The 143777-nt window shown below is 44.0% G+C and overlaps 2 protein-coding genes, 3 long non-coding RNA genes and 1 other non-coding gene across 17 annotated transcripts; 1 reads left to right on the forward strand and 5 right to left on the reverse strand.

The window, feature by feature from the left end:
* Window positions 1-3656: 3656 nt before the first annotated feature.
* LOC102156514 lies at window positions 3657-63324 on the reverse strand. 2 transcript variants are annotated; one of them, XR_005372703.1, is made up of 7 exons: window positions 63093-63324; window positions 56693-56760; window positions 34051-34128; window positions 22318-22504; window positions 21456-21713; window positions 20378-20419; window positions 3657-5439 (listed from the first exon to the last, which is right to left on the reverse strand). It is a non-coding gene; the product is annotated as an uncharacterized LOC102156514 (long non-coding RNA). The 2 variants fall into 2 exon arrangements; XR_005372702.1 differs by lacking the exon at window positions 34051-34128.
* On the forward strand, window positions 18149-101243 carry BCL9 (BCL9 transcription coactivator). Of its 11 annotated transcripts, XM_038561986.1 has the most exons (11): window positions 18149-18414; window positions 80544-80678; window positions 82759-82849; window positions 87082-87394; window positions 88725-89041; window positions 90273-90462; window positions 91343-91442; window positions 94119-96360; window positions 97616-97876; window positions 98857-99080; window positions 99343-99675. In XM_038561986.1, exons 4-11 carry the CDS (start codon window positions 87342-87344, stop codon window positions 99520-99522), a joined length of 3567 nt encoding a protein of 1188 aa, XP_038417914.1. In that variant the 5' UTR covers window positions 18149-18414; window positions 80544-80678; window positions 82759-82849; window positions 87082-87341; the 3' UTR covers window positions 99523-99675. The 11 variants fall into 11 exon arrangements, with proteins under 11 accessions (XP_038417914.1, XP_038417913.1, XP_038417904.1 ...); XM_038561985.1 differs by lacking the exon at window positions 98857-99080 and having other exon boundaries at window positions 18151-18414; window positions 99343-101243; XM_038561976.1 differs by having other exon boundaries at window positions 18154-18414; window positions 98857-100589.
* On the reverse strand, window positions 68656-81097 carry LOC102156457. Its single transcript, XR_005372701.1, has 3 exons — window positions 80858-81097; window positions 80150-80257; window positions 68656-68698 (listed from the first exon to the last, which is right to left on the reverse strand). It is a non-coding gene; the product is annotated as an uncharacterized LOC102156457 (long non-coding RNA).
* Window positions 101244-104638: 3395 nt separating the features above from the next.
* Window positions 104639-115876, reverse strand: LOC111090703. The gene is made up of 2 exons (XR_005372704.1): window positions 113001-115876; window positions 104639-105856 (listed from the first exon to the last, which is right to left on the reverse strand). It is a non-coding gene; the product is annotated as an uncharacterized LOC111090703 (long non-coding RNA).
* On the reverse strand, window positions 111469-111592 carry LOC119864017. The gene has a single exon (XR_005372822.1). It is a non-coding gene; the product is annotated as a small nucleolar RNA SNORD22 (small nucleolar RNA).
* Window positions 115877-123583: 7707 nt separating the features above from the next.
* Window positions 123584-141433, reverse strand: ACP6 (acid phosphatase 6, lysophosphatidic). The gene is made up of 10 exons (XM_038561987.1): window positions 140776-141433; window positions 134097-134225; window positions 133847-133977; window positions 133439-133518; window positions 130600-130687; window positions 129655-129787; window positions 128550-128650; window positions 126148-126243; window positions 124440-124605; window positions 123584-123775 (listed from the first exon to the last, which is right to left on the reverse strand). Exons 1-10 carry the CDS (start codon window positions 140992-140994, stop codon window positions 123635-123637), a joined length of 1284 nt encoding a protein of 427 aa, XP_038417915.1. The 5' UTR covers window positions 140995-141433; the 3' UTR covers window positions 123584-123634.
* Window positions 141434-143777: the final 2344 nt, after the last annotated feature.

A 143777-nucleotide genomic window follows, 5' to 3' on the forward strand; every position in this document is an offset into this window, starting at 1 on the left:
ATCTGCTACACATGCAAACCTGGAAGTGTGTGGAAGTTAATACCCCACAAACAGCACTTGATCAACAGGGAACAGAAGGAGTGGACTCAATGGGGAACAGCACTGATCAACAGGAAACAGAAGGAAAGGACAGATACTTCCCTTCCACCCTGCAGGCTGCCAAGTCTGAGATGCATTAGACAAGGTTCCTCAGAGGTTCCTAACTAAGATTGAGTTCTGGCTGCCCACAGTGATGATCAGATACATCAAGTCTGCATGGACTGGCTTCTCTTTCTTTGCTGTTTCAATCTTTACAGACCCCCTAAGCACCCAATCCTATTTCTTAGAATCACTTCCCCAAATTAACCACCTGCACACAAACTCTTGTTTTAGAAATAATCTGGACTAAGGTTAAGATTGAGCTTGTTGCTTTTTCTCCACATCCCTGAAAAGTAGCTGTTCCAGAGACAGGAGAAAGTCATGCAACATGACATAGGGATGGAAGTGCCAAATCCCTCTACCAAACCTCCCAGATCCCTGATCTACCCTGTCTTTTGGCTTAGTCCTGCATGATTTCACTTCATTGAGCTCCCTGAGGCTTGAATGATGGAGAACCCCACATCTGTGTGGTACAGGACATTTTACTGAGGTGAAGCGGCCAAACCCTGTGCCCTCCCCACCCCCACCATTGTCCTTGAAAGCTGAACAGGGTTCTTGTATTCCTAGGCCCAGGATCTTGGAAAGAGAGAGAGAGAGCTGAACATCAGCTTAACTTTAGCACCCTCTATGGGACTCTTGTACTTACCTCCCTAAGTCCCCAGGTCTCCACACTTCCCAGGACCCCAGCCCATCCAGGGATTGGCACTTGATCAGGCTTCAGACAGCCAGGCTCCCCAGACCACTCAGCCCCACAGTGCCCTCACCAGAAAGCATGCTCAGAAGGGCCATTAAACTGGCTCACTCTGATCTTGGTTGGCAATAGGCCTGATCCTCTCTGAACATAGACAATGTTAAGTTTTGTGCCTCACAAGCGAAATGTGATAATAAGAACTTGGGGAGGATCTCACAGGAATATGAGTTTGAGAAAATGATCTAGACTGAATGCTGAGAGGAACAGGGTGATTCAACTCAGTGAGGAGGAAGGATGTGCACGGTGCCAGTGGTCCCAGTGGCTCAGGCCGACTGACCCAGACCAGAGGAGTGGACCACGAAGGTTTGAATTAGGTGGAGAGGTGGGGGAGGGAAGATTGTCAGGGAGGCAAAAGAGGAGAGGATGACTAAGTAGGGTTTCTGGTAAGATTAACAAGACTAACAAGAGTTAAGATCACTTAAGGATGAATAGAGCAATGTCCAGTGAATAATGGTGGAGGGCTTGTTCTCCTCAACAATATCTCCAGCCCTGAGTGATGCCATCAAGCTAAATTTTATCCATGTGTCTGGAAGGTGCAGGAGAATGATATGGAAAGGAGGGAAGAGAGGACAGCAGGAAAGGCAGAGAAGAAGGAAGAATGGCATCCGGAATTGCTGGTGGTACTCTTCCAGTGTTACCAGTCATCCCTACGAGGGCCTTTGATGTGGAACCTATTCAAGAAAGCAGTATGGGGATCCCTGGGTGGCGCAGCAGTTTGGCTCCTGCCTTTGGCCCAGGGTGCGATCCTGGAGACCCGGGATCGAGTCCCACGTCGGGCTCCCGGTGCATGGAGCCTGCTTCTCCCTCTGCCTGTGACTCTGCCTCTCTCTCTCTCTCTCTCTCTCTCTGTGACTATCATAAATAAATAAAAAAAATTAAAAAAAAAAAAGGAAGCAGTATGGCCTACGGTTAAGATTACTGGCCTCAGAGTCAAACCTGAGAGTCCCAGCACTGCTTTATATAGGCCAAACAACCCTCAGGCCACATGTACTACCCAGCCACAGTGTCCTCATCTAGAATGGAAAGTCAGTGAGGACCAGGACTTTGCCTTATTCACAGTGATATTCCTGCAAACTCATAGGGCACCTGGCAATACCTAGTTGCCGAATGAGTGAAGAAACCTATGAAGTGGGAATAATGTGAGCACTACTCTGTAGGCAATTAAACATCACAATAACAACATGCTCACTAGAACCAGGCTCCTTTCATCTGAATCCAGACTCAGCCACTTCCCCAATGTAACAGGTCAGTGAAGGTTACTGAATCTCTCTACACCTCTCTGTGCCTCAGTTTCCTTATCTGTAAAATGTAGTAAAAGATAATAACTACATCTACCTCAACTGGTTGTGGTGCAGCTTAAAACAAGTTAATACACATGAAATGTATAAAATAGTGCCTGCTTATGTATTTGTTAGTTATTATCATTGTTACAAGGCTTAATGGATAAAATGTTTGGCATTTTGTGTTTTTATTCTATACCCTCCTGGATGATTCACCTCTCTGATGACAAAATATAATCAGATGTTGCTATTAATATGAAATATTTTAATATGAAAACATTTTAAAGCAGATAGCTCATTATCTGCCACATTGCAAGATCTCCCTACATATTAGGTGTTATGGTTGTTGCTCTTTGCTTTTGTTGTAAGAAAATCATTTTGACCCTACTGGATCTGTAGGCCGATAATAAGGCCAGAGGTTCATCCTCAGGATCAGCTTGGAATGGGAGCAGGCAGTGGCACGCATTAACGGAGGAAAGATCCCCAGGAAAACTGCTGTTGCCATTGAATAGGATGGAGTAGTGGAAACTGAGCTGGTTGTAATGTGTCGCCGCAGGCTAGAGAAACAGCCTGAACAAGAGCAGAACAGGAGAAAAACAGTGATGTGAAGAAGTACAGACACTGAGTAGAACTTGTTGTAATTCACCAGACCAATTTCTTCTTCTGTCCAGTTTGTTACTTCCATTACTAGTCAGAGAGGCTGGTTCAATTCCTCAAGAAGTATTTACGAAATTTGTACTATTTTTTTTTTTCCAGCATTGTGATCAGGGTTGTGAGAAATAGAAAAAATAGAAAAGCAGTTATAAGGCAGCCTTGGCTCTTGGGCTTACAATCTCCTGCAGAGACAATACAGTAGACAAAAAAACTAAGATCATTGGGATCCCTGGGTAGCTCAGCAGTTGAGCGTTTGCCTTTGACTCAGGTCCTGATCCCAGGGTTCCAGGATCGAGTCCCGCATCAGACTCCCCATCGGGAGCCTGCTTCTCCCTCTACCTGTCTCTGCCTCTCTCTCTGTCTCTCATGAATAAGTAAATAAAATCTTAAAAACAAAATAAAACAACAACTAAGATCATCTATGAGTACATCCCTAAATGGACAAAACAGGTAACTGCTATAATACCTTAAGACAAGGGAGACGTTGATTTATTTTTGTTCATCCTTGCAAACGCTCATTTGCTGACTCGTTTAATAGACATTTACTAAGCAGCCACTGGGCTGAAGGTCATAAAGGATAGGAAGCTACTACATGCCTGCTTTCAAGGAACCTGTACTTTAAAACTGGTAGTGATCTGTTTGAGAGCAGTTCCAATACCACGCAGAACACCGTCATGTTTTAGAGGCTTGCTCAGTGTTAGCATTATCAGATGTGTCTGAGTAGTCCTGTGTGGCTTTCTGAGGATGGTGGAATTTGATTTGATTTGAAGGCTCTGTATAATGCACACATATGGGGGTAGGGGATGGGATGCCAAGAAGGAAACTCGAAGAAGTGGAGATGAACATGGTTTATATTTTGTTGATTCATCGATTCATTGAACAGACTTTATTTTCGGAAATATCCATTATGTGCCTTAAAGAGGAAAAAGAAATTGTTCCTTCCCTCTCAATGTGTAGTCTAATGGGGGAGGCAGACAGCATTTTTTAAAAAGTATATGACTGTATGAGAAGTGTAACAATAGAGGTATGAATAAAGTAGCAGGCAGAAGGCTGTGATGAGGTGAGGTCTCAGTGGGTGACAAGGGAGCCAGGACACTACAGGCACAAGGGACAGGAAATGGAAAGCCTCCTTAGGAAGCACATTGCAGGGCAACCCGGGTGGCTCAGTGGTTTAGTGCCACCGTCAGCCCAGGGCATGATCCTGGAGACCCAGGATTGAGTCCCCATGTCAGTCTCCCTGCATGGAGCCTGCTTCTCCCTCTGCCTGTGTCTCTCCCTCCCTCTCTCTCTCTACCTCTTTCTCTCTCTGTGTGTGTGTGTCTTATGAATAAATAAATAAAATCTTAAAAAAAAAAAAAAAAAGGAAGCACATTGCAGAAGCCAGTGTATAAGGGTAGATGAAGAGTCATGGGAAATCAGGTAGATTGGTAGAGATCATATCATAAGGGCACTTAGAGGACGTGCTATGGAATTTAGGTTTTATTCAGAGGACAGGGCAATTAGTAAAAGTTTTCAGGGGAAATCACCTACCACATTTACATTTTGGAGAGATAATGATAACAGTGTCTTGTACTATTTGGGTGGGGCCAACTGGGGTTTATAAACCTCAGCCTCACAATAACCTTTATCATCTCCAGAGAGATATACAAAGTTGGTCAAGTTCACCCAAGGAGTAAGGAACAGAGGAGGCTTTTCTGTCTTACCCCAATATGCTGCTACCTCTCTGGCTGCAGTGTGGACAGGATGGGAAGGGAAGAGGCAGAGCTGTGGTCAGAATAAAAGATAGTAAGACCAGAGCGAAAGCAGCAGGGTAGACATGCAGAGAAAGAGACAGAGTTCAAAATTATTTAAGAAGTAGGCTTTCCTGGGCACTGAGTGATTAGACTAGACATGGGAAGAAAAGTGGGGAGAGGCTAGGATGACACCCCAGGCTTCTACTACTACAACTGTGTTTCTTGTGGGGTCATCCATGGGGGAGGAGCTATAGGAAGTAAGGGAGGTGGGTATGGAGGTAATGGGTGAGGCAGTTGTGGGACACCCAGTGACGGCCCCAGTGAGTGAGGGATAGACCCAGCAGGAGTCAGGAGCCAGGCAGGGCTGGAGGAAGAGACAAGCAATCTGTCAGACCAGCCAAACGGGCAGGGCCGATTAGACTGTAGAGAGCCCCGATGACAGAATAACATATGGATTCGAGTTTGAAGGCAATAAGGAGTCACTGAGTCCCTTTGATGAGGGAAGCAACATGGTCAGTAACAGCTTTTTAAATGTCAAGCCTCGAACGAAAATATCCAAGAACTAAAATGGAACTTATTTCTATCCTCCATTCTACTCTGTGGTGAAGGTAACACATCAGGAAGGAACGGTCAGCACCTCCACACTCAGGGTAGTGCATGGGGCTTAGCAAGCACAGGAGAAGGAGCTGGCACTTGGCTGGTGTCCCCCTCCACGTGGTGCCCTTGAGACATTATCCATCATCGTTCCTGAGGTCTGCAGGCCTGCTCTGTGAGGCTCCCAGCCATGTGCACCTCATAAGGACGGTGAGGGCTCTCCTGGTGAAAGGCCAGAGGAGTCCCAGGTCCTCTCTTTGTTTTTCTTATTCCTGGTACCACCTGGTCACTGAAAGGTAAGAGATGAAAGAAAATGTTGGGCAACGAAATGGAGTAGCGAGTATTGATATCTTGAGATACTATCCTGCCACATAATAAAAATAATATTTTGGGAAAACCAGTTCACAACATTGGACAGGGTATAGTGGAGTGAGGAGAGCCTAGAGGAAACAGGGAGACCGCTTGAGAGGCCACCAAGGCCATGTGGTATTGTATGGACCATATGCAGTTACTCTGGAACAAGATAGGTGAACCATGTGGGTCCACTTATATGCACTGAGGACAGTACAGAGAACTATAAATGGATTTTCTCTTCCTTATGGTGTTTTAAATAACATTGTCTTTTCTCTGGCTTGCTTAACATAAGGGAACTGTGTATAATACATATAACATCCAAAATATGTATTAATCAACTGTCTATGATATCAGCAAGGCTTCTGGCCAACAGTTGGCTTTTTGGGGGAATCAAAAGTTATACTTGGATTTTTGACTATGCAGAGGCTTGGCACCCCTAACCCCCACGTTGTTCCAGGCTCAACTGTAATTTATAATGGACTTTCCCCTCCATTTGATCCTCACAGGGACTCTGTCAGTTGGTCTTATGATCTGTATTTTACAGATAAAACAACAAAGAGAAGTTAAACAGATTAGACAAAACCTCTTGTTAGCTTAAAACCTTGGTCTTGTGTTGAAAACCTTTGAGAGAAAGAACATCCCTTGTGCATTCCCCACCCATGCATATCCCACATCAACTCGCCTCTCTGGGACCATGATGTCTAAACATCAGAGCCTAAAGGCGCATGTGGAGGCTCTATCTTGAGAGAAGATCCCACTGGGAAACAAGGCTGCAAGCCTTAAAGCATTCCTCGGGGCTTTGGAAGGGACTTCCCACAGAGAGCTGCTTCCAGCCTCACACACAGCCTTCTGCGGGGCCCCTATGTAAATTCTCTGTAAGATTCAGTGTACTCTGGGCTCTGACAACCATCCTCTGATCCGTACTGGATGAATCTCGGGTACACACGGTCAGAATCGAAGCAGCAGGTGTGGCTGCCCTGGCGCTTTGAATACGAACTTGTTCAAATCACGGAGCCTCAATAGGAATAGTTTTTCAAAGGAGTGGTTTATAATTTCTCATCTGCAGCAGGAGTGAGGGGGTGGATTGGGAGGAGGAAGGAGGAAGTGCTGTTGGGGGAGGCAGGCAAAGAGACACCTTCCGGGATCAGAACATCAAAGATCAAAGGAGGCGGGGGGATCCTCACTTCTGGAGATGAGAGGCCTGGGAGAGAATGCCTGAGTAGGTAAAGGAGAGAAATGAGATGTGGCAGGTGGAGCCCTCTAGAGAGAACCAGAAGAGGTTTCTATTTCCCCACAGGAGTCTGGTATTTGGGGCTCCCTGGCCCTGCCCTCAACCTTTGCAGCCACCTCCACTTCTTCCAAGCTACCTACCGCTCCTAATCCCCACCTTTCTGGGCCTTCCTCCCCCACAGCACCCTCTCTTCCTTTCCTTCTATGGTTTATGCATTCCTACCCCATATGTGCACTCACCTGGGTTACCCTTCCTGGATGACCCCCTACCTTCACTCTCTGTCATTGATCAGAATCAAATTTAAATGCAGAATGCCTTGTAAGTTGGACTTGAATCCAGCCCTGATTCCCCATTACCTACACCATGCTTCTCAGACTCCAGCTCGCATCAGAATCGCCTGGGGTGCAGGGGGAAGCTTTTTAAAACAGAGTGATGGGACCTCCAGTTCCAGATTCAGCAGGTCTAGGATGGGGCCTGAGAATTTACATTGCCAACAAATTCCCAAGTGATGCTGATGCTGTGGTTGAGGACCATTAACCTGTATCATTCATGTGGCCTTAATCATGCACTGCCCTGTATTGATACCTTAATTGAGTGTGTATATCATGCCCCCCAGATGAAACTGAACCATTCAAAGGTAGTGGTAAGTACTTGACTGTGTATCCTACTCCTCACCTTACCCGCCTCGTTGCAGTACCTAGCTGGAGTTTTCTGAGCAGGTACTCAGACCCAATGTAATTTATTAATTGGTATGAAGGGTTAGTCTTGATTTTTAGATAAAATTATGAAATAGTTTGTCCACAGGAGCCTCCCATGTTCCCCTCCTTTCCTTGACCAATTTGTTTCACTCACCCTTCCTCCTCCAGGTTGAACCAGAGCCCCCAAACCATATGACTATCTTACAAACCCCAAAGTTCTATCACCCGTCCCTTGGAGCCTATCAGCAATTTTTTAAAATATTTTATTTATTTATTCATCAGAGAGAGAGAGAGAGAGGTAGAGACACAGGCAGAGGGAGAAGAAGGCTCCCCATAGGGAGCCCGATGTGGGACTCAATCCTGGGATCCCAGGATCACGCCCTGAGCTGAAGGCAGACACTCAACCACTGAGTCACCCAGGCATTCCGGAAATAATAGTTCTTATGCCATGGGGTTCTTGGGAAGTTTTTAAAAAATTTATTTGAGGGCAGCCCGGGTGGCTCAGCGGTTTAGTGCTGCCTTCAGCCCAGGGCCTGATCCTGGAGACCCGGAATTGAGTCCCATGTCAGGCTCCCTGCATGGAGCCTGCTTCTCCCTCTGCCTGTGTCTCTGCCGCTCGCTCTCTCTCTCTGTGTCTCTCATTAATAAATAAATAAAATCTTTTAAAAATACAAAATAAAAAATTTATTTGAGGGACGCCTGAGTGTCTCTCATGAATAAATAAAAGAAATCTTAAAAAAAAATTATTTGAGAGAGAGAGGGCACATGAAAGTGGTGGGAGGGGCAAAGGGAGAGAGAATCCTCAAGCAGACTCCCTGTGGAGCATGGAAACTGATGTAGGGCTTGATCCCATGACCCTGAGATCAGGCCCTGAGCCAAAATCAAGAGTTAGATGCTTAACCAGATAAGCCACCCAAGCACTCCAGGAAATGTTTTTGAGATTTTATCTATCTATTATCTATCTATCTATCTATCTATCTATCTATCTATCTATCTATCTATCTATCATCTAAGAGAGAATGCATGCACAAGTGTGTGCATGTCTGTGAGCAGGGGAAGGGGCAAAGGGGGAGGCAGGTGGAGAGAGAATCTCCAGCAGACTCCATGCTGAGCAGGGAGCCCCACACAGGGCTCAGTCCCACGACCCTGAGATCATGACCTGAACCAACACCAAAAGTCAGATGCTCAACTGACAGAGCCATCCAGGTGCCCCAGGAATTAAGTAAGATGATATATACCTAAAGCACTGAGCACTATGCTTGGCACATAGTAAGCAGTCAATATAAGGTGGTTCTTTTGATGTTACTATTGTTACTGTTCTGTAAATAAAGTTTGCCATAATTCACATCTCAGAAGTGACCAATACTGATAGCTCTTTACATATTTTTTCGGGTTTCGTTTCTATATCTCTATCTCTATGTCTTTGCCTCTCCCTATATATGATATGGTGCCCAAAATATGTATACTATTTCACATATTTGTTCACATAACAAATATTCTAGATGATTCTCAAAACAGTCCTACAAAGTACATATTAATAATACAATTATAAAATGGGTATTTGATATACCCTCTCTGAAAGTGACATCTTCACATCCCAAATGTTCAAAGGAAATCTCTGGAGGCTGGAATATAGGATATAGGTCAGCAACCTTTTTCTGCAAAGGGCCAGATAGAAATAGTCTAGACTTTGCAGATCATAAGGTTTCTGTTGCAACCACCTAATTCCATGGTTATAGTATGAAAGCAACTATAGATCATATGTGAAAGAAAAAGGGTGACTGTGTTCCTATACAACTTTATTTGTGGAGATCAAAATTTGAATTTCATATAATTTTCATATGCCATGAAATATTCTTCTTCTTTTGATTTTTTCCAACCATTATTTTATTTTATTTTATTTTATTTTATTTTATTTTATTTTATTTTATTTTATTTTATTTATTTTATGTTAAAGATTTACTTATTTATTTTAGAGAGAGAGAGAGAACATAAGCCAGGAGTGGGGTCAGGCAGAGGGAGAAGAGAGAATCTCAAGCAGACTCTGTGCTGAGTAGGGAGCCTGATGTGGGACTTGATCTCAAGACCCTGAGATCATGACCTGAGTGAAACCAAAAGTCAGATGCTTAACTGACTGAGCCACCCAGGTGCCTCCAACCATTATTTTAAAATGTAAAAACCATTCTTAGATTGTAGACTGTACCACACAAAAATGAGGCAGGTTGAATATGGCCCGTGGGTCATAGGCAGCACACTAGCTTGCCATTCTGGAGTGTAGTGAAAAATCAGAGAATGTAGCGTGGAAGTAATACCTTCACATGCCCTTCCTACCTTCTCAGTAGGAAGTATCTTTTTTTCTGACCAAAATGCATTATCCTACCAAATCTGTTAAATCCTACTCAAGGTTTAGATCACACACTACATCTTCTGTGAAACCTTCCCAAAATTCCTCTGAAGAAAGAAATGCTTGTTTCCTCCCCAGATTCTCTTAACACTTCTTTTATAGTACTACATATATACTTTTCACCTACCAGAATCCCTACTAGGCCTCAAACTCCTTGTGAGTTCGATTTATTTGATGTGCATCCAGAACAAGTACACTGCTTGGCATCTAAGAAGGGTTGAACTGAGTTCCTGAGCTTCAGTCTCTCTTTTGGGGGCAAGAAAGAGAAACCCATTAGCACTAGTCTAGAGGGGAGACATGCAGGGGGTTACTTAGAATCAGGAACTTTTTAAGGAACAAAATTCAGGAAGCCTCCACCAGAGCTAGAACCGTGGTTTAGAAGGCAGACAGCCAAAGACTCTCTCTCTCTCTCTCTCTCTCAGGCCATGTGGACTCTCCTCTCTATCTCTCCAAGTAGGTTGATTTCATTATTATTATTATTTTTTTTTTTAACTCAGGATTTCTCTCAGTTCAAGAGCTAAGAGAGATCAACTAGCTTCTGTTAAGTCCTAATTAAATTTCTCAGATAGAGAATGTTACTGGCCAGGGGAACTGGTTGCATAGTATAAACACAAGTGCTAGAGCTTCTCTGAGCAGGTAGCCTGGGGATTATTCTCCATGAATGGAGGGAATGTGTTGGGCAGGTACCTCAAAATGCATGTAGTACCTGGGTGCCTGGCTGGCTTAGTCAGTAGAGCATGTGACTCTTTTTTTTTTTTTTTTAAGATTTCATATATTTATTCATGAGAGACACAGAGAGAGGGAGGAGAGAGGCCGAGGGAGAAGCAGGCTCCATGCCGGGAGCCTGACATGGGACTCGATCCCGTGACTCCAGGATCAGGCCCTGGGCTGAAGGCAGCTCTAAACTGCTGAGCCACCAGGGCTGCCTAGAGCATGTGACTCTTGATCTTCAGGGTCATGAGTTCAAGCCCCATGTTGGGCCTACTTAAAAAAAAAAATGCCTATGATCCCTGCTGGCTTTCTTTATCCCAGGATGGCTGGCATTGTGGTTACTGGTAAGCATCTCTCTCTTTTCCTCTATCCAGACAGCACTCTCCTTTAGAACACAGACAGTTGTACTCTGTTTTGGTGGCACCAGTCCAAGCACAGTGTTTTGCACACAACAGGTAATAGCAAATGCTTATTGAATTGAACTGAAAATACCACCTTCTATTTGGTCTTTATTGCATCTTTCAACTTTATGAAAGGTACACATTCCATTGCTAGGCATAGGACGTGGCATAAAAGATAAATTTCCTTTTCCTGGCTTCAGTATTTTTTTTATTGAATTGTCTTTAGCTCAGGTAATTGCATTATTTCCATTCCAGGTTTTCAGAGGTCAAACAACCTCAGGTCCAGATGTACTATGAATGCAACTATAATAGTTTCAGAGCAATTATCTCCTTCCAGCTCTGCAGGGCGGAACAACTCAAACTCAGAAGCCAGGCTAGTAAGAAATCCTTTTATATGTACCCCTCTCAGAGTCAGCCCAAAGTGAACTCACAGCCACTTAGAGCAGAGAATTACGTAGATGTGGCCGGTGGCCCAGGTAGCTGCTGCCCGTGCTGGCTTCTAAGTCGGCCTGGGAGCAGCAGAGTGTTTCAGATCATACCTGAATCCCTCTGCCATGAACCAAGGCCAGGGAAACCCAGTTTCCGAGGTCGATCGGGGAGGCAGCCCTTTCCTAGCTGTCTCCAGAACTGCTGGAGAGTTTCTCTCCAGCGTTATTACAGCTCCTCTGATCTGCTCCCTTGGGGGAGAAGTTGGCTCATTGTTTACCAAAACCCGTTGCTCCCACCGGTAGCTCTGCTGCCTCTTTCAGTTCTCATGAGCTGCAAGCTTCATACAGAAGCAGCTCTCAGGGAAGGCGCATTACAGATTAAGCCCTCGACTTTATGTGCCTTCCTCGCCTGGGCTAACATCAATTCCTCAATCGTTTCTCAGGGCTTTCTAAGCTCCCTTCCACATCCTGCTTAGAGGAGATGGAGATGGGACAAAGTGGCCTTTCTGTCCCACTGATATGCCAGTTGTACTATTATACATATACTTTGTTCCCAAAAGACCCTCTACAACCTGCACAGTTGGGGTGCTTAATAATGCAGATCCAGGCCCATCTTTCCCCCACACGACTGTATTTGGGGGCACATACGTAGGTGCCGTGTCTCCTCGTGACATGCACACGATTTCAAGTTATCATCAGTTAACACACTTACGTGACAATTATAAATATGAATCAAATACATATGAACTTGAGCAAATCTCTATCCTTCACCGCTTAATTAGGATCTACTAAAAGCATTCATAGGTCTTTTGCAACAACCAAAGAGCTTTTTCAGAAAGTTGCCTGGAAAAAAATAAGATGAAAGAACTGCTTAAAAAATGGTGTGTTAAAAAAAAAAAATGGTGTTTTAGGATCATGGGGCATTGAATCTGGTGGCTGCTTCCAGAATGGTTATCCTCTCAACCACCCTACATGGAGCCCATTCTTCTGATTTATTGTAGTTTAGTTAGAAGGAAGAAGCTATATTCATTCATTCCATAGGAGAGAGGATTTCTGTTCCTCACTACATGATGATCTGTTTCCACCTGCCATCTCTCCCTGGAGCTCAGTAATGTGAATCTCTTGTTAATATATATTTTCAAACTTAAGTTGTGCTTTCTGATATATTTTGCCTATAAAATTGGAAGTTCTTCACTTTCTGCACCTCTCTTAAAGTTTGTAGGGAAGCATATTACAGTCTGTGGATTACCTATATGCTTTGTTCTTTCTCCTATACTGTACCTGTTGGACACTTAATGCTCTTCTTTGACCTGAAGCTCAGCTGAGAAGAGAAGATGAAATTTAGACGAATAATTTTTAACTTCTAAAACACAAGTCTAGCGGTATCTGGGTGGTTTAGTCGGTTAAGCATCTGCCTTCGGCTCAGGTCATGATCCCAGGGGCTCCCCACTCAACAGGGAGTCTGTTTCTCCCTCTGCTCCTCCCTTGTTCATGCATGCTCTCTCTCTCTCTTTCTCTCTCTCTCTCTCTCTCAAATAAATAAGTAAAATCTTAAAAAAAAATACAAACACGAGTCTGCCATAATGCTTTTCTGTGATGCTTGTACTCTACTCTGGATTACTTTGAGGGATCTTTTCAAGTAGTATTTTAAAATAATAACATCATTTCTCTAAGATGTTCTGTATAGAAGATATTTTCCTTGAGTGCTTATGTTTACAGACTAACAGTTCACGTGGGAAGCTAATAAAGGTAAAGCAAATGATGATGCAATTAGTATGTCCTTTCAATTACCTGTGGTTCAGAAAAATCAATGGCAAGATAGACAAATAAAGAAGCAGTAAAGAGCAGGAGTTGTGGGCCAAACAGAACCACACTTGGGCACTTTATATTTATGAGCTGTGTGACCACGGGCAAAGCACTTAATCTCACCTAGTCTGTGAAATGAGAACAAACATAACATCTAACATTTGTTGGTTGCTTTTCATGTGCTGGGCACGGTGCTAATTATGTCACATGCATTCATTATCTCATTTCATCCTCGAAATAATCCCATGAGGAAGGTACTATTAATATCCTCATTTTGCAAATGAAGAAACTGAGACTCAGAAAGGTGAAGTAATTTGTCCAAAATCATAGAGTGATTGTAACTCACTGTAACTCACACCATGCCTATCTGGCTCTAGAGATCAAGTACGTAAGTACTGTGTTGCTGTGGTGGGAACTCTTCTTCTAGGGTAAGTTGTGACAATTAAATGAGATACTGCACATAAAGAGCATGCCTGACACAGAGTAGTGCTCTTATTGTTACAGATTTTTTACCTATTACTGGCTAAAATTTGTAGAGTGCTTTACTCTTAATAAAGCCTATTGACACAGTAACTCATTACTTCATGATACCTTGCGAAGTATAAACCATGTGGCTCAGAAAGGTTAAAAGCCTTGGCCAAGGTCATTTAGTTTATAAATACATCACACTGGGACTCATATCTTTTAATTCCAGAATCCAGCAACTTCACTCTGCCTTTTAATCATGGCGGGGTGGGGAGGTGGCAGGGGGCGGGGAGGTAGCTATATTTTTACGTGGTGTAATTTATTTAATTTATTATTGGGAGAAGTGGCTATTTTTAGATCATGTGTTATTTAAAAACCATGTTTTAAATGGAACTTAAGCCCCATAGTGACCCCATAGAAACCTATTGTGAGCATGTGCCAGATGCAGGCAAAGGGAAATGTGGAGGAAGATGAAGCCAGGATCCTTCTTCCTTTATTTTTTTTATTTTTATTATATTTTAAGATTTTATGTTTAAGTAATTGCCACACCCAATGTGGGACTCTGACTTAGAACCTTGAGATCAAGAGTTGCATGCTCTACTGACCAAACCAGCCAGGCGTCCTCATCCTTCATCCTTTAATTCCAGACTTGCCCCCATACAATATTTTTTTAAAGATTTTAAAAATTTATTTATTCATGAGAGACACAGAAAGAGAGGCAGAGACACAGGCAGAGGAAGAAGCAGGTTCCTTGAGGGGAGCCCAATGCAGGACTCGATCCCAGGATCCAGGGATCACACGACCTGAGCTGAAGGCAGATGCTCAACTGCTGAGCCACCCAGGTGTTCCGCCCCAGTACAGTTTTGAAGCTATTTCCCTTTATTATGTCCCTACCTTTTCATAGTTTATGCCATCTCCATAGTTTATGCCATAAGGGGTGCTCCCTTATCTTCTCTTCAGTCCCCATATCAGGCCTGCCTTACATCAAGACTCCTCTCAATTCTAAAACTATCTACTGGCTTCCCCTTTTCACTTCACTCTGTAACCTAAATGATTTTTTTTTTATATGAATTAGGTATTCAGAGGAAAGTAGCTTGATGAAATAATTCACACTAATGTATGAGTGGCTGATTTTCCTTATCCCCTCTAGAGGCGTTTGCTTTTTTAAAAGATTGTTAATATTGCAAGTGTATTTGTCATTGTTGGGAATTCCAGCAGCGAAACAAAATAAAGTGAAAAATAGCTATGACGTGAAAGGTATTTTTGAAGAGATGTGCTATAATTTGAGTAGACCACCCAGGGAGGGTCTTTCTTGCTCTATCCCTTTACGCCATGACCCTCTCCAGCACACATACACACGCACACATCCAAACACACATCTCATCAGCTACCTTGGCTTTTAATCTTTACTCCATCAACTGGACACTTACCAGAATGATAGCATTTTCGTTCTGGTGAGGGTGCTAGGTCTAATGGCATCAGCTCATTTTATAATTAAGGAAACAAAGCTCGGCCAGAAGAGCCTGGTTCACATCCCCATGAGTGGTAGACTGCCACCAGAATCCAGGTCTACCCAAGGATTCAGGGCATCTTCTTCCACTCCACACTTAGCATTCAGAAGTCTCATAAAGTACACCGAGAAACACTCCTGCAGTAACCTCGATCACTTATCTACTTGAATTTTCTTTTCTTCCCTCTTTGGACTTGGCAGGTAGAAGCCCTCAGTGCTGGAGGCGAGAGTCTGACTTGGTGTTCCTCCCAACATGTTCTGACCTGGAGGCTGGGGAAGCGCCTTCCTCTGCCAGGTGGGACTAAGGAGGAATTAGAGACTTGGGGCTATTTGGGGGCCTGGCACAGGCTTCTTCAGTAGCCCCTTGTGGAGATGCCATGTGAAGACACTAGGATTGTTATTGCCCCTCTCTTCTTTCTCTCACTGAACATTTAGATTTTCTCTCTCATGATTGGAAGGGCTCCCTGCTCCCTCCCACCACCACAGAGCTGCAGCAGATGGGTAGGTGGGGGGAGAGCCTGGTCTCTGGAGAGGCAGGCTGCCCGAGGCCCATCTCAGCCAGCGCTTCCTGCCTGAGTGAACTTGGCACTTTAACAGACCTCTGTGTCTCAGCTTCTTCATCCAGAAAATGGGAGCAGTAACAGTTTATACCTTATGGGGTTGTTTACTAGATGGAGGAGCTTAATAAATGTCACCAGCTGTTATCATCATCATTATCATCAACACCTTGTGGGTGTTTTTAGTCCGCTTTTATTTTTTTAATGAAGTGAAGCCTTCCTGGCCTCAGCTGCCTTTCTCCATTGCCCAGCAATCTCTAAATCGTGTGGTTACTAAAGGTTAAGTTGACCCTTCATGCAAGAAGGCCTCATTGTGTATGGTGAATCACCGTCACTTAGAAGTGGTCGGTGAGTCAGCAGTTATTAGGGGGAGGTCAGAAGGTTCCCTGGCTCAAAGTGAGAGGACCCAAACAGCAGCCCTGGGGTATAGAAGGAAAACATCCATTTGTATGGCGAGTGGGGTATTATGGAGAACCGAGCTATGCAGGTCAGAGGACATAAGGCGATGGGTAAATGCTGGGGCTTTGGAATCACACAGATCTGAGTCTGATTTCAGCTCTACCCTCACCTTGCTGTGTGACTTCAGGAAATTTATTTAACCTCTCTGTGCCTCACTTTTTATCATCTGTAAACGGAGATGGTCTTAATAGAAATGACTTCATGGTATAAATGCTTGGGAAAGCGCTAAAAATTAAGTAAATACTCAATCAAAAGTAGTTACTATTCTCACAATCAGCAAGAATTAGAGTCAGGATAGACAGTTTTAGGGATCAGCATAATGGATAAGCAAACCAAGGTGTAAAGGCAGCAGGAACAAAGATGTATCTTTGATGTGGCGACTGTTAGGTCCGACAAGACATTTAGCTAGTATTAAGGGTAAAAAGTCATAATTTATTCCCTGTTGCACCCCTATGAGGGAGTGTTGTGTGTTCACATAATTTGCATTTTGTAGAAGATTCTGAGAAATAGACTCTAAGCTACCTTTCTGCAAGAATACAGGTCTGGTTTAGCTCCAGTGAGGAGTTAAGCTTCCCTTCAGGTCCTGCAGGTGAAGGGGCAACTTCCTGGCCTGGGCAGGGGAGACCTTGTCAGGCTGTGACCCCACAACGTACTAAAAATATGAATGTCACATTATCATCCTGTCCTTCTTGATCTCAGTTGGCCCTCCTGATTTCATGCCATCTGCAAATTTGCACATCCTTTGTGTTCCTTTTTGCTCACATTTTATGCTTTCCTTTGCCATCTCATTCTCCCCCTGCATGTTTCAATCTCTGGGCTTCCATTTTTCTTCTTCTTTTAAAAATGTGGTGTTTTTTTTTTCTCTCTCTCTCTCTCTGTCTCTCTTCCCTCCTTTATACCCCCACCTTCCTCCTCTCTCCACACCAATCAAATTCCTGCTTGCTTCATGCCATATTCATTATCCTACCTCATTCCCCCTCATTCCTAGAAAACAGCTCGGTGGAGACTCATTCACCCTCCCCCTGCAACTCGCAGTGCCCACCCTCCATAAATTCCAGCCGCCTGGCAATCAGTAACTTCAGCATCACACTTCACAGCTCTCAGAGTTTACACTACTTGTTACTACTCTCCTTGCTACTGCTCTCTAGGGTTTCTGAAAAAAAAAAAAAAAATCCGCTTTAAAAATATCCTGGGTACAAGTTGAACCCACAGTTAAAGTTTACTCGCACATTCACACATTTCATGGATTTATTTTAACTAGTAGCTCAGGTCTCTGCTCAATTATGCAGTGAAGAAAGCCTGGAGCCTGGGGAAACCAGTTTTTCTCTACTCTGGAGAAGAAAGGCACCTAAAGATGCAACAGAAACCCCAGAGCTGGATTCACCTTCTCTCTTATCTCCCAGCTCCCCCCACCTCAAGCTGATGGGATCTTGCAGTTGCGTTTGGGGTCATTTATTCAGCTCTCCCTGGAGCTCAGGCTGCCTCCCCGGGTGCGTATGTGTGCACACGTGTGTGGCCACTGCTGTTTCTCCAAAGGGCTCACCTCTCTTCTGCCATTTTACCAGGACACGGGAGGCTCTCCCGCTCTCCCGCTCGCTCCCTCTCCCTTTCTCTCCCTGCCCCCAGCTCAGCCTAGGCTTTTTCCTGCCTCTTAACTCCACCAGTGCAGCAACTAGCTGAGCTGCTTGGGCGCGCGCGCGCGCGTGTGTGTGTGTGTGTGTGTGTGTGAGAGAGGGAGAGAGAGAGAGAGAGAGTGTGTGTGTGTGTGTGTGTGTGTGTGCGTGTGTCTGCGTGCGCAGCTAGGCCAAGCCTGTGAGCCTGCCTGTCACCGGAGAGTTTTAGTTTGCATTCAGAAGAAAGGAGGAGGGGAGACAAGGGGGGGGGGGGAGAGGGGGGGGGGGAGGAGTGGGGGGGGCGCCGCCGAGAAGGGAGGGAGAATGTCTTGTTTGTGGCTTGTCAGCAATTGCTTGAGACAAGCTTCCATGTGTGAAAGCTACTTGGCATGAATGCCTGGGCCGTACCAAGTGTCACCGCAGCAAGAGGGGGAGGCAGAAGAAAAACAGATCAGACCAGAGCAGACAATAGGCCCCTAAAGTCTTCCCCCTAAGTTGCTTTGATGTTGTCCTAGTGTCTTGATACCAGGAGGCCAGGGATTGCAGGAAAAGGGTCTTTTTTGTCTTCATTCACTTTCCCCCCTCAGTTTGTGACATGATTCTCCAGAATTTCTCCTCATAAAAAAGGTAAGAGCCCTAACAATCCCCTCCTCGGTGGCAGGCTCGCTCGCCCGTGCCTGCAAGTGGGGGTCTCCTGCCTGCGCTGCTCAGGGGGAGCGCCGGGGTCCTGCCGCGGGAGCCGTGGCCCGGCCCCTGGAAGTCCTGCGAGGCGCGCGGGGCTGGGGACGGCCCCTCTTTCCAGGGAACCCCGGGAACACGATCCGTGCCTCCGGGTTGGGGGGGAGAAGGGGTGGATGGAGAGGGGTGGGAGGAGGGTGCGAGGGTGGAGGTGCGAGGGGGAGAAAGAGGGAGCGGGAGAGAAGCCTGGAGGAGAGGGGAGCGGGGCCGAGCCCGGGGCCGAGCACCCGCAGCCTGGAGCCCTCGGAGGCCTCGCCCGCCCGGAGCTGCGGTTCGGAGGCTGAGCCAGGGCTGGCCGGGCTCCGCCGGGCGCCTGCACGGATTGCAGCGAGCTTTGTGTGTGTGAAGGGCTGTGCGCGCGCGCGCGCGCGTGTGTACTTCCCCCGCACTGCCCTGGCGCGCCTCGTGAAGGGGAGGTACCCCAATCCTCATCCCCCCGAGCCCAGACTCCCAGGCAGAGCGGAGAGGCAGGCGAGACGCGAGAGCAAGAGAACTCTGCCGCAACGCAATCCAGAAACTTTTCCAGTCTCGGGGATTTCTCTGCTGATAGATACTGTGAAGGAGTTGTGCGGTGGGGGGCGGACGGGGTGGAAGGGGGTGGAAGGGGGCGAGGGGGGGCGGTGCCTCAGTTTCCCCGTCTGTACAATCCAGAGAGCCGAGTGGGGATGCTGCATGTCTGCCTGGGATTTGGCGAAACAGAACAGATCCTTATGTCTAAAAGGCGTGGAGAAATCTTCAAGCTAGAGATACTGTGGAATCACCAAGTACAAGTGTTATCATTATTCTTGGTCATCATCATCATCATCAAACCATCATTAAAGACACCCCGAGACAAAAAAAAAAACGGGGAACACAGATCAAGTGTCTGAGCATTTCTAAGGAAACAAAAAGCCTTTTTCCACCTGTTGGCTTCTGTCCTTTTCTCTTGTGTCTTTTCGTTAGATTTATTGGCCGATTTGTACAGAGAATGGGGTGGGAGGGGTTGGGTTTTCCCCTTTCCTCCTCCCTTGTACATATTTTTTTTTTTTTAAAGAAGGTCAGTGTAAGATGCTTGAAAGAGAAAATGTGCCTCCTGTTATAGTAGTTTATTCAAGTCCTTGTGTTTTCTGCCGCTGGCAGGGCTTGCAAACACATCTGTAAACTCTACCTTGGAGGTTAAAGATTTTTATTGTGGCTTTTAGAGATTAAATGAGATTTATTTACAATTGCTGTTTATCAGAGAGTAAATATCTTACTGTGTGTGTGAGGGTAAGAATGTGAAGGCTCTTTACTCACTGGTGGTTTTGTGGATAAAACCTTTTGCTTTTTAAAGTGACATCTTGAGAGATGGGAATAGAAGGCTAAAATCAGTGCCTAATACTCTAAATTTTTTTTAAAGAAAAAAATGTCTGCTGATTTTCTTAAACTGTGGATTTCCCCTCTTCTCTTCTTACACGGTGATTGCTTCAAGGCTCTTAGTTGTAGCTCTCTGAATTCTCTGGGGGAATTTCGCTTTCTTACCTAATTCCAGGTTTGCTGTGACTCTGCTAGTTGTCCAAAAAAAATCTGCAAAAGTCTGGGAGGCTGTGCCTCCTTCCATTCTAACTGCAAATGTTCATCAGACTGACTCCCTGTTATAGCTAGAGATTGAAGCAATGGGCCAGCCCTGGTTGAGAATATTTATGTTCTTCCGTTGGAAGCCTGGAGAACCTGACTTCTGGGTATGAGAAAGGATGAAGGCAAGATATTAATTGGCCAGGATCTGGCAAGAAGCACCCTCCACACACACACATAATGTTTTGTTGGAATAGAACTGAACTTCATATTTTAAAACTTAATTTTTTTCCCCCACTTTGTAAGCAGAAGATCTTACCATGGTTTGTCTCTGACAAGGTTTCAGGTTCTGGATGTCTTCCTAAAATGTTAGAATTTCAGAAGTGCAAGGAAAAGAAAGGTTATTCATCAAGTTTTAAATGAGGACACCAAAGCCCCAGAAAGACCAGCAGTGATCTGAGGGGCTCAGTGCAGCTGTGGTAACATCCAGACCACACACTGGGGTGTGAGTACTCCGAGGGTTGTCATGCCAGCACCCTTACCTGGCTTCCACACTACATCTTGTACAGCCTAGCACTTGGGCCTGCCAAAAAGACAGGCACCTTTTGAAATCTGCTTGTCGTGCTGGACTATGTAGCTGTACATTCAGCCCTGCTTGTGACACATGGAGCAAACATGGCAGCCACGTGTCACAGCGTGAGTTCGTGTGAACTCATGTATTCACTTGCTTATTCAAGTGATGTTTTAGGGGCTATTAACTATGCACCCACCACCTTGCTGGGCACTGAGGACATAGGAAAGAACAAGGCAGACGTGCCCTTGCTCTCAGGGAGTGTAGCATCTTGGTGTAATCAACATTAACCACATAGTTAAATTAGTAATAATAATAACGATACTTTACACTGAACAGCATGCAGATACTATAATAGGACAGAGGGGCAGCCCCGGTGGCGGTGGCGCAGCGGTCTAGCGCCGCCTGCAGCCCACGGCGAGATCCTGGAGACCCTGGATCTAGTCCCACGTCGGGCTCCCTGCATGCAGCCTGCTTCTCCCTCTGCCTGTGTCTCTGCCTCTCTCTCTCGCTCTGTATCTCTCATGAGTAAATAAAACAAAATCTTTAAAAAATATATATATAATAGGACAGAACATAAAGTTGTATAAGTGATTGTCCTAAATTTGTAACTAGGTGTAAGCTCACTGTCCTTTCCTCTTAGCACATTGCTGTCCCAGCCAACACCCATTCCCCTAGAGGCATTCCTACTCACCTAGAGGCCCAGTGTTTCTAAAGACAGTAAACAGCCTCCCCCCCCCCCCCCACCTTCTTCACACAAGGCAACGGAGACACAAATAGTAACTATTAACCCTTTACACTTGTACTATTAAATAATTCCACATACCTTGTAAGGTGGCTTCTGGAGCAGTCATCTGGGTGATTCACATTAGCTCTAGCCTTGGCACATTGTGAAACTCTAATGGGTATTGGAAGAGAGTGGTTCGTGAGGCTCTTGTCTCATTTCACTTACTCCTTAGTTTCTCCAGTTGTTACTAAACACTTAGCTGCAGGAAACTCCACCATTATCACTGTCATCTTGAAATTCCAAAGACAATAGTGTAGTAAAGGGCTTTTCCCATTTCTCCTAACAAGGACACATTATCTATAAAGGGGGAAAAAAAATTACAGCCTCTTAATCTTACCACAGTCCCATTTTGTTTGGGTTGTTAAAATCTTACTGGTTTGATCTACCAAAGTAGGAGCATCCTCCATCCCCATTTTGGTCTTGGATGGAGAGAAGGTATGGTGGAAATGCTGGGAGTTTCCATGCTGGTTGATTTGTGTTCATGCTTGTATCATCATTTTCTACATTGTGTGTTTCCCTAGTACTCAAAGGAGAATTGTCTTCAGTGGTGTCAAGCTATCTTTTTTTTTTTTTTTTCTAGACTAATTTAGTAGTTTAAAGGGAAGACAGACATGCCCACCTACACAGAAATCATAGGTTTGGTGCCTATACTTTGGGAACCTACACAGGTCGTGTGGTTAAATCGTGTGATGAGCAAAATAAGAGTCATTTCTATGTACCCAACGTTGTTACTCAGTGCAGTAGCGGCCCACATTGTAGCAACAGCCCTACCCAGAGCTTGCCATAGTCATCTGCATTTGGCACCTGTGGCCACTGCCTTCTCCTGTGAGCTGTATGACTTCATTTGCAAGTATTTGATCATTTCCGACACACTCTGCCCAACCCCCAATGTGTTACTCACTGGGGCGCTGCCTCTGGGGGAGGCAATCTGAGTCGGCTTCTTCTTCAGAAGAGCAATCCGAAGAGAGGAGTGATCCAGGAGTGATCCGAGTGGGGGAAGCTAAGATGTGGATAAAACAAGGATCTGGTGGAGGGAGAAATTGAACCAGCTGGGGAGCCAGACAGCAGCAATCAGGTCATCTTTAACTCTGGGGGAATAAAAATGAAGACTGATCACCTTTTAAAAGGTGCATTGTGTGGATTCTGTGTGTAAATAAAAGTGGAAGAGCCCCTAGTCCTGTTGAAGGTAAAACCAACACAACATGTAGAACATCCCCCAAACTTCTTGGTTACAAATACGACTTTTGCATGTAGGTCTAGTGAAAGGAATTGTGTGTGTGTATGTGAATGTGTGTGTTTCCCCCCAAGAGACATAAATATAAGATGTAAAATGGAAATTTTCTCCATTTCTTTTAAGCCTTGACATTTTAATGCACTTTAAAATATCTGCTCAGTCCTCTCTTATAATAGCCCTGTGAATTAAGTAATATCGTTATCCTTCTGTTATATTTGAGTAAGATTATGTGACTCACCCAAGGACTCACGAGAAAATAAGGGGCAGGATGGCTTGATATTCTAGCCAAATTTATTCTTTTCTTTAAACACTTAGGATTTAGAGTGTCAATCAAAAAAAGAAGGGTCCCCAATTCTAGTTTAATCATTACATGTTTTTTTACAAGTGCATTGGACAGCTTCTGGTTTTGGTTTTGCCCTTCTATGACCTAGGTCTCCCTATTCTGCACCTCTGGACCTCTTTCAGAATGAGGGGCTGAGCTACATCATTTCTGTTTCCTTCCTGTAATTCCGCATTTCTCTAACTCTATGAATAGAATGTTCCATGGATCTGGTCTTTTGGTCACCTTATACAAAGCCCAGTTCAAGAAACTGTGGTTCCCAGAGGGGAGATGTTGTAAGTTTATGTATGTAGGGGATTCATTCTTATATATCTGAACTATGTTGGCATTTTGAAGTGAAAAGCACAATAGGCAAAAGTGGGATTTTAATTTATGGATTGGAAAGAATTGGCCAGTCAGCACATAGGCACATGTGCAAGGAGACTAAAGAACCATTTTCAAAAGAATAGGCTGTTTTGAATGCACATCTTCCTGTATAATAAGTATGAATTGGAAATGGATGGGCCCTGGGTACATCTCTTAGCTTCACTGTTCTTACTGCTTTCTCACAGAAACTGAGTTCCTTTTTGTACTGTGCTTACAGATTGTTTTGAGGGTGCAAGGGACCAGTTTAAGCAACTGTAGTGCTGATGATACATGCTATGTGTTAAGCACTATGCTTTGGGGAATGACAGGGCTACTGATCATCTTTATGATATGCAACTCCTGAAGGATGTTGCTGAAGACTTGCTGATATGATGTGTGATATATATATATATATATATATATAATGTATATATACCTTTAGATGTGAATGATAAACTGCTTCTGAAATGTGGCCAAAAGTGAGACAGGCAGGGTAGAGAGTGAATGATGTTTTTATTAATCATGTTTGTATGAGTAGTTCCAGACGCTATTCACTTAAAACTGGTTAAGTCTTTGGAAAGATATAATTTAAAAATTTGGTAGCTTTTTATGTAATTTTCTGAATTCAGAGTAAGATCTTCTACCATGTTTTACGAATATCATCTTGCTTGTAGCAAGGAAGACTGGTTCAAGGCTGCTTTGGGGATTAGTAAACCACTGTCATTCTGAATTGGTCTTATTTCTGTCTGCAAAAAAAAATGTAACATATAGTTAGTTTATAACTGGTGGAGGGAATTTGGAAGACTATAAATAATAATTTTTTGACTTATACTCTTCCTGTATTCCTGGTTGCTTAAAATTCCTAACATTGGATATCTTGCTTAACTTCATAAAATCCTAAGAAGTAACTACATAGGAGAACTATATTACTGACTTTATAGATGGGAATATATGAACAGGCTTGTGAAATGATATACCAGCAAGCATTTTTTGAACATAAGAACATACTCTATAGAAATATGTGAAATGTGGTTATTAATTAACATCAAACTTATAGGAAAAGAAAAGCATATTCTATGTATTATTGTTGCTAATCTAACTTTTAATGATCTCAGTAATTATCAAAAATATTTTTATGTTGTGTGTTAACTACACTGGAATTAAATCAAAAACTTTTTTTTTTAAGTATTTTTATGTTAGTCACTTAAAGGTTCAAAATGCGATTAATCAAAAGCTTTGAGGAGCTCTCAGTAATTTCCATGAAAATCATAATTGTTCTTTTCCTTAAAAAATGAATACGCACACTCAAAATTAATAGTAATGGCAGTTGAAAGAAGCCAAGCCATCATTTGCTCAGAAAAGAAACTTGGGAAGCCTGAGGTCACTTTATTTTGTCTAATACTGGATACATTGTACCTTCTGTTACCTTGGGGCTTGTGTGGTTAGTGTATGATTGAAGAGAAAAATTTTGCTTAAGGTATATGAATAAGGGACTTTTTGAATGTGGGTCAAGGGCATACCTGCCTTTTCTAAAGATGCCTGGATGGGTGGTTTAATGTACATTTGTACATGTACATTAAAAGTCCATGATATACTGGGGTATTTAAGTCAACCATAGTCTAAAGAATGCAGGGTTTTAATAACTGTGCTAGTGCCCGGGCTTCTACCTTTGCCTGGACATCCCTCTGCCTCATTTGTTCCAAGCCAAATCCTACCGCTCCTTCGAGACTTATCCTGGGTATTTCTTCTGGGAAGCTTCCTAGACCCCATCTCTGTTTCACCACCTCTTGGGCTGGGTGAATGCTAATGTGGCCCTTACCACACTGCACTGGAATCAGCCACCTCGTGCTGTGGGCTGTAGCTCCTTCTGAGTTTGGGACTGTCTTTAGTTTTCGTACCCCTACTGCCTAGCAGAGGATGAAATAAGAGCAGGTGGTCACTAATTGCTGTCAAGTGAATACATGGTACACATTGAAATGTAGCTTATTAAGAAATTTAGCTAAATACAAAAAGAAAGACATGTAAAAATCTTAAACTACACAACCTTATGTCCCTTCTTATAAAAGGAAATTTTTTTTTTCTCAAAGATTTTATTTATTTATTCATGAAAGACACACAGAGGGAGGCAGAGGCACAGGCAGAGGGAGAAGCAGGCTCCCTGTGGGGAGGCCCAGGTGGGACTCAATCCCAGGACCCCAGGATCACACCCTGAGCCAAACAAAGGCAGACACTCAACTGCTGAGCCACCCAGGTGCCCCCAAAAAGGAAATTTTTAAAGATATTCACCCTTCTCCCCCTTTGCAAAGACTAAATTCATAATAAAGTACTTTGAATATCCCTGAATCTTTCCTTTTCTTATGCTCAGCTTTTCTCCCCTAAAACTTGTTAGTTTCTCATTCTTGGGCCTTGTGGTTCCCATAAGCTAAGAGTTTACTTTTTAGGTCAAAGGATCATAGGTGATAAATGAGTGGTGAAGTTTGCATTGATATTTAGGTAGGAGCTGGATGGAAGTTTTTTCTATCTCAGAAATGAAAAATAAAGAGATCTTTGAAGAAGTCTGGATAATCAGAGGATAGTAAGGTGAATGCCTGACTTCCAGGAGTCCGCAGCTGTGACCCACCAGAAACAAAGAAGGGGACAGTACAATTAACCTTTATTTTCTAAAGAAGGTTTTAAGTGCTGAACCCTCTGGAAAAGGCCTTCTGGTCACAGAGAACTGACTCACTGTAGTTTCCTCGAGGAAAGGGGGGATTCACTGTGAGTGTGCTTACAAAAGGGACCTGAAGTTAGAACTGGAAGTTTTCAGGTCTGGAGGTAGCTCTAGGGGCAACCTCTTCTATATCAAACCTTTCCTCTCACAATGTGTTGCTTTACTTGGGCTCCTTTTGCTACGTGCTGGTTTGGTCTTCTAGCTGGACTTTGAGTAACCTCTCTCAATCTCATAACTTTTGCTTACACCTGCCATTACTTCCTTGACTTGCCAAGACTGCCACATCCAGAACCCTATCTTCTCCACCCTCTTTCCCTTGTTTCTTCTTCATGTCTTCTTTCCTTACATTCTTTCAATTGTACTTTTTCCTGATAATTGCTTCATTCTCTCAGATTTTTCTAATCCAGATACCTGAGAAAGAATCCAGTAACCCAACTCATTTTTTCATTGCCTTCTTCTAGGTCCCTAACCAGCTTTGCCCAAGGGTCAGACATGCACCTCTAGCCCAGAGGGCTGTGGGTGGGGCAAGGGGTTGTTACTTGGTATAAAACTTTCTTTTAGTAAGAACTATGGAAGGGCCATCTTCCCCTTCGTGTAGGCGGTGACAATATATTTGATATATCTAATATATCTATTATGGAAATATAAGAAATTAAGGATAATCAGATTATTAAAAATTAAACTGTTTCATAGTTGACAGTTAGTAGAACAGAGATAAGAAGACTGTGGGAACAAATAGCAAATTTATAACCAGGAAAGAAATTGGGAGAGGGAAATGTGTTAGAGTTAGTTATTAGATGAGTGACATAATTTCATGCATTTATTAGAAAGCAGGAGTGTGTGAATATTGAAAGTGAGACTATATTGACTCAGGTTCCAGAGGCTGTTTTAAAAAGCAAGCATAATCCCGAAACTGGAGGCCAGGATGGGGATAAACAGGAATACTAAGCTTCTTAGGGAGCCTCTGCCCATTCTTTTTTTTTTTTTTTTTAAAGAGTTATTTATTCATGAGAGACACAGAGAGAAAGGCAGAGACGTAGGCAGAGGGAGAAGCAGGCTCCCTGCGGGGAGCCCGATGTGGGACTCGATCCTGGATCCTAGATCCTGGGATCAGGCCCTGAGCCCGAAGGCAGATGCTCAACCGCTGAGCCACCCAGGTGTCCCTCTGCCCATTCTTCTTGCCTGTGTTTTCTTTCTCTGCTTCCTATTCTGCTCTTGATCCCTCTTATGTTAGCTTCTGGAGCAATCTGTCATGAACTAGTGATATGACCTTGGGCTGGTTATTTATTCTCTCTGAAACTCAATTTACTCATCTGTAAAATAGGGATAATGATTATTATTTCAATAGCTTAGTATAAGAATTAAATTAGATGGCATAATATATTTAAAGTGACTGGTACACATTACCTAGGATGTAATAGGTGCTCAGTCAATTGTAGCAATTATTCTAGCACACAGGAAGGAAGGAAACATTGCCTGAACAATGTGTTAGGTAATATTTTGCTTGTTATATCATTTATTTCATGTGAGAATCCTGAAGGACTTGTACTGTTATTTCTACTTTAGGAACAAGGCTACAATTTTAGTACTTAATTGAATCTTTGCTATGTGCAAAGCACTGAGTTGAACCCTTTCATGTGTTGTCTTATTTAAGCCAAGTTAGAGGCTATTTATGTTTTTCATCTCCTGGTTGAGGAAATTGAGGTCTAGAGAATTTAACTTGCCCAAAGCCGTATAACTAGGAAGAGACAATGAGAACTTGCATATAACTCCACCTGAACTGAGGTCCAGCTCACTCCAGAGTTTTCCAAAGTCACGTAATGGATGAATGTGAATATGACTGAATCAAGATTCAGGTCTTGGGTGGGGCAGTGCTTTTGCAGTTCACTGACTGACAGACAGATGAGTAGTAGGAAGACATACACACTTCTGCTGCATCTGAATCTGAATGCTGTGATTAGACAGACAAGGGCAAATTTTGGAAGGAGGACAAAGGAAAAAAATTTTAATAATTAAAATATGTCAAAATAGGGTCTCTCAGACCTGATGAAATGATTTAACCAGCATGTGTTGAATGTCTACTGTGTGTCAGGCAATAAAAAATGACCTTGGCATGGTGGGATGCAAGGCAAGTAAGGCTGAATTCCTACCTGTAAGGTGGTTTCATTCTGGTGGAAAGAGATAGGAGACTTGCACAACTAATAAAGCATATAGCAATGGATCAGAGAACTGTGGTAGTCAAGAGAGAGAACAGTTACTTTTTAAGGGACTGGTGATTGAAGGAACTGAGGAAGGGGCACCTGTGGCTAAGTGGTTGAGTGTCTGCCTTTGGGTCCCAGATCAAGTCCTGCATTGGGCTCCCTGCTCAGCACAGAGCCTACTTCTCCCTTTGTCTGTGTCTCTGCCTCTCTCATGAATAAATAAATAACATCTTAAAAAAAAAAAGATGGAACCGGGGAAGGCTTCATTCAGGAGACAATATTTGCAATGGTCTTCGAGGTGACAAATACAGAAGTACCAGAAACCTTCTACAGTTTCTACAGTTTCCTTCTTCTTTGTATGAAGTAGCTGATTATTGTGGTAACATATAGACAGTAGTGTTTTCCAAGGTTCTTTGACCAAATGTGGAGAAATATCTATTCTTATTAATGATAAGCATATATTTCCATTTTCTGGTCTGCGGTTACCTGTGTCTCTATTGAAGGAGCCAGAAAATGGAATCCTGTTTTCTATACATTCTAGGTTGAAGATCTATAATCATCCAGCAGTCCAACAAGAAGCTAACAAATCCCTCAAGTGGCCAAATGCCCCAGTATCAGCTTTTGGGTGTATTGTGTGGTGTTAAGTAGTACTAAGGTACTGGCAAGTGGGTCATTCATCCATTTAAAATTTGGATTGGAGACTTTAGTCTGTGGTTGGGAGTTCCCAATTTTTCTTGCATGCAATACCAGGTTTTCTGGAAAAAAAATTTTTTTTTTTTTTTTTGGATACAGTCTCAATTTAAAACATTCTGCCTTGTCTTCATAAGTATATTCCTGATTGGTAACCTATGTGTTCTGTTATTTAAGGTTGATAATTAAATTGAGTTTCCATGGCCTGAGCCTGTTTAAAGACTCCTGTAGACATCTTCTGCTTGCAGGTTTTGTCCACTTGAATGAGAATGTATGTACTCATCTTTGCAGTGTAAGGTAGAAACCTAGCCAAGAGCCTTTGTTTTGGTTTGGTCTTTGCGTGATGTCTCCTTTTTTCTAAACTCTGTTGATGGACATTATATTCATCCTTCCTTCAAGGCCTGGCTCAAATGTCACTTTTCTTACAGTCTTTCTCAATTCCTAGAGCCTAAGGACTGCCTCCATCCCCAAAGAGTCCATATTATCTTGTTCTTTTTTTGATGTGATCATAATAGCTACACATGTTTAATAGCACAAATCCCTTAATAAGTGATAAACAAGAGGGCAGAGATGTAGGCTCCATTCACCTATAGATCCCTCTAAACACCCAACATAGCCCTTGCCCTACAAGTGGTTGGTGCTCAAAGATGTTTACTAAAATGAACTGAATTGAAGTTTGGGTTTTGTTGGACTGGCTTTGGGTATGGTAACATTGAAGTTTGAGCTCCAGTTCCTTTTTGGAAAAGGATGCTTAAAAAAAGGCTTTTAACTGATTTTAGAATGAAAGAAACTGTGTAGTATAAACAGTAATTGTAACTATTATTAATAAACATCATTAAAATAGCATGAACTGATAGAAGTACTTCCATGCTTGCTTTTGCTGGCAGTGTGGGCAGGCCTGACAAACTAACTGGTCTTTTCCATCTGTAATATCTATGATTCTTTGAAATTTTATGTAGACAAGTGCAAGCTAATGTACACTGGAAGGAACAATTGAAACAGCTCATACTCACTGATGGGCTCTGAATTACTCTACTTGTAAGTGCTCAGGAAAAAGATCTCAGATTCATTGTGGATTGCTCAATGGAGACATCTGCTTGCTGTGCAGAGGCAGCCAGAAGAATGAATGAGATATAATAGGCTGTATTAACTTTGAGAATGGGATAAAGAATGATGCAGAAAATAATATAGTGCACATAATTTGGCATTGACTATTTCTGTAATTACAATAAAACATTTTAATGATATACATTGATGTTATGACTTCACCTTAGAATCAGAATTCGGCATTGGGTCCTTTCAAAGAAAACAAAGCAGAAATACAAAGGATCCAGAGAAAAACAACAGACTGTCTCCAAGACATGCAAAGGATTTGCCTATAATGAGAAACTGAAAAGACAAGGAGGTTTTAATTTGGATAAGGGGGGGACGATGACATTGTATAAATTTATTTAAAATTAATGGAAGTTTCAGAAAATTGCTAGAGCTAGCTTCAGATTATCCTCGGTAATGGAGGTCAGAGATGGGCAGGATAATTGAAATCCCTGATAATCTCCAACCCTCATTTTAGCTATTAGTGGCAGCATCCTGTCCTATGAAAAGTTTTAATAAATGAACAAATACAAGACATTGCAACACAGGATTTGTGAACTAAATGACCCAGGAGAAAGGCTGCCAGTTGTGTTGAGAAGCTCACAATTTGGAATTAGGTGACCATGGGTCTAGTCCCTATTCTTTGTCCAATCTTGAGTGATACACTTGACTTCTATGAGACCCAGTTCCCTCATCTGTAAGATAGAGATAACAGTAATATTTATTTTATGGTTTTATTGAGAGAACCAAATGAGCTCATTGGAAGTGGTAGGTGAGTTGTGATATTTGATACTGAGGGCTGGTTGTTAAGAGTACCTACTTTCCCATTTGGTTTGCTGGTCTCAAGGGCAGACATGGCTCCTGGCACCTGGAAGATTACATCACACCTTCCCTTCTCTTGAACTTTCTACGGTTTATGTTCATGGTAGGAGATTTTTAAAAGATCCTTCATCTCCAGGATCTTCCACAGACTGTCCTACTTCCTTGCTCCCAGAAAGCCTTAAGATAATTTTGCCATGTTTTTATTAACACATGATCATTTAAAAGTCATCTCCTGTAATTTTCACAGCAGCCCTTTGAGATGTAGACTGCAGTTGTCTTCATCTTCTAGAAGCGGACACTGAGGCACAGACAACTTGCTTAAGGACATATAGTGATGGCTGATAGAGTTAGACCTGCATTTTCTTGCCTCTGGATGGATTGACGTATTCTAGAAAACTGACTTATGTGACTATACTGATCCCTTCCCTGGGGAGTGACTGGCCTTTCTTAATTCCCAAGGAACTTGTACTCTACCCTTTGCACACAATTCAGGACTCATGTCCTCCATAGAGCCTGTCCTAAGCCCTCTGTTACCCTGGAAGAAGTCATCTTGTCTGCCTCAGCACCCTGTATTGTAACTTTTAACATACTTTATGTTAACAGTAGAAATCCTTGTACCTTATGCAATTAATAGTTGCTAATTAAAAAAAAAAACTAGTTGGAGATTTAGTTGAACAAGGAGTTAAAGCAGGAATCATATAAACTATGGAATCATTCTTTAAGCTTTTATTTCAACTTAAAACATCCCTCAAGTTTTTGATGTAAGGCCAAGGCCTCCCTTGTCTTTTGAGTTTCAAGTCTCCCATTAGAGCCCTGCATCCTATTTCTCATATAAGCCACTCCTCCAAGGCTTTTGCAATCATTTTGTCTTGGTTTCTTTTAAAGTGGAGCAAGATCTTAAAGACATTCTGTGAGGCATTCAGATTTTTCCAGGTTTTTTATGATGTTACAGGTGGCTCTCCCACACACAAATCGACAGCATGTGTTTTTAGTAACTCACCTTAATGTGCCTTTCCCAGACATTCACTTTAGATCTTGTAGAAACAACTTCTCTCTTTTTTATTCACATTCCTTCCTTTAAGTAAGTTTAATTAAATTGTGTAATACCAATGATTATGGTTTTGGGGAACAAACAATGAGTTTAGGGAAAAAAAACATGCTGACTTCTGGTGAACAGACAGCTCTGCTGTGGCAATAGCAGAGTGCAGGCATTCTAGAGGAGCCTACTACTGGCTATGATCATCCCACATTGTGGGCCTTATGTCTTTACATTTGCAGAGGGAATGGAGGCCATAGATTAATTAGTTTAGTGTCCATCACTTAAGAGAGCTTCTGCTCAGGATGGCTGCTGTTCCATGTCTAGCCTAGAAGATGAATTTCTTGAAGGCCTAGCATTCATCTTTCTAGCTAGTCTTAGAATCTAGCACAGGGATGGCTATATAGTGAGCCCTCAATAAATGTCAGCTAATTGGCCAACTAGCCATACCAACAGAACAAAACTCAACTTTGCCACTGAACATCTGCTGCTATGAGTACTAAGCAGCAATCAACTGTCCAGAAGTTGGGAGAAAGAGGGAAGTAGGGAGAAAGGAAGAGCCAGCAAGTGAATTTCTAATATTAATATAAGGTAAGACAATGTGTACCATTAAATAGTTAACGTAAGGCGGCTATAAAGAATTGGATTTTTGTGTCATATGTAATTAACCTGGGTAACTCAATAACACAAAATAACATTGAGACAAGCATGCTTAATAACATTTTATAAAAGACAAGATATGTTCTTACGTGAGGAAAAATCCACACTTAACATCACAGTATCTGACTACAAAAAGCCTCTCTGGTGATTATGTTCAGGGCCAGCCAGGTCATAAAAAAAATTTCCTCTACTGACATACAGTTGGAGTGTGGAGTTTATTATATGCTTCTTGTGACAAAGTAAAGCATCTTGAATTGAGCACCAGAAAAGGAAAGAAGGCAGGTCTGAAGAGTATTGAAGTTGACAGAGACATTCTGTGGTAGGTGATTGGTTTGGAAAATGGTGGAGACTGCTGGTGATGACAGGGATGTCCTCTTTCCTAAGATAAAGTAGGCAAAACATTTAGCCTTGTGCTTAATAAATGTTGGAACCAAAATAGACTTAGGAAGCAAAGTCGGAAAATCATAGCAAGTTTGTATGACCATAGAAAATAGTATGATAAAGAAAAATATATATGTGTGTGTGTGAATACATATATGAAACTATTTGTAAAAGCATATAGAATGTATGTCTGTGTAGAACAGAGATAATGCTTCATTTGAGCATTATTTTCACAATGAGTATGAACCTTCTCATTAATTTTCCATTGTGAGAATCTGTAGACCAGTTCCGATTATTAATTCTTAAGGACCTCCCTGTTTCTCAAGAGGTTGTGAAGCCATTGTCTAGCAAAGGAAGAAGGGAATTAACATGGCATTGAGCGCTCATTGTGTGCCAGGCATTATGCTAAGTGTTTAATGTATGTTATCATATGCCTTTGAATATAAGTTGTCATTGATTTGTGTAAGGTCCACATTACTTTATGTGCAACTATGAAAGAAAAAAAACACTCTCAATTAAACTATGGCACACCACCACCATTAAAATGGATCTTGATTTCCTAGCTATTAAAATGTGAAGAATATCCATCTTAGAATCAACGTGATATGGTATCTCATTTAATCCTCCCAACAACCCTTGAAGTAAGTATTAATACTGCCAGATGAAGAAAGTGAGACTCAGAGAAGTCAAGCAGTTTGCGTCAAGGCAAACTGAGGCAAGTGTCAGAGCTGGAATTTGACCCAAATTAGTGTCTGAGCTGGAATTTGACCCAAATTAGTGTCTCCAAATTCAATCCCTTTCTCTCTTTTTTTTTTTTTTTAAGATTTTATGTATTTATTCTTGAGACACACACACACACACACACACACACACACACACACAGAGGCAGAGACACCAGCAGAGGGAGAAGCAGGCTCCATGCAGGGAGCCCGACGTGGGACTTCATCCCAGGTCTCTAGGATCAGGCCCTGGGCTGAAGGCGGCTCTAAACCGCTGAGCCACCTGGGCTGCCCCCAGTCCCTTTCTCATAGTCTTGTGCTGCTGATTGAAATCAGTGCTTGCCCCCAAACTCAGAGATTTTTTAAAATAAAAAATAGAAACGTTGTATTCTAAAAACATTTACCTTTGGACTTATCTCCCAAAGATGTTTCCCCGGGGGAAGACTGTGAGTGACACTGGGATCCATGATGGCCATGGATTTCTAAGGGTAGAAGGAAAATTTTAGTTCCCCTGGCTAGTCTCCCATCTGATGTTTGAAACCCCGATGATAACACTCCCCCAAGGGGCCACATGGCCTCTGAGAATCAACAGCAGGACAATCACTGGATTACTTGGACAGCTCAGTGCACCTGTTGTGAGCGCTGCTTTCATCTGCTTCCTAGTACTGGTTCTATCCTGGAAATATATAGAGTTGGCCTCACTGTCTTAACCCCTTGTGGCCCTTCCCATATTTGAAACAGCTATAAGGGACCCTGTAAGTCTTCTTTACTCCAAGTTGAACATTCCGAGTTCTTTACAGGACACAGTCTAGAAATTTTTCTCTCTGGCCATCATACTGAATGCTCCCAGTTTCTCTATGTTCCTTTTACAGAGAGGCATTCAGAATTGATCATTTTGCTCCACAGGAATGAGAATGATCATCTCCCTTGCTTTAGGTACCGTACCTCTCTTGGTATGACCTGCAAGTACATCTGACTTTTCCAGCACCTCATCAGAGAAATGTAAGCTCTCTCTTCCCTGCTCTTTCTCCTTCCTTACTTTCCTCTCCTCCTCTTCCTTTTTTTTCCTTCCTTTTTTTTTTAAACACATGCTGTTATGTAGGCAACCTGGAGTTTGTAATTTATATGTTGGACTTAAGTTGTTCTGCTTTCATCACTTTGAAAGTTCATTTTGTTAGAATTGACATTTTGAGGATTTTTTTTTTTACTTTGGCTTTTTGTTTGTTTTCATTTCATGGTCATGACTCCCAATTTTATAACATCCATAAACAAAAACATTTAAAAATGTTTTCTATAGTTTTAACTAAATCACTGCTGTACGAATTGAGCATGACAGGGCCAAAGACAGAGTCCTCTGGGAAGTCATAGGAAATCTTTTTTTTTTTTAAAGATTTTATTTATTTATTCATAGACACAGAGAGAGAGAGGCAGAGACACAGGCAGAGGGAGAAGCAGGCTCCACGCAGGGAGCCCGATGTGGGACTCCATCCCAGGTCTCCAGGATCACACCCCAGGCTGCAGGCGGCGCCAAACCACTGCGCCACCGGGGCTGCCCAGTCATAGGAAATCTTAAGATTTTTTATTTTATTTTATTCATGATAGACATAGAGAGAGAGAGGGAGGCAGAGACACAGGCAGAGGGATAAGCAGGCTCCATGCTGGGAGCCCGACGCGAGACTCGATCCCGGGACTCCAGGATTGCGCCCTGGGCCAAAGGCAGGCGCTAAACCGCTGAGCCACCCAGGGATTCCCTATAGGAAATCTTTTAGTTGTTGAGTTACCAAGCCACAAGCCATGACCTTTTATTATCGTGCCCCCCATATGTCTCTATCTAGTCTGGAAGAATATCAGGTGTTTCACATGCACCATCACACATAACCTGGGTGGTTACATGCTCCTCTTTTATAGCTGGGCAAACTGAGGCTCACTGGTGAGGGAGCTTGCCTGGGATTGCCTGTTTGCTAGGAGTAGACTGGGATTTGCACACAGGATTTCCTATCCCATCTGCTCTGTGTGGCTGTACCCATTGTGAATTACTTTGCTGAGATCCAGAGATGCAAATATTACCTCATTTTCCTTAGTTACAGGAGAGCATTTCTGACCTCAAAGAGCAAAATATTATAGTAGAAATGCATTCTCTTCCTCCTTTTCCTGGAGAACCGCAGGCAAGAGTGTGGATACTTCACTCCTCCCTAGGGATAGGACTTAAGACCATCGCCTTCCCTTTGACCTCTCTTAGAGTAGATGTAAAAATAATGTTTGAAAAGGACTTCTTGGATCTTCTGGGCAATTTGAGTAGTTGGGTTCTGAAGGTGAGGAACTAGGCACAAAGAAAACAGATTTTTAAGATGGTGGTAAAAAGTTGTTTACTTAAACTCTTGGTAATAAAGTCACACACACACACACACACACACACACACACACACACACAAAACCAGAGTTAGAGAGCCTTGCTTTTTAGGACATGCTACAAAGAGTTCATATTTTATAATAAATTACTATGAAGTTTAGGGATGCCTGGGTGGCTGAGTGGTTGAGCATCTGCCTTCTGCTCAGAGGGTGATCCCCGGGTCCTGGGATTGAGTCCCATGTCAGGCTCCCCACAGGGAGCCTGCTTCTCCCTCTGCCGGTGTCTCTGCCTTTCTCTCTGTCTCTCATGAATAAATAAATAAAAATAAAATATTTAAAAAATTACTATGAAGTTTAGAAAGGACAGAAAAACAACATAAATGATACAGGGAACTACTGCTGCTCAAACCACAACTGGTATCTAGCTTGTTGGTAGGCAAGAAAGTGTGTTTGGCATAGTTAGGATCCATGAGGGGCAGAAGCCCAGGGGGAAGTAAGCCATCCTGAGGAAGTATCAGCTGCCACATTTCTCTCTCATTGAGGGACTGATCTTTGGTGTATCCCTGAATCTTCTAGGAGGAGTCCTGTTAAATATTAAGAAGTAATGAAAACAGGTACCATTGCTTCATGAGAGCTTCATGATTCTCAGCTATAATTAATAACAGATGGTTTGCAATGAAACAATGCACTAACAGTATGTATAGCTTAAAAAACAAGGACCAGGCAACTGGGGGGCTCAATCGGTTAAGTGTCTTCCTTCAGCTTAGGTCATGATCCCAGGGGCCTGGGATCAAGTCCCTGCATGGGGCTCCTTGCTCAGTGGGGAGTCTGCTTCTCCATTTCTCTTTCCCTCTGCCTTTCCCCCTGCTCGTGCTCACTCTCTCAAATAAATAAAATCTTAAAAAAAAATCAGGGACGCTTGGCTGGCTCAATAAGTTAGGCACCTGCATTCAGCCAAGATCATGATCCCAGAGTCCCAGGATGGAGCCCTACACAGGCTGCCTGCTAGGCCCTCTGCCCTTCATTCTCATTCTCATGGTCATTCTGTCTCTCACACTCTCCCAAATAAATAAATAAAGTCCAAAAAAGAAAAAAAAGAAAATATTTTTAAAAACAAAACAAAATAAAAAGGACAGCTAGTTATCCCCTTTCATAAAGAGAGTCAAGGTCAGTGCATGAAACAAAAGATAGTAGTGAGGAAATGTTGCCTATTTGCTTCCCCAGCAAATGTACCCATTTCCTACATTAATAGAGGCCTTTTCTCTGTGAGGAAGTTCATTTAGTATCTTTCTTCCAAAACAGAGTCACTTAAGATAAATGAACTTACAACACAATTGATTGAGGTAAACCCCAACACACTAATTCAGTCTTTCTGGAATACTAATATACTCCAGTGAAGAATTAGGGAATTAGATGAAACTTTTATCTCTTTTTCTGCAAAGGAACTGCTCAACTCAAAATTAATTGCTAAGGGAAATGGTTCTACATTATTTCCCATAAACCTACCTTGGGGACTGAAGGACTGTGGGTAGTGGGGAACCCCAGACATGGAATCTATGTCCTAGGGCACTGCTAACACAGTGCATAATTTTCAGCAACTCCCAAGTGACTTTTTCTGACATCCATTCCATGTAAAACAATGGAAACCTATTTCCATGCTTATTTGTGTTTCCCGGGAGCCCTTAGATGCCATGGTGAAGATGAAAGGACTAGACCCTTTTTCTTACTCCCTTTAATGATTATTCATAATTTTCTAAAATCATTTCATGGAGCAATGCTGCCTGAAGATGAATTTTAGGTCTATTTGTCTATTTATTCATTTGGTCATTCATTCATTCCACAAATATTTATTAACTACATCTTAGCAGAGATCTAGGGACTAACGAGCATAAAAAATGAGTAAGCTTCAGTCATCATCCTCAAGGAACTAAACATTTAGTAGAGGAGTAAGACACGTATGCAGATAGCTGTATATAAGAACAATATAATAAATGCTTTAAAAAGGTTCAGATAAAATCCCGTGGGAGGTTCACATCCAGTCAGAAAGAATAGGGAAAGCATCGTGAAGATGATATCATTCGACTCCAGGGATAGAGCGGTTACAGGATCTCAACAGAGGCAACTGGAGGAAGCATCCGTTCAGACCCAGGAAACCACACAAACAAAAGCAAGGCATGTTCTGAGAAGAGCAAGTAGACGAGTTTGGCCAAAGCATAGGAGGGAATTGTGGAGAGAGGCACAGTTCAGGATATATGCTGGGGGATCTCAAACACTGGGTTAGAGAATTACATTTTAGTTTCATGGGCAGTGGGAAGCCATTGAAAGTTCTCAAGCAGAGAAGTGATGTAGGCAGATCTTTAGTTTGGGAAGATTTATTTGCTGTGGTATGTGAGGTGCGTTGCATGCAAGGAGAGTCCAGAAGACTAAGGAGAGCTACTGAAGTATTTCTGGTGCAAAGGGCTGAGGACTGAGATTAGGATGATGGCAGTGGAAATGCAAACGGAGGTTGAGCTTCAGAAACACTAGAGGCAGTTTGGCAACAGATTGAATAGGGGTGGAGACACACACACACACACACACACACACACCAGCTGGCAAAATGGCGACACTCCTAAGAGAAACTGGGAGCATGCACTTGCACACTTTCACTGACGTGTTGGAGCAAGGGGATGGTAGGATTAGGAGTAATCTTTTTAAAAGGCAGCTCAGATCTCCTTGCTCCCCTGCTGATAATATCCAAATGGCCCTCCACTGTATTTAGAATAAAATCCAAACTCCTTGCCACAGCCCAGTGTAAGTTCCATGTGAACTGGCTCCTGAGCTGCTCCAACCTTATCTCTTGGCACTCTCCTCTGCTTCCATTGGCCACCTTGCCATCCCTCAGATGCACCAAGTTCATTTCTGCCTCAGGGCCTTTGCTTTTACTGTGCCCTCTGCCCACAACACTCTGCCCTCAGATCCTCACCTGACTGGCCCTTTCTTGGCAGTCAGGTCTCAGCTTAAATGTCATCTCCTCATAGAGGCCTTTCCTACCCAATCAATTATCATGCCCTTTGCCTACAGCCACCCTTTATCACATCATCCTGCTTTTTATTCTTCACAGCACTTCCCATAATCTGAAGTGATCTTATTTATTTGTTCCCTTTGTGTATGTCTGTTCCGTTCTACCAAAAGCAAGCTCTAAGAGTGTGTCTTGTTCACAACTGTAGTCTGACTATTAGAACCACGTAAAACACATATGAGGTGTTTCATGAGTAGTTGTCAAGCAAATAAATGAATGAGTGAATGCGAATTCTTTTGGGAGGAATGTTAGCTTTTTATGCAGGTGTCACATTCAGGTAGAGATGGGCAACAAGGACTTGGGTATGTGGGGTTAAAGGCTGAGAGAGGGCAATGTATTACATTTGTCTTACAGGAGATGAAAAGTCAGGACAAGTCACTTGCTGGGCATTTTGAGGAAAGGTATCTTTTCACTGCTTCTGCCTCAATCACCGATTTTTTTTTAAGATTTTATTTTTATTTATTCATGAGAGACACAGAGAGGCAGAGACATAGTCAGAGGAAGAAGCAGGCTCCCTGCAGGGATCCTGATGCAGGACTCAATCCCAGGACCCCAGGATCATGCCCTGAGCCGAAGGCAGCTGTTCGACCAGTGAGCCACCCAGGCATCCCTCGATCACTGATCTTAACTTCTAGTCTCCAACTTAACCTACAATGTTCCAATGAGTGTCTTTTGTCCTCCAGGACTGTCTACTTGGCAGACTTAAGCAAAAATGCTACCTTGTCTGAAGTAGTTTTTTAAATTCCTGCTTCAGAATTGCTCACAGAGTCTGCAGCACCTTAATAATATTGTGAAATATTAATAAGTACTATTCACTAAGCACTTGTGCCAGGCACTATACTAAGTATTTTCAGAAATTGTCTCACCAAATCCACCTCAAAACCTTATAAAGTAGGTAAAAAGATTCCCCAGTTTTGTGGTGAGAAACTGAGACCCAGAAACATTAAATCCCGTGAGCAATGTCAGATCTGAGGTTCCAGTGCTGTCTGAGGGACTCTGAAGCCTGCATGCTTAACTGCTGGTCAGTGTCTGTGGTGAGAGAGAGAGCTTGTGGGAGTGAGGGAAGGGGGTGGGAATCTTTCTTTCTTCAACATGAATGTGACTTTGGGAAACATCCAGGAGCTGTAGAACAGAATCCTGGTTATGCCACTTGATAGATGTGTGATCTCAGATGGGAAACTTTCTCAGTAATAAAATGCTGCTGCAAATGCTCCTCATAGAATTGTGTTGCCAGCTATAATCTGTAAAATGCCTGGCACACAGTGGGACTTCATTTTGCACTCCTTTCTTTTTTTTTTTTTTTAAAGATTTTTTTTTTATTTATTCATGATATACAGAGAGAGAGAGAGAGACAGAGAGACAGAGAGAGAGAGAGGCAGACGGAGAAGCAGGCTCCATGCAGGAAGCCTGATGTGGGACTCGATCCCAGGTCTCCAGGATCACACCCTGGGCCAAAGGCAGGCGCTAAACTGCTGAGCCACCCAGGGATCCCCCGCACTCCTTTCTTTTATCAGAGAACTAACTCTTGATTCGTTCAGGGTTTGATCATCTAGTTGGTGGAAGAGCGAGTCCCTTGCTTTTTCCTCAACTTTCTTATTCTTATCCTGTTATATAATTTGTTTCCACTTCTGTGATGAAGTTGGGCAAGAGGAAGAATTGGAGGTTGTACTGTGTGAGAAAGGAACTAGAGGAAATGCAGTCTGAAGTGATTGCTTCAGATTTCTACTTCATTTTTGTTTCAAGCCTGTGATCTGGGGCAAGCACCCAGGTCTCAATTTCCTCATCTGTAAAATGAAATAATATTACTTGTCTTCTACATCGCAGGGTTGTTGTGAGGATCAAATTATAGCCTGAAAGAAATTTGGAGAACATAAAGTTATATACAATTGTAAGGTGTTCTTATCATTGCCATCATTACAAAATGAGAGTCCATCCTTCTTTTTAGAAGTTCTGAAGCAATAATAGTGCTCTGTTTGTAAATTGCCCAAATTAAACTCGTGCCTTTCTTTATTCTTCAATTGAAACAATTCCCAAACTACTCCCTTAATCTTTTATCTTACTTAAAGTTCTGGCTTAAAATGAGGTTGATATCTGCCCTATTCCATCCCTATGGTAGCCAATATCTACATGTGATCATTCATATTTAAATTAATTAAAATTAAGTGAAATTTAAAATTCAGTACTTCAGGGGCACCTGGGTGGCTCAGTCAGTTAAGCATCTGCCTTCAGTTCTGGTCATGATCCCAGAGACCTGGGATTGAGCCTGAGCCCGCCTGGGGCTCCCTGCTCAGTGGGAAGTCTATTTCTCCTCCTGCCCCTGCCTTTCCCCTTGCTTGTGCTCTCTCTTGTTTTCTCACTGTCTCTGTCTCAAGTAAATAAATGAAATCTTAAAAATAAGTTAAAAAATAAAATTCAGTTTTTCAACTGCACTGGCCTCATTTCAAGTACTCAGTAGCTATATGTAGCTAATGGCCACCATATTGGACAGTGCAAATAGAGAACATTTCCATTTTGCAGGAAGTTCTAATGCACAGCACCATGGCTGATTTTTCCCTGACTTCCATTTTTCCATGCTTTCTCTTAATGCTATAGGCATGATGAAACCAAGCTAGCTGTTCTTCAGATGAGGACCTTGAAACCCAATGTACTTGCCAATGCCTATATGATAGAATATCAAGAATTATAAGAATGTTTGCATCATCTATTCCAACTTCCTAATTTTACATATGAGAAAATTTAAGCCCAAAGAGAGTGAGATCACTTGCTTGAACCCATACAACTCTTTAATGGATTTCCACTGCTTTTCTCACAGTGGAACTGTGGACTCAAGAGTAATAGAGTAGGCTGATATTCCTTTTGCAGGGCTGCTAATACCATCCATCTCAGCAGAAAATATGCCTGAGACAGAATTTACAAGTAGCTTGCTATTGTGATTTGGCATCCTTTTCCTGCCTGGCCAAGTGTTGCAGGTGAGCCCCCACTCTGTCATTGTGAAGGTGTGTTGGAATACACGTCCATTGTGAAGGTGTGTTGGAAGCGAACACGTCCTTCCATGCTGCCTCTAAGTTACAAGTGTCCTAGAAAATGGTTGCTTTGAGAACCAGAGTATTCCATGTTTCCATAATTTGAATAAATTTCCCAGATCAGCTCAAATTCCCTGAGATTGGCTTCACTTCATCTTTGCACTTATTTAAATCATGAAATATTGATCTTTAAGCAAACTGCTAGGGAATTTAGAATGGGGATGATTATTTCCCAGAGGTATATGCAATATAGATGTAAAATGCTAAACAGCATGTGGTACATAGTAGGTGACCAATAGATGTTTGATTCCATCCCTCCAGCTTCGCCTATTTCCACTCCCATCCTCACCCCAGCAACCAGCCCTTTCCTAGGTAACTGACACAACACTTGCAATCCCCAAGTTGCTAGAACTTCAAACTACTGTTTTTCAAAAATCTTATCCCCTCTGATTAATCTTCAGTGAGCACCTACAATCAAGGGCCCAGTGTATTCACAGTTTGTAAAGGTATGGGGGGGAGCATATATTTTTTAAATTTACCATCAAGACAAAGGATCTGGTTGGTTTCAAGCATTTCTAGAGACAACAGGGTGCATTTGAAGTAGGAAGTGTGCCAGAAATTTCGCACTGTGTGGTTGCTCTATCCTTCCATATATGTATGTGGATTAAGTAGCATCATCAGTAAGTTTAGGAGGAGAATTCTACTCTAGGCCTGCTTTTCACAATCATAGATAGCTTATTTCCAAAATATTCTAATTGTATTGACATTTCACACATTGATGTATGCCTAAGGGAAATCCAGGAGGGAAAAACAAAATGGAACCCATTCATTTATTTTTGAGTCAAGTAAAAGCAAAGAGAAAATACTTCATTTTTAAACACCAGATATGCTCAACAATTAATGATACAACAATCAATATTTTCTTAAAGCATCGAACTTGGAGTATAACTGACCCTCAGTTGGGAATAAAGCCTAACTCTGTTAGAGGGAAATATGGGTGGAAACAATGAGACCATAAGAAGTGAAAGCCTAAATCCGTTCTCCTCCTAGGACTCCCACCTCCACTCCAATGTCAGGAACCTATCTCTCCTTCCTCCCAATGCTGAGATCTACTTTGAAGGTGGCATTGCTAGTGACCCAGCAGGTCCGACTGCCTTTCCACTCTGCTACTGGCTATCTATCTCAAATTGTGCTACGTTTCAGCTCTAATACTTGTACTTTCAAATTGCATGCAAACTGCTCCGCCATTCGCTTGCACACACAAACACCAGCAAAATCCTTGACAAAGCAAGCTGCATTCTCTTAAGAATGGAAGCCCTAGCATATCAAGCGTTAGATATGCTAATGATCCCACCTACCTCTGTAGCCAAAGCCTTATCTTTTTAGAACCCAAACTTTTGTCTCATCCCAAGAGAGTTGTAGTCATGTTGCTTTTCCCCAACATGGCTCTGTAATAGGATTGAAATGTCTTAGGGCAAAACTGTGGTCAAATGATCTCATAAGAGATGTAATTCCACAGCTCTGAAAGACTTTAAAACCTGACAGAGCAAATTCTTCGTTACAAATGCCCTATTGACCCACACAACACAGAATGCTGGACTTTGTGGCACTGGGAAGTTTCAGAGTTGTGACAAGCCACAAAATACCATTTGGTCCAACTTCTAACAATGCTTAAATGCCTTTTCTCATTAAATTTCTTACCTGGGCAATGCTGAACCAGAAAGATTGTTGAGGGGAAAAAAGCAAAACCAAACAAGATTCTTAGTCATTTCACATGGATCCAAAGAGAACAAATATTAATAGTTTGTGATTTCTTATACTCCTACCTGAGGGAGAGGCTTGTACTTTTTTTTTTTTTTTTCAAATATAGAAAGGGCTCAGATGGAAAAGGAGGGCAAATTCAAGAGACTTGTTAGCAGTCTCTTATCTGCAACCCTCTTTCCCACAGATCTTCCCAGAAGATACGGTAAAGACATTAATTAGACTTGAGGACATCTTTGAAGAAAGACCTCCTTCTGTCTAGGCCCAGAGCAGAGGGCAGTCCAAGAAAAGAGGCATTTCTTTATGTGTATTATTGTATATGTGCTTACGTCTTCCTCATGGCTTTCTTTCTTTTATTTTTAATTTTTGTTTCTTTATTTTTAAGTAATCTCTACACCCATCGTGTGGCTTGAACTCACAACCCTGAGATGAAGAGTTGCACGCTCTACCGACTGAGCCAGCAAGGTGCTGCACCCATCGCATGGCTTTCTTCTTCAACTGTCTCATCTCCCTCACCATTCTCATCATTCATTTATTTATCCAGTCATTCCCTGAGTACCCACCACTGACTGTGTCAGGTGCTAAGGATCCCTCTCTAGAAATCATAAAATAAATGCCTTCCCTTCTGGCAGTGTACTGTGTTGTATAGCAATGAATAAACAGTCCAGTCTAAAGTGGCAAAAATTATTAATAGGAGCCTAGAGGAGGGAACGTGACTACTGGGCAGCTGGAGGAAGCAAGGGAAGGAGAAAAGTCTTATTATTTTTTTTAAGATTTTATTCATTCGTTTGTGAGAGATGCACAGAGAAAGGCAGAGACATAGGCAGAGCAAGAAGCAGACTCCTCTTGGTGAGCCTGATGTGGGACTCAATCCCAGGACCACAGGATCACAACCTGAGCCAAAGGCAGATGCTCAACCACTGAGCCCCCTAGGCACCCCTGGAGAAAACTCTTAGATGGAGCTTTACAGGTCTAGAAGAATCTTTTGGGTGAACAACTGGGGAAGAGAGGTAAGCAGAGGAAAGGCACCTCGTAGGAGGGAACAGAAAGTTCAAGGTCATGGAACCATTTGAGAACCAAGTCTTCATAGTGAATAATGATTTAGCTAAAAAAAAAGTAGTGAGTGAGAGAAGTAGAGAGGTGATATCAGAGATGCCACAGTCAGGGAGAGAACCAGAAGAGGCCTTGGGGAGCTGACAGTGCAAATCCTGCAGACTCAGGCAAGGTATAGGCTGGCAAGTGCTTCTTCCATTTGACAGTTTGAAGCCATTTGTGACCTAGGTGGAAGCAGCTGATCTGAAGTAGGAAAGGTGGGAGATTTGCATCCTCATCTTCTTTGGGGCAGGGGTTGTGTTTTCAAGTTCTTACTATTTAGACGCTCCACCTTTTGCTTCTCTTCGTCATCCTATTCCTTTGCCCATCCCTGCTCCTTCATACACCATTATTGATTGATTGCTATCCTAAATTCCAAACACAGTTTCAACTACCCATAGACATCTCTCTCTCTTTTTTTTTTTTTTTTTCCCATAGACATCTCAACCTTGATCTTCCACCTTGAGCAAAATAAAACACATTCACTTTCATCTAAAAAGCCTGAGTCTCCTCCGGTATTCCTTTTCCCAGTTAACTCATACCACCTTTCATCCAGTACCTGAAGCCAGAAACCTTGGACTCACTGAATTCTTTCCCTCACCTTCTACACCCAAATGGTCATGAGGATCTATTGACTTCACCTCAAAAATGTCTTCAAATTTAGCATTTTCTTTCTCCACCTGGTACCGTGTATGTACTTCTTTTAGGATTTATTTCATTCCATCATAGTTTTGTGTATGTACATACTTCCCCCTTTAAATCCTGAGATCCTTGGGTGCCTGGGTGGCTCAGCATTTGAGTGTCTGCCTTTGATGCAGGTCGTGATCCCAGGGTCTGTGGATCGAGTGCTACATGAGGCTCCCCTCAGGGAGCTTGCTTCTCCCTCTGCCTATGTTTCTGCCTCTCTCTGTGTCTCTCATGAATAAATAAAATCTTAAAAAAAATAAATCCTGAGATCCTTGATAATAAGGTTGTTTTCCTTTATTTAATCTTATGCCTCTGCCCCTAGTACAGTGCCTGGCACCCGGCTGATGCTCAACGCATATAAGCATCACTGAATGAATGAATGAACAAGATCTTTCCAGATGTGACATTTGCCTTCCTGTCTAGAAGCTTATGGAACCATTTTTGTGTCTGTGGTTCTGACCTTTCTGCTCTCTGGTCTGCCTGCCAACCTACCTCCTTCACTTTAGCTCTAGTTGGATGACACATGATTTTGAGGAAGAACAGATGCATGAAACCAACCAGTTATGAATTTGCCCCTCTCCACTTCTCCAATAGAGGTAAACATTTCTCAGATAAGAAAAATGATAGATAATCCAGTCTTTAGGGGTGGAGATGTGGATAATTACCAGAGTAATCATTCCTTCATTGCAGGACTACTAATTTCTGAAAGCTATGTCTCATTCAGAATAGGAACCAGTGTCAGTGGAACAAATGAATAAATGAATGAGCAAAAGTTTGAATGCAGAAGAGAAATGTGAATCAGACATCCAACTTCAAAATTTTTTTAAAGATTGGTTGATTTTGAAAGAGAGAGAGTGAGTGGTGGGGAGGAGCAGAGGAAGAGGGAAAGAGAGAACCTCAAGCAGACTCAACATGGGGGGCTCGATCTCACAACCCTGAGATCATGACCTGAGCTGAAATCAAGAGTTGGATGCTTAACCAACTGAGCCACCCATGTGCACACCCTAGACTTCCAACTTTGAAGAAGAACCGCTTTCATACCTCCAGGAAAGATTAGCTTTAAGGAAGAACCATTTTAAATTTGAGCATTATGGTGAAGTTCTTGCTAGAGACAGTGTAGCCTTTCAGCCCCCCAGTTGTGCCATCATATTCTTTTTTTAACAGATACTTGACATGATAGTGGATAATAGTTTCAGGACAAGCATATTCCATAAAGGGGATTGGGTATTGTGTATACACTGTGTATTGGCATACACAGTCCCGAATTGGCCCCATTTGGGGTTTGTCCTGGCCGATGGGGTACAAGGACAGGACATAGACTCCCTAACAACTGCCTCAGGTGACTTCCTGGTACCTCTGTCCTTTGCAGGAGTCAGTCTTGGATTTCTCAGAGTCTCCTATTCATGGGGCCATTTCTGATGCTTACAAATGGGAGGCCTTGTTTTTTGGCAGCTTCATTGACTTTTCCCCACTAAAGCAACAAATGTAAAATGTTTTTGTTTTTCTTTTGCCTGAGAGGAGGAAAGCTGGTATGTTTTCTCAGGCAACTATCCCAACATGCTGTCTTCAGAGGAGCGTGGTTGTGTAAACTTTCTGGGCCACAATTTTCTCATTTGTCACGTGAAAGTGGTTGGTTGACTTACCCACATTCTTCCTTAGATTGCTATGCTATGATTTGGGGGTTCATAATATTTCCCTCACCACTCTCACCTCTCGGTCTGACATGCCCTAGCAGCACAGGAAACTGAGTTATCTCAGCTGTGTTACGGAAACAAAACTGATATATTGAGACTCTGTATTAACACAAAAGACAAAATGAGAACCAGGAGAATGGCACAATGATCCTTCTTATAAAAGGTTTCTTCATTTTGTGAAAACATTTATTTATTCATTAATATATGTATTCATTTTTCATCCTCTTAAGTTAATTGCTTGTTAGGTTTTTTTTCATTGTTGTTGTTGTTGTTTTATGTAAGCTCCACACCCAACATGAGGCTCAATCCTGACATCAGTCACAATCCTGACATTAGTAGTCGGATCCTGACATCAGTAGTCGGATGCTCCATTGCCTCAACCAGCCAGGTGCCCCATGCACCTGTTAGTTTTTAAGGCCTGTGCTAAGAGGCTGCTTCCTGCTCTGTTTCAGGATTCCTCATAAGTTGCTCCTCTAATATGTCACACTGGGGTTCCCTGGGACCAAGGACCCTTCCCTGAGTCCCTCACTTGTTAGGTCTGCCCATGCTCTGAGTCATGGTAAGGAACTCTGAGCTATGGTAAGGAACCATGGTAAGGAACCATGATGTAACACATGAGGAAGGAACTCTTAGCTCCTATAGGTGTTCATCCATATAAATCCATCTCCAGCAAAGTAAAGGATGGAGGCAGGGAATACCACAGGTGTGTTATTTGCAGCTTAGGTACAAAGCTCTTGGGCCATCCTGCCCGATGAGCCACCAGAAACAGTCCCTGGCAGAGGCAGATTGGTACTCCATCTCAGGGAAGCTGCCAGCGCATCTCCTATCCACCACCCTGTATACATGGGGCCCACCCAGGTGCCCCTGCATCACAAACGTTACTAAGCATATCCCACAACTAGAGACAATTACTGGGTGAGAGGTAATAACTCACTGTTATGTGACATCTGCAGTGTGCGATCAGTTGTGGTGCTCGTTATCTCCTTACCACTCTGAGGTGAAGAGGATTGCTCATATTATCCCCATTTTATGTAGGAAGAAAGTGAGGCTGCTGGTCCGAGACTTCAGTGTTTTGATTCCAAATCCAGTATTCCTTCTTTCTCCTTGTGCTTTCTGACTGGCCATCACTGACACTCCCACCCTGCAGGCGAGGGACCAACTTGACACCTCCCCTACGCAGAGTATTTTAGGCAGGCAAGGGTGGTTCAGGATTTGTCAGTCTCTCAAGAATTAGCTGCAGACAGAGATCCTCTTTCCATCAATGCCAGGCCTCTGGGTTGGGAGGAGCTCAGTGATCTGGACATTGGGGCAGGGTTCATCCCCAGCCCCACCCCGGGTGACACTGAGGTCCCTGGTTCCTCCTTCACAGGTAAAAAAGCACCCTTTTCCCTGTGTCCACTCCCATTTTCCCCCCAGAGAGACCCTGGAGTGATGGGAATCAGAGCCAGGGACTGCCTTGCCCATAGGGTAAGGCTGTAGGAATCCTCTAGACAGGAGTAGAAAAAGAGTCCAAGCTGCAGCAGGTTACCTTCTGAGAACATGTCACAGGTGGAATGCTCCAAAGGCAAGAGACCTTCACATATCTGAAGAGGTGTACAAACTTCCTTAGTTTTGCCCCTAGGTGCCTGCACTGAAACTCAGTACTCTATTCATTGGCTTAGTAGACATTTATTAAACATCTACTTTATCCTAGGCCCTATTCTAAGTACTAGAGATGAAACCACACAAGACAAGGCGGTCTTCCTAGAGTTCACATTCCAGTGGGGCATAGGCCAGAGGCTAGATTGAGACCAGACTTTTGCTGCAAAGGCTCCTAAGAGTCAGGTGACAGATGTGTTTCCATCCTAGCTTTTTCTAGCATCAATAGAAATCATTTCCAGGATAGGCTGTAGCTCAGATGGCTCAGGAAATTCTTGACCTGAGCTGACCATAGATGACCAGCCAGTATTGCTTTGTGATCTCATTAACACTTCTCTAGAAGGAAAGGTGTACAGGTTGAAGATTTCAGTCCTCTGTAATACTTAAGAACAGAGGTTTGGGCTTTGTCTATTGGTTTTTGTTTTCCCCGAAAGAGCATTCCAGCAAAGAATATCTGTGTTGTGTATATGTACCCACATATTTGTGGAGTCTTTTATTAGACTGTATAGATAAGAGAGGACCAGAGAAGCCCTAGAATGTTTTTCTCAGAGAAAAAAAAAAAAAAAAAACCAAGTGCTAGAGCCCAGAGAAGATAATATAAAGATTTTCCACAAATAGGTTGAAGTTAGTTCCATTGTTGTGAAAAGAGTTAAAATATATAATTCTGATAGGGAAATGTTTGTCACAATATAGGAATTCTAAGGCAGGTAGTTTAATGAATATAAGTTTGTCAGGGTGTTGGTGTCAGGGGGCATCTTATTCTCCCTAGGATGAAGCATATATTAGACATGCAATAGAGGGTGCCTGACTGGCTCATTTGATAGAACACGCGACTCTGGATCTCCGGGTCATGAGTTCAAGCCCCACCTTGGGTGTGGGGCCTACTTAAAAAAAAAAAAAGAGAGAGAGAAAAGATTCACTCTTTGTAGGGGCACCTGGCTGGCTCAATTGGTAGAACGTGTGACTCTTTATCTTGGGGTTGTAAGTTCAAGCTCCACATTGGGTGTAGAGATTGCTTGACAAAATCTTAAAAAGAATAAAAGACCTCTTAGTTGAGGGTTGCTAGGTAAGAACAAGGTTGAGGCATTCACCCACAGGACAGAACCAGAGGTTCTTAGCCAGAAAGGACCCTGGAGATGTCAAGTGGAAGGGAGAATAAGGCAATTCAATGTAATATATATTAAGAGGGTAGGCTATGGAATGAGTCCTGGGTTCAGTTCCTGACCTTGCCCTTTTATAACAGTGAGGGTTTTTGTTTTTTTCGGTTTTGGAAAATTATTTATTTCAATCTGTTTCTTCATCTCTAAAATTGGGGAATATTACTTAAAGGTTATGTCCAAAAATTCATGTAACCTGGCTCAGTACTAGAGTGAATGGCATTTTCCAGGCGGGAGAAGTGACTTGCTCAAGTCACACAGCTAGTTAGACAAACTGGAAAATAATGAGGATCCCCAACTTCCTGTCATGCGCTTTCTTCTACTACCACCGCACCAGGCCAGAAAAGAGAATCAGGACAGGTAAAATGTAGGCTTAGTTGAGAAGTGAGTATTATGGTGCCTTGAAGACATAAAAAGAAGTCCCTGTTACTTACTGAGGGCAGCTATGTGTCAACCACTATCCTGCATTCCAGATAATTCTTACTAATCTTCACAGAGACACTACACAGCACTGTTATTATCCCTGTGCTAGGGATGCAGCTCTGAATTGTAGGTGTAATAAATAATCTCCCCAAACCCAGATCTGTCTGACCAACCTCCAAACCTGTGACTTACTCTTAGCCATAAAGGCTGTGGTAGGAATACCGAGATGCAGGAAACAAGTCAAGGTGAGCGGGCTCTGCGAGGCTGCTGAGGGATCCCCCGCTTCCTGCTGTCACTGCTTTTGGTGGCTGCCCTTCTTGAGATTGTGATTGTCATTTGTGGAAAGACACGGTGGATTTGAGTGGACACTGTTTTTACATTATATGTTCAACTGTGTAGGAGAATCTGTGTAGACAAATGAAGATCCTGCTGCCATCTGGGACCAGAATTCCAGGGGAACAAGCCGGCTGTGCACCTTGATGGCAGGGGATGGCATTTTATTTCCAGTGTGAAATGCCAAATAGTCCAGGAATGATAAAATCACCCTCGTTTTTCTTATGAACTCCTAGAAGTCATCTTTGTTGGTATAAATGAGATCATTTAGCCTAATTAGTTCCAAGCTTAATTAGCAGTAATTATCCCAACATGGGAGTAATATCCAAGCAGGAAGTGCCGAGTCCTCGATTAGATAGATCTCTAATTGGTGTTACAATATTGTAATTAAAGCGTGTTTGTACGCCTCTGCCGCAGCACGCGATTTGTTTCATGTCTGATTAAACAGGGAGACCCAGCAGCCTTTGAGGGGGCCAGGATTTCAGATCTGACTTATAGAACATGTTAACCCTGTGACAAAAAATATGGGGGGGCGGTGGGGAGGATTGCCTTCATGGTCATGGTGAGTGTGCAGCCTTGAGCCTTCCTGCTCAAGGCTGTGTGCTTGATCTACTCACCCCTACTGCTGCCACGCAGCGTGTGTGGAGGAACTGGAGCATTTAGCACAAGGGCCGTTTTGTAAGCTTCACACTTTTGAGGCTGCCTCATAGGTTACCCGGAAGAGACTCTCCAAAACAACCAGGCAATAATAGCTATCATTTATTGAGCATTTACTATGTGCCAGATACGGCACTAAATGCTTTCAATATCAAAATTTATTCAGTCTTCAGAGAAAACCTCTGAGATTACTAATCCCTGTTTTACATACAAAAGCCTGAAGGTGAGGGAGTTGCTTCAGCAAGCTAACTGCAAGGCCACCCTCCCAGGTCCCATCTCAACCATCAGTCTCCCTCCAGAAGGTCACCTCTGACCCTGAGACCAGGTACCCTCCCCCCCAGAACTCCTCCTAGTTTCCCCTCTATAGCTGTATTATAGTTTTATGCTCCATCCGCCCCTGCTCTATGCCCAATACTCCAAACCTAGCGAAGAGCCAGCAGAGGACAGGTGTGTAACAAACAGGCGTTAAATACATTGGCAGAATAATAAGCCGGGTGATCAGAACTCAGCTCTGTGTGCTGTTTAAAATCCCAAAGTTAAGTTTCTAGGTAGTACACATACAGTGAACATGTATTTTGGTGAGGGATAGAAGAATATATTTTCTTTCTTTTTTCTTTAAGATTTTATTTATTTATTTGAGAGACAGGGTAAGCAAGCGAGAGACAGAGAGAGAGAGAGAGAGAGCACGCGAGCGCATGAGCAAGGAGAGGGGCAGAGAGAGAGGGAGAAGCAGACTCCATGCTGACTGGGAAGCCAGAGGTGGGGCTTGATCCTAGGACCCCAAGATTATGCCCTGAACTGAAATCAGACACTTAAGTGCCACCCAGGTACCCTGAGAATGGATTCTTTCCTCTCATTTCAAAGTGCTTTCTTACAATTTTGCAATAGATCCCTTAACCATTCACCATATTAATCTATTCAATGCTTCATCTTATATTACAATGTAGAGATTTTTGTCTATATTCAAAAAATTAATAATTAGATCTAATAAGCACAAGAGAATTTGAGTAAATAGAATTTATGTGTATTTGGGACACCTGGGTGGCTCAGTGGTTGAGCATCTGCCTTCGGCTCAGGTCGTGATCTTGGGGTCCTGGGATTGAGTCCCATATCGGGCTCCCCTCAGGGAGCCTACTTCTCCCCCTGCCTATCTCTTCCTCTCTGTGTCTCTCATGAATAAATAAAATATTTTTAAAAAATAATTTATGTGCATTTATACATCATTGGATTCTGCAAATTTTTAAAGATGTGATTAGCATTTTCAGAATCTGAAATTTAGTGGTTCCCAGCTATGGTTTTGGTGCATCTCAAGAATGTCTGGTTATTTCAAATTGTGATCAAAATTCTCAGAAATTATTATTTAATTCTGTATAATTAATATACAGTGTTATATTAGTACAATATAGTGATTCAACAATTCTATGCATTACTCAGTGCTCACCACAACAAATGAACTTCTTAATCCCCATCACCTATTTCATCCATCCCCCTACCCATCTCCCCTCTGGTAAACTATCAGTTTGTTCTCTATGGTTAAGTCTGTTTTTTGTTTTTTGTTTTGTTTTGTTTTGGTCTCTTTTTTCTTCATTTGTTTTGGTTCTTATATTACATATATGACTAAATCATATGGTATTTGTCTTTCTCTGACTTAATTCACTTAGCATTATGCTCTCTAGCTCCATCTATGTCATTGCAAATGGCAAAATTTTATTCTTTTTTATGACTGGATAATATTCCATTGTATATATACACTACATCTTCTTTATCCATTCATCTATTGATGGACACTTGGGTTGCATCCATTCATCTATTGATGGACACTTGGGTTGCATCCATATCTTGGTTAGTGTAAATAATACTGCAATAAACATAGGGGTGCATTTTCTTTTTGAATTAGTGTTTTCATATTCTTTAGGTGAATACCCAGGAGTGGAATTACTGGATCATATGGTAATTCTATTTTTTATTTCTGAGGAATCTCCATACTGTTTTCCACAGCAGCTGCACCAATTTACATTCCCACCAACAGTACATGAGGTTTCCTTTTTCTCCACATCCTCACCAACACTTGTCACTTCTTATGTTTTTGATTTTAGCCATTCTGACAGGTATGAGGTGATATTTCATTATGGTTTTAACTTGCATTTCTCAAAATTCTCAGAATAAAACAAAATTAACTTTGCTGCTGGGGTGCCTGGCTGGTTCAGTTGTAAGAGCATGAAACTATTGATCTGAGGGTCATGTGTTCAAGCCCCATGTTGTGGGCATAGAGCTTACTAAAAATAAATAAACAAACAAACAAATAAAAGATAGATAGATAGATAAATAAATAAAAAATAGACCCTATGGTGCAACTTTTGAACTCTGCTGGATGTTTAAAAGAAAATATGACACATGATGAATAGTGGAGGAATAAGAAGCAGGTTAGATCAGTATGGAGCCAACACCTTTAAAACTTCGGAAATCAACTATTTAATCTTGGTCACTGCTAAAACATTTAGGAGATAAGAAGCTCAAAAAGAATATTTGTTTATTTTTTAAACTTTTTTGTTTCTATTTTTTTTAGAGAGAGATTATAAGCAGGGGGTGCGGGGAGCGGGGAGGGGCAGAGGGAGAGGGAGAGAGAATCTCATACAAGCTATCTGCTGAGCATGGAACCTGACTCGAGGCTGGATCTTAGAACTCTGAGATCATGACCTGAGCTGAAATAAGAGTCAGTTGCTTAACCGACTGAGCCACCCAGGCACTCCAAGAATATTTGTTTATTCATTGAAAATCTTTTAAACATATTTTTTGCAAATGAGTAGATGCTACACGAAGTATAAAATTCACAAAGTGTGTAAATACCATCCCTCAGCCACTTTAGAACAACCAGTTTTGCATATACCTTTCTAGAAATATTCTATGTATATGCAAATATATTATTGTTTTGAAAGACATTATTTCTTCCCTTTTTTTTCTTTTTTAGATTTTATTTGACAGAGACAGAGCACAAGTTAGGGGGAGCAGCAGGCAGAGGGAGAAGCAGGCTCCTTGCTGAGCAGAGAGCCCAATGTGGGGCACTGAAGGCAGACACTTAACTGACTGAGCCACTCAGGTGTCCAAAAGGCATTATTTCTTGACCAAACACTATAGCACACACTGAATCATAACAGTGAATCAGCTCACTTCATAGTCTAGGCAGAAACAGGAAGGGAGAATGAGAAATTCAGTGCGTAGAAACCTGAAGCGCAAAGCTCTGTCAGTCTATTTTTTAACAAAGCTATTACTAAACACTGGGATGATATTTTGAAATTCGAATGGTACTAATGGTACTGGTACTAATGGATGAGAAATGCTGCTTGATTTATGACAATAATGACATCATCAAGGGTGAGTCCTGAATCTTCCTGGCTTTTTCTGTTCTCTTAGGATGAGGTTTCCCCGGGGCTGTTTACTTAGTACCAGCAAAATGAGGCAGAGGGAATGGGTTCCAGTCACTGTTAGCAATTTAACTTACTGCTGGTCTCTGTCACTAAAGGAGTTAGGGGAGAAAGTGAGAATGAATTCATGCAAATTTTGCACCTCGAAAGAGAAAAGTTTCTTTATATAAAGATCATCACCATTACATTATTCATTACATTATTTTGTATGGACAGGACTAGGTGTGTATCTTGGAGGACTATTTTAGTGTCAGAATAATCCACTAAGCTTCCTGCAGTATTGCACTAATAGTTGGGAACTTTTTTCACTTTTGAATTACCAGAAATGATCTGACCATGATACTAAAATAATTGGATTTGCATTTATACAAGTAACAGGCGAATGAGGTTAAAATTGTTGGGGTATGAGTATCTTATGATGCCCAAGGAATATCTGGCCAAGGTCATCATCAGCTTACTATAGTTTATATTTAGAATTTATTGAGACCTACACATGCTAGGCTTTGAGGAAACCTGGTGCCCCGGGAACTAATAAATAGTCTTAAGTTATTTATCATCTCATTTTGTGTATCAAAGACTTGCCTAGAATCCCTGTGGCTTTCACCAAGGGCTCACCTTGGATGGAGATAGACTCTGATGCTTCTTTTCTGGCTGTGGAAGTCTCTCTTGACTCTGAGTAGACTACATTCTCTTCTGAAATGCTGTGGAATGTTCTGGAAACATCATCTAGGACCACAGTCTAACCTTTGGTCTTTATTTTAAATACTCTCCTCCATGACACCTGTAAACACATTTATAGTTTGTGTCCCAATTTTTGGCTTAGAGAATATAGCCACTAGAGCTGGAACAAAGTGGCTCTAATTTGGGACCTGACTTTTTTGACTTCCTTAGTGGAAAAGTAACTTTTTGCCTTGTTTCGCTGGACCTTGATCTTTTCGTTTGTAATAGGATGTTGGGCCAGTCTCTAGGGTACCTTTTGTCTTTGGGATTTGACCATTATGAGCTTTGGGACAGTGTTTCCAAAGTTTTTTGTTTGTGTGTGTACATTTAATGTTTTCATGATATCAAGCTCTGAATGAATATGGCTATAAACAATATGACAAATTAAGACATTAGATCTATAAGGACAAACTCCAAATATTTTTGAGGTAAGAATTAATTGATTGTTCCCTTTTACTCAGCTTAAATCTAGAAAACCTTCCTCCTCTGTGATGCTTCAATAAATTTTGAGTTCTCCTTCTCAAGGTATATCCATTCCTGGTTCCCGGCGGGTTTTTCTCTGCCTTCACAATATTTCCAAGAGTCTGCTTTTCTCCTCCCCCTGGCTCATAACTGTGACTTACTTCAGTTATTCCCCTTCTACCATTAATAAACTTAGTAGTACTGCTCGTCCAGGGCGGAGACCGTGAGATACTATTATTCATCTTATTGGGCTTCCTCTCTCTGTGTCGAGTGCTTTGTACGTATTGGGCTTTTTGAAATGGTTGTTGATGGAACTGAACTTCTGACAATTCCTACCCAATCACACCCTTCAGAACTTCTTCCAAAGAAACCTTTCCGGACTAACTCAATTCAGACTTTGCCTTCCCTTTATTTGTATGCCATGATACATATGTACATGTGGCTTTTATCATATGAACTTGTGCAGTTATTTGCCCTAGTTCTTCCTTTTGGGACACAAGTGAAATATGAGAGAAAGGTCCTCAGTCTTGGAGTTAGAAAAATTGGGTTTTGCTTCTGCGGACTTACTAGATGCGTAGCCATGGACAGTCACTCAGCCTCCCCAAGTCTCAGTGCTGGTGTTGTTTCTGTTTAACCTAAAAGAGGGAGAGAGGGAAAGGATGAGGATGGATCTAATGATTCTCGCCTTAGGACCCTGATTTTTGGCATAGTGGCTCCCTAACAAGATGATAAACTTCTCAAGGGCAAAGATTTTCCTTTTTCTACAATTTGGAATAGCTAACACTGCTTGACAAAGATGGTACTTAGTAAATTCTTCCATAGAAAATGACTGTTATTCTACCCCTTCAGGCAAGAAAGTTAAGTCCACGAGTGCCCGTGACCTGAGGCAGCTCTTGGATCCACTCTAGAAAATGCTGTTCTGGACTCGGCCATGAGCAGCTAAGACCAGCACACCATGTTAGTCGTGAAGTGGAGGGGTATACCTCACAGCTTTGCCTTTTTAAGTAAATGTGTTTATGGTTTGTGCTGCTTTCCTCAGTAAGATCATTTCCTTACAAGTAATGAGAGCTGTGTGTGATATGGTTGAAATCCTGTCCCTCGGCTGAGATGGAGAAGTCACGTGATGCTGAGTGGGGCCCATTATCCCAACGGCACTCACAGGAATGCTAAGTCTGGCAAATATTAACTCGGGAACCACAGCAGCAGTGAGGAGACAGCTGTCTGCCCACCTTCCTGAACCTACCATTTTGGGGGTATTTTCTGATTTTCCTTTCTGTGGCTTGGGCATTGCATTTATTTCCCCTTTCATTCATTTTCTTTCTCTCCAAAAAGACAAAAACAAAAATAAAACACACACACAAAAAAACTAAACCAAAACAAGATTATATTTCCTCCATTTGTTTCCAACTGGAAACCCTGACGTTCTCATTCATTTTGGAGCAGGAAGCTTTTCCTCTTTTGCCTAAGTGATGTACATACACTTATTCATCCTCTCTGCCTCCAAGCTGCAAGCCTGGGCATTGGAAGAACTCTGGAGTCTTCCAGAGGTCTCCTGGAACAGGGTCCCATGCAGGCTGCTATAGAATGGATGGGTTGTGAGAGCAGCTCAAAACCATTCCTATGTGCTGGAGACGCTTTCCTCGGAGGAGGAGAAGCATATGCTCTTTATCCATATGGCAGAGAAGGGAGTGACATATTAGGTGGGAGAAAGCTAACACACATCTGAATGGATGTAAAGAAACAACTTATAGCAAAAAGGGAGGAGTTGTGGTTTAGGCTAAAACCACAAAGGAAGTGAAGGACGTTACCACCTTCCTCTTTGTGGGTAGAAGATTCTCCTTTGGCTCATCTCATGGGCTCTCTGAGACTGAGTCTTCCTACAGGAATATGTTTATTGCTCCTGCTCTTCTAGAAAAGCACCATGAGCAATGGTTTATGGTCCTAGAGAGTTTGGGCTTGATTTTTAAAGCATCAACATGCCTTAAAGCACCCCCATTTTCAAACCTGTTGTCCCAAACATGCTTCCCTTACTTTAACTAGAAGAGCAAAGAATTAAAGATCTCTGGGAAATGAACAGAAGAAAATATATATATATATATATATATATATATATATATATATATATATATATATATTTATGTAGTTGTGTTGTCTTAATAGCAACCATTTATTGAGGACATATTATTGCTAGGTATTTTCCTTATATTATCTCTGAACTTCCAAAAGTTCTGAGAGATGTTTTATTATTCTCATTTTTAGAGGTGAGAACATTGAGGCCAAGAAAAATAAACTTAAGCTATGATCTTGAACCTTGAACTCCAGTGTGTTTGATGGTAACATTTGTGCTCTACCCTGCCTCTTCTTAAAATCTGATTTTAGTATTTCAGCCACTGATACTGGAAGCTTGGAAGTAAGATTTGAGACCTGCCTCTGCCCCTTATTACCTAGATGACCCTGGGCAAATTATTGAATCCCTCCAGGCCTTATCTGGTTATGTCTTAATGGATATGACAACTGCTTAGGTTGGGAAAAGTCCTCCTTATTGGCCTCTTCTTACACTTAACTGAAGCAACCAATATAAAGGTGTAGCAAATCGATCGGCATACAGTAAACTCCTCAGAGGATAGCCATACACTAATTGTATACCCGTCAGGTTCTAGACCAATCTGTGAAATGGTTGAAGTGTGCTTGAGGGAAACATCCCTCTCTTTAAACTACTCTAACTCCTCTCTGTCTCTCTCTAGCAAAAAAATGCTTCCAGGTGTAAATGGCTATGCAATACATGGGAAGAGAGAAGTCATACCTCCTCCACACTAGAACAAAAGAAGCAAGCCTTGGTTGTAGAATTCTAATTTTGTCCTAAAACTTGAGGCAAAAGCTGTTTTGTGGTTTATTGTTTGGGGGAAGGTGGGGGTGTTGGAGGTTAGGAACAAGAAGCCATCTGTGCCCCCCGTCACCCCCAGCCCCACTGCACACAAGGACCCAAGGCAGCCTTTTCATCTCGTACTTCTTTTTCTGGATATGTTCAGTGTAGGGGCAGTTGTAGATTCCAGGTCTCAGCTGCTTTTGATCAGAACTTTTTTTCCCCCTCCTGTGGTGATTTTGCATGAATTTTAGACCCTGGCGACTTTCAGTTGCCTGGGTCTGGTTTTCATTGCAGATTTTGTCAAGATTTTACATTTAGGTTGCATTTGAAAGGCTTTTTTTTTTTTTCCTTCTCTCACTATTCTGTGTGAACTTAAGGTTTGGGACTTTTTCCACCAGTTTATTTTATTTTAAATATAATATTAGTGTACTTTCTTTTTAAAAAGATTTTATTTTTAAGTAGTCTCTACACTCAAGGTGGGGCTCGAACTCACAACCCCAAGATCAAGAGTCACATGCTCCACCAACTGAGCCAGCCAGGCGCCCCAGTGTATTTTCTTAATTACAAAAGTAATAACTATTCACTGTAAAGAATTAGAACAAAAGAATAAAGAAAAATGTAATCACCCGCAAACCCAGCATCCAAGACTCTATTCACATTTAATGCATTTCCTTCATTCTTTCCTCTATGCGTATACATGTTCCTATGTAAATTGTATTACATGTTTTGCAAAACTAGGAAATAGACATTTTGTCTTGTTTTTTTTTACCTAACTTTATATTGTGAGCATTTTTTGTATGTCATATATGTTTTTTCCAAAAGATTTATAGCTGCATAATATTTCACTGTATGAATGTATCAGATGTACTTAAACCATCCCCACTCTGCTCAATGTTGAGAAGTTCTTTGTATAAATTTCCGAGTTTCCCCATTTCCTTTTTCCTTATAAATTATTCCTAGGGAGTGAATTATTAGGGCAATTGGGGAAAAGAATATGTGCTTTTTTTATTTAAAGAAGTATTCGTACCTGCTTATTATAATACCAACCTGTGCATAGCCTTTACAAAGTTTCTTGATAAAAAAACAAAACAAAACAAAACAAAACAACAACAAAAAAACCCCACAAAGTTTCTTGATATATAGTGTCAAGTTGATTTCCAGAAATGTTGCTCTAGGACAGGGAAAACAATACCCATGGGCCAAATCTGTCCCATGACATGTTTTTGAATGATTACTAATGGTGATTTTTACACATTTACATGGTTGGGAAAAATCAGAAGAACAATATTTTATAACACGTTAAAATCATATGGAATTCACATTTAAGTTTGCACAAAGAACGCATTTTGGGGACACAGTCATATTCTCTCAGGTACATGTTGTCCGTGGCTGCTTTCACCCCACAGTGGCAGAGCTGAATACTTGCAACAGAGATTACCCTTTACAGAAATAGTTTGCGGAAACAGTTTGCTGACCCCTGCTTTTCCTACGTCCTCCTACGAACTACCAATGGGATTTTCTTACTCTTTGTTAATCTGAACAAGTCAACAAATACTTAGAAAGTCAGTAACCATATGCCAGGCCATCACAGAAAATACAATTGCTGTTTCTTCGATTACTAGTTAGAATGAATGTTTTCACAAATTCAAGTGATTTTTTTCTATCAATTTTCTGGGTGTGTGTGTTAAATGGTAAATTTCAAAATGTTAAAAATTGCAATGTCAAATTTCAACCCAGGCGTTTTTTTCCTATTGCTTTATCTGAGTTTTTTCTATACTAATAAGAGTAATTTCTTTTCAGTCATATTTGTTAAAATCCTATTTGTTGGAAATACTTTGTTTCCATTAGGTCATTGGTCTTCTAGTTTTATGATTTTTTTTTCACACGCAGAATTTTACATTTTTACGTAGTTAAATCCACCAAATTATTTATTTATTTTTCCTTTGGTTTTATTCTAAGAATATCTTTCCCTGTCCACAAGGTCAGATAAATATTCATCTATATTTTCTTCTAGATTTTTTTAATTGATTCATTTTTATATTCATCTCTTTAATCTCTCTGATTTATTATACGATGTGAAATGAGGATCTTAAATTTTTTCCAAACAGTAAACAATTAATTATGCCAACAGTATTTCTTGAGTAATCCTCCCTTTTCCTTACTTATCTGTGGTGCCACCTTTACTAAATTCTAATGTATCCTGGGATGTGTTCCTGGCCTACATTCCAGTTCTCCATGTGTGTGTATGTATATGTTTTGTTGTTGATTTCTTATGGATGTCCAAATCACTGACAAGGTCCGTACGGTAGACAGATTTTAGTTGGACTTTGGCATTATATTTTTTTCTTTCTCTGGTGTGTTATTCCTTTAACGATGGTAAATTTCAGTAGCATCACCCCTCTCATGGTCAATTTGTCAGGAAAGCAGCATAAGCTTATCTCCTAAAAGTAAACAAATGGTAAGAAACCTTCCTACCAAACGAGAGGTAAAGGCCAGAGCCAGGCCCCACACACATGTGACCCATGAACCGTAGTACTTATTCATAACCACTCCAGGTGACAAAGGCTTTAGCTTTTGTAACCTAGGAGGTTGGAGGTTTTCTACCTGAATAGTATCAACTGGCATAAAAAGAGCAAATCTCTGGAAGGGGTTCCCAGAAGAGCTGTTACATGATGCACAGTCCCTAACCTTCTGTTAACGGCTCACCCCAACCCGACCTTGGTTCGCAGTGGAGTTATTTCATTTACCAGGTGTGAAAATTGGATTTTACCACAGAGGAGGGGAATTATTACCTATCAGGTCTGCTCTTTAGGGGAGCAGAGATTGGTGTGGGATTTATTAAGAGATGTGCTATGCATGGAACATACCATTAGAGATGTGTTACTTTACAATGGATTTGCAATCTTTGTCATTTTAGGAGTGCTATTTTTTTTCTTTTACTTTTTCTGCCTGACAGCCTTCTTTCCCTTGTAGATTGCACGCATCCTACCTAGGACCTGAATATTTTATATGGCACCATTCTGCCAAGAGAGGGACCTCAAGGGTGTGACAAAGAGTGCAGCATAGGGGGATGGTGGGTACTGCCTGCAGTTTGGGTGCTATTAGTCACACATAGATACTTAGAATGGGAGGTGGGATGATAAAATAATTTTCTGCAGTCTGGCTCAGGCTCTCCGTTTGATGGAGGTATTAGGGTCACTCAGACTCTCTAATAAGGGAATTCTTGAAAATCAAGAATTTAGATCTAATTACCTTCCTATTAGAAGCTATAGACAGCCTCGAAGCTGGTACCTGGTTAGCCACATCTGTTTTTGAAAAAAGACACCTTGTTTACTATCATGGTGGAGGAGGCGGCTGGATTTATTATTATTTAGCATTTCTAGCACACTTTGTTCTTGCTGAGTGTCTTAAACTTACTTATGTATGTATATTGGTTGCTCTCCAGCACTCCCATGAGATGAGTGGGTGATAAGTTTTATTATCACCTGCTCTTCCAAAGAGGAAACGGTAGCTCCTGAGAAGAGCAGGGACTGGCCTGGGTTTACAGCTCAGAGCTCCTGTCACCTTGTTGGGGTTCCCTCCACAAACCGGTGAGGAAGGCCGGCCCCGCAGCCTTCTTCTGCCCCGGCCCAGTCTGGGCGGGCCACCTGTGTCTCCTCCTATATTCCACTAACCACAGTGTGCCCTCACTCAAACTAAAAATCAACAGTGTTCTCAGCCTGTGACTGTGCCAGAGCTTTCCATCGAAACACACAGCCTTCCTCACGCAGGCGCCTCTCTCCCCTGCTTTTCTGGTAAAGGTCCTGCTGTTTTCCTCATTGCCCAGCTCCAATCTCTGGAGTCCTGCGTGACTCAGCCCCTCCACCCACTTCAGTTGCCCAGTGAGCCATGTAGGTTCTGTCACCAAACGTCTTTACATTTGCCCCTTCCCTCCTCTTCCCTGCGCCGCTGTCGCCGTGATCATCGCCACTGCGATGATTCAGGCCCTCGTGACTCCCCACCTGGACCCCTGTAATAGCCCTTTCCTGGGTCCCCACACTTTCCATCCTCAACCCTTCATTCCCCGAAAGCTTCTTCAAGCGCCGTCGGCTCGGCAAATACCTTTCTCCCCTCGGGGTCCATTCTCCGCAGCGCCGCAAGGCCTCCAAGGGGAGCGCAGATTCTTAGCCCGCCTTCCCGTTTGGCCTTTTCTCCGGCTCAGCCCCTCAACGATTCTCTGGCGCCTCAAGACCACCTGGGGCGTTTGGAGGACAGGCTCCAGCCCCGGTGCGTGGGCTCGAGGGCGAGGGACCCGCGCGGCGACCACAGCGCCCCGCCCCGCCCCCTCCAGCCAGGTGTGCGCCGCGCGCCGCCTCCCTGCACCTGGCACCGCGGCCGCGCGGTCCCTACCCCGCCCTGCGCGACCCGCCCCGCTGGCGGTGTCCCCGCAGCCCCAAAACGCTCCCCCCCCCCGCCCCATCTCCATCTCCACCTGTTGACGTTTAATGGTTTAATGGCCCAGCTCAAATAGGAAGGCCTTCCTCCATGAAGACTTTGCCTGGTTGCTCCAAAGGAATGGGGTACAGATTCCTCCGCGTTAAATTTAAGATCCTTTCGCAGTACAACTCGGTTTTACAATTGCAGACCCGTCTCCTCCCAGGTGCCTCGGCTACCCCGAGACTCTCACTTCGGATGCGTCCCCAGAGCAGGCCCTCCACCCTCACCTCTGCCAGGAATGCCCCTCCCCTCTCCCTTCCCCCATCCTATCTTTTTAAAACTTTTCCTACTAGGCTCAGCTCCTGTGTCACTTCCTCCGTACCACGTTCATCACAACCCGCAGTCTTTCTAGACCCTCCCCTGCCCCCACTGACGCCCCCTCCTCTGGGCTTCGCGGGCCCCGGGTGCCTAACGGAGCTCTCAGCCGCCTAGCTTGCTTGATGCTTTACCTGCTGAACGCAACCCTAGGCAGTGAACTTGGCCAGCGCTGGATTCTGAGGTTCATACTCAGTCAATCCTGGAAAGTGCTTGGAGTCTCTTTCCTCCAGGCCTTCTCTTCCCCTGGACGCGCTTTGCTCCTCGCACTTCTCTGGGGCCATTTCTCTTCTTCTGTCTTTTCTGCACTTGTTTTATTCCTTCCACTAGATTGCAAACACCCTTGAGAGGAGAAACCTTGGAGGATTTCACTCCCTATCCCTGAGCCTGGTTTCTTACCCGTGGCAGGAGCTCAATAAATGTTTGTTTAATTGAATTGTAGGGTGTTGTGCTCAGCTAGCTGCTAAACAATCCCATTTAAGGGGTTAACTAATAACACTCGGAGAAGTTCTTCTCCTTTGGGGACATTTGCATTTTAATGGGAATCTTAAAAACCCAGAGGAAATGTTGGCTAATGGTGGGATTGCCTGCTTTGTAGGGAAGCTCATTTTTGGTGGTTCTGGATAGAGACTGGGGTGAGTTTTTCCAGTCCTGGAATTTTTCGACTTTTTTGTGACATGGACCTGCCTTGGGCTGTCTGGTGAAGCCGATGGATGGAATTATGACTTTAAAAAATACATAGCCTTACAAAAAAGAGTTATACTGAAATATGATCAAAATATCAAAAGCATCAAATCTGTGGTGTACTAATATATATGCTTCTTTATTAGAACATTAATAAAAGTTCTACTGGCAGATTTAATAACTACCATAATGTTGCATCATCAGTGATGAGTATAAGCAATATTTGGGATATCTGCTACAACGGTAAAGTGATAACAAAAATATCTGTGATTCTTATCAGTGAAAAAGTCCTAGATGGCTCATGCCACCTTGATCTATTGCCTATGTTTGTATTTGAAGGCAATGATAAATTTGAGTTAGAAGTTAGTGAAAGTAAATGTATCTTTTTTCCTCTATCCAAAATCCAGCCTTAGGCTCCAGGTGAACCTGGGATTAAGAGTCTGCTTAGCTGCCCCTCATAGTGTGATGTGAGTGGGGTGGTCCTGAAGTTGGGGGTCAATGTTCCCAATCCTGGGCTTCTTTCTCTATACCCTGCTGTCTCTACCCTGAGCTCCCAGATTCTTTTTTTTTTTTTTCTCCCACTTTATTTCACAACCAAGGACAGTGGTCTAAATTTGTTTCATTTTCACCGGAGATGTGAAAGGAGAAACAAAAAAGGGCTGTCAGGCCTTTGGGGAAGGAGAGGATCTTTATACCCTAGCCTAGAAGGATCCCTCCCCAAAGTTCTCAGCCTGGGAGGGGGCAGAGGAGGATGGGTCACTAGGTTCTGAGTTGAGAAAGCAGTTGCCAAGTTTACCTGAGACTCTGCTGGCTCCTTCTAAATTCAGAAGTCGATATGGAGGCCAAAAAGCCTGATTCTAGGGTTGGTCCAGCATAATATCCACCCTTTTTGGTGGTTAGTGACTAAATGAAATGTCATTGCTCTCAAAACACCACACTCCCTAATGCTGATGTTATTTCTAATTCAGGTGAAAGTATTTGTGCAGTTCTCTTTTTAGCATCAAAATACAGAGAATACATTCAGTCCATTTCCACTTATCCTTGTGTATTTTAGTCACTTAGAGGCAATTTTCCCCCACATAGACTGACCGTGCTGTTTGCCATGCCTTGGGGCACATACCTCTGTGCTCGGTGGTACGAGCTTAGAGAATATAAGTGAATTTTAATATTAGTGGGACGAGTTGTTACCAAGGTGAACATCATTATTAGCCACCGCAGTTTTCCCTGCCCCTGGTGGTAGTGACACCAAAGGTTTTATTCTTGACATCTTCCTTTTATCTTGTGTGCCTTTTTCCTCCGTGAACTAATTCATTTATATTGCTTCAGCTATTTTTTAAAAATTTTATTTATTTATTCATGAGAGACATAGAGAGAGAGGCAGAGACATAGGCAGAGGGAGAAGCAGGCTCCCTGCAGGAAGCCCAATGTGACACTGTCCTGGACTGGGATCACCCCCTGAGGTGCTCAACCACTGAGTCACCCAGGCATCTCTATTGCTTTGGCTTTTACCTCTGCACCTGGCAGGACATCTCCACTTCAGTGTCCAGTTGTCACCTATAATTCTAAAACAACTCTTTTTTCTTTCACAAGCTAGCTTCACTTTAGGTAAAAAATAAAAAGCTTTATTGAGATATGATTTATGCACCATAAGTTCCCCCATGTTAAGTGTATAATTCAATGACTTTTGTTGTGAATTTAGTGTTGCACAACCAACACCAAAATCCAGTTTTCAAATATCTGCTTCACCCCAGAAAGATCCCTCATGCCTGTTTGCTGCTGATCCCCATTCCTGACCCCACTAATCTGCTTTCCATCTCTATAGGTTTGCCTTTTCTGGACATTGCATATAAATGAAATGATGCCATATACAGTCTTGTGCATCTGGCTTCTTTCACTTTGCACAGTGATTTTGAGGTGCATCCATGTTATAGTGTGTATCAGTACTTCATTCCTTCTTATTGCTGAGGAATACCACACCAAGTTTTATTTACCCATTCATCAGTTGATGTACATTTGGATTATTTTCACTTGTTGGCTGTTAGGAATAATGCTGCGATAGAACATTTGCATATAAGTCTGTGTGGGCCTGTTTTTATTTCTTAGGTAGACACCTCAGAGTGGAATTGCTGGGTCATATGGTAAAATGTTTAACTTATTAGGAAACTACTGAATTGTTCTCGAAGGTAGATGTACCATTTTACATTTCCACCAGCAACACTCGATGTCATCTGTCTTTTCTACCATAGTCATCCCCAGTTGGCATATAGTATGTCTCCCTGTGGACCAGTGTCATTTTTAAACCACTCTTGTTTCTGACCACAATGCCCACCACCACTTCCACCCATTTTAGGCTTGAAACCAAACTTCAGCTTTTCTTTCTTCCTCTTATGTTCACATGCTTCAGAAGTGAGCTGCTACAGCCTTCCCCAGACGGCACCTAGATGTGCCACCTCTTCACTGTCCCCTAAGTTACTCTGTCTGGGTCTGCATCACCTCACACCTACATTTCTGCAGCCTTCCAGCTGCTCTTCTTGCCTTCCTGGAGCTGCAGAGAGATTGTTAGAGGGCATGCATGGATGTGGAAACTTGGGAGCTGTGCTCCTGTCCAGGAATCACATTCCTTGAATGAGTTCTGCAACTTATCTGAGGCCAACCTCTTTCATTAAATTTTTTAACCTCTGTGAGCCACAGTATCTTCATGTGCAAGGTAAGAATGATAACAGAGCCTATCTTACAAGATTGCTGTAAGTCAACCATACAATCCACGTGAGGCCAGATGTATGGGGAGCATTTGGTGCTGCCTAATATTATTTTAGTGATTATTGTGACTGTTATTATTCATTATGATCGATGTTGGAGGTATCTTATGAAACTCTCACATGGTTATCCTACAAGGATCAGATGTGGCTGTGAATATGAAAATACTTTGAAGAATGCCATACAAATTGCAGCAGTGTTATTTTTACCCAGTTTTTCCCTTGCCCAAGGAGAGAGGCAGTGTGAAATAGCAGCAAGAACACAGGCTTTGCTGCCAGCCTTGTGTTCAGTTCTGGACTGTGCTGTTTAATAGCTGTGAGGCTTGGCCAAGTCATTCAATGTCTCCATTTTGATTGTCTCATCTGTAAAGTGGGTATAACTCTAAATCAAGTTCTGGATGATCCTGTAAAGAAGACTGCCTGTTCCACAAGCAGTGTTTGGTAAACTATGATTTTTGGTGTTGTTTTTTTTTAACCTCACAGTATATCATTCTTGCATACTTTCTTTAAATTATATTCTTTGTGGGACACCTGGATGGCTCAGGCAGTTAAGTGTCTGACTCTTGGTTTCAGCTCAGGTCATGATCTCAGAGTCAGGAGACCGAGCCCCACATTGGGTTCAGTGCAGAATCTGTTTGGGATTCCTTTTTACCTCTTCCTCTGCCCCTCCTCACGCTCTCTCTTTCTCTCTCTCTAAAATCAATAAATCTTTAAAAAATAAATTATATTCTATGTAATGAATTCCTACCCTATTTATTCAATTGTATTTTGCCACTGCATCCCAATACTTGCACTAAGAGAGGCTGTACTGTAGAAAGCTAAGAGCTTTCAACTCAGAATGACTTGGATTTTCGTCGTAGCACCCACTTAGCCACATGATTTTAGAACAGTGACTTCTCTCTCAAAGTCCCTGGTCCCTTGGGACGCCTGGGTGGCTCAGTGGTTGAGCATCTGCCTTTGGTTCAGGTCGTGATCCTGGATCCTGGGATCAAGTCCCACATCAAGTTTCTGCAAGGAGCCTGCTTCTCCCTCTGCCTATGCCTATGTCTCTGCCTCTCTCTGTGTGTCTCTCGTGAATAAATAAATAAAATCTTAAAAAAAAAAAGTCTCTAGCCCCTCAACTGTAAAATGGGAACAACAGTTCATACTTTGTGGGGTCATTGTGTGTATTAAGTGAGATGATATGACTATAGTCCTTAGAATATTGCTTGGCACATGCAAATACCAAATGCTCAGTAAAGGACAGCTCTCATGATGCTTGTTCTCATCATTACTATTGTTTTCTGTCCACACATGCTGTTCTCCTTTGAGTCTCTTGCTTGGCCCCTGGGACACCATCCCCTCCTAGAACCACTCAAATCCTATTCTTCAAGGCCCAGTTCAACTTCTGATGCTGCAAGTGATCGCTCCAGACTCTACTCATTGCTTTTTTCTTTTTTTTCTGGAAGTCCAGAGTTTGTCTCATGTCTGTCATATCTGTAATAAAATTTAGAAATCAATCGTTATTAAACTTTTTGTGTTTTCTCAACTGGGCTGTGAGATTTCTGACAAGGACTATTTCTTCACCCCCCCCCCTTTTTTTTTAAAGATTTTATTTATTTATTCATGAGAGACACAGAGAGAGGCACAGACACAGGCAGAGGCAGAGGGAGAAGCAGGCTCCATGCAGGGAGCCCAACGTGGGACTCAATTCCAGGTCTCCAGGAAAACACCCTGGGCTGAAGGCGGCACTAAACCACTGAGCCACTCGGCTGCCCTTTCTTCACCTTTTAAAAAATATTTATTTTGGAGGGAGGGAGAGGGAATTTTGGAGGGAGGGAGAGGGAGAGAGAGTGAGAGAGCACGTGCACAAGTTGGGGAGGGGCCGAGGGTGGAGAGAGAGAATCTCAAGCAGACGCCCTGCTGCACACAGAGAGAGCCCAGAGCCCCAGTCGTGGTGCTCATCTTAGGATCCTGAGATCATGACCTGAACCTAAATCAAGAGTTGGACGCTTAGCCGACTGAGCCCCTCAGGCACCCCTATTTGTTCAGCTTCTAATGAAATTGTCACTCTACTTAATTTGGCACTATGACACATATTAAGTGCTTATTCATTTTTTATTAATAAATAATAACTAAGAAAGCAAACATGTAAAAGTCATTACGAAATCTTAAAGCTAGGGATTTCTTGACTACTTGTGTAGTCTCCTTCATTGACATGATTCAACATTGATCCTGAGTGAAATTATTTATTCTGAAACACAGCACAGAGTAGAGAAAGGGGCAGTGGATGGAGAGTCCCCAAATCAAGGTCAGTACTGTTTGTTAAGTTAGTAAAGCATGTCTTTACTGACACAAATGACCTTGTTTTTGTTTTCTTCATTACTTCTTGGCATCTCTCTCCAATCCAACCCTTCTTCCAGTCCCAGAGGACCTACTGCCCTCAGAAAACCTGGCTTCAATTCCTGGGGAAGGTTGTCCATGCTTCAGAATTAGCCTTTTCTTTCTTCCCCACAATATTTCCTCAGTACAGTTAAAAGTTAAGGATGATAGATGTCTGGCCAGATGATTATTAAAATAAAACAGGGCTAACCCTTTGTTGTGTTACCCTTCTCAGTGCTCCTAAAATCTCTGCCTAAAGCCAATCCCATTGTGGATAATCCAGAGATGATGAAATATATTAATAACTAACATTTATTGGTTAGGCACTTACTATGTGCGAGGCATTAGTCCTACGTGTTGACATGTAGTTGCTCATTTATTCCTCATGCTACCCTGTGAGGAAAATATTATCGATGTTCCACTTTATAAAGTAAAAGACTAAACCCTAGAGAGGTCAAATAATTTTTCTAAGATCACACAGCCATCTGACGGCAGAGCTGGGATTCAAAGCCAGGAGATCTGATTGAGGGCCCTAGAAATGACTCTGTTGAATCTTGAGTCTCCCCTTATAAGCATTCTAGGAAATCAGAAGAGCCAACTTCATGAGAAAAACCTAGATGTCATCATCATAGCTGTCATCATCATGACAGCAGGCAAAGGTTGTGCCATTGTGTGCAGGGCGCTGCATAGAATGCTGAGAAGACAAAGGCGTCTGGCCCCACTGCAGGTCTGGATCAACACGACCCCGGACTCCTTCATGTTGCCTCAAATGCCTCCACTTACATGAAGCAGTTGCTGCTCATCTCACTCAACCCCCTCTAAAATGTATCTCCTCTGATTGCCATTTTACTTTTTGCCTCTGCTCTGCCACTTATTTATTACTTTCTATCTTGTATTGTGGTTATTTATATACATTGTCACACAGCTGAGCCTTTGCACATTGCTGAGTCTTTTGCCTGACTGACTCCTATGCATTCTTTGAGATTCTGCTCAGGTCTCGTTGAGTTCCCTGACTCCCCTGTCTGGATTAGATGTCTTTCTTCTGTGTGCCCCCAAACACCTGGTATTTATCCATTTCATAGCATTTATTATAATTGATTATAAATGTTCACTTGTCAGTATTCTTACCTAGCTTGATCTCAGGTCCCAAAATGAGGGGACTTGTCTTACACTTATTTGAATCTTTGGTACCTTGCATGATACCTGGCACTTACTGAATTCCCCTTTCCCCAGCACATCTTTTTTTTTTTTTTTAAATGAATGAAGCCTCTGTATAAGTCTGATTAGATTTTGAAGACAAAGTTGGATACTTTGGGTACTTGATTCATTTTTTGTACTTCCTCCAAGATGTCCTGCACTTAGTAGGTGCTCAATAAATATAGCAACTACTAAGTGACTGCAAAATGCAGAGAAGTGTACAATTTTGTTCTCAAGATAGAGGGCAAGACTAGGAACCACCTTAAGACTACTTTTTTCTTCTTTTTGAAATTACTTTGCTAGTAAATTGCAGTCCAATATGCAATCAAACCCAGGTCCAGGTGATTCTAAAGCCAATATTGTTCCTGTTTAACCACACTGTTGATCTTAGGGTAGAGGGGGTCCTATAATATATTATAAACAGGTCTTTTAGGAAGGTCTGTCTGGAGAAGGAGCATGGAGAATTGGCTGATTCAGGGAGAGGCTGGAGGCAGGAATGACCATTTAGAAGCTATTACAACAGTCCCAGGTTGGGACCAGAAAACAAGAAGTTGATTGAAGGAGAAATTTGTGGATGCAGGTGACTGAGAAGAGATTTAGAAGAGATAAATAGATGGAGGATTTTGAAGTGAGGATTATGCCAAAGTTTTGAACCTAAGCTACACTTAGTGTGGTGGTCATTTCACTATATATATATATATATATATATATATATATATATACACACACACACACATCAAATCATTACATTGCATACCTTAAACTTATACAATGTTATATATCCATTATATATCAATAAAATTGGGGTGTGTGTAGGGACACAAAACCAGAATATCATTGAAATTCAAAATATAAGAGATTCAGAAAGGAAATGATATTCATTGGATGCTTTGGGCAATTAGGTTTGGCCATGTTGAAGAGAGAATTCTTGCAGAATGGTTGGGTGATTTACAGAGGAGGAAAAGGATTTGTGATAATGTAGGTTACCCTTTGGATAAATTGAGAATAAAAAAAAAGGGAGAAAAGAGTATTGGAATAAGAAAGATTTTACAAAGGGTAAATAAATGGAAGACATTACCAAACAAAAAACCCCTTTAGAGGTGGGGTGAGATGACAAGATAGGTCTTGCAATGTAGAAGGCATAGTGGATAGAATTTGGAATAATTGTTGTGGGAAATGATATAGGAGGTTATGAGGATACACAAAGGGGTTGCCAAGTAAATAGTAACGAAGTTCAGTTGAATTTTCATCACCTGAATTTTGGTCGGGGCCTACTTTCTTTGGTTTTGTGGTTTTTTCTAGTAACAACGTCTGGCAGCCCAGGAGGGAAAACAAAAATGTGGGTTGATTTCTTCCTTACATATCATCATTAGGAATTGCCACTACTGGAATGATGGGTGGCCAAGGATTCCAACAGGGCATTGGAACAAATGAAAGCAGCTGGACACAAACCATGGAGGTGAATCAGGCAGCAGTAGTTGGATAGCAGTACCAGAGAAGCTGGCGGAGAGGATGACTGTGGGAAGTAGGAGGCATCCTCTATGAAAGGTAGAACCCAGAAAAAAAGAAAATAGGTGGATCTGAAGGGCGGCATTCTGAGAGAAATGTCTGGAAGAAGAAAATGACATGAAATGTAGAAATACCCAGAATTATTGTTGGGAGCAAAGTGAAGAGTAAAATGAAATAGTAAATTAGTGGGATTTGAAGAGGAAAGGGGGCATGAGACTATGAGGACAGGTGTGAAGAACTGGCATGAAGATGAAGGGGGTTTGGGGAGAAGTGGTTGGAGCACACGGAACACCCCCGTTGCTTCTGCTTAAGCCATGATGGGCTCCTGGAGAGGAGGATCAGCATTTATACATCAATGATTTAGGGCTCAGGAACTAGCAGGCTGAAAGTCACAAAGCTTGACTTTGAGAAGGCAGACAATGAGGATGGGAGACACAATCATTCAGGTTTGAGTGTGAAAACAAAAGGGAAACAGGGATGGGAACTTTTTAAGGAATCTGAGGGTCAAGTCACAGATCCCAGCCAAGCATTCACAGAGAGGGTGCCTGTAATTCCCAGATTGTTGGCAGCAGACTTGTGGTGACACAGAAGGAGACCCATACTCACATCAAAGTGCCAGTGGCCCCAGGAGGAGCTGCCAGAAGGAAGGCAGTGGGGAACATTGATTTCTCCCTTACAAAGAGACACGCAGCCCTAAATTTTCCCGGTAGGGATAAAGCTGGAAGACTCCCCACTGACTTAAATGGACTGGTGAAAGCTGGGGTAGGGCGATTTGTTTCTTTTTCATGGGCACCCTAACAAAGAAATGGTTTCTTGGCTATTTTCTTACAGCATTGGGCAATAGGACTGTGAAGGTCAAGACGCCCTTCCATCCTAACCCTTCACTGTCAGTCACAAATGACTCTCTTGGTGGTATTCCTTTGGGGTTGAAACTTGCCCACGTTGGTTTGGACAATGACGTAGTTGAATTGGTAAGGAACAGTATAAGCAGCAGGAAATTATGGACAAACCGAGGGCTTTAACCAAGGCAAGAATTCGGTGGGGGCCTCTTACAGCCCTAGCACCAACTGGCTCAACCTGTTTGATTCTTACTTTCTTCATCAAGAGGGTAGAACTTCATGGGCTTTGCTGCAGTGATAAATATTAGTGGGAATGAACAAACCACGGGAGTTAGAACCAGGCTGAAGAGTGTTGGACTTAAATTCTACTCCCTAAAAATGGACATAATCTCTGCAAGTCATTAAACCTCTGTGTCTTAGAATTCTCCTCTGTAAAATAGGATGGGGTTTCTTCCAACCCTAAAATTTTGGGGTAAATTTATCAAGAGCTGAGGAAACAAACATTTTGAAAGCAGAATTTACAGGCAAAAAAGACTGGAGGCAAACTTAAATAAAAGATTCTGAGATTAGCTGAAGAACCAAGAAGCCAAATTTATACCATCCATGTTTGCATCACAGTAAGTACTTCTCATCAGCATGAGAAGCCAATTTCAAAACGGAAAAAAAATCAAGCCCAGGTCTCTTTGGCGTCAAAAGCCTTTATTTTTAACAATGTTACCATTTGGATCAAAAAATGATTTCTCCTAGAATTTCTAGAGTAGCAGAAACAGTTTGAAGCGTTTATTTACAGGATGCTTTTAAAAATGATTTCATCATTATCCATTAGTATTTACGTGTAGACAGCATGCTAGAGCTCTATACAGCAAAAGAGAATTCTTTCTCAAGTGAGATGGAAATGAATGGAAGTTAGAAAATTCAGAAGACAAAAATTCTAGTAAAATAAACTATTTGATAAAATAAATAATATTTTGAAATGCAATTCTATCCCATGTGCAAATGTTGCTAAATTTACATTACTACGGAGACTCTAACCTTTAGGTTTCATGACTTCTAGCACACTTTATTCTTAATATTATTCCCCCTTTACCCTAGTGTTGCATGTTTAGTATTCATTTACGCTTTTCTTCTGTTCAGTAAATAATTTTGAATTTTGACACATATCATGGAGGGTGTAAAGCCTAGTAAAATGGTTAAGACGTTTTAGTATGTGTATTGTTATAAGGAGCTTGTCTTTGAGGTTTCCGAGTAGAAGTGATGTGGTCTGGAACACTCCACTCAGGAGCTTATTTTGGTAGTGGTTTTCTCTTATAGGTACGCTCTGTAAATCCTTTCTTTCCACCCACAACTGCAATCCCAAATGTTTCTTGCATATTTCTGCGTTTAGCTGTCTTTCCCTATGTGCATACCTTACTTTTTCCCTCTGCTTTCTTTTACAGAGGTTCTCCCCTATCACCAAAACTTGACAAAAAGCATTTTAATTATTTCCCGTTTGGAATCCTTCAGCCAATCTTGGGCTTATATTGTTTAATGCGTACTATCATGTTTTTTTTTTTTCTTTATTTCAATCACCGGTCATAATGTAAGACAGAGAAAACATCTTGCTATGAAAAAAAAAAAAAAACGTTTTGCACGGGATCTAGGCTGCGGAGACATAATATAGAAACTTACATGGTCACTCAAGAATTTTAAATGTTTTGGAAAGCTTTATCGCTCAGGGTTCTCCTGCACCATCCTTTACAAGCTGCACCATTAGTTAAAAGATTGCCCCTTGGGCAAAGGTTTCCTATTTTATAGACAGGGAAACTGATACAGCATGAAGTAAATCCTGGTTAAAACTATGGGGGGCAGAAGCAAAAGCAGAAGAAAACTTCTCTACTTCTCTTGGCCGTGTCGCCTGTGTCTTCAGGGGGAATACGCAGCTCATCATAACCTAGGCAGTCTCCACTTAACTGACTCAGAAGGGCTGTGGGGCCAGTGCACGTAGTTGCAGAAACCTCTTAGATCGAGCCTCTCCAAAGCACAAACACAGAGACGTAATAACAGTGTGTTCTGGGGAGGACCGTCAGTAGACAGGTCTGTAATAACAGTTGGTCACGGCAGCAACAAGGGCCACTAAGATAGAACAGGAGTAGCCAGAACCTGAGCCTTCCTCAGCAGCATGCGTGCACCAGGATGCCGTCATTTTTCCTTCCGAGGAAAAGTGCAACCTAAGGGGTTACCTTCTCACGTCCCCGGGGACCGGGCCGGGGTGCCTGGGTTTCGAGCTCTCTCTCCAAAGCACAGGCCTTCCGAAGCCATTCGAGGATCTGGACCGGAGGTCCTCTAGGGCACTGGGTAGCGGTGCGTGAGCGGGGCTGGGCTGGGCCCGACGGGGAGGGAGAGACCCTGCGACAGCCACCGCGTCCGCAGGACCCCGGCGAGGGCGGAGACGAGGGCACCCCCGAGAGGGGCCTGCTCCCTTTGGGGGTGGGGGGGGAGAGAAGCCGGCAACCGTGAGCGCGGTGCACGGATCGTGCGGTGTAGACAGGGGGCCGGGGAGGGTACGGGGAAGGCCGATGGCGTCCTGGGACTGTGCGGAGGTTGCCTGGAAGACTGAGCACTAGGCCGGCAGCAGGGCAGCGGGAAAGTGAGGGAAAGACCCCTTCCTTCCTTTGGCAGCTTCCAATTCTTTCCTGTCAAAGATGGCCAAATTCCACGCTGCCCTGCCCCCCCCCCCCGCGTTTTCTGCAGGTCCCCTTGGGTTGCTCCCCCGTGCTGCGGCAGCGGTTGGGGGGGTCCGGGTGCCTCGAGGACGGTGCGGGGAGCAAGAGGCCCGCCCCGGCCGCGTCTCCCACCCCGCCGGCCCTCCGGGAGGTTTAGTTGGGAAAGGGGCTCTGCCGCTTTAAGGCGGGGAGTGGGCGTCCCCTCCGGCCGGGTGACGGACCGGGGCGGGGACCCGGTGGGCGTCTCCATGCAAAGCAGGAGGTCGTGCCGGCGCTGGGCGGCCCCGGAGGAACGCGCTCGGGGGCGGGGCGAGCCCGGGGTGGGCGGGGCGCAGGGCGCGGGGCGGGGCCTCCCCGGGAAGGCCGGGCGGGGCGGGGCGGGGCGGGGGCGGAGGAGGCGGCCGGTCGGTACCACTGCGCGCGGCCCGGGAGGGGGACGCGGGACCTTCCCGGGGCGGGGGGCGGGGGGCGGGGCGGGCCCGGCGCCGAGGCGGGGAGGGGCAGGCCCGGTGCCCCGGCCGGGCGGGACGCCGGGGCCGAGGAGGGGGCCCTTCTCGGCTCGCGTCCGAGGCGGGGCCGGCGGGACCTTCCGTGGCGCGGTGCGGCTGGGGGAGGGCCGAGGGGAGGGGAAGGGGCGGGCCCGGAGGGGGGAGCCGGAAAGGGGGAGGCGCCGGCGGACAATGGAGCCTATGTGTGCCTGCGGGAGTGGGACGGCGCCGCCGCCGCCGCCGCCGCCGCCGGGGGGAGACGCTGCGCCGCCGCTGCCGCTGGCCCCGGCCCCGGCCCCCCGGGGCTGAGAGCCGCGCGGACCGGAGCCGCCTCCCCGGCCCCGCTGCCGTCCCCTCCCCCACTCCCGCCCGGGGGTAAGTGCACCTCGCGGGGAGGGGAGGGGGGAGGGGGAGGGGGAGGGGCAGGGCCGGAGCCGGGGGCGGGGGGCCCGGGGCCGCGTCCGCGTGTTTTGAGCCGGCTTGGGGGTAGGGTGGCCGCGGCCGCCGGGAGCCGGGGTGGGGGGGAGGGGAGGCAAGGGGCGGGGGTCGAGGTTGCGGATGTGAGTGCGCGGAGTCTGGAGAGACCTGTGGGGGAGGAGGGGGCGTCCTCTCCGAGCGGTGGGAAGCGACCGCGGCGTCTCCGGATTTTTTAGAGGTTGTTTCCCAAGCGGTGCCTGGGAGGCTGCAGGAGGAGATGGGACGGTCCCAGGGTCCGGGGATGAAGGGGCTTTGGCGGGGCGAGACCGAGAGCTAAATAGGGGGATTCGGGTCGAGTTTGGTGGGGTCTGTGAAGACCTCGGAGGCGGATAGAGAGCCAGAGGGGACTTTGCAGGCCAGTGACTTGTTGAAGGGTGAGGGGAAGTGAAAGCTAAGAAGGGTGTCTGAGTAGTAAAGGGCTCCAGGAGGTGAGGTGGTGATGTCTAGGTCACTGAGTCATTGTGGGGGTCGTGGACACACCAGTGATTTCCAAAGTGGAACCCTAGTCATTGACCTCTGAAAGTTGCAAAGACTATTAAGATGTCACTGGTTCGTGTTGGGGGAGCCTGGTGAAATGGAGATATCCTAAGGAAAACAACAGCAGGGTTGGTTAGGTTCGGAGGGAAGGGCTAGAGGCCTGTAATATTGTCGCTGGGGGCCTTACCTGAAGGCTCCCAAGCCTGAAGGAGGAGGCCTCGATCTGTCCTCCAGGGGCCCCGGTCGGTGCTAGAGAGGAGGGACTGAGAGCCAAAATCACAGTGCAGTAGGGGACTGAGAAAGTTAGTAGACAAGGCAGAGAGATGGACATAAAGTATCCCTTGATGGAGAGAGCCTCTAAGGTGGGATGGAACTGGAGTGAAGTTAGGCAAACACGGATGGATCCCGGTCAGTGACTGTACGGCAGTGACTTTAGTGGGAAAGTGATATGGTGGCTGTGTAGAGAGATACATTTTGGTCGGTGATGTGTGGTGGATTACCGGCATTTGAAATATTCAGGAATTAAGTGTTTGTTCTTAGACCAGAGATTTGGACTCTCCTGCACAGAGCACAAAATTATGAATCGGAAGTAGCAGGTGGGAAGGATGAATAGTAAAAGAGTTGAGAAATGGGGTTTGGGAGAGCAAAAGGATATGGTGGGTAACAGTCATATGTGGGTTAAGACCCTTTGACTCTCCATGGAGACTGCATTGTGATTGTCCTGTTGATTATGGTTTTGTCTTGATACTAGTGATTTGGGAAATTTTAGCAAGGAGTTGATGTTACTGTGAATAATGTTTTTGGTCCTCAGTACAATTTTAAGAAGTTAGTTAGTCCTTAGTAACTATTGAGAAAAGACCCAAGCTATTGAAGACAGAGATGACTTAATGAAAGCAGAAGTTAGTTAGATGACATAAGGATGCTTTGAAGAATGAGGATTCCAATAACTGGTGGTTTGAAAAAGAAGAGAAAACTTAAGGCACAGTTGGGGCAGAGGTGACATTTCGTAGTTTTAGGACCTTGGATCTAATGGTATTAAAACCATTGTAGTATTATTTTGTAATAGGCGTTGAACATAAGATGATCACAGTTCCACAAGATACAGTAGGTAGATAAGGAGGTCATGGACTGAAAAATGAAGGAACAATTCCACACCGTTCTCTTCTAAGAAGGCAACTAACTTGTATGTAACGTGGCTTTTGAGCTCAGGACCCCTGACCTAGATTTTTAGATGACTAGCATAGGTGGAAAAAGTACTATGTACATTGGAATTTATTCTATGGGATATTAGCCCCATAGCCTTCAGAAGTGTCTGCTTTTGTGAATCAAAAGAAAATGCTCTCTGGCTTATGGTGGGGGGTTGGGGGGACATGCAGAGGTTTCACAAACTTTATAATCAACTGAATATTTGATCATGGTAATTTGGTATAGTGGAGCCTTGAACTTGGAATCAGGAAACTGGCTCTCCCATTGATTTATGTGACTTTGAACCAGTCTTTCATATTTATTCTCCAGTCTTCCCATTTATGAAGTGGTGATACCACTGCTGTGACCACTCATAATACGTTGCAGCATTTAACAAGTAAATGCCTATCTACAAAGTGCTTTGAACACTTCTGAGAATGAGGGATTATGTAGCCCAACATTTTTCTCACTTCTGAAAGACTACTCTCTCTCAGGAGCAGACCAAATTCAGCTTTTGTAACAATTATGGCAGCACCGTTGATCAAGGAACAAAAACGAGTATCTTATGCGTCTGTCTTGTTCTATCACCTCGGCTTTGGTTTTCTACTAATTTTGAAAGGTGATACCTCTTCCCTATTTAGTAGGAAGGTAGTGATAGTGATGACAATTGTAGAATGTAAGAAAAGGTCCCCATGGGAAAGTAGGAATACATGTGCTGTGAATGCTCACCTAGGCTGGTGCCCACCTAGGCTGATGCCCACCCGAAATTTAAGAGACCTTGGACATATTATTTGGCTTCCTGGTGGCTTAATTTTCTTCCAACTATGAAGTAATATTGGAATAAATTACTTGTCTACCTTGGTGACTATGATGTTAGAGTCTATAGGAGGTCACCTGGGTGGCTCAGTCGGTTAAGCATCTGCCTTTGGTTCAGGTTATGATTCAGGTTATGATGGTCAGGGAAGGAACCACATGTCAGGCTCCCTGCTCAGCGGGGAGTCTGCTTCTCCCTGTGCCTCTCCCCTTGTTCCTGCACTCTCTGTCTCTGTCTCTCTCTCTCTCTCTCATGCTCTCTCTCTCAAATGAATAAAATCTTAAAGGAATCTCTAGGAACTTTATTTGTTCTCGAACAACTTTCTTTGTTCTTAACTTCCTCTGTCCTACATACCCCTTTGGCAAACTAACGAAGTGTAGGACGACTTTTGAGAATTGTGTTTTTAAAATGCGTAAAAGAGAACATGTAGACTTACAAGTGACATGGAAACAGTTATAAAAATGTTAAGCGATTATGATACAGTAATTTATCTGTTTCCTTCTAACACATTAAATAACAGAATGTAGCTGCAGGTCTAACCATATTGTAATTTTGAAGTAGGGATGACTGTAAATATTGTGTTAGATCTCTGCAACAAGTGTAATGTGACATGAAAGTGTCCTGTGGTTTGTCTTGGTGACAGTCACAGGATTGCTAATACTATCACTGGTTGTTACCTTCCTCTACAATTGAAGGCAGTGCTAGCTTCTGCTAGAGGTGAGTGAGGGTGAATGAAGATGGAAGTTTTCCCCAGTAAGTTCACAGCTGTCACTAAGTCTCTCCACAGACTCCATGTGAGGCAGTGGATCCCACGTTAAGACCTCCTGCTCAAGACCAACTGATTTTTGAAAGTTAAATTATCTTATGGCCACTTGTACCTTAGGCTTTGCAGTATTTCTTCAGCATGTCCATCACGCTTAACACAAGGGCATAAAGAAGATATGAAATAAAAGTTCATTTTGCAACCTTTTGATGACTGTTCTTGGCTGTGGAGCAAGTTAAAAATAATGATTAGCATGAGGCTTAGTGTCTGGTGGTTTTGCCTTTCTAAACAGCCTTGGCTTCAATGGGATGGATTTGGGCTACACTGCTCTATCTTCTTGCATTTTGAGTTTTAGTGGTTTTGCCTTCCTTCCCCATTTTTCACCTAATTATTTTCTTACTGCTCCTTCTAAATACTGTTTTGGCCACAGAGCACCGGGGAATGGGTAGTTTTCTTTGCAATTGGTGTGAATTGGGGTATGAACTTCTCTATTCTTCTCATCCCTGTAGGACTGAATGTGGGGCTAGCTGGTGTCACTCTACTTTGACCTAATAACTCCCTTCTGTTTGGGAGGCAGAGATCATTCTTGGAAAGTTCTTCTGTGTCCCAATGTAGAAGAGAGAGCAGATTGGACATCCTGAAAGGTAAAAGAACCTGATGATGAGCATATGACTCCTGTGATTCAATCTGGAGTATGTTGGATGTTTTTTTCTGTTTCTGTAGGGTCTCTTGTAAGTTAAAATCATATTTGTTCATTGCTATAGCAGTTGCAAAGGCAAAAGTCATCAAATTAAATGCAAGTCAAAACCATAAACATGGTTACCTTCTACTTTCTATAAGCAGGGACTTCCGTAGTAGTTCACCTCGTGGGAAAGGCAGGTGGTGAGAAATTAAACAGGTATTTAGCATGTCTTCATTGGTTTGTGTAAATGTGAGGCAAGGGTAGCAAAAGTTATGCTCCAAGCTCATTATAACCCCTGGATCGCCCAGCGTTTCTTGAGTTTCTCCCGGATGTTGGGTGCTGAGATGATGACCCTTTCCTCAAAGGGCTCTCTGTCTACACATAACAGGGATACAGTTTTTTAAGTGTCATAATAGCATTGTGACTATAATGCTGTAGGGCCCCAGAGTACGTTCCTAGGGACAGTTGGGAATCAAGGAGAATTTCACAGAGAAGGAACATTTGTGCTGAAATCTTACTTTGGGGGGTGCCTGGGTGGTTCAGCAGTTGAATATCTGCCTTGGGCTCAGGTCGTGATCCCAGGGTCCTGGGATCGAGTCCTACATTGGGCTCCCCATAGGGAGCCTGCTTCTCCTTCTGCTTATGTCTCTACCCCACTCTCTGTGTCTCTCATGAATAAATAAACAAGATCTTAAAATTTTTTTTTTACTTTGGATAGCCATTATTTTAAATGATAGAAATTCATTTTTGAATGCTTTTGTCAAGACTCTTTAGTTTGATATAAGTTACTTGGTTGCCTAAAGACTTGTTAGCCCCAAGGACAATAGAGGCATTTCAACCCTTGCGTGTGAAAACATCCTTTAGTATTTTGTAGAGACCCGGGCTTTCTGTGCATGCACATGCTCGTCGTACAGTTTTCTTTTCTCCACATGTTGGGGAAAGGTTGGTTCTTTCTCTTGTGTACTTTTGCTGAGAGGAAGCCTGTTAGGAGTTGGCGTGCCAGAAGTTAAGAATGAGCTCGGTTTGGAATCCTGTGGCCTTTTAGTTCTACATTCTAAGTTTGATACTCTGCCTTTTATGGAGTAGTGGTCATAGCATAGACATGAACTTTGTTAAACATGACATCGTTGCAATAAACTTCTTAGAGCAGGAAAGTGGGAAAGGATGATTGGAGCAATTGAAATTGGACTCATAGAAGTGATTCTGAGCCTAGTCAGATTAATTGTGAATTTATTTACAACTTTGTGGCAACCAAATAGAGTTTCCTTTTAAAGATTCCAAAATAATTTGGCTTTAGGACAATCTGGAACTTGGTTCTTCCTTGCAATTTTAAAACTATACAATCTGAGCAAAGGGGGTCAGTGATATAATTCTGTTTTACAAGGACCAGTGTTAGAATTTGTCCCGCTTGACCAGTAGCTTGTTTTATTGACTTATCCAGCCCCGTTCAACATAGCGTTTTGCACACAGTAGGTACTGAATCACAGGAAATCATCTGGTCAGGTTGTTCGGCCCCAAGTTCTCCCCAAAGCATGTGAAAATACATTTCCTTGCTGAGTGCTTGCTGTGTGGGGTTATGGTTGCGGGTAGGGAGGACTGCAACTGAGTTCACCCTGTGAATTCAACAGCACATCTGCACTTTTGTCTCTTTTTCCTTCCCAGTCAGCTCCAGTTCTCTGTACTAATGAAGAATGGGCAGAAGCAAATGTGTGAGGGGTTTTTTTTCCTACTAAATGCCCAGAAATTTAAAAAGTAGAAACATTGATTTTCTTTGCCCTTCGTATTTCCCAGTCTCTGAAAGTAAAACATTTTGTTGGGGAGGAGGGAAAGTCACAAGGGCCTCGAGATGTCTCCAGATTGGATGATACACTCATTAAAAATTGGAAGTTGATTCCCTTTACATGGGGATGACAACTGCTTCTTAATCTAGCATTCTAGAATACATAGGAAATCTGTTCTTTCCTTAAGCTATTCAGTAACAAGACATATAGTTGATTTTTTAAAAATCCATTTATAAGTTTTTTTTCCTTATCCTCATGCAGGTGAGGGCACCTTTGAGAAAGGGGTTCCTGGACTCCTCCCACTCCTCACCTCCAGGATGAGCACTGCAGTATCGTGACCCTTGGGGTTTTGGTGAGTAGCTTGACAGATAGTAGCATTAGGGAACCTGGCTGGTTTAGAAAGATGATCTTGGGGAAAAGCTTCAACTTTTATTCAAGAGAGATTTTTTGAGCAAATTCCCTGTGCCAGGTGCTACAGTAATACTGGGAAGACAGGGCTGACCAAACCACTCTTGGTCCCCGCCTCGCCTTTCTGAAGCAGAAATTCTGAAGCCAAGATTCCATTCATTTGGCAAAAATATTCAAACTCAATATGGAGGGTTGAGGTGAGGGAGGGACTTGTCCTGAAAACTCCTGTGTTTGCTGCATGAGCACGTGGGTGGGTGGAGGTGCCATTTTCTATGGTGTGGAGGACCGAAGGACAAATACTTTGGGGAGTATTTGTCTGGAGATGAAGAACTCCCCTCCCATCTTGTTTAAGTTTGAGACTTCTAGGGAGATGTCAAGGCGGCATCTGCGTGTGCGGGTCTGCGGGCAGAAGCTGAGCTGGGAATGGGAATTGGAAGTTGTTGGCTTGGAGAGAGCATATGGGATGAGAAGAGAAGAGGTCCCAGGATTGAGTCCTGAGGACCTCTGAGTCGTGGAGCTTGAGTAGACAAGGGGCTGGCACAGGGGCCAGACAGAGTGACTTGGCGACGCGGGAGGACATCTAGGAAAGTGCAGCACCATGGAAATAAAGAGAGGAGTGTTCAAGAAGGAAGCCATTGGCCAGCAGACTAAGAGATGGAGTAAGGTGAGGTTAGAACAGTGGCCAGTGGTGACTTTAACCAATAGTGGTTTCTGTGATTTGGGTAGGGATTTGGGGGTGGAAGTTGGTTTAAAACGGTGAAAGGGTGAATGGCAAGGAAGGAAGTGAAGACCATGTGTCTTGTTAACCCTGTGGAGAAACCTGGCTCTGAAAGGGAAGAATAACATGCTAGGGCTGGACTTTGTTTTCCTGTAATTTTGGGTTTGTTTTTATTTTTTCAATGCTGGAAGAGACTACCACATGTCTGAGTGGTGATTGGAAATACGCAGGAGTAGCAGGGAAAGCCAAAGGACAGAGTGAGAGCTCTCAGAAAGCTGGAAGGGATGGGACCTAGACCACACGTGGTAGGCTGACCTTTGAGGAAAACTGGACTGTTTTTTCTAGTTCAGGAATAGAGAAGAAGGAGAGGATAGGTACTCTGAAAATAGGTTGGCACATTTGGTGGTGAGCATGTCACATCCTGCCTGGTGACTTCTTGTTAAGTCCTGGGCAAGACCATGCATTGAGAAAGGGGAGGAAAGGCAGGAAGGGGACAGTTGGAGATGAATAAGATATGAAATAACATTCAGCGAGATGAGCCAGTGTGCTGGCTAGAGAGTAGTAGTCATCATAGTCATAGTTAACCCGCATGTTCATGCTCTGCTGCCGAGCACTATATTTTGTGCACTGGCTCCCCTTGTCCACCAAGTCCCATCCTGAAAGGTGCCAGAGTGATGACGAGCACAGCCAGGGCGCCTGGCCCAGTGCCAGCTCTCCCACTTACTGGGGTATGGCTAACTCAGGTGTGATCCACCTTGTGCTCCGGCAAACAGCTAAATACTTCTGAGGCCCAGTTTCCTCATCTCTCGAGTGGGGAGAGTGGCATTATGGTCTGTGAGTTTAGTATGCACAGACAGTGCTTAAAAGAGTGCCTGACACCTACTTCGGAAGAATGTTAAGTAAGATCTAAGAAGAAAAGGGAGAAACGTTGAATAAGTAGATCTTAAAGTTAGGAGATTTCGTTATGTGGGAGGAAAAAATCTCTCTGTGGCTGTAATGAAGCATCTTCTGTGGAACAGCTTTTCCAACCTTTCAGGTAAACAGGTGAGTACCACCCTGCAAATGGAGGAGCCAAAGAGCCTAATTCTAATCTTTGGGAATATATGATAAGACACTCGGTGGATTTTTTTTTTTTTTTTTCTCAGCCAAGGCTAAGGCAAGGGTGACTTAGTTCAGCAACTCCCCTGGATCTTGGGTTGAAAACCCTGCATCTTGTTCCCTGTCATCACTGAGTCCACATGCTTGTTTCAGCCTTCCGTGCTCTCTCTCCACCCATAAAGTTATGATGAAGAGGTGGCTTCGAGGAAGAGCAGAGTCAGGGAGAGCCAATGGCAAAACCTCAGAGAAGCCACACACACCAGTCATATGCACTCTGTCCATTCATCTGTAAAATGCCTGTTGCTCCAGGTTGAGCAACTTTCGAGAATAAGAAACTGTCTGTAGGAGTACTTTGAAATACAAGTGTTATATGCTCACAGTATTATTAGAAATAATCATTGCTCCTGACTCTTCAGAAATGCCTGGCAGATTGAGGTGATTTGGTATTTGTAATAGGTTTTGAGTTCCTTTGGAAAAAGAGTGCAACACAAATGCCAGGTGTTTCCGTTCGGGGAGAAGCTTGAGTAAGTCACAGAGGGTCCAAACACATCTTAGTACATCATGCTGAGTATTAGAGACAAGCCAAAGAACTTTTTTTTTTTTTTTTTTTTTTTTGCCAAAGAACTTTAAAACAGGATTCTTGTCTTCAAAGAACATAGTCTTCATAGGGAGATGAAGCATAACACATAGGACTATTCAGTATGCCATATGATCGAGTGCTCGAATGTGTGATGCAGACAGAAAGTACCAGAAGTTCTAGAAGGGGACTATCTAGGTGGTAACTGCTTTTCTGTTCCTGATATAAATGTTTTCTGATAGCTTTGTCCATGCAAGATTCATTTGCTACTTCTATTTTACCGGTGTTTGCTGATGTTTGGTGAGAGGTCACAAAATTGTGTATGATCACGTCTGTCAAATTTGACAACTGCAATCAATTTTATAGTTTAAACTGGAGAAAAAAAAAAAAAAAAGCTGAAGGTGGTGGGGGATGAAAATACAACCTTAAGTATAATCAAGACCAAAATGTTTTTTAGGATGTTTTCTCCTAAGGTCGGCATAGAAACATTCTGTAACATTTTATTCTAGTTCTTTTCCCTGACTTCATTTAAAAAGAAAAAAATGCAATCGTGTGTACCAAGAACCTCCACCAATTCCTTTCAGCGGCTCAGGTTAAATAGCTGGGACTATTGCACTTTCCAAATGAAAAAATGGACATTTCACACTTGGCAGTGATCCTGCTCAATGCCAAAACCTGGACTAGAACTACTCTCCTTTGTCCAGTCCTGGAGCCTCTCAAGGTGCCTATATATAAGCTGGAACACCTGAGCTGCTTCTAATTCCCTTTGGTTCTTCAGGCACTAACTAATCCTGCATCTGGCATCTTCTTCCTTCAGCCCCATACCCTAGCAGCAAGATCACAGGAGGAGAGGAGGGAGTTGAGGAGACTGTGGTCACCAGAAAACTCTATTGGGAACTTCCCTGGAAGGAGCAGTGACTGAAATTGTACCTTGGTTTTCCCTGAACTAGTCTAGGCCTCCTTAAGTAAAGGGCTTTCTCATTTGTTCTCTGGCTAGGTTTGGGAGTATTTTCTTGACCTTTATGCGTCGAATTAGCCTTGCAAATTGGCTCAAAAAATATCTTAGCTTTCGAAGCTGTTCTTTTACCTTCAGCATTATGGATCATTCCCATGCTTACCCATGCCTGTGGTCCCTGTCATTAAACAGTGAGAGCTCAAGACACATCCTTGGCATAATTTAATAGAAAGATCATGGAAGTCAGGGGGCAGAACTGATTGTATTTGGTATTGGCTCGATAGCTGGTTTCAGGAGTACCTCTTCCAATGTCTCTCCATCCTGAGGCCCTGAGAATGTAAACACAGATTAATTTGTTTCATGGTTGGGAATCGGGATGGGTTTGTTACATTTCAGTGCCATCGTTTCCCATCGGAGGTGAAACACCAGACAGTTGCTTTGGATTTGGAGTAGTACCCTTTGGTTGCAAAGCATCGTTTTGAAAAAAGAAAAACTCAAGTTTTTGACGGGTTTGTATTTGAAAGTAGAGAAATGTAAGGGAGAATATGTGCCTGAAGATAAAATGTTTTTCTCATGTGCTTACAAACGCCTGGTACATGATACTTGGTGGGAGGCTCAAGTGCTTGGCAGAAAATCTTGTCACTCTTCAGCTGCCTGAGTGCCAGAGCATGAACATCGCTGCTCCCTTAACCCTGTTGGAAGCTGAGGAGTGATCTATCTGCCACATCCTCGAGTTGGCTAGTGCTTTAACTTTGATCCTGTTGTAAGGGTGTTTTGTGTCTTTTGTGTTTTTGCTCCCAACCCTTTTTGGGTGGCCTTTTCCCGTAGTGTGCCCTGGAGATGCGAGATTTTCCTTTGGCAGCAGGAGGCACACACCCAGAGAATGCTGGAGCTGCAAGGGGAAAGGACCCACTTCCACAGCAGAGAAAAACAAAGAGGAAAAAGGCATACAGGTGGCCAGCGCTAAGGGACGCACCCAACAAGCAGCGGGCCGCTACCACTGCCCTGAGCAGCTGCTTCTGTTGCTGCCCGAGAGGAACTCGGTGAGCCCATCCCTGTTTGTGACTGCAAGCTCAGGATTTCAATCAATGCATTCCAGTAACCCTAAAGTGAGGAACTCCCCGTCAGGAAACACACAGAGGTAAGGGCTGGGGCCTACCCAGCTGCCCCTTGGGGATTGTCATAGGTGGACCTCGAACTGTCACTGAGGGAACAGTGTGTTCAAGCGGAAGCAAGTGAACCCAAGTGGGGAAAGGAAGAGAAAACAGAGAAGTAAATAGTGTTAGAATAGTAAACGGGCCACAGTGCAATCAGACTTTCTGTTAGAGTTTTCTATTGTTATTCTTTTGCCAGCTGTTCTTTGACTGTGCTTCTTTACCACCACCTCCCTCCCAAAGCACAGAGGAAAGGACCTTAGAGCCCACCCAATACGATGTACTAAACCAAGGCCTGGGATGGTGACAAGGCCTTAGGTCTTAGGACGAAAGGACCAGCCCCTAGTCCCCCGCTGTGAAGTGTTTTCCTGTGTTCCACAGTACTTAAATTGATATGTGTTTTTTAAAGATTTTGTTTATTCATGAGAGACACCGAGAAAGAGAGGCAGAGACATAAGCAGAGGGAGAAGCAAGCTCCCTGCAGGGAGAGCCCAATGCGGGACTCAACCCAGAACTCCAGGATCATGCCCTGAACCAACGGCAGACGCTCAGCCACCCAGGTGCCCCTATTTTTAAAGAGAAACAGAGGGAGAGAAAGCATGAGCAGGGGGAGGGGCAGAGGGAGAAGCAGACTCTCTGCTGAGCAGGGAGCCCAACTTGGGGCCTGATCCCAGGACCTCAGGATCATGACCTGAGCTGAAGACAGACACTTAACTGACTGAGCCACCCAGGTGCCCCCAAATTGATATTTTTTAAAGAATTTTTTCCTCATCCTGTGGGGTTCCAGTTAGTGTATGTGCTCTGGTGCACAATACTGCTTGTTGGAGGGATTCACATCCGACAGGGTTTCCCTAACCCTCCACTCACCAGCGGGTTTCCTCTCATGCTCTCTGGGTCCTGCCCGTATTTTCCAGCAGGGAAGCTAGGCTCCCGTTGTTACAGTTGTTCCCTGTCATCAGCCGGGGTGGGTAGTGTTTTGATCTTAACGATGCCTGTTTGTTTACTCTGAGCTAGTCTTAGTGTGAGAGTGAGTTCTCTATGTACATAGAGACCATTGTCCTTTACTGACAGAAGCCCTAGAGATGGGTCCCCACGTGACTGTAGGATTCCCGAGCCCAGGCAGGCCTGATCCTCCTCTCTGTCAGCTCCAAGATGAGAGCAGGGCTCGAAGGATCAAGGAAGTGACTGAGGTGAAAGGTGGGGTGGTCCCTCAGTCCTTTGCATCTCCTTGACCTACTCTAGGAACTGCTTCTCCCTGATTTGGGCAGACCAGCTGGATCCGGCGTCTGATCTCCCTTTGTTATTTGTCTCTTTTAGTAGCCCTAAGTCAAAGCAGGAGGTGATGGTCCGTCCTCCTACAGTGATGTCCCCATCTGGAAACCCCCAGCTGGATTCCAAATTCTCCAATCAGGGTAAACAGGGGGGCTCAGCCAGCCAATCCCAGCCATCCCCCTGTGACTCCAGGAGTGGGGGCCATACCCCTAAAGCACTCCCCGGCCCAGGTGGGAGCATGGGGCTGAAGAATGGGGCTGGAAATGGTGCCAAGGGCAAGGGGAAAAGGGAGCGAAGTATTTCCGCCGACTCCTTTGATCAGAGAGATCCTGGGACTCCAAACGATGACTCTGACATTAAAGGTATGTCTATAAGATCTTTGAGACTCAGAGGGAAGTAGCTATTCCCGAGGGAAGGCCTCTGACATTGGTGGATGCTGGAGAGCCTCAGAGCAGCCGAGTGGGGAGAGTAGGTACCAGGTTCAGGAGTTGTCGCAGCTTGTTAGGGTGGAACTGCTTCCTCTTGTTTTCCCACTCCCTGAAGAATGGTCTGGGACTGCCTCGTGGAAGAGTTCTTGCCCTTCAGGATGCACATGTTCCGGGGGTGATGGCAGGATGTCTCTCAGTCCTCACCACGTTCTTGGGGATGTTTCTGGCTTCTGTGCTGTTTCTCCTTCAGTCTCGAGCTCCCGTTTGTCTATGCCAGGGGCCTACACTGGAGCAGTTTTCCCGGCATCTCTTATTCTCCTCTGTCAGTTGAACTCTGTGAGACTGGGGTTCTCTCTGGTTACCACTTTGCCACTAGGCATGAGAGGAAGCCCTGGCAGTAGTGTGGGTCTGTCACAGCTGATTCCCGTGTGGCAGAAACGAGAGGTGACATGTAGTAGAAACGGGGGAGGCACCAAAATAGAGCTAGGCAGGAGGAATATGGGGCCAACGGCTGTGGCTTCAGTTGTTTTCCCTCCTAGTTGAAAACCAGAAACCTTAACTATGGCCAGAGTGTGAAGTCGCATTCCAGGGGTGGAAGTTTGACACCCCCCCCCACTCCTTCCTGCCAGCCCACATTAGAAGTAAGAACGTGGGTGATTGCTCCCCCATCTTTCCTTCCATCCTCAGGTATTTGTGGGAGGCCTGCCATGAGCGCCAGCACTATGCTGTGCGGTAGGGGACCATGGTCACAAGATGCAGCTGCCATCCCCAAGAATTTGAGTGAACCCGGACTGCAGATCATTAAACAATTATGATAAAATGTGATAAATGCTGAAATAAGAGGATTTGGGGGCTGTGGTTTCAACTCACTGGGGCATCTAGTCCAAGAGGTTCCAAAAAGGTTTCCAGGAAGGAGGGACACTTGTGCTAATGTCTGAAGGGTGCGTAATAGACAAGTAAGGAGGTGGAGGGAAAGGGTGCTTAGTGCTTAGTAATTTTGTCATTTGGGGAGAAGCGTTTTGGAATTTTTATGAGTTGAAGAGGTTTTCTCTTAGCAAGGTGCTTCCTCCTTAAAATTCTCAAGGTGGGTTTGTGTTGTGGTGCTGTAAATGCTGGCAGAAGCAGCTTTTTCCTTTCTCTGACACCACTCTTCTCATTCTTTTAGAATGTAATTCTGCTGACCACATAAAGTCCCAGGATTCCCAGCACACACCACACTCGATGACCCCATCCAATGCTCCAGCCCCCAGGTCTTCCACCCCCTCCCATGGCCAGACTACTGCCCCAGAGCCCACACCTGCTCAGAAGACTCCCGCCAAAGTGGTGTATGTGTTTTCTACTGAGATGGCCAATAAGTAAGTTCACAGCTGGGTCTTGCTGTTGGCAGGGCTTGTGTGTTTGGACGCCTGAGTTCTTATTCCCACTGAAGGTTAATCCTTTTTTCCCCCACATGTGTTATATCACTTGAAGTTAACAGTACAGAAAGGGGTAAAATAAAATAAAATACAAAACCTCCTGACCCTCTCTCCCCAGAGGCAACCACTGATGATACTTCTTTGGCTTTCCTTCCAGAAGGTTTTTGTGCTTGTAAGATACAGATCTTTTTCAAACATAAAAGAGATTGATTACACAGTAGCATCTAATTTAGCATTCTCTTTTAAATAACACAAGTAATACTTGTGTCTGTCTTAGAATGATTAGAAAATATAAATAACTAAAAAGAGAAATATGTCTGGAATAGAGATAACTACTGTGAATGTTTTGGCACCTATGTTTCTGATGGATGGGTCAGCAGATTTTTTTTGCTTACTTAATTTATACAAAATGTGAATGTACCCTACATACAGACAGAGTGAATTTCCACAGCCTTAGTTTATTATTATGTGTTGAGAGAGTTCACGTTTGCTTTTCATGTTGGGGTTTTGAACTAGGATTCTATAAAACACCTACCACAGTGTATTGGTTGGAAGGAGAAAATCTTGGGGTTTTTTAATGCCTCTTTTGAGATTTTGCTAATAGCTATCATTAGATTCCAGAAGTCTGATGCTAAATGATAGACACAAATAATGAAAATTTGTGTTTCTTGATTCTTACTCAACATTTCTGATGGCTCTCTACACAGAACCACCTTCCTTTCTGCTCTTACAAGTTCACTCTGGGGTTAAAGTGTTTTTGCAATTACAGGTAGTGGAGTAGAAGCAAATCCTAGTGTGTGCATCTCTCTTGTCTCTGCAGAGCCGCAGAAGCTGTGTTGAAAGGCCAGGTTGAAACTATCGTCTCTTTCCACATCCAGAACATCTCTAACAGCAAGACAGAACGAAGCACAGCCCCTCTGGTAGGCCATTTTGGAAGTGGAGTGTGGTTTAAAGGCTCTCCAGTGCCCATAAAGGTGGGAGGTAGTCTCGATGGTGTAAGCTGCATCCCGGGCATTTGACCTACTTATGGTATTATGTGGTTTCAGGCAGATCATGCCGTACTGGCCTTTCCTTTAGCAAGCAGGTAAACTGAGGGATTACTAGGAGAGAAGGACACAGGATAAAACAGGAGGTATATGAGGAGATGTCCGATTTCTTTCATGTAGCCATCCCTGGGAAAATCTGAATTCAAACCGTGTGTACAGGGCAGGTTTTTAACAGCTAACAAATGCTCTTGAGTTAGTTGCAGAGCAGAAGAGGAATGACTCAAGCCTCCGTACTGGAGTACATGCTGCTAATCTGCTAATTAGAGTCTCAGTGACTTTCAAAATGATTCTTCCTTACTTCAAAGTGAGAGGACCATTAAATACTTTTAATTGCTTGATATTTCCAAAATTCCAATAAATATTATTGTGTCTCCTGTCTGGAACTTAAGTACCTACCATAAGCCACGTTAGAAAAAACGTGCAGTGGTTGCTTGAATCCATGTAGCGTTCCACATGGAACCACAAGTTGTTTCTGTGATTGGCATTGTCAGGGCATCCTGCCAAATGCTGCTGGGACACTAAGAGGTTCAAGACACAGACCTTGCTTTCAGGAAGCATAAAATCTAGTACTAGTACTGGGTGTAGTCTTTGATGTGGGAAAAGTTAAGTGACAATAAATGAGTCAAATGACAAGTCAAGATAAAACAGTGACATTTTTGTCTTTGTCGTGGATCAACAAAGTTCCTCTCCATTGACATAGCAGAGCTTGGGTTTTCCTAGACTTAGAAAAGGCATTTCACATTCTTCGTATACCTCTGCTATTCAAGAAGGGAGGAGGATGGACGTACATGATATTTAAAATGTATATATATCTTAGTTTATGCTTAAATATTTTATACACATGTATACATAATATTTAAAACTTTTATCATCCCAGGATGCACAGGGTACATTGTAATGCCAGCCAGTATTTCATTGACTTGGCAGCAGATCTTATTAGGGTTTGCATCTCTACCTTCTCTGGTGCTGAAATGAGTCAGAAGTGGTGTTAAGGATGGAATTGGGAATAATCCAACGACCGTTGCTCCAAATCTCAAATCAAAAGGGTGGCACTAAACTACTACTTCTATCCTGGTCACATGACACGAAGTCGGTGCCCATCCCAAACTAACCGACCAATCGAACCTGGCCAACAAAACCAAACCTAAAATGGCACCAGGAGGAAAAGGAAAGTGACCTCCACACTACAGTATGGGAGTCAGGGACATGGGAGACATGTTGAGCATGTGGAGTCATGCAGGTTCAGCCAGCCTTCCCACCCCAGTCTCTGTGTGCAGACATATGTGCACGGGTACCTGTGAATGAAACATTTATATACATATTCACAGAACAGAACACGTGAAGATAGTCTTTGTGTTTATGCAACACAGACTGTTCGATGCAGAGATACACATGATTCGTGTACAGATTTGCACACAGGAAAGCCTTCCAGAAAGCAAGTGGGGAGGTAAGGAAGAGCCTCAGGGGTTTGGAAATACAGACAGGATTAAGTGAGCAAGTAGGAACAAAGGAACACCCAAAGGAGGGTACATGCGGCTAGCTGGAGGCTGGCGAAAGATCCCCGAGATGGGGTTTGTAGGCTGGGCCCCTCTGTGCTTCTGCAGTACCCCCGACTTGGGCACCGCCAGCAGTGCCAGAGTTTAGACCCAGGGTACGCGTCCTTCTTCCGCACGCAGACAGCATCCGTGTCCCCGCAGGTGCATGTGCTTTCACCCAGGACTTAGTGTAGCGTCGGTACTTAATAAATAATAATGAGGCTGTCATCTGACCTATAAAAAGGGCAGTCTGCTGTCTATTGGAAAGAACAGATCAAGAGACACCGTGGGCTAGATAGCCTCAGATTTCCCCACAGACGCTTCCTGCTTACGGATTATCTTACTACAGTTAATGTACAAGTTCTTATCGAATATGGAATCAGTGATCACAAACTGAAAACAGAAACCAGAGCTATCAGGCCCCCTGGAAACTCAAGGAGAGGAGTACTGTGCTAGTCACCATGTCAGAGAAGACTCTCACTGGAACGGCGTAGCCTTCCCTGCTTCCTCTGGCTGCTAGAGTACAGAGCTGTCAGTGACAAGTATATTCCCTTGCAGCTGAAAACATCAGACCTCTTGACTGACAATGAGGAGCCTATATACCTAGTTGTACTTTCGGGGAAAAGAAGGGTGTTAGGTACAGCCTCCCACATACCAAGAAACTAATCTCTCTTTGAATCAGAAATACACAGTAGACATGTGATATCAAACCTGTTCCTCGAAATAGATACTCAAATATATTCACTTTGGCAGAGTGGCTCTCCCCTGGCATGCTTATAAAGTTATTGAAACATAATCTTCAGCAAGGGAAAGACGATGCCATTTGACAGGAAAGTGGAAGAAAAAAATCAGAACGTCTCCATGTCCAGACTGGGGTTGTACATGGGCAGTTTCTGCAGCAAATGTCAGAGTAGATTTATGTGAACTGGGACAAATCCTTTATAACATGTTTTGCTTTTTTAATTGCCTTTCCATACCATTTACCAATGATTTTTAAAATCTTGTTTATCTTCAGAACACACAGATATCTGCCCTTCGGAATGATCCGAAAACCCTCCCACAACAGCCCCCAGCTCCAGCCAGCCAGGACCAGAATTCTTCCCAGAATACCAGACTGCAGCCGACTCCACCCATTCCGGCACCAGCACCCAAGCCTGCTGCACCCCCACGTCCCCTGGACCGGGATAGTCCTGGTGTAGAAAACAAACTGATCCCTTCTGTAGGCAGTCCTGCCAGCTCTACTCCACTGCCCCCAGACGGTACCGGGCCAAACTCGACACCCAATAACCGAGCAGTGACCCCTGTGTCCCAAGGGAGCAATAGCTCTTCAGCAGATCCCAAAGCCCCTCCGCCTCCTCCAGTGTCCAGTGGAGAGCCCCCCACGCTGGGAGAGAACCCCGACGGGCTGTCTCAGGAGCAGCTGGAGCACCGGGAGCGCTCCTTACAAACGCTCCGAGACATCCAACGGATGCTTTTCCCCGATGAGAAAGAATTCACAGGAGGACAAAGTGGGGGACCCCAGCAGAACACTGGGGTATTAGATGGACCTCAGAAAAAACCAGAAGGGCCAATACAGGCCATGATGGCTCAATCCCAAAGCCTAGGGAAGGGACCTGGGCCCCGGACAGATGTGGGAGCTCCATTTGGCCCTCAAGGACATAGAGATGTGCCCTTTTCTCCAGATGAAATGGTTCCACCTTCCATGAACTCCCAGTCTGGGCCCATGGGACCTGACCACTTGGACCATATGACCCCCGAGCAGATAGCTTGGCTGAAACTGCAGCAGGAGTTCTATGAGGAAAAGAGGAGGAAGCAGGAGCAAGTGGTCGTGCAGCAGTGCTCCCTCCAGGACATGATGGTCCATCAGCATGGGCCTCGGGGCGTGGTCCGAGGGCCTCCTCCTCCATATCAGATGGCCCCAAGCGAAGGCTGGGGGCCAGGGGGCGCGGAGCCCTTTGCCGATGGGATCAACATGCCCCACTCTCTGCCCCCAAGGGGCATGGCTCCCCATCCCAACATGCCAGGGAGCCAGATGCGCCTCCCTGGATTTGCAGGAATGATAAACTCAGAAATGGAGGGGCCGAATGTCCCCAACCCAGCATCTAGACCAGGTCTTTCTGGAGTCAGTTGGCCAGACGATGTGCCAAAAATCACAGATGGTCGAAACTTCCCACCTGGCCAGGGTGTCTTCAGTGGTCCAGGCCGAGGGGAACGCTTCCCAAACCCCCAAGGATTGTCCGAAGAGATGTTTCAACAGCAGCTGGCAGAGAAGCAGCTGGGTCTCCCCCCGGGGATGAGCATGGAAAGCAGCAGGCCCAGCATGGAGATGAATAGAATGATCCCAGGCTCCCAGCGACACATGGAGCCTGGGAGTAATCCCATTTTCCCTCGAATACCCGTTGAGGGCCCTCTGAGTCCCTCCAGGGGTGACTTTCCGAAAGGAATGCCCCCACAGATGGGCCCTGGTCGGGAACTTGAGTTTGGGATGGTTCCTAGTGGGATGAAGGGAGATGTCAGTCTAAACGTCAGCATGGGATCCAACCCTCAGATGATACCTCAGAAGATGAGAGAGGCTGGGGCAGGCCCTGAGGAGATGATGAAATTACGCCCAGGTGGCGCAGACCTGCTGCCCACTCAGCAGAAGATGGTGCCCCTGCCATTTGGTGAGCACCCCCAGCAAGAGTACGGCATGGGCCCTAGACCATTCCTTCCCATGTCTCAGGGTCCAGGCAGCAACAGTGGCTTGCGGAATCTCAGAGAACCACTTGGGCCCGACCAAAGGACTAACAGCCGGCTCAGTCATATGCCACCACTACCTCTCAACCCTTCCAGTAACCCCACTAGCCTCAACACAGCTCCTCCAGTTCAGCGTGGCCTGGGGCGGAAGCCCTTGGATATATCTGTGGCAGGCAGCCAGGTACATTCCCCAGGCATTAACCCTCTGAAATCTCCCACGATGCGCCAAGTCCAGTCACCAATGCTGGGCTCACCCTCGGGGAACCTCAAGTCCCCCCAGACTCCATCGCAGCTGGCAGGCATGCTGGCGGGCCCAGCTGCTGCTGCTTCCATTAAGTCCCCCCCTGTCTTGGGGTCTGCTGCTGCTTCGCCTGTTCACCTCAAGTCTCCATCACTTCCTGCCCCGTCACCTGGATGGACCTCCTCTCCAAAACCTCCCCTTCAGAGTCCCGGGATCCCTCCAAACCATAAAGCACCCCTCACCATGGCCTCCCCAGCCATGCTGGGCAGTGTAGAGTCAGGTCAGTATGCTTGCGTCCTCACAGCAGTTGCACCTTGTAGCCGGAGATTGCAAAAGCCTCATTTATGTACTTTAAGAAAACTGGTGTCCTAATTTGATTATGCAACCGGAGGAGGTGGCCTTTGCCGAGACGGACGTATCCGAGGCCAGGTGCGTGATTGGTGCTTCCGCGGGGTTACGCACTAAGTATCCAATCCTGGCAGAGACACACAGCTCTTAGTGCAGAATGTGTTTGTCAGGTAGGACTGTTCAGAGGAAGAGGGAGAATGGGACACGTGTCACTCCACAGAATAATTTACATTTGCACAGTGCACGTGGGTTGGTGAAGTAAAATGCCTCGGACAGTGGGTAAATATGACTTCTTTCAATACTAGACCTGCCCACTTGAAGGGGGCTGCCCTCGTGTCCACAGGCCCTGAGTATAATCGTAAGCAGAAAGGGGAGGCTGTTGAAAGACTTTAGTGGTTCTCATAAATACATGCTGACCACAGAGACAGTTACCCAAAACCTTCTCCTTGGTAGACTGCTGTTTTCAGAGATCAGCTGCAATTTCTCAGCATTTTCTTCCTGGGGGAAGCTCTGGCTAATGATGGTGGTTTTGTGAATGGGGCCGGAGGTGGTCAGTGGAAGATGAGCGTCGAGGTATAAATACTAGGTCCATGTGGTCTCTGCTTGAGAAAAACTAGACTCAGAATAAGATCGAGGATGTATCCCAGCCAGCTGAAGCGTCTCTCTCCCAGTTGGGTAGCGGATCACAAGAGCAGGACAGTAGAACCAGCCTCCTCAGAACTGCTCAGTGCCGACGTTGTGGTTGTGGAAATTAATCAAGAGCGTGTGTATAGGGTGACGCAGTTAGCACCTGGGGTTGAGTCGCTGGGCCGGCTCCACGGCGTCCTAAATACCTGAGTGGAATTCTGAATCATGATCGGCAAGGGAGAGATCTGCTTATTTTGCATTCTTTTCAGTGAAATAGTTGTCCCTACACCATGCCCTTCCCAAGCTTGAGGTTCTGTCTCTACTGCATTCTTGGTGTGTCTTCATGTCTTCTGGTGCATTGCATCCCTGTCACACTGGTCACCCCTCTGCACACACACACAGCTTGACCAGAAGACTGATGATTTGTGTTCTGGGTCTAATAACACTGTCCTGTTCATCCATCTCATTCTTGGCCTTGCTAGTTCATAATCATAGGCCTGATAGCCTTTAAGAGGAATCTAATTTCCTGCCCATTCTTGTTTTATTTTGCTTTCTTGTAGGCGGCCCCCCACCCCCCACAGCCAGCCAGTCTGCCTCCGTGAACATCCCTGGAAGTCTTCCCTCTAGTACACCTTACACCATGCCTCCAGAGCCAACCCTTTCCCAGAACCCGCTGTCTATTATGATGTCTCGAATGTCCAAGTTTGCAATGCCCAGTTCTACCCCTTTATACCACGACGCCATCAAGACTGTGGCCAGCTCCGATGACGACTCCCCTCCAGCACGTTCTCCCAACTTGCCATCAATGAATAATATGCCAGGTAAGAAATCAGGAAGCTAGGATACTGAGCGAGTGTTAGACAAAAGAGAGAATTCTCGCATGCTTTTCAGCCGGCTGCAGACCCCCAATGGATGGAAGCGGCACACGCTGGGAAGTACCGTCAATAGAATCAAGTGTCTTAACTAGAGGAAGAGAACGTGAACAATTTTGTATTCATTTGATTCAATGTGTTTGTTAGAAAGCAGGTTTCCTTAGGATTCTTACAGTTTCCTCAAAGAAGTTCTGATGCTTCTGTGTACCTGGATGGGTACTTTTTTCCCTTTTGAGGGGGTGGGAGGGCAGTGGGGGTCCTCCTGGAGAAATACTGAGAGGTGTTTCTTTTTAACATGCAGATCGGAGTGTCTTTAATTCTCAAGTGTTTTTCTGGAAGGGCCGCCTCCAACCACTAAGCAGCCACAGGATTTCAGACAGGGCACAGCCTGTTTCCTAGCACCATCCTCACCATACCTGGTGGTTATTCTGTAGAGACACCAACTACTTAAATGGCTTAGGGACTATAGTAGAACCGGCATGTTGCCTTCTTTCTGATTCTTGGATTTGTAGGGCTAATCCTCTCTGTCCAAAGAGGACCGTTCCTAAGTGATTCAGACAAATTCGTTTCATCTATGTTCCATGCCTCCCATGAAGAAGGCTGAATTGATTTGCTTATATTAATTTGTGACTTTTCACACAGACTTTCTTCCTGGCTATTTTCTACATACCCTTACGTTGTAAGGTTTACAACATATGTAGTCTGAGTTTAAGACTCAGAATATATCCTCTTGTAGGGCTGTTGGCCTGTACGCTCCAAAATGTATTTTAATCTCGCTGAGGGCAGGGATTTCGTGTTGTATGTTTTCCCAGCAGAGCCCCTTGCACATTTGATACACAATGATCTTGTTGTTGTTAATTGGGTTTATGATAGTTTTTCTAAAGCTGCTCTTGGTTAAGGTGATTCCTTTGATATCTTTATTTTTCTAGGAATGGGCATTAATACACAGAATCCTCGAATTTCAGGTCCAAACCCTGTGGTTCCGATGCCAACCCTCAGCCCAATGGGAATGACCCAGCCACTTTCTCACTCCAATCAGATGCCCTCTCCGAATGCCATGGGACCCAACATACCTCCTCACGGGGTCCCGATGGGGCCCGGCTTGATGTCACACAATCCTATCATGGGCCACGGGTCCCAGGAGCCTCCAATGGTACCTCAAGGACGGATGGGTTTCCCCCAGGGCTTCCCTCCAGTACAGTCTCCTCCACAGCAGGTTCCGTTCCCTCACAATGGCCCCAGCGGGGGGCAGGGCAACTTCCCAGGAGGCATGGGTTTCCCAGGGGAAGGCCCCCTCGGTCGCCCCAGCACCCTGCCCCAGAGTTCAGCAGATGCAGCACTTTGCAAGCCTGGAGGCCCCGGGGGTCCCGACTCCTTCGCTGTCCTGGGGAACAGCATGCCTTCGGTGTTTACAGACCCAGATCTGCAGGAGGTCATCCGACCCGGAGCCACTGGAATACCGGAGTTTGATCTGTCTCGCATTATTCCATCTGAGAAGCCCAGCCAGACACTGCAGTATTTCCCTCGAGGGGAAGTCCCAGGCCGTAAACAGCCCCAGGGCCCCGGACCTGGGTTTTCGCACATGCAGGGGATGATGGGTGAACAAGCACCCAGAATGGGACTGGCGTTACCTGGCATGGGAGGTCCAGGGCCAGTGGGAACTCCGGATATCCCCCTCGGGACAGCCCCATCCATGCCAGGCCACAACCCAATGAGACCACCAGCCTTTCTCCAGCAAGGCATGATGGGACCGCACCATCGGATGATGTCACCAGCACAATCTACAATGCCTGGCCAGCCCACCCTGATGAGCAACCCAGCTGCTGCCGTGGGCATGATTCCTGGCAAGGATCGGGGGCCTGCTGGGCTCTACACCCACCCTGGGCCCGTGGGCTCTCCAGGCATGATGATGTCCATGCAGGGCATGATGGGACCCCAACAGAACATCATGATCCCCCCACAGATGAGGCCCCGGGGCATGGCCGCTGACGTGGGCATGGGTGGATTTAGCCAAGGACCTGGCAACCCAGGAAACATGATGTTTTAAGCTGCTAAGATTGGATGTGCCGATCCTTGTCAAGATGAGATTCCAGGTCCTGCGAGCTGCTTTGAGGGAGTTCCAGGAACACCGTTGGTCATGCAATAGGAGAACAGAGACCCGAGGGCTGCTTTGGGGGAGGGGGGAACTTGAGAATGTATGGATTTACCTGAAAACAAATGATTCATTTAATCAACAGGTGTGTTTTTTTTAAGATTTATTTTTTAAAAATTATTTTTGTGGACTTGGGTATCCTGTGATGGCACCTACTTTTGGGAATCTGTAGCTGTGCTTTGAGAATTGCCATCGGTCATGTGTTGCACCGTTCTCTGTATGTTTACGTCCTTTGGACTGGCTTCTCCCAGGATTCTTTTCTGGTTTTGTTTTTTGCTTTGGGCTTTATTTTTTTGTGTACTGTACTATATTGTAAAAGGGATTTTAGCAGAGACTTTAGTCTTTGGGACAAGAGGAGAACAGGAATGCTGGGCTGTTTACTTTAGGTGGAGAATCCATCTTCAGACCTTTGGACTATTTTCTTTCAACTCCAGTGTATAGAAAAAAAAAAAAAACCAAACTACGACCTCAGAGCAGAGTATTAATGAAAAGCACAAAAAAAGGAACTAAGTTCAGCGAGGGGTGGGGGGAGGGGGGAGATTTTTCTTTTTAAAAATAATGAAACTTAGGACGTTTGTTTTTCAGTTCGAGTGCTCTCCGCACTTGTCTGTCTCTCCCAGTCTGCAAACCCACCTTCACATTTTTCTCTCTTCCCTCCCTCTCCCTCTCCCCTTGGTTGAGTGTTTCCTTCCCCCCACAGCCTGCCCGCCACCGAGGACGACCTCTGCTTTCCTCTTCTTTCCCTTTGGCAGCTGCAATACCCGGTGTTTCTTGGGGGAAGTAAATCTAAGGAAGCCTCGCCTTCCAGGCCAGGTGTCGCCCAGGCCCGGCTCCGGCTCCGGCTCCGGCTCCGGGAGGGAAAGGCCTGTGTTTGGGATGCTCGGTGGGCTGCTTTTCCCTTCTCTTCCCCAACACGCCCTCCCTTCCCCACCTTGTTTTCTGTTCTCCTTTTATTAGGAATTCCCAAGTGAATTTTATCAATGTGGGAGTGGAACAGATGCTAAAAGCTATCCAGGATTTTGTTTTTGTTTTTAATTTTGTGGTTCCTCCCTTCCCTCCCCTCCCATGCGTAAAACGTTCTGTGTAACCTCCATTAAATTTGGTACAAAACCACTCACCAGAGCTGTGGTGTCAGAAAAATAAAATATATTGTTTCTTACAAAATTGAATAGCCTTTTGTGTTCATTTCAGTTCCGGTCTGCTTAGTGCTGGGCATGGTAGCTGCCACACGACCCGAGGAACACAGTGGCTTTGCGTCCCAGCAGGTGGATGAAGGTGAGGGGAAGCCTGCCCAAGTGCCTGCCTAGGTGGAGCATCTTCTCTGGGTGGTTGAGTAAGAACCACTCGAAGATTTGTCCCGGGACCAGTCCTGTCTCTGTTGTGAAGCCTAGTGGTGGGCAGAAGAGCAACCCTGGCCCCCGGCGCTGAAATTTACCTCTCGGGGTAATGAATGGTCTCTACCAGGAATTTCTGGGAGAGCCAGTTAAATGGTGTGAAGCAATTCAGGCCAAGGGTATATTTTCACTCATTTGCAGAAGCTCTGAAGTGTCCCTGAATCTTGCTAAGGTAAAACATGACCACTGTGCCTGTGAGTCGGGGTTTTCCCCAGCCCGTGGGGGTGTCCCCTGCCTCGCTGCCTGCCGGCGTCCCCACTGTGGCCCCATTCAGTCTGGGCACGGCTCATCGCCCACCACTCGTGCCCTCGTTGGGCAGTGTGCATCCTGCAGGCCATGCGTGTCTCTCTGCACTTGAATTTGCCCTGGTGTGTGTATTGCTTCACGTCCTAGGTGGTTTTGGCTGAGTGACTGGGCGTCTGGGTGTGAGTTTGTTCACAGGTGAGAGAAGAAGGGAGGAGCAGCAGGTGCAGAGTCATCTGCAGACAAACTGGTACAAATTGGGCTCTGCTGGCGCTCTACAGTCGGAGTCCTTCCTGTGCCTGTGACGGTTTCTGCGATAGGTGTGTTTGAGAGCCAATTTCTCTTCCACTGTTGGCTGCCCTGTCATCTCAGAAACACAAGAGCCCCAGGCAACAAAAGTGAGATGACTGCTGCGGCACCTCCCCCACCAGTCACCTCCACGTGTGCTCCTGCTAACCTTGGAGGGCCTAAACGGTATGTGGTGTAATCATCTCCTTTGCAGAGGAGAAAGCTGAGCTCAAGTTTAAGAATTCAGGCACAATCGGATCTATTCAGATGGCCCTGTGTGGTGAACATTTTATGTTAGGAGAGTAAAATGAGTGTTTTGTTCCATAAATTTAGCCGTCTTCCTCGGTTCTCATTCCTCAGTTCTCTGGCTTCGAAGTTTATGGAAGTGAGCAGGGAAACATCTAAGCACGGGGAACGTGAGATGCGAGCCCCAACCAAGGAAGGTTGGGCCCTGGCATCTGTCCACTGGACTGGCTTCTGGGTGGCCCTGCTCCCGGCTGCACCTGACAGTGCTGTGGTCCCTGTTCAACTGGCCCTCGGAGGGAGCCCAGAGCCAGCTGGAGCGGCCCGGTGGCCCCTGCTGGGAAAAGCTGGGGATGTGGCGCTGCTCGCTCGGCCCCCTGCTGGACAGCATGCAGCAGTGCGAATGAGCTGTCCACTGCCCTGAAGTGGAGTTTTGAAGAGACCCCTTCATAAATCATTCATTTACGTTGTCAGCAGATACCAACAACATTTCATCATGATGATATCTGATAAACTGAGTTCGTTTGGGGTTTAAACAGAACAGTTTCTAATTTACTAAGAATGATGTGAAAATCACATTTGAGAGGCTTGATACTCCCATGTCGAGAACTAATTTTTAAAAATTAGCAAAAGGTTGATAAAGATATTTCTTGTTAACATAACCCTGTGAAAGCCCAGCCAGTCTCCCCCAAATTGGGGGACTGAGTGAAGGAAATGCAATAATGATGTGTTTACTTCATTTCAGGGGTTAAGTGGTGGGGTGTGGGTGAACTAAAAGAGTTTGTGTTGTTTTTCCTAAAGCAAAGTGAAATAAAATAAATTTTGAGAAAATCTGTACTTCTAAATGAAAATAAATTACTGTAGGGGTCTTATGAGGGGTGAGGCGTGAGAAAATAGAAATTCTAAAACAAATTTTTACAGATTTTAAAGCTACTCTTAGAAAAAAAATTGAAAAAAAAAAAAAAAAAGGGATCCCTGGGTGGCGCAGTGGTTTGGCGCCTGCCTTTGGCCCAGGGCGCAATCCTGGAGACCTGGGATCGAATCCCACGTCGGGCTCCCGGTGCATGGAGCCTGCTTCTCCCTCTGCCTGTGTCTCTGCCTCTCTCTCTTTCTCTCTCTGTGACTATCATAATAAAATAAAATAAAATAAAATAATAAAATAAAATAAATAAAAGAAAATAAATAAAATAAAATAAATTGATCCAAAATTTTTCCCAGCCTCCCTACTCTCCTGCTGTCACCAGGGCCAGCTTCCATGGCTACATGTGACCTGTGTAGCTGCCCTGGGCTGAGGCTTGGGCTGCTGAAGTTCTCAATAATCTGGACAGGGGAGCCCACATTTCCATTTTTCACACCCCCTCCCTCCCAGGTCATGTAGCCAGCTCTGGCTATGGTAAACTAGAGAAATCACAGCACCTCCACAGCGGTACTGGGCTCTTGGCCTCACTCTTCTTCTTCCTTCTCCCCAGTGGCAGGGGGGTACCCCAGGTAGGGTGGTGGTTGTGTTCCGTTTAAATGGTCTCTAGTCATTTCCTTTTCCTTTTCTGAGAACTTTCAAAGTGCTGAAAGGACAGGGAAGCTGTATTCAACACAAGGACTCACTTCCTCAGCAACTACCACCTAGGGAGCACCTACTGTGTGTCTGGAACTGTGCTGAGGCTGGGATGAGGAAACAGGTGCATGAATTGATCATGACAGTGCAGTCCGGTCGTTGCTGTGGTGATGGCTCAAAGGGCCGAAGGCCAGAAAGGAAGGTGCCACGAAGCCTCAACAGGAAGATGATTTTTCCTGGGTGGAAGGCAGGTGGCAGGCATTTAAACAGAGGAAGTGGGCGCAGTAAAGGCACAGTAAAGGCCAGGAAACTGGAAGGGTACTATAAAGGAGGTGGGGTAATAAATGAGCAGAGGGAGGGAGGTCACAGGGAGCTGGGTGTGGCCCCCCTAGGAGCCTGAAATTCATCAACGTTTTAAGGGAGGGATTTGAGTGATCATTTTGGCAGTTCAGCAGGAGGAGTGTACTGTGGTGTGGGAGACAGGCTGGGGGTGGGAGGGAGAACGCAGGAAAGTCACTGGCAAAATCCTTCAGCTCACAAACTCATCTCTTTTGCTTTAAAAAACATTAAATTGAGTTGTATTTTCTGTGCTGTTTAAAGAACTTGAGCCTTACCGTCACATTCTTTTCTCCAACCCAGACCAGTAATTGTTCAAAGTCACCAAGTCACAGCATCTTAATTTGGTGGTAAAATTCTCACAACACCTCTATAGCAAACAGTTTGTAAAGCACAGAAAACAGTCTGTGGCCAAACATTTTATGTTGGAGGGAGTTAAATAATAAACTAAGTTAAAAAGAAGGTATGCTATGAGGACCAGAGGAATAAAAATGATCTCTCTCTTTAACATGGCTCTTTATCTGGTTTACTGTAATAGGCGTGATCTGTTTTCTGCTTACAGGTGTCCACACTCTTAACTTTCTGGCTCAGTGCTCAGTTGTGCTTGGCAACCGGTGCTGCTAGAGGAAGAAGGTGAGTATATGATCACAGAGAAGATAAAGAGAAGATTCAGAAATTATTTCCTTACACATATTTAAAGCATGGAAAAATGCAGCTATTTCACCAAACACAAAAGAACTCAATTTCTCCTTGCAAAATACTCCCTCAGAGCCCAAAGCAATTATAAAGGACCCCGAGATTCCAAAGAACAGCTTGAAAAAATTCAGCCCCAGCAAAGTGCAGGTCTTCGCTGTGGTGGGGAGACAGGGACAGGACAGGACTGGGATGGTGCTCGGCTCTGGGAAGTTTGGTTCTTCCTACCGTACAGCACAGCGTGCTCACAGCTCCAGGCTGGCCACCCACTTCCTTTCCCCAGTGTCTGGAGCTAGAGTTGAGGACAGAAGGAAGTTACAAATCTCAATGTTATTCAGTGTCTACTTAGTTAATGGTCAGGATGGATTGATGTTTTTAAGAATCTTTTTTTTTTTTTTTTTTTTTTTTTTTTTTTTGCTGCAGCCCGAGTTCTTTCTGTTAAAGACCCCTGGGAACTTGTGTTTATTTCTCATCTTTACCAAGCTTCACGAAGGTTTCTTTCCCCACTTCTCATACAGAAACCTTCTGTGTGCTTCTTTCCCTGGAGACTCCTGCCCATCCTCACACATCGATCTGATCCAAGCACGAGTGTTCTGCTCTCAGTGGTGCTGTAAGAGCTCTGGAGCACAGGCTTCTGGCTTCTTGGTTCTTAGTGTCAAATGCAGCCGAGCAGAGCCTAGCACCTTGCTAGAGACTGAGACATCACCACTGCCTTCAATCCAAATGTATTTGGTTACAGGGAATCATGGATTACTGTGATTTATTTTGTTCTCCAACTGCAAAAGTTCTCCCAGGCTCTGGTGAAGTTCTTTATTCTAGCTGTCAGTACTTGTGCTATTAAGAATTTTTACACACACACACAGATTTATTTATACAAGTGTATATGTACCTTTGATTATACTAAGGTATGTAAATAATTAAATGCCAGTTTTGAAACGTCAACATGCTGCCGTGAAGATTAGTTTGTTTTTTCCTTGTTGATGAAGCTGAAGAATCCCTAGAATTCTCTTCATCCTTGTTCTCAGTGCCTGCAGGAAAGGCATTTAAAATATAATCTTTGCTACCTAAAAGTGTAATAATACCAGTAAGGAAATACAGGGATCATATCCATAGAAAGAACCAGGCATCACTTGGCCCAGGAAAGAAAGGATCTATCGCACTGTGTAATGGAGTTCATGGTCTCAGCAAGGACCTTTATAAAAAGCCTTACTACCACTTAATCAAGAAGCGCTGAGCATCTACTTCATATCCTGCACTGTGCTGGGCTTAGGGGAATCTAAGGAAGGTATGTATGGTAGTTGCCTGCAAGGAATGTACATACATTTTAGTGAGAAGATACATGGTAGCAATGAGTATGGAGTGTGACCATTCTCTGCATCACCATATTCCATGTTCACATTACACGCTGACTTAATTACTGAATTTGCCAATAAAGACAGACTAGGGCCACATAGAATGAAGTTACTGGTCTTGTGATTATACCTCCGATCCCCTTCCTGCATTACTAATCTCTCCCCTTGCTTTCAGTCATTCCCATCATCATGCAAACAGGCCCTTGACTTGGTCCCAGGCCTTTTGCCTATTCTTCTAAGTCATCCAGTCATCATCTGGCTGCTAATAGCTCTAGGATTTCTATCTCACTCTCTGCCTTTTTGTAGGACGTCTAGATTTTCAGTCAACTGGCACCATAACACTGCTTTGTGAGATTCTTTCAGGCACTTCGAACTTACCTTCTGAATTTCCCCCACATCAAACCTCCATAAATGTTATAGGTCCAACCACCTGCTTCTCAGATCAGACACAGGCAGTCAGTCATTCATAATTCTTTACTCCTCACGTAAAATCATCAGCAAACCCTTTTATGTCTATTTCCAAATATATCTTAAATCCATCTACTTCTCTCCATTCCAGTTCAAGTTACCATCTTTCACCTGATCTATTACATTCATTTCTTTTTTTTCTTAACTTTTTATTTATTTATTCATCTAAGCAATCTCTACACCCAACATGGGGCTCAAACTTACAACCCTGAGATCAAGAGTTGCATGCTCTTCCAACTGAGCCAGCCAGGCGCCCCTACCCCCCACATTTATTTTTTTCCCCACATTCATTTCTTAACTTCTACTTCCACTCTTGCTGTTCTTCAGTCTACTCTCCACACAGTAGCCAGAGTGATCTTAAAAAGTTGAGTTTATATACATCAGTACCTTCCTTAAAGATCTTTAATGGCTTCCCAATACAATTCTAAGATCCTTCACATGGCTTACCAAGCACCCCGGCACCTCTCCAGTTTCACTCCATGCCCTTTCTATCCTTATTCACTATGCTCCAGACAAACCATTCTAAGTCCAGTATCTCCAGTGTGCCAAGTTCTTCCTCTTGTTTCTGGAATCACATACTGGTTCCTTGGGCTAGCATGCTCTTGACTCTAGCTCTTCCTAGTGGCTGACGCCTTCACCTCTTTAGGTCCCAGCTTGTTACCTCCTCAGAAAGGTCTTTTCTGATTATCCATCAAAACACCCACCCATCCCCAACACACACACACACACACACACACACACACACACATCATTTTGTATCACAACATCCTATTTTTGTTCCTAACAGCATTGTTTATTCTATCTCACCCACTCCATGAAGTCAAGAAATGGATTTTTCTTATCACATATTCACCAGCATCTAGCACAGTGCTTACATTCTAAGAGGAATCAGTAAATATTTCTTAAATGAATGAGAGAAATGAAGGACCCATGTGAATTTGGGTGGCCAGGAAAGATTTCATGGTGGTTGTGATACATGAGGCAGTCCCTATAATAAAGCTGGGGGTGGAGGACCCAAATAACACAAATGATGGAATGGACGTAGGGAAGAACAGGGGAAGATGATCAGACCAGTTGACACTAAAGGAACAGCTGCACTAAAATAGTCTTTTGAGTAATAGAATGAAATTGAAAAGAAAGAGAAGGAAGAATGGCCCCAAAAGCCAAGAAATCTCATCTTGATGTGGGAAGCTGTAGAAACCACTTTTTGGTGTAATCGGGGAAATTACATGATAAGATAATTACTGTATAAAATGGGTTTGACAGGGGCATGCAGAATGGATTGAAGCAGGGGACAGCCCAAAAGCTGGGAAAGCTGACTGGTGGCATGCAAAAGTCCTCCAGTGGAGGAGGACAAGGAGGTGAGGCTGCTGGCAAAGGAGAGTGAAAGGTGGAGCCAAGAGAGCTGTGAGGGAAGAACTCCCAAGATTTCATCAGATACTGGGGGGAAAAAAGAAGGAGGAGTCAAGATGCCAAGATTTTGAGACAAAGAAACTGAAAGAAAGAATCATGCACAGTGTTGGAAAGGACAAACCCTCTGCTCTGCAGTAGTCCCGGCAGGTGGGCCATCCAGTAACAGGAGGCCATGCTATTGAATGTCATTGGTTCCAATATTTAGAACCACAATGAATCAAGCTTCTTTTAGCTTTTTGTCCATCACAATTTCACCCTTATGAGTAAATACAAAACAAGGACAGTCCTTAGTTCATATGCCAGCCTTTCAGATATTTGAAAACAGCTATTAGGTCCCTCCTAATTTTCTTCTTTCCTGGCTAGTCCCCTTCCTAGCCCATCAAACAATACCCACGAAGTCCCAAGTTTTGAGTTCCCTAACAGCTCCCATAGTTCTATTCTTTTTTTTACAGTTTATAACCTTCTTGAATGTATACTGCTAAGAACTAAAGACAGTATTTGGTGCCCTCGTACTCTCTGATCAACATAGAGCACAGTGAGACAATTGCCTCCTTTTATCTAAACACAGTTCTTCTAAAAGGACAAAGTTTACCTCCCTGCCTCCCGACCCTCCCCCTCCCCCGCTGCTCTTACTATGGGATTACTTTGGAATTTTAGGAAATGAAAACCCCAAGATCTTTTGCATGTAAAACAAGTCATTACTCCTAATTCCATATATTTTTTGCTTATTTTTTTATCTTGAATCCAGAATTTTACAGTTAATTCCTCTTTAATTTCAATGCTAATTTTGACCTATCATTCCAGAATCCTAAAGTCCTTAAAAACCTGTTCTAACATCCTTTGCATTGGTTCTGATTTTTGTATCAAGTATGTTAAGACTTTCATCCAAGTGATGAAAGGTCCCAGAATAAAATCCTGAAGTTCACACTATAGCTACATTTTTAAAATCCATTTGTTTTTATTGTGGTAAAAAATAAAAAAATACATAACAAAATTTACCACTTTACTAAGTGTATAGTTCTGCAGTATTAAGTACATCATTCTCATGCAGCCATTATCCATCTCCAGGACTCTTTTCATCTTGCAAAACTGAAACTCAATACCCAATAAACAATCATTTCCCATTTTCCCCTTCATCCAGCCCTGGCAACCACCATTCTATTCTCTGTCTCTATGATTTTGACTACTCTAAGTACCTCATATAGGTGGAAACATATGGTATTTGCTTTTTATGACTGGCTCATTTCATTTAGCATAATGTCCTCAAGGTTCATCCACATGGTAGCATGTGTCAGAGTTTCCTTCCTCTTTCAGGCTATATAATACTCCACTACATGTATTTAGCATTTTATTGATCCATTCCTTTGTCTATGGACACTTAGGTTACTTCTATCTTTTGCTATGGTGAATCATGTACACATGTGTGTACAAATATCTGTTTGAGTCCCTGCCTTTACTTCTTTTCTCTTTAACTATTTTTCCCCTAAACTTATTTTAACTTCTTTTCAAATCTTTTTACTTCTTTAACTACAGAGGTGAAATTGCTGGATCATATAGCAATTCAAAGCTTAAATTTTTGAGGAACTGCCAATACAGTATCCCACAGTGGCTATATACCATTTTACATTTCCAACAGGAATGTGCAAGGGTTCTACTTTTTCTACATCCTTATCAATATTTGTTATTTTCTGGGTTTTTAATTTTTATTTTTTAGATTCTATTTATTTATTCATGAGAGACACAGAGTGGCAGAGACATAGGCAGAGGGAGAAGCAGGCTCCCGATTGGGAGTCTGATGAGGGACTCAATCCTGGGACCCTGGGATCATGACTTGAGCCAAAGGCAGATGTTCAACCACTGAGCCACCCAGGTGTCCCTTAATTTTTATTCCTTTTTTCTTTCTTTCTTTTTTTTTTTTAAGATTTTATTTACTTATTCATGGCAGACACAGAGGGAGAGGCAGAGACACAAGGCAGAGGGAGAAGCAGGGTCCATGCAGGGAGCCTGACATGGGACTCGATCCTGGGTCTCCAGGATCACACCCTGGTCTGAAGGCAGCACTAAACTGTCGAGCCGGGCTGCCCCTTAATTTTTATTTCTTAAAAGATTTTAAGTAATCTCTATATCCAACATGGGGCTCAAACTTAAAACTCTGAGATCAAGGGTTGCATGCTCTACTGATTGAGCCAGCCAGGTACCCCTGGGTTTTTTAAATAATAGCCATCCTAATGAGTGTGAAGTGGTATCTCATTGTAGTTTTGATTTGCATTTCGTGATGACTAGTGGTGTTAATCATCTTTTCATGTGCTAAGGGACTATTTGTATATCTTTAGAGAAATGTCTATTTAAGTCCTTTGCCCATTTTTGAATTTTATTTGTGTGTGTGCATGTGTTTGTGCATTGAATGGTAGGAGCTCTTTATATATTCTAGAAGCAATCCTTTATCAGAAATATGATTTATAAAAATTTTCTTTCATTCCGTGGACTGCCTTTTTACTCTACTGGTAGTGTCCTTTGATATATAAACGTTTTAAAATTTTAATGAAGTTTACCTTGTCTATTTTTTCTTTTTTTGCCTGTGCTTTTGGTGCTGTATCCAAGAAATCACTGCCAAATCCAATGTCATGAAGGTTTTCTTCTAAGAGTTTTAGTTAGAGCTAACCTTAGACTGACATCAATTCAGTAATTTATTAATTTTTAAATGTACTTTTGCAATCACTTATAAGCCTATTACCACCCAGCTCACATTTTACATCTACTTATTAAGTAACTGATTCTTTTATTTTTTTAGTCAGAACGTACAAAACTAGGAACTATGGATACAGCAGCAAAATAGGCATGATTGTATCCTGTCCTCATCAAGTTCATAGTCTGCTAAAAAAGTCAGACATTGAACAAGTCATTACAAACACAGGTATGGCATGACTGAGGAAAAGGAAGTTGCCGACATGAAGACTAAAAAACATTACCTGGAAAGGTTTTTATCAAATTTCTTGGGAATATTTGATTTATTGGTCTGTTAACCAAACAGAAAAGAGATAGTTTCACTAACTATGATTCCTAATGCTGATTACTGCTTTCTTTCCTAAGTGCTCACAGACTTTTACTTATTTAAGAGTCCACTCTAGATGCTACTGGGGACAAAGAGCCCTTGATCTTCAGACTCTGGAGTCTCTCATTTTATGGATTTTGAAACACTAGGACCACATTTGCCTTTGTATTTTGGTTCTCTGAAACTAAAAATCCAAAAGTATCTTAACTTTTCCTAGACTGTTCTCTGAAGTAACATCTAGAACTTCTTTTGCTATCTCACAGCATTATGCATCTGTATATGAAGATCTGAACTCATTTCTTTTTACTTCACCAAATGATTTATTCCCTTTTCCCATATTTGGAAATCCCTTATGATCCCTCAGACAGTTCCTTCTAGAGCAAGCTTCCTCCTTTCCCCCAGCCAGCCCCAGTGGTTCACCTTTACATGCTCTGGGACTAGGACAGGAGGTAAGACATGTGACTGTTTCTTCACTGGGAAGGATCTGAACTCATTAAAAACAACCTGGCACTACGTAGTCACCTACGCTTTCATCCATCCCAACAATGTTTGGCCCTTTTGGCTTGAAGATTGGTTCCATTCCTAGGAAAGACTTATTAGGGAGGAGAGAAGGATCTGGAGTTAAATGGTTTCTTTTGTTGTTCCTCTATTAAATCCTTTTCCCCAGATACTGGGCCTATTTTTTACTTCTTATTTTCTCAGAATGTAGCTTAGAGGCCTTTAGCTTTCCCCCCTGCCATACCTCATCCAAGCCTCTGGTATCATGGGTAAAAATTGGGGAAGTTGGGAGCCAGTGTTCTTTGGGGTTGAGGAAGTGCTAAGTATGAAGGGATGATGTAGCATCTATGTGCAGACAACTGGACATAAGGGCAGGGAGGGTGAGAGGTTTGGAAAAGCTATGGAAATATGAATTCCTCCACATGGAGATGAGTGTGGATTATTTCTCCATGGAAGTAAGAGAAGAGAACCAAACGGAGGGCAAAGAACTAAGTCATGAAGGACTGGCACAGTCAAAAGTGGGGGAAGAAGTTCCAGCAAAAGAAACTGAAATTTATAGTATAAGAAGAAACCCTAGAAATGACCCTAGTCCACCTCTCTCATGTAACTGATGGGGAAATGGTTGTCCAGATAAAGAATCAATCACTGAAGTAGCTACAAAAGTATAGAGTTACCCCTGAGGGGGTGAAAGAGTGGCTTTTAAGAAATAGGAGGTGATCCACAAGGCCAAATGCTACTGAGGAATCAAGAAAGGTGAGAACACTAAGAATCGTTCTCAAAATTGATCAACTGATGCTGTGGTCTCCTGGAGGGCATTTCTGGTAAAGAAATGGAAGGCAGATGACCAGGGAAAAGGGTCTGAGTATAAAAGAGACTGGGGGCCATGGAATTATACACACTCAGTAGGTTTGGCAGTACTAGTCAAGAGAAATAGGATGATAGGTAGAAGGAAAACAGAAATAAAGTTTAAGATCATGGAAATATTATTTTAAGAGAGGAAGAGAAGAACCAATTGAATGGCAGGGACTGAGGATTCAAGAGAACTCATGCCATCCTTGGCAGAAAGATCACAAGAAGGAGGTAAAGAATCAGAGCATGGTGGAGGTAAGCTTTGGAGAAAGGAAAATACCAAAAGGAAGGAGGCAAGCAAAAGGAAAGCAACACTCCAGAGGACAGATGTGGGGATGTGGACAGAGATCAAGCTGACCCTGAGGTCAAAGGTGGGAGTCTGAGTCCTGCCTCTGCCTCCTACTCAATTATTGACTCTGATCTCTCTGAGCCACCTGCTTTAAATTTCAGTGTCACAGAGTTTTTGGGAGATGGATATCAGATAACATATGTGCATATGCCTAGCACAAGCTGAGTTATCAGAGCATTTTTGAGATTTACCTCAGGCTTGCAATGCAGAGATCTGAAATGGCTGTTCTATTGAGTAAATTCGAAAGCTTCACAGATGTGCTGGCTGGGCTGTTAGAAGATTCTAGCTGGAGCTGGGAACTGTTTCTTCTTTCAGAAGGGAGACCCACAGAGCCTTCTTGTTGCTCTCCTGGCACTGAAAGTTCACACAGAAAAGCCTTGGAGAAAGCTGCACCAGAGAGGAAATTCTAAGATGGGATGATGGTAGCAGCAGGACTAAAGTATTCCCTGGCACATCCAAGCCCAACTGGCCCAACATGATGGATTTTTTTAAAGGGTTACAGTGAGGTCACCAGATTCTCAGGCGCTTCCCTCTTCCTTCTTTAAAGTTCAGAATCATCAAATTAGGGGACCAAACCCCATCCCTGACCACATAAAAAGAAAAATGAGGCCTGCCTCTGACTCAGACTTTTCATAAAGAATGAAAGATGCTGTGCAATCAGAGCCATAGATTCTCAGGGTGGGTGGAGACTTTAAAAGCCACTTATTCCAGCTCCTGGATGGTGTATGACCCTTTACAACACTCTAGCTAAATGCCAGTGTAAGCTCAAAATCCTCCGTGACAGGATTCTTCTAAAGTAGCCCAATTCATCTATGGCCAACTTGGATTATTTCACAGATTTTCCTTATATGAACCTAAAGTCTGTATGTCCCTATAGCCTACACACTGGTCTGAATGTGGTCTTCAGCCCCTTTGATCCCTCCTCCTTGATGGTCCTTCTCCAGTTGGCATGTTTGCTTATTTCTGCTAGCAAATCTGGCTCCCACATCTGAGCACAGTTCTCTGGGTGTGCTCTGAGCTGTGCGGGATGGAACAGGACCATCACCTCCTTCATTCCAGGTACCACAGCACATTTAGAATTTTGAGAAACACATCATACTATTGATTCACACTGAACAACCTTATTGTGGGCAATTGATTTTGAAATCAAGAACTTTGTATTTATTCCTAGTAAGTTTTATCTCATAATATTTGGCCCAGGATAAAAAAAAAAGATATTGGCATGGACATATCAAATATATCCATCATTTATTCACTCATTCATTCAGCCATTCAATAAGCTATTCTTCCTGGTTTTATGTCTTTAGTAAGTATATCCAGCCTGCACCCTCTGGTTATTCAGTTGTATTTTTTCCTCAAACTATTAAATAATATGTCCAAATGGGCAGAGGCCTAGAGGCCTACCAGACAACACAAAACACTTCTCTGAAAAAAGATTGACTACTGAATTGGTTACTTTATTAATTTAGCAAATACATTCAATAAATATGTATTGATGCCCTACTATGTGCCAGGTCATGATCTATGTGCTGAAGAAACGTCCAGCAGTGAACAAGCCAGACAAGGTTCCTGGTGATTATAGGGGAGGGAGACATAGCATAATAAAAATAAAAACAAAAAATAATAATGGCTGACATTTATTGAGCATTTCCTATGTGCCAGGCATTGTTCTAAACACTGTACATGTTTACTCTTCACAAGGTCTTGTGAGGTAAATACTATCATTATTCCCATTTTCTAGATTAAGAGTCCTGAGACACAGAGGAGTTAAGTCACTTGCTCAAGATCACACAGATCCTAAAAGATGGAGCATCAACCTAGGCAGTCTGGCTGTAGAGCCTGTGTTAGCCACCGGGCTTCTGTTGTACCTCTACAAAAGTAAATGCTAAATTAAACATACACATAAACGCGTAAGGAAATATTCCACCTGAGAGAGAGTCATGTTTAAGCTGAGGTCTAGATGACAAGCAGGAGTCAATATCACAAGAATTGAGGGGAGAACAAGAGGCAGGGCATGAGGCTGAGGGGTGAGCAAGGGTCCTGTCATGTGGGGTTAGGTAATACCAGGGATTCAACTAGTTATGAATATACATAACTGTTTCAGTATTCAACCTACACATACCCATCTTGCCCACAAATATACAGTGAATGATACCTTACCCCTACTCTGTGATACAGGACCCTTCTTCTGGCCAGTTCCCTTCCAGCTGTCACCATCAGTGTAGCACAGCAAGATGCACTCTGGATGCACAATCAGGACCCAGAATCCATTACAGTTCCTCCATGCTATGTGACCTTGGCCAAGTCACAGCCTCTCTGATTCTTCAGTTTCTGGGGATTTTTCCCATTGCTCATTCCCAGAGTAGAACCACTAAGGTACTGAGCATTTGGGGATACTTCAACTTAGGGAGCAATCACTTATCCTTTCCCCTTCCTGAGCTCTTCCGTCCTCATCTCCATAGGGCCCAGGTAAGCTGTATCTAACTTTATGCATCTGGCTTCAGTTACTAACCACTCCAGGGACTGCTCTCTCATCTCCCAGAAGCCCTGCTGGTTTGACCCCATCAAGTTCTACTTACCCAAGTGTTATACAACCCTCCCCTTAATTACACACTCAATCAGTTCCTTCCGAGCTCAGCAATTTGTGGTCTCTGGGCATCCCCGGGCTGCTTTCCTGGATGTAGCTCCCAGGCTGGGCCTTGGCAAGCCTCTGAAGTGCCGACTCGGTTTCTAAGGCCATGGTGCCCAGAGCTGAAAGCCTTGCTGCTATTTCACACTCTATTTCCTTCCAAATTAATTCTCTGATGAATACTGTCCTTTGCAGTGATTCAATGCAGGCCATTTCCTTACATCTCTCCTTTACCTTTGAGACTTTTAATCTCTCTTGAATCCAGATTTTCCTCTGCGGAAAGCCTGCCTCAGAGAAAAATGCCCTGCTTTCCCAACCAATATATACAGCCCCACCACCACTGGCCCCAATCTCACAGCATTCATCCTTTACTGGCTAAGCTAGGCTATATCTTTGATTTTTTTTTTTAAGATTTATTTATTTATTCATAGAGACACACACAGAGAGAGAGGCAGAGACACAGACAGAGGGAGAAGCAGGCTCCATGCAGAGAGCCTGATATGGGACTCGATCCAGGGTCTCCAGGATCACGCCCTGGGCTGCAGGCGGTGCTAAACCGCTGCGCCACCAGGGCTGCCCTATATCTTTGATTTCAAAGCACATACCTGCCTTCTCTAAAATACTTGGCAGCACAAGGAGTGACTCAAACTTCTGGACTTATGGGGAGCTGCTGAATTCTAGTTTAAGGCCCAAACACATGAAGATGCAGATTCTAAGTTTGCACTTGAGCAGCTACCATGTTCCGGATCTTTCATATAGTAATTTTGCTTTCACTCTCTACCACTTGCCCCCTCCCACTCACAGAGAGCATCCTCCTTCTCAACATACAAATGAAGAGAGGCTCTGAGTTGTCCAAGGTCACAGGGCATAGGAAAGGGGTAAGACTGGAATCTAAATCCCTGACTCTTTACTCCAAGGTAGATGCTTCTACCATCCCATAAGTGGCTGAAACTCCCCTAAAATAGTCACTAGGATCTTATCACCAATGGCACAGTATCCAGGACTGGATGCCCATGCCTTAGGAACCCTCAGAAGAACACTCAGAACACTGCCTGAGGAACACTCAGAAGACGTTTTTTGAGCAATAATACAAGCAATGCCCTACATTTGTATAGCACATTTCTCTTCACGTTATTAAGTGTATGACATACCTAATCTGTGAGAACCCTGGGATGATTCTGTGAAGGAGACACTATATTACAGTATCATTTCACAAATGAGGATATACTGCTTGTTAAATAGCAAGTTAACAGATTTACCCAAAATCACACAGATGGTACATAAGGAAGTAGGACTTGAACTCACAGCCTGTGACTCCAAGACCAGTGCTCTCTCAAGTTCTGGCACTAGTTTGGATCTTTACTTCCAAAATGGGAGTTTTGGGACATTCTACTCACCCCCCTACACACCACCCCGCACTCCAAGTCCAACCTTCAGGGAAGCTTACATTTCAAAAGCCAGGTAGAGAAAAAGCAGTCCTGGGAAGACTAGTTGTGTATTGAGGATAGTGCTTTTCAGCTCTCTCTCTCCCCACCTTTACTTAGACAGGAACCAGGTTCCTAGAAGCTGGCAGTGTGGACTGGGAGGGTCAGGACTGTGAGGCCAGTTCCCTCGGCCACCAGGAGGTAGGGATTGAACAGAGCAGAGCCCTCTTCCTAAAGAACTCCCCAGCCAGGCAAAGGAACTCAAGACTTTCTCTTAGCAACTCCAGGGTACACAGGGAACCTCAGCTTTAGCCCCAAGGTTGAAGAATGATACTTCCCTGGCATATAGTAAACAAAATAGTTGCTCTTAACTCCTCCCATCATCCTTTGCAGATAGATGGACAGCACCCAAAAGGATTCCAGCTGAGGAGAAGGGGTGCCAGGTACCACTTGCAAAGACCTGAGTTGCTTACAATAAATACAAACAGGTCAGCATGCCAGGTCCCAGTGCACTGAGGACTGGGGATGAGGTGAGATGGGGACTCTGTCTTCCTCCTTCTCTGCAGGTGGGCCCTTCAGAGTTTTGAACACCTTATGTCCTTTTGAACCGTCTACATGAAACTATTAGAGAGGTCTCAGCACATAAGAGTGACTGGCCTTGTCTAATGACAGTTATTTCATCTCAGTGCCTGCCAGAGCCAAGAGCTCTGTGAGTAAGATAAGCCATGTGGCCCCAGGGAGGATCTGTCAGGTGAATTCCTGTTGAAGTCAATCTACCCAAGCAAGCCTGGGTATGTGGGAGAAGAGTGACCACTCTACTCTATCTTGGGAGGCCCTAACTTTGGCCATCCAAGGAGAGACCCATGCTGCAAATCCTTTTAACCTTACAGCAGACATTAAGAGAAAAGACTCAAGGCCAAGGGCAGGTTAGGAGTTTATTTTATTTTTTTTAAAGATTTTATTTATTTATTCATGATAGACACACACACACACAGAGAGAGAGAGAGAGAGAGAGAGAGGCAGAGGGAGAAGCAGGCTCCATGCAGGGAGCCCGATGTGGGACTCGATCCCAGGTCTCCAGGATCACGCCCTGGGCCAAAGACAGGCGCTTAAACCGCTGAGCCACCCAGGCTGTCCAGGTTAGGAGTTTATGAAGTGCTTTTCACATCCATTCTCAGGAAGATTGTCAAGTAGGCAAATATTAACATCCCTGTTTAATAGTTGGGGAAACACAAGTTCAGAGAAGTTAAGTGACTTGCCCACTGCCACATAACTGGTGAGCAAGGGAGCCAAGGTCCCTCTGTACACACAGGCACACTCCCCCCGGTAAGGGATAATAGAGGAAGCACTTCTGCAGTGAGGGGAGCTAAAAAGCACACTCCCAAAGCTTCCTACAAGGTGAAGAACCTGTCACAGCTCAGAATCTAGAGGGGAGAAATAGCAAAAAGACTTTGAAGGCCCTTACATTTACTCAATTAATTCTCACAAAAACCCTAATTAGTAGGTATAATCATTTCCACTTGACATGAAAGGAAAAACCGACTCAGAAAACCCTGTCCAGGGGTCACAAAGAGGCACATAGTATTGCCAGAATTTGAACCCCCAGAAGCTGGCTTGTTTTCCCTTACTCCATGGTTCCTCCTGGTGGTGAGTGGGGAAGAGTGCACAGAAGCCACCTTTGTACCAAGCAAAGGGAGTTCAGAATCCATTCAATAAATCTTTGCTCAAGTCCACTTTGTGCCAAATCTTGTACTTGGCTCTAGGAACACAATAATGAACAAGACAGATGGCCCTCTACTGAGAGACAAGTAGAAACATGAGAGGTATCTCAATGAGCAGGGATTAGGTGGGCAAAGGGTGTGTCAGGGGATAGTGAATATGTACTGAAGTCCAGAGACCAGAGGAGTGGGATTTCCTTTTTCTAAAACAGTTCAGTTTGGCTGGAACGGGGCAGGGTGGGGGTGTGGGGATGGGTAATGTGTGCTATGTGAGGGGGTGTGAGGGATGAGGCTGGACAGGTAAGCTGGGGAAAGGTCTAAAAGAGAAACAAAAGGCAAGAAGGGATAGGACTCATTAGGAAGTCACTTAGTAACCCAAGAGGATAATTATGGGCCCCAGGATAATAGTGACAGAAGGGATGTGTTCATTTATTCAACAAATGTTTGAGTGCTAGCATGTGTTAGGCACTATTGGTGTTAGAGGCATATCAGTCTGTCTTTATGGAGTTTGCATTCTATCAAGAAAAAAAAGCACATCAAACATTGATAAATACTATGGTCAGAGAAAAAAAAACACAGGATTAGGTTGATTGGTTGATTAGGGCTGCCATAACAAAATACTACAGAGCTAGTTGCTTAAACCACAGAAATGTATTTCCTCACAGTTCTGGAGGCTATAAGTCCCAGATCATGGTATCAACAGGATTGGTTTCTTATGAGGCCTCTCTCCTGTGCTTATGGATAGCCACCTTCTCCCTGTGTCTTCACATGGTCTCCCTCTGTGTCGGTGTCCTAATTACCCCTCTCATGAGGATCCTTATAAGTCACTGGATTAGGGCCCACTTATATGACCTCTTTTTACCTTAGTTCTCTTTAAAAGCCCTATCTCCACACATAGTCACATTGAGGTACTGGGAGTTATGACTTCAACATATGAATTTTGAAGGGACATAATTCAGCCTGCAACACAAAGTGACAGAATGTAACTAAGGCTGGAGGTAGAGGGAAGAGAAAGGCCTCAAATATTTTACGTAGGATAATATGGGGAGGGCCTCTCTGAGATGGAACTGATCTGAGGTGAGGACATGATGCAGGGCTATGTGGCATGAGAACAGCCAGATGGCTATTGCAGCTGGAGGATGAGGATGTCATAAAGCCTTGATGACTGGCTCTTTGAGGTGGGAAGCTGGGGTGAATTCTGAGCAGAAGAGTGACATGATCCAACCACATTTTAAAAGCACCTATGCTGAGAAGTTGGGGGAGAAGGAAGAGCAGAAATAGTAAGAGATGATGCTAAGACTAAGTAGCAATGGAAATCTTGAGAGGTGGTCAGCTCTGGATACAGTTTGAAGAGGGACACAATAGGATTTACTGATGCATTAGATGAAGGATATGAGAAACAAGGGGGAGGCAAGGGTAATTCCCAAGTTCTTAGCCCAAGCAACTGAAGGAAGGGTGGTGCCATCTACTTAGATAGGGAAGCCTGTGGGAGAAGTATGTTTGAAGAGGCAGGAGAATTAAGAGTTTATCGTGGACAATGGGAAGTTAATATAAATTAAATATATTAAATATCCACGTAGAAATGTTAAGTAGACAGTTGAAAATGACATGAGAATTCAAGGGAAAAGTCCAGGTTGAAGGTATAAATTTAGGAGGCATTATGTAAAAATATTTTAAACTATGGAACTACTTGCAGGAAAGAATATCCAATGGAAAAAAGTCAGTCTCTTCAACAAATGATGTTGGGAAAACTGGATACCAACATGCAGAATGAAACTGGACCACTTTCTTATACCATACACAAAGATAAATTCAAAAGAGATCAAAGACCTAAATGTGAGACAGGAAACCATCAAAATCCTAGAGGAGGACACAGGCAGCAACCTCTTTGACCTCAGCCATAGCAACTTCTTACAAGACATGTCACGGGAAGTAAGGGAAACAAAAGCGAAAATGAACTCTTGGGACTTCAAGATAAAATTTTCTGCACAGCAAAGGAAACAATCAACAAAACTAAAAGGCAACCTACAGAATAGGAAAAGATACCTGCAAGTGACATATCTGATAAAGGGTTAGTATTCCCAAACCTATAAAGAACTTCTCAAATTCAACACCCAAAAAACAAATAATCCAGTTAGGAAATGGGCAGAAGACATGATTAGACACTTTTCTAAGGACATCCAGATGGCTAAGAGACACATGAAAAGATGTTCAACACCACTCATCACCAGGGAAATACAAATCAAAACGATGAGATACCACCTCATGCCAGTTAGAATGGCTAAAATTAACAACACAAGAAACGACAGGTATTGGTGAGCATGCAGATAAAGGGGAACCCCTCTTGCACTGTTGGTGTGAATGCAAGCTGGTGTAGCCACTCTGGAAAACAGTATGGAGGTTCCTCAAAAAGTTAAAAACAGAACTACCCTACAACCCAGAAGTTGTACTACTAGGTATTTACCCAAAGGATGTAAAAACACAGATTCAAAGAGGTATATGCACCCTGATGTTTATAGCCACATTATCAATAATAGCCAAACTATGGAGAGATCTCAAACATCCATCAACCAATGAATGGATAAAGAAGATCTAGTATATATACACAATGGAATATTACTTAGCCATCAAAAATGAAATCTTGCCATTTGCAATGATATGGATAGAACTAGAATGTATTATGCTAAGTGAAGTCAGTCAGAGAAAGAAAAATACCATGTGATCTCACTCATGTGGAATTCAAGAAAGAAAACAGATGAACATATGGGAAAGGGGAAAAGAAAAAAGGAAAGAGGGAAACAAACTATAATAAACTCTTTACGATAAAGAACAGAGAGTTGATGGAGGCAGGTGAGGGATGGGCTAGATGAGTGATGGGTATTAAGGAGGGCACTTGTAATGAGCACTGGGTGTTGCGTGTAAGTGATGAACCACTGAAACCTACTCTAGAAACCATTGCACTGTATGTTCACTAACTAAAATTTAAGTAAAAATAAATAAAAAATAAAAAACAAATGAACACATAAAAAGCAGAACCAGACTTATAAAAAAATAAACTATGAAACTGCTTGAGATCATGTAGGGGGCTGTGCATAGGAGAAAATGTAGAGAAAAGATCCAAGGACTGAGCCCTGAGATACTCCAACACTCAGAAATTAGGAAAATGTAGATTCAGCAAAAATTAAGAAGTTGAGAAGTTGGAGGAAAACCAAGAGAGTATTTGTCATGGAAGCCAAATGAAGAAAATATTCCACGACTACTGATGAGAAGCTAAGACTGGAAATTGGCTGTTGGATTTAGCACTCAGAGGTCACTGATGATGTTGACAAAAGCTGTTTCCATGGAGTGGTGGGGTGAATACTTAATCATAGTTGGTTCAAGAGAGAAAGGGAAGAGAAGAATCAGAGATGGCAAGTATAAACAACTCCTTTCAGAAGTTTTGCTGTAAAGGGGGAGGTAGCATAATAGTTCAAAGATGTGGGAAAAAATTTCAAGACAGGAGATTTTACGGCATATTTGTATGCTAATGGGAATAATTAGGGTAGGAAGATGAGAGTAACAATTCAGAAAAAAGATAATTGTAGGAGTCTCAGTGTAGAGCTGGAGGTTGGTCTTGGATAGGAGCATGGATGGTTCATTCTTAGTAAGAGGAAGGAAGGAAGGTCTTATAGGTGAAGAGAGTTGGCGGTAGTCGGGGGCCGGGATATAGGATTCTCTTCCATTGCTTTTACTTTCTTAGTGAAAGTAGAAATATAGTAATTAGTAGAGTGAGGATGGGGAGGGACAGTGGTAGTCAAATGAAAAGATGTGGATAGACTGAAACAGTAAACAGGAGAGACTTATAGAACTTAACTGATTAGACATGGAAAACGTGGGAGGAAAAAGACAAGGATGGATTTCTGGTTTGACACCTGAGTGGATGGTGGAGTGTCTTTCATTCAGATACAGAAGGCTGAGGGAGGAGGTCTGAGAGGAGAGGGGGGTTTGATTCTGACACAGAAAATTCTGTGCCTCTGGGACATCCAAGTGGTCATGAGTGTCTGAAGCTCAGATGAAAAAACCTCAGGCAGAAAAGTAGGTCTGGGAGTTGTCAACATAAAGACGGTTAGAAGTGGACAAGTTTTTTGACTGCTATTTTCCCGAAGAGGTAAAGACATTGGTGGTTTAAGATCAGTGCAAGTTTGAAAGAGATTCTGGGGAAGAATAAGAAAATTGATAAGGAATAGGAAATAGGGAGACCATCTGGTACCCCTGGGGCCTGGTAAAGGTGGAGTTCATATTCTGAGAGTGATTCCAGCCCTCCACTGCAGAGCCCTCATCCTTGCTCCTGGAGCTACAGCCACCAGAAGCCGAGTGTCTGTCCTGCATCTTCCAGGTGGGTCTCCACAGCAGGGCTCCATCTCCTGACCAGCAAGGTCCCCTGACCTTCAAGCTTACTTTCTACCTACACATAACACCCTTTCCCCCTTACTTAACTGGTTAATTCCTATTCACCTTTCCTACCCAAATCAAGATGGAACCTCCCTAGAAGCCTTTCTAAACTGCTCCCTTTAAGTCCCTGCCAGCTGGGGCTGGGGGATTTCTTCTCTGTACTCAGATAGCCCCTGATACGCCTTATCATACAGTGAAACATACTGCATTTTCATCACTGACTTACCTGCCTCTCCCACTAGGCTGAAACAACTTGAGGACAGACCCTGTTCACTTTTATAATGCTCACTACTTAGTAGGTGCTCAATATATGTTTGCAAAATGAAGACAGGAGAAAATAACTCAAGTCCCAAACCAACATTTCCGCAGGGTCATAATGTCCCCAGCATACATCATGGCAGAGGCGTCTGGCCATAGAAATCAAGCCACAAATAGGAAATACTTCTTTGGCTTCAACATAACACCTCTCTTCCTTTCAAGAAGAGACTTCGTAAACCTACTAGAAAGAAATAATACCCTTGCTAAAATACATTAACCCTTGTTCCTACCTTCCCCAAATATGACACACAGAGGCAGTGTGTATAGGCATTTATTGAAAAACCAACACCTTCTGTTTGTATAAATCAGTCACTCTCCGTTTCCATCACCTGTACTTGAGAGCAGAGTGTGTGGTATTTTTCTGGGCTCAAGGTGTAAACTGACAAGGTGTTTAAGAACTTGTCCAGTGGACAGAGCCGGTCAGGACAACCTTTTGGCACCTGCTCCTGTGGAAGAGACAAAACTCAGCGGAGCCACTAAGGACCCTGGCCTGCTATTTTCTCCCATGCCCAAACATCTGAGAGGCTTTGACCCAACGGTGTGTGCATGCACACATATAACAGCCAAGGAGGCCCCACTACCCAGTCAGCTTCTAGAGTAGGAGTACCACGCCCTGCTTGGTCACGCAAGTACTGCTTGTTGAATTGACTGGGGAGACACAGTCACATTATACCCCAAGCTGGAAGGGCGAAAGGTCTAATCGCTAAGGAGCGCTCTAGCATCTGCCCTGGGCAGCAACTTGCTGAAGCAGCCAAAGCACCCACAGCTCTGAAAGCGTACACTGCCTCCCAAAGACATCATCATTAATTTTCAAAACAGGCCTCCCGGTCAGGATATTACATCCTGGCAGAGACACTCAGGGGAAGAGGAAGGTGGTCCCGTTCTTAGGAGTCTGTAGCAGATGTGTGAGAAGGCCCAGGTCCTAGCCTGCCACCTATTTCCAGTTCTGCCTCATCTCTGGGTCACAGCTATGAGTCATTCCATTGGATCCAGAGAGCTGACCGTACCAAGGAGACTCCATTGAGCCTGAGGAGGGAGGCTTGGTGCTAAGACCGGAGAGAGGGGCTGGAGGGGCCTAGCTACCACCCAGTTGCACCTCACAGGTCTTACCTCCCCACGGTAATAGAGCTGCACAAACCACTCCTTAGATTCCTGGTGCTGATAGAGTTCCATGGTCAGATCAACAGCAAATGGGGGCCATTTGTGGTCAAAAATCCCCAGGGTGATTAAGAGAGGCATGAGGGTCACATCATGAGCAGCATAGAGGTACAGCTTTCTGCAAGGAGAAAACAGTCCTCCACAGTCCTTTACCTCAGGACTCTGGAGGCCAGGATGCTGTCTGCCTCCTTTAAGTAAAAAACAACACTTGCCTCAAAACCAGGTAACATCTAGAAGTCAGTTAGCCTGGTATAAAACTTCTTTGATGCAGATGGTGGGGAGAAACCTTATTCCCACCCCCATGTTTTCATGAGGAGGGATCCCCACCAGAGCAGCTCTCTTGGGCCCTTCCTGCCCACCTGCTTGCCCGCCCACCCACCTACTTGCTCCTCCCTGGGTGAGCTTTAAAGTAGAAACTGAGCATGTGTGGCTTGGCCCTACCTCTCTTCTCTCCTTGGGAGCCGCCTGTCTGTGGCAAATGTTCTTCCTACTTACAGCTGTGTGATGCGTTTAGCGAACACACTCTCCTCCTTGTTAGCGAGGCTTGTAGTTTGAGGGAACTAAGCTCATTTTGAAGGCATATTAATAAGCTTGTTCGGCCTTCAACACATTCTCCAAATGGCTTTAATCGTAAGAAAGGTGCCATTTTAATCTATATCTGCTTGTCCCTTGTATCTATCTCTTAGGAAAGATCAAGGATTTTATGTGTTGACTCCTAAGCTAGAAGACTAGCATTGCATCCTATAGTATTCGACAGATAAAAAGTCAAGGGGGGCAAGGTAGGAAGGGCCGGTTAGAAATGTATTGTCATTGCAGGTGCTGTGAAGTATAGGGAAGGGCACTGGCATATCTGCTATTATAAATCTGGCCCAAAGTTCTTGAATGTTCCTATTACCTCACTGACCCATACTATTCTGGTGCTTGTGAGTTTCTAGCTATTTTACGGTCTCTCTCTCTCTAAAGAAGGCAGCCTACAAGAGTGCTTCTCCAATAGTAGGGTGCATACAAATCCCCTGAGGATCTTGTTAAAATGCAGATTCTAATTCAGTAAGTCAGAATCTAACAAGCTCCCAGGCAGCAGTGAAGCTGTTCATCTGCAGACCACACTGCTCAGCCAAGTGCCTAGGACATACAACATTCTAACTCTGTGCCTCTTCCAGGCACTACAAAAGTGGTGATGGAAGTTCAGAAGCTAATTCCAACATTTAAAAATGCCTAGTGGATATCATACCCTTCTAAACACTCAGTGAAGGTGTTCAAACTTAACAACCTATTAAGCTGTTATATCAGTGTGACATCATAATCAGCTACTCTTTCACATGTGTTCAATCAGTAAAAAAAGAAAGAAAGAGAAAGGAAGGAAGGAAGGAAGGAAGGAAGGAAGGAAGGAAGGAAGGAAGGAAGGAAGAAAGCAAGAAAGAAATTTAGAGTTCTTTCTTGCTAACATAAAAATTTCAAATTTCAAACCATGGTGGGATGGGTGCAGCAGGAAGAAAGGTAACGATGTTGTAAACATCTTTAGGACTCATGACATCTTCAACAGCTACCTTCAGGGACTGACAACCTGGTCCTTGCCCCTCCAAAACCTGGGTCCCCCCTCCTTGCAGCCAGAGGCCCCCCTGTCCTCAGCTGCACAAAGCAGGATTACTGTGGCAGGTACCTGGTCTTGTCTGGGGGAGTGGCAGGATCCACGACTTTCAGCAGGTTGCTCTCCAGGATGTGGAGGAACGGGCCTACTGCCATCTGAAGGCTTTCCCTATGGCGAGTAAACAACATTGAAGCAACCAGTGGGCACCAGCACTCAGGAATGCAAGTTGGTTCTGCCCTAAGGACCTCCTGAGCTGAGAAGACAAGTAAAGCCTGAGGGACAGAGACAGGCAGGAAGGGGAGAAATGGCGCCATCTTCAGTTTGAGTGTTCCCTGTGCACGAAGACTTCCAACAATACAAGCACCAGGATATGGACCTCCTATGAAAACAACTGCGATGGAAGTGGTAACCAGGATAAATCATGAAGAACTAGTCCTTCAGGTATAAAAGAAGAAAGCTGGGAAGGACAGGGTGTAAGTGGTTTCCAAGAATTCCAGAAGGCCCTTAGAAAAGTGATCAGAATAAATAGCATCCTAATCCATGCTTCCCAGAGGCCAATTCTCCCTCTTTGGAGTTTAGACCATAAGGACATGTCTTATCTATTTGGTATTACACAAAGTCCAGCAGTAGTGTGCACAGGGTTGGTGCAGTGGCTCCGTCACTTTCTTTTTTTTAAGATTTTATTTATTTATTCATGAGAGACACAGAGAGAGAGAGAGAGGCAGAGACACAGGCAGAGGGAGAAGCAGGCTCCATGCAAGGAGCCTGATGTGGGACTTGATCCAAGGTCTCCAGGATCACGGCGGCGCTAAACTGCTGAGCCACCAGGGCTGCCCATCTCCACCACTTTCACCCTCAGGTTTGCCACCTTATCATCACAAGGTGGTTATCGCAACCCCAAAGCCTGTCATCTCACAGTGGTAAACAAAGCAGGCAGCTGTGCCAATAAGTGGCAAAAAGGCTTGGTTTTGGTGCCTCTTACCTTTTATCAAAGAGGAGGAAAAGCCTCTTCCAGAATTCCCACAGCCCAATCACGGACTAATGGGAATGCGGTTGTCCTGATTGGCTTAGGCCAATCTTCTTTCGTGGTGACAGGGTAAATAAATGACCGCCTTTATAAATCAAGGAATGTTGAAGCAATGGGTGAGGAGTAGGCAACCAATACCGTATGCAACATATACTTTCCAGAAGAATGTACACAGGCCAAGCCAAGCTGGATGGCACTGTGAGGTCATCTAATTTGTTCTTGAAGAAACATCAGTTTTATGAAAGCAGGGCTAATTTAAATAGAAAGAAGAATCAGATCTTATTTAAAATGCTTTACACTGGGAGAAAATAAACTCTGGCCATTTTCCAAATCCAACCCACTTGCCTATTTTGTAAATAAAGTGTTATTGGAATATAGCTGTGCCCATTTGTTTGCATATCATCTATGGCGGCTCTCATGCTACGTGGTCAGAGATGAGTAGCCGCAACAGATAATGCATGGGCTGCGAAGCCTAAAATATTTACCAAATGTGTGTGTGTGTAGGGGAGGGCAGTGACAATTTAGGCTGGTGGGGACACTTCAGGAACAGATGGGGGTAAGGTGGTAAGTCATAGTCAGTGGTGGCAAGGTGTATGGCATGGCTGGAGCCTTCTGGATGCACTGACTCTGAGTGGGAGAAAAGCAGCCAGAGGTTCTTACTCTTATGTAACAGGTCCTGAAAATTCTTGAAATATTAGCCACTTTTTTTCCCACTCATCTCCCCAGGACTGATCCTCTATTACCCAGCTCCTCCTCTACCAAGTTACCTATTCTCAGTGCAAGCCAAATGTTCTTAATCTATCAAAGAAAGGTGTTTTCTTTTAAATTTGGTAAGAAACTCTCCATTCTGGTAGACAAGAAACAGGCCTTCTAAAAACAGATCCCAGGAACGCAAAAAACACTCAGGACTGATAGGTGATCTGGCCTAAGTCCTGGCTCTGCCTTGCTCGCCAAGCCTAGGTGAGACAACCCACATCACTCAAGTCCAGTTTCTTCAGCTCTCAATCCAGGACGTGGACACTGTCAGGGATAATGACATCCCCCTCATAGCGAGAATAGGAAAATGACTTGTAATTTGTAAACTAATGAACAAAGTGGGCAGTCATCATTTTTCTGTTAGCTGTCCCCACCCAAACACCCAAACCCTTTGAAACTTAAAGTAAAAGGGGGAAAAGTCAGTGATTATGAGAAACTCAGTGGTGAGTGGTGGCTCCTGGTTTTGTATAACAGTGAATGGAAGCACCCAGGTCACCAGTCCCAGCTCCAGAAGTGTAAGGACTTAAAGCTGAATCCATTCAATAGGCCAGCAGAACATGGTGATTTCTACCTCAGCATATATAGAGACCCAGCTGGCAGGTGTGAACAGGCCTGGTGAACTCTCTTCCCCACATACTGGGAGGCCTGGCCAAGCATGACTTGATGCCAGCAGCTGAAAGAGACTCCTCACCTGTCTTCCCCTTGGATAACATACAAGGCTGTGTCCACAGCTCTCTGCTCAATCATCCGTGCAAACCTCTTCAGTGTGGGGCAGCTCAGGAGGCTGTGCACCTGAAAGGACCACAGGGACAGTTTTACAAAGAAATGCTTCTCATTCACTGAGTTTGGCAGCTGATCAGCTTCCACAGAGCTTTTGGGAGCCTGTCTTCTCCTGGGGAGGGGTCTTAACAGCTCAAAAACCTATCCCCAAGGCCCTTCTGAAGCAATTCTTAGAGATCTGAAGGCCCAAGGAAAGAAAGAACGCTGTTTTTCCTTCCTTTCTGATGGCTCCTTACCTACTTCAAAATGAAAAACATTTGAATTTTTTAAAACCATAAAAAATAAGTAAATAAAATATAGAGTGCAGAATTCATAAATTTCTACATGACTTTCATTTTCCCCAAATGGATTTCTAAAAAGTATGCCATGTAAATACTTTATATAAACCCTCATCTTATAACCTTACACCTATTTTACCCATAAGCATGGGGCATTTCTGCCTTCTGGGGACACTGTCATCCTGACAAGAGAGGGAAGGAGGATCCAGGTTATACTACACCTTTAGGAGTCTAGCTTTTGGATCTAGAGAAGGCTTTCCCATTGTGTGGTCTTCAGTATTTATTAGATAAAAGATTCTATGGCTAAATAAGTTTGGGGAAAATAGATTTAAAGATTGACCAGCTTCCTTTACATCTTAGATTCTTTAATACGCTGCTGTGCACATAGACTCTCCAAAAAGTGATATAATGGGGATTCTAAACTTTTAGACAATCCCTCCCTACACATCACCCACCCAGCCCCTGCCTGCTCATAGTATACACACTTATATCACAGGTATTCTGGAGAGCACACCTCAAGAAATTCTGATCTACAGTTAAATATCCATGCGCCTAACGAAGTGAGGAGTCTTCCCTGATTGTGCCCTATTACTCAGTTCCCACACCCATTCCACCTGCAAGTCCTACCACAGTTGCCTCCACGCACTCCCCTCCACCTGGTTCTAACTCAGGAGCCAGCCTGTCCAGGTGCCTATCCCCAGATCCCCCACCCCCAGGGCTGGAGGATAGTCATCCAACCTGCTCGGCAGCCACATTGTCAAGTAGGCTGAAGAAGTCCACTCCATCATTACTGGTGATGCCCATCCCTTCCTTGACCTTTTGCAAATCCTCTGAGATTCCTGGCTGCAAAGAGGCAGCCTTCCTCCGTCCTCTGCCAAAAAATAAAAAGTAATCCCATATATTGTAGAGTAAAGTATATCTCATTTATCATTTGGGATTTTATTTATTGCTCAATAACAAGACATTGGGATTAGTTGGTATTATTCCCATCTTACACGAGTCAATTGGGGTTCTATGAGTTCAAATGACTTATGAAAGTAAGTTAGCAGGTACCAGGGCTAGAATAAAAGCCTGGATTTCCAAATTCCACTCTAACATTTTCTTCTATTATACCAAGAACAATACAACCATGGCCTAGGTCTGCTTGAAAACAACATTCTCTCTCTTCTGTGGAACACAGTCTTCACACAGCCCTGAAACATCTGAACACTATAAAGCGTCAACAGCTCAAGCCAATCTATTCTATAGGGCAGCAAATTAGTAAGAGAAGGAAAATCTGTGTCTTCTGCTTGCCCACCTGGATTTGCAGTTCAACCGCTGGCTTAATCATCTTTTACTTAACCTGTCAGTGTCTTCATCTGCCTCTTCTGAGAGCCCACAATGGTCAAGATGACAATGGTTTATAAAGGCAAACTCCACTCAGGCTGTACATACCATCTCTCCAGCCCAGCACGTGGCTATTCTTAAGCTTGCTGTACCTTCACTATGAGTTTGTCACTGTGAACAAGAGCTTCTTCATTTCCTGGACAGCAATGTCAGGCCTTACTGTAAAGCAATCCTTCCCGCCCCTTATCCACCAACATGGTAAGCCTAGGCAGGCTCTGCGTTCAGGCAGAGTCTGCCAGCAAAAGTGGTAAAAGGCTGTCTGTTCCCCACTGATGAGCAAGAACCCAGGACAATTACCTGGTTCTTTCCTGCAGGTTCCAGCAGTTTTGGTAATTGGGGTATAAGACTTCTGAGCTTGCTTCATCAGTGTGGATGATGATGGGTCCTGGAAGGAAGGTGAAAGCACAGGCAAAAGAGACTTCAGCTTGTTCTTCCCAGCATCTACCCATTCTCTTCTTCTCTGGTCTGCTTCAGGGAACAGATCATCAGGGTTATTCCGTAAGGACAATAACTGCCATCAATATGCCCTGGCCTTGCCAACAGCCAACAGAAGGTCTTCTATGGTCTGAGAAATGGAGAAAGCAAGTAGCAGCCTTGTTCTATCTGGCACAACCCCTCCTATTGGGCCATCTATAGACTAGAGCAGGCACAGACTTGGATCAGACCAGCACTTCCCTGACCCATTCCAAAAGATTCCTGAATAAAGGCACTAGCAGCACTTGTACATTATAACAAAGAATGGGCTGTCCCTGACTCTATCAGAACTAGGTGACTTTCTTGCTTTTCAAAGTCCCATCCTATAGACCAAAATGGTGACTTAGCACATGGCAATCTAAGAAAAGTGACTACAAGGTCACAAATCCTGTCAGCCCCACAGCCTTGCCCAAAAGGGAAGTCAGGTTTCTAGGTGAACTGCCAAGAACCACACACGTTAGACTACAAACAATGTTTCTTATATAGTTGATCCTTGAACAACAGGGGTTAGGGTCACTGATCCCTACCCCTTACAGTCGAAAATCCATATATAACTTTCAATTCCCCAAAAACTTAACTACTAATAGCCTACTGTTGACTGGGAGCCTTACTAGTAACATAAATAGCTGATTAATCCAGATTTTGTATGTTATATGTAGTACATTACTGTATTCTTACAATCAGGTAAGCTAGAGAAAAAAATATGATTAAGAAAATCTTAAGGAAGAGAAAAATACATTTACACTTCTGTACTGTACTTATAAAAAAAAATCATGTGTAAGTGTACCCATGCAGTTCAAACCCTTGTTGTTCAAAGATCAGTTGTATACTTCACAGTAGCTCGCTACTGCTCAGAGCTCACAAGTATCTTTATCCTCTTTCATCAATACCCAGAGAAGGTGCTCTTATACCTTCCCATGCTTTGCCCTGTGCCAGACAGGTACATAGTGAAGGTTACAGACTGGTAGCCTCCCTTTCTACATAACTCAAGCCTGACCTTCTCTGATAGCAAAAGAAAGAGCCTCTTCAGCAGCTCTCTGGAATTCACTGAGGTCAATATGTGAGGTGATTAGATGAATTTTTTTTTTTTAATTAGATGAATCTAAGCCCCAAAGAGCTAGTATTCTCAAACAAATTATTCATAGTCAAAACTCCAGTAGCATATGGTAACTTTACTAAATTCAGACACCACTTTGTTGATCAAATAATCAGGGGCTCTCTCCAAATATATGTCCTCTGAGCGACAGAGCATAAAGGTGAAGAGTGTAGATTCTGGAACCAGACTGCCAGACTTTGAATCCCTGTTTCACCATTTACCAGCTTTGTGTCCCTGGGACTCTCTGTGCCTTAATTCTCTTATTTGTAAATTAGGGATAATATTACTTACATCATAGGGTTATTACAAGAATTAAACAAGTTAGTATATACAAAACTATTAGAAAAAGGTTTGGTACATGGTCAAATTAGAGTCCCAGGATATTTGGGTCCAGTGTCTAGTGATGATAAACCACTTCCCTCTCTGCTGGGAACAGGAGGCAGTCTCGGTCTGAGACCTGCCCATAGGTCAGGCTGTCTCCAAGAAACAGCTTTCCTATTCCAATTGTACTTTTGGTGTTTCTGAGGAGAGGGCATTTGCCTCTTAAAAGCTGGGCAAGTAAGAGTTTTCAGAGGCCAGGCACTGTGGACAATTCCAAAGCTCAGGGGCTCCTAGGAAGTAAGAGGAAGCCCATTCTGTTTGCTTTATGTTACTTAGATACATGCTGTTTGTGTTCACTAGCCAACTGTAGCTGGAATTAGCAGCTGTACCCAAGCCGGAGTGGGGTAAGGCCAACCTCCTCTGGCCTGGAGGTTTCTATTATCTTACATAGTTTATTTTTCTAAAGGCTGATGAAAATCTTGTATCTATTTGAGATACTGCTAAAGAAGCTAAGCAAGCACCTTTGCCTTATGGCACCATTTTAGTATTTTGATATTGGTGAGGTCATGTTGACATGAAACTCAGACTGGCAATTAAATGTAAATTTGCATCAAGTACAAATGACAAAATGCAGCTCCATTTGATAGTCAAAGGGCCTCAGTACATGAGGTCCATGAGGGAAAATAACAAATGTGGTCCCTTGGTGGTGAAAGGTTGGGTACCACTAGCTGTGATCATTCACTAGTTGAACATGTCAAAACCCAAACACAACAGACTTTCTCAATGAGGAAAGGCTGAACAGAATACTATTAATACCATCTGGGTCATGCTGTGGATTATCATCACCACCAGAGCAACAGTAGTAAGCTGGGGTCCCAGCAAAGTGTCCCTCCTGCCCTCCTTCCTTTTCAAGCAGTGTCTTACCTAAGCAAAAAGTCCCCATATGTTTCACAAGACCTGACTAGGGTTGCCTCATGCAGCCTATGTAGCAGCTTACGGGGAGAAGTCAGGAGCCAGAGGCACATCAGTATGGCTGATGCGTCACTGCAGATGTGTGGGTCAGAGTGGTAAGGCAGCAGAAGGCCAGGCAACAGAGGACTCATGAGGATAGGTACACCACAGAAACCATGTACGTAGGAGAGGAGAAACCAAAGGAATGGGCACCAACAAAGAGGGCAAGGAGGGCTTTGGAAATAAGAAAGCTCCTCTGGGATAGGGGCTAACTTCTAGACTCCAAATTCAAACCTTCTTTCTGACATTGGAAAAGCCCAGCCAGCAAACACCGGGTAGACTCCAGATTCCGATATATATTAGTGGAACGGACACTGGAAAAAAAAAAAGGTAGAGACATTCATAAAAGGACATTCATATACTACTTTATCCTACAGAGTAGCTGAGAGGCTTTAAAGATCACATAAGGGGAGCTACGGGGGTGGGAAGAATCTCTGTGGGATGGCTGCCCCAGGGAAGGGACCTGAAAGCCAATGAATGTCACCTCCATTGACCACATGTTCACAGGATCCTATTATACAAGGGTAACGGCCCCGAACTATGTTGGGTGAGAATGGGAATCATCTGGGGGGGGGTCAGTACAGGTTTCTTAATGCTTAAGACCTTCAAGTGGGTGCAGCATCCCTTTTTTGAGTGACTCACAAGACTTCCAGTGGATTGAAGGTTGGCGAAAGAAAGGGGATGTCCTCCACATAGTTCTTCCTCAGCCTCTCTCCTAGGGCAAACATCTGCTGCATGCCCACATTAGTGAGCTGTCCAGCAAACATGCCCCCCTAATATGGGGCAGAGAGATAGAGAAGAATGAAAATACCTCATAGCCTGCTAAACTCAGCCCAGAGAAAACCATGGAAACGTCACAGTGAGCTTCCCAGAGGAGGGAAGCATTGCTCACCTTCAGTTTGGTCTCACGGTATTGAGAGTCGAAAGGAGAATGCGGTTTTGGGCCACCAGCTAGATTGGTGATGGTGTAATCAAACTGAGTATGGGGTGGGACCTCTAATAGCTGGAGATTCCACTCTGCCTGTTGTGACCACAAAAAACAACACATTGTTTAGAAGTTTCTTGAAACTTACAGCAGTAATATCCAGCAGCACTTGGAAGACATAGCTGGAACCACAGACACTAGCTAGACCCACAAGTTTCACACAAGGAAAAAAGCTAACTCTAGAAAAGACCGTAATTTAGTACTCCAGGGATCCTTAGCCCAAGTCCTATTACTGCTCCACTAGTCCTCACTGTTAAGATGTTGCTCTGGCACTGAGCCCAGACTCCAATAAAGGAGAGAAATGGCCGGAATGCCTGGCATGCAAATACTTGGTAAATGAATGAATGAATGAACAAATGAATGAATATAATATAATGTCAATGAGCATACATTTGTAAGAATTCCTTAGGAATCAACCTGCAGGTTTCTATGCATCCTGCCCTCAAGGGCTCTACTTAACATCCCCTGTAACTACCACCTATTTCCCTTCCTCTCACCCAGTTTCTCAAGCAATTGGTTGCCCCCTAAGAAACCTTCACTTCTTCACCATCTTCCTTCTCTCCTTAAGAGAGATCTGGCTCCTGCTCCACTGTACTGTAATGGTTTCAAAATATCACAAGTAGCCATATGTCTCAGAGCTCCAACTGCCCATGAAACTCTTACACTCATTGAGTCAGATGTGATGACTTCAATTTTAAAAACAAGTCTTTTCTTCTTTCCATATACCAGCTCCTCTTCCCAACATATTATGTGTCATTCGCAATGATACCACAGTTATCCTAGGCTCCAAAACTCAAACCTCACTCTTCACCCACTGCTCCACCAGTCTTGCACTAAACTCTATTGATCGCTGTCTAGAAAAAAAAGTCACTCCCGAAAGTCTTTTATCTCACTGTCACAGTGTAAAATCTTATTACACAGATTATCTTCCCCCTCCACCCCCATGAATCCTACTAAGTCATTTTCATCATATCAATAGCTTTTTTTTTTTAAGATTTTTTTAAAGAGTTATTTATTCATGAGAGACACACAGAGAGAGGCAGAGACACAGGCAGAGGGAGAAGCAGGCTCCCTGCAAGGAGCCCGATGTTGGACTCGATCCTGAATCCCAGGATCACGACCTGAGCCAAAGGCAGACACTCAACTGCCAAAGGCAGACACTCAACTGCTGAGCCACCCTTGGTGTCCCTGTCCCAGTTCCTCAATAGTTTTTTCCTAATGTTTCAAGCGATAAGCACTTGGCATTCCAGGACTTCTCTACCTTGGCTCAGCCCCTGTTCCCAGCTGTACTGTCACTATGCCTCTTTCCTCCCCTCCCCAGACCAGATCATGCCCACTACTTCCTCTGCATCTTCTTTTAGCTTGCTTCTCCCTTGCTTGTAGGGACTCCTATCCCTACTGTCCATCCATTTTCTCTTCAAGGTCCAGTGATAGCTCAAGTCTTACTTTTCATCAGTGACTACTCCAGCTTTTAGTGGATTGTCTTCTTACCTGAATTCCTACAGCACTTAAAATCATAAGAACCATATTTAAGTCAATTCCTAACTACTTTGTTTTGTTTTAAAACTAACATTTGAAAACTTCCCTATGTCATGCATCATTATATTTATCTTGGTCTCTCCCAGAAATTCCCAGGAGAGCAGCACTGGGAATGTCAGGTTCCTTTCACACAAAGGAAACCCCGATTCTTTCAAAAGGCTTTGTCTCACTCCCACCTGTAGCCAATCCCCCAAACCTGAACCTCTTCCCCCAGGGGTGCTACAGCAACTGATATCAGAAGACTAGGTGTTCAGAGCACAGACCTTCTTCCCAGTGTCTTTTAATCCCAGTTCCTTCTTTCAGAGTTCTGACTCTATAACCTCCCTGCATAAATCCTTCAATGACTCACAAATACATGATGGCCCTTGCCTCCCCCCTGCCCCTACTTCAGCATTTCTTCCCTGTCCTACACACTTAGTCTCTAGCCATATAAGTTTGTTTCCTATAGCACCATCCTCACACTTCCTGGTCTTTCAACCTCATGTTTCTTCTACCTGGGATTTTCTTTCTCCTTTCATCTGGAAGGATTTCTGCTCATTCCACAAGACAGCTTAAATGTTCCCAGAAGCTGTGACCATGGGCCCATGCCCTCAGCCTCAGTGGCTCTTTTGGTAGCCTTTACCAAACGGTATTAGAAGAGCTCCATTACAAGTCCGCCCTGCTCAGCAGTCCTGCTCTGAGAACAGACTGGGTTGTCTATTTACCCCTGCATTTTCAAGCCCCAGCAAAGAGCTTGGCACACAGTAGGTACAATTAACAGTTCCAACAATTTGCCAGACCTTTGTGGAAGATACAAAGATGGAAAGAATATGACCCTGCCTTTTCTGGATTTTTAAGTTAGTAGAGAAGGCAAGCTAGACAAGCCTAAAGATAACTGTTCAGGAGAAGCACACCACTTCTAATGCTAACAGACAAATTCCTCCCAAGGGTCCTCATAAAGAGGATAGAGTAATATAATGAACATCTTTTCAGTAGTCACAGCAATGAGTTCTATGGGATTGTTTCTCATAGTTTCCTCAACACAGAATGATGACATCTCACCAAAGCACATTTCTGTGAAGATAATACTATACTAGGATTGATATGCTACATTCCAGAGGTAAAAGAAAAAATCTACATAAAAATAACAAAACCTTTCTGGGTGTAGATTTCAAAATAAAGCAATGGGCAGCGGTTGGGGGGGTGGTGGTGGTACTCAGTTAGTTAAGCATCTGCCTTTGGCTCAGGTCTTGATGGCAGAGTTTGGAGATAGACCCCCATGTCGGGTTCCCTGCTTAGTGGGGAATCTACTTCTCCCTCTCCTCCTCCCCCTGCTTATGTGTGCTCTCTCTCTCTCACACAAATAGATAAAATCTTTAGAATAAAGCAATGGTTTTAAACCTTGGCTGTAGACTGGCATCACATAAAAGTTTTTTTGTTTTGTTTTTTTTAAGATTTTATTTATTTATTCATGAGAGACACACACAGAGAGAGAAGCAGAGACAGACGCAGGCTCCACGCAGGATGCCTGACATGGGATTCGATCCCAGGTCTCTAGGATCACGCCCTGGGCTGAAGGCGGCACTAAACCGCTGCCCCTGAAAAAAAGTTTTTTAAAGAAACTGATGCCTGGCCCCATCCTGAGCTCGTCATATCTGGATATCCTGGGGTTGGTTCACTGTTTAAATGCTATCTAGTCCAGATAATCCTAACGCTTTACCAGAGAGGCTGTTGCCATGTATGGATGCTCTAGTCCAATTAAATCAGAATTTCCAGGAGGGAGACCGAGCATTAGTATTTTTTAAAACTCCACTGAATCCAATGTCCTGCCAAGAACGAGCAGTTAAGAACGCTGCTCCAGAGGAATGGATGGACTTAGACATATCCTTCATGCACTGCTTCCTGAATACTGCTTCTCTTAGCTGAGCTTTGGGTATTAAGTAACAATGAGACTGACAATATGATTCCCAGCTTGCCTACATTATCAAATAAAAAGGAACCCAAATCCCTTAATCAATAGTGTAGCTAAGCTGGACTTTGTTTTATAAAAACGGAAGAACCTGCCTGAGTTGGAGGCCATCTTGCCTAGAGGTGAACTGAAGGAAATCTGAAAGCAAGGACACATTTATCTTGTGAATGTGGACTTGGATCTAATCTAATGATCAGAAAAAATAACCAATCAAGTTCCAAAGCTTTATTTCTCAAGCACAGCTAAACGAAGACAATTCAACAGCCATTCAAGTCTAAAAAAAACAACTCCATAAAAGATCTAACTTTCTGGGTGCCTGGGTGGCTCAGTCAGTTATAAGTTAAGTGTTTGCCTTGAGTTCAGGTCAGGATCCCAGGATCCTGGAATCAAGTCCTGAGTTGGGCTCCCTGCTCAGCAGGGAGTCTGCTTCTCCCTCAGCCACTCACCCCCTATTTGTGCTCTCATTCACTCTCTCAAATGAAAAATTAAAAAATCTTTTTTAAAAAATCTACTTTTAAACAATGCTACTTTCTGAAGATCTGTGAGATAACTGAATGAAATGACTTGTCACTTTTGTTCATCTATAAACCAGTCACAAGTCTGTATACATCTACCAAAGGCAATTTTAGTTTTAGAATTGTTGCCAGGAAATCCCTTCTGACTACAGTTAATAGCAGAACCAGGAAGATCAGAAAAGCCCAATAACAACTTCTATCAAAGTGGATCTTGAAAAGAAAACCTTAGAGAAAATATCCAGAAACAAGTTACAGGAAGCTGATGACACCCGCTCACAGCCTAAATTGAAAGAGAGCTGGTTCCACCCCTGGTTTTGTTTTGTTTAAAGATTTTATTTATTTATTCATGAGAGACACAGAGAGAGAGAGAGAGGCAGAGACACAGGCAGAGGGAGAAGCAGGCTCCATGCCGGGAGCCCGACGTGGAACTTAATCCCGGGTCTCCAGGATCACACCCTGGACCGAAGGCAGGCGCCAAACCACTGAGCCACTCAGGGATCCCCCATCCACCCCAGGTTTTTATGCACACAACTTTATATGAGATAATCAAAGATTATCTAATGCATTTGCCTGAAGTCTGAGAATGTGAGGAGGCAGGAGAGGTAACATGCCTTCTCTAATTGCAAAGCAAGGACGTGGACTTCACATGCTTCTTATTTTGAGGCTACATAGAAGACTAATGATGATGGCGTTCTCCTGAGCTACAAACTGCCTCTTCCAACATAAAGGCAGAAGGTACCCTTCACACACACACTGACTCAGGATAAAGTCCTAAAAGAATCTAAATGTTTCTCAGCCCCTTAAGGGAGGATATATACTGTACAAACTAGGTCCAAGCCTAGACATTCAGACTTTTATTCTCTTGCTACCACTGATAGCTTTGTCTTTAACATGAGTCTTCTACCCTTATATGTTATTTTCCAGATTTTCTGTAACAAGAATAAATGGAGGAGAGTGAGTGCACATGAGATGTGTTAAGTACAAAAATCATAAGGAAAATTTAGTGACGTAATACAAAAAGGCAGAGTAAGAGATTGAAAAAGCATCAAAAAGAAAGGAAGGGGGGATCCCTGGGTGGCGCAGCGGTTTGGCGCCTGCCTTTGGCCCAGGGCGCGATCCTGGAGACCCGGGATCGAATCCCACGTTGGGCTCCCGGTGCATGGAGCCTGCTTCTCCCTCTGCCTGTGTCTCTGCTTCTCTCTCTCTCTGTGACTATCATAAATAAATAAAAATTTTAAAAAAGTTTAAAAAAGAAAAAAGAAGACATGTATTTAAAAAAAAAAAGAAGAAAAAAAAAGAAAGGAAGGAAGGGAGCCCAGGGAAGGAGGAAAGGAGGGAAGAAGAAAAAAAAAAGAAAGAAATTCCAATACCAAATAGAAAGTGGTATAAACATTCAGAAAGGCTAACTAGAAATCTGGTAATAGAATTAAGTGCCTGCCAAAATGTATTTATTTATGTGGGAAGTGCTTTAAAAGTTTGAGTTCATGTAAAAAAACAAAACAAAACAAAAGTTTGAGTTCATGCGTGGGCAGCTTTAAAAAGTAGATTTTCAGTTGTAGGGTGTGAGGACACAACTCTAAGGGTTTCTGGAAAGCCAACTATGATCATGAAGAGTATGATAAATATCAGGTTTGGACATCCGTTGAACATGCTCCAACATTAAGCTGGAGGATCAATAATGCAAAAGCAGTCCACAGTTAAGTGTGACAGCTAGGGGCCTGAGGATTTCAGATTGCCTCTTTATCCTCATTGGGAAGCCAGTTCTTCAATTACAGGCCTGCCTGCTGTCAAAGGTCAGAGACCTTCACTGCTTCTCCCCAAAAATCAAATCCAGGAAGGTTAATCACTTAAAAAAATTAATTATTTGTGCTTTAGTCATAATTATCCTCACAATACCAGTTAGATCTTGAGACACAGCCACAAGACTAGCCAATTTAAAAAAAAAAATCCCTTCCACAAAAGTTTTAGACACCCAAAATAGTAAAGGAGAGCCCCAAGATACAGCACTTAATTGTAACAACAACAACAACAAAGCCTTCCATTTGGATCCCAAATGGTCCAAAATGGCAAACCCTGAGCAAAAGCTCCTGTAAAATCTGTTCCCAAAGATGTTGAGCTCTGTTAGCCACTGTGATCCCAGTTACGGTGGTTCCTGCAACTCTCCACAACCTTCAAAACCATCACACAGAAATGCACTGCACTTCTGTTCTCAAGTTCACCCCCAATACCTGTTAAAATGCAGAATCTCCAGCCGACCTCACACCTGCTGAATTAGAATCCTCATTTTAACCAGATCCCCGGGGCGATTTAACTAACAAGCACCCTAAGCAGCGCAGTGCTGCCAGCTGTGCTACACCACATCCAGGAGGGGCACAACTGGAAGGTCCTCGAGGAGGAAGGGGACCTCGGGGATCCCAGGCCAGGACCTCTGCTCAGAGCTGGGGGCGGAACTGGCTAAGGCAGTTTTCCCTTGGTCTGGACCCAGCGGGAACCCAGCTCAGTGAGAGCAAAACTCCAAAGGTGAGAGGTCGGTCGACCGCACGGACCCCCGCCGCAGCAGCCCCCGCCCAGGCCGACCTCTCACCTGCTGCTTCTGCGGGAGCGGCTTGAGGGGGCTCCGCGCCCCGTGTCGGAACACTACTTGCACCATTTTCAGCTCCAGCTGACTCCGGTCGACAGGCTGCCGACCGTCAGGCCCCCGCGGCTCGGCCCGGGCCACCCGCCGCCGGTGGGCGCAGTAAGCCAGCGCGGCGAGGACGCCCACCGGGACCCACGTGCGCGCGCTGAAGACCCCGGCGATCATGCCCGCAGCCCGCGCGGCCCTCCGGGGTGAGGCTGCACAAGGCGAATACACACTCTCCGCCCGCTGCGGGGCTCAGCGGCCGCCTCCAAGGTCCCGGGGACCCGCGGGCGCGCACATCCAGCGACTGCTGCGCCTCCCGGCCCCAGAGGGAGCCCCCAAGCGGGAGCCGAGCGGGAGAAGCGGAGGCGGGAGCAGCGAAGACTCCCTGGGAGTTTTGACTCGGGTCGGGGTTGGCAGCTCCCGCTCTGCTCCTTATCTTTCGCCCTCCAGGGAACCGTAAACTGGGACTCCAAGTTCGGCCTCCAGGGCTGGGAAGGCACGGGAACCAGCCCTGAGTTCCTCGACGGCACGCACACCACTAGATTCCACTTTGTCGTCAGCAAGCTCCCACAGACCTCTTCACCCATCCGAGGACTGTCCCAAGTGGATCCGCGCATAGGAGCCTGGGAAAACGAGTCCCGAGGTGTCGCCTGCTTGGAAGGTCTACGTTTTGAGAACTACAACTCCCATAAGGCTGCGGGCGGCGGGCCCTGGGCTGGAGGAATTCACTCGCACGGGACCTTGGACCTCGCTCTCAGTCCCAGCGGGTGCAAGTCTCCAGGACTGGGTGCCCAGTGTAATATAGGAGCAAATGCGCGAGTCTTCCTGGCCGATGGGGTAGGAAGAGGGAAGGCTGGGATAGATTTGGGGGGCAGAGGGGAGTAATTTAAGGAGTGTAAGAGATTTCCTTGAAGTCCTGGAATCGACGGTCGCTGAAACTAAGAGCCCAGACGCCTATTTACTGAGTGATTACCATTTGCGAAGGGCGGCACTAGGCATTTCATATTCAATCTTCACCTACTCTACCCCTTCTAATTTTAAAGAGGGCTGAATTGTCGCAAACATGTAGAACTTTAAGCTCACTGATGTGTTTACTCACATCCATAGTATTTCTTGTGGGAAAATCCGGGTCTTGCCTGTGGGTTTCCCAATGACTAAACACCTTAATTGACATCTAGTAGCCACCTGCTGGTCTGGTTTCCCTTGCATATAGGGTTCCCCAAGCCTGTGTTCCAGATCTTTGCAACAGGACACAAAGGAACCAGCTGTGTTTATGTGAAGGCAAAGGTCAAGTTGAGAGGAGGGACATTTGGGAGAAGAGTCAGAATATATGCCCTCTAAGCCAGTTCTTAATTCCTTCTAAATTCTAGTCCTGGATCAAACTGGACCAAATGCGAAGAACAACATAATTATGGAGTATGACTCCTGGCCTGGATCTAAACTTGTTCACCAAGCTAGACTGTTATGAGTACCCTACTATGGGGAAATGGTCATTTTGGAACATTGCACATTGTCCCCGTTTTCCCACTGGCCTAGCCCATGGATGGACTCACTCTTCAGAGTCTTATTGTGCATCCTGATGTGATTATAAACCAAAGACTGTTTTTCTATAGCCTAAAGAAGGCATCAGGAGTGCCAGACAACACTGCTTCAGAAACCATGTAATGACATGTAATCCCAGTGGTTGGAGAGAGCAGTTCTCAATAGTTCAGCAAAAAATATGGTGCAGCTTTTGTGCAGAAAGACCTTGGGCCCTGAGCACTGGATGTTTTAGCACATTGGAGCAGCTTTAAGGTGATGTAACATTGGCATCTGGGTGCCAATATCTTTGAGAGTAATTGACAGGCCACCCTAGAACACACCATGCACTCTGGCAGCCTCAGCATAGATTTGTCTCAAGCATTCTGAGCAGCACCTTTGACCTGCATGAGCAATAGCAGGGCCTCATCTGGACAGGACACACATGTGTGGTTGGGGTCACTCTGTTGGGGATGTCTCAGCAACAGATCTCTGTAGGAAGCCAGAGCAGATAAGGTTGGAAAAGGGATAGATTCCATGTGGTAGTTGAGAGTATCGTCAGCACATATAAGACAACCCTTGGGGAGTCCTATAAATATTTAGTATGTGATGTATGGTGGTGCTGGTAGTGGTAGTAAACTGCAGTTGAAAGAAAAGGATAGAAATCCTGAAATCATTCTCTGGGGATGGCCCCAGCAGAGGAGGGACGAGGTGGACAAATTGAATGACTGTTGTGCTCTGGGTTTTACCATCAGGCAGGGATAACTTGGAAAGCCAACCTCCTCTCACCAAATTGTGTGCAGAGGGATTTACTATGATGCCAAAGTTTGGTTTTAATCATGAGATTAGATAAGAAACAACCACATTCACTGTTTTATCTGCAATAGTAAGCACAGTGCCTGGCTTATGGTAAGTACTACATGAATACTTGCTGAATAAAATTATAGGATGTATCACAGGAATGTTGTTGAGGACCTTGTCCATTTCATCACTTATTGCCCCTTATATAAATTTCCTCCTGAGAAACTTCTTTAAGAGCAATATGTTAGCATTAGAACAAGCATTAAAAAAATATGAAGATTCATTTTCCTTCATTTTTGCCTTTGTTGACAGGAAGCTTGGAGCCTAATTTCAAACTTAACTACGGCAAATATTTAGGACCTAATGGCCAGTATAACTGGGGTCTTTCCTTCCAAGGTATCATCCTGGATTGGAAGAGAGCAAAACTAGGGAAAGGACAATTAGGAGGCTATTGCAGCATTCTGAGTATTAGTTAACAGGAGAGCGAGGGAGGAAGGAGTCAAGGATGACCCTTAAATTCCTGGCTTGGGCAGCTTGCAGAGAGGATGCCATTTACCTGGAAGGAAGTTGAGTGGCAGTTACCAAGGTAATTTTGAATATATATGTTATGAGGTATCTTTGAGGCATCTAAGTAGAAATGCATT

Source organism: Canis lupus, chromosome 17, assembly GCF_011100685.1.
Source record: "Canis lupus familiaris isolate Mischka breed German Shepherd chromosome 17, alternate assembly UU_Cfam_GSD_1.0, whole genome shotgun sequence".
Lineage (NCBI taxonomy): Eukaryota > Metazoa > Chordata > Mammalia > Carnivora > Canidae > Canis > Canis lupus.

Coding starts and splice junctions, on each gene's coding strand:
- BCL9 (XM_038561976.1), top strand. CDS start 87,342: ATGCATTCCAGTAACCCTAAAGTGAGGAACTCCCCGTCAGGAAACACA. Junction 89,042..90,272: donor CGATGACTCTGACATTAAAG/GTATGTCTATAA, acceptor TCATTCTTTTAG/AATGTAATTCTGCTGACCAC. Junction 90,463..91,342: donor TCTACTGAGATGGCCAATAA/GTAAGTTCACAG, acceptor TTGTCTCTGCAG/AGCCGCAGAAGCTGTGTTGA.
- ACP6 (XM_038561987.1), bottom strand. CDS start 140,994: ATGATCGCCGGGGTCTTCAGCGCGCGCACGTGGGTCCCGGTGGGCGTC. Junction 129,788..130,599: donor AACCTGCAGGAAAGAACCAG/GTAATTGTCCTG, acceptor ATTTTTTGGCAG/AGGACGGAGGAAGGCTGCCT. Junction 126,244..128,549: donor GTTATCCAAGGGGAAGACAG/GTGAGGAGTCTC, acceptor TACTCGCCATAG/GGAAAGCCTTCAGATGGCAG.